Raw genomic sequence first — 144179 nt, forward strand, 5'->3', positions numbered from 1 at the left:
AAACAAAGACACTGAACTCATAGAGCAATCCAGAGGAGGGCCACAAGATCGGAGTACTGGAACACCACTCCTATGAAGAAAGGCTGAGTTGAGGTTGTTTAGCCTGTAGAAGAGAGGGCTTTGGGGAGACCTTATTGTGGTTTTCTTACTAAAAATAAATAAATAAACTGGGGTCAGTGTCCAGAAAATAAATTTCTAGAAGAATAAAGATAAGCTAGGAGTTCACCAGAGAAAATAAATTGCCTAACAAAAAACCAATCAGGCCCAACTAGTCTCAGTCCTTGACTAATTGATTTTTTTAATCAATAGAACCTGAGAATGAAAGAGGAATGGGATAGGGATAGTACGAGTTTTACGTAGGTCACCAAAAGTAATGGGTTTACCTCCAAGTACAATATAGTTAATGATTGTGTATTAAGGCAACATACAACATACCTGTATTCAAATGCAAAAATCAGTGATGAAGTCACAGTGATGAAAAATCATCATGAAGTCTGACAGAGAAGAAAAACCAAAAGTGGCAGTACAGTTTGGTGTGGAATTTAGCTACCCTTAAGTTTTCAATGAGGCCATTCATATAATATCTTTTATAAAACGGTGTATAAGGAAGCCTGAATCCAGGGCACTAATTCTGCTATGCAACAGAACATTAAGCAGGAGACTTTAAGTACAGGAAAGTAAAACCAACCAAACGAAAAATATGAAACGTTATAAATCATCATATGGTGATCCAGGCATTAGTTTTAGGAAATCTGCCGGTAATTAATTAATTAGAATGATCTTCAATGAAGTAAGATGTTTCCAGAAGTATGGAGCCCCTTAAATCTGTGCACTGGACAGTTGTTGCTATGCTATATATTTCAGTGCATTTCTGTAGGACACTGGAAAGCTATTCTGGGACACTTCCAATGAACTGCCCAATCCTACATGGTGGCAGAGTCTCCAGGATCACTTTGAAAAAACAATCTTTTTCAGTGTATACATATATATATGTACTGGGTTCAGGGAGCAAAGACAAATTACCTTGAGACTTGTGACAAAGAACAGCCTGCCTGGCTAGCAGAAATCTGTATTTACCAGAAGAATGTTCTAGACCCTTATGTCTGGCTCTTCTTCAGCTTTGGACAGAACAGATCAAGCAACAAGACTCACTAAAGGTTGCAGGAGTTAAACCTCACACTTGTAAATCTGGTTAATTATGACATGTATGTTTGCTTTTCCAGCACATTCAGTGAAAGCAGAAAAGGAAGGGATACCCATGAGTAAGAGTCAGGTGTAAAGGCTGTAAAGGTAATTTTTGCTTGATTTTCAATTTCTAGTCAGTTAAGATTCTTTGCATCTTTCTTTATTGAATACTAACAGAAACCCTTCCTAAATATATTTAGCTTTTCTTGAGCTAATCCCTTGGTAACTCATTTGTAACTATCCATTAAATTAGCACAGCACCTATTACCCTTAAAATTCTATGGCTTACTATTTAGACAAACTAAAGCTTTAGGAACTGTTAATTAGGAGTTACAGGACTTAGTTAAGCAAGAAGAAGAAAGTTCTCAAACGTCATCTTGTGTTGTAACATGTATTTCTATGAAGAATAGCAGTTAGTTTGTTAGAAATAGCAGAAAATGTTGGCTTGAAAGTCTATATATTGAGCAAGAAAAAAATTGAAGTTGACTTGCATGGGTTTTTTGAAGTATGAAGCAGAAGAAAACTTTACTCATGTCCTGTAATTCAGGTAGTGTTCCATAAAAAAAACAATTTCCAAGACTTTCTGACGGGGCTATTTAGCATACTGCAACTTCAGTCTCTAAATTATTTCAGTGCACAGGTATTAAAAACATTTCTGAATATTAGGGTTTCTTCCATCCACTAGTGAGAATCCACTAAGAAGGAAGAAGACTGGATAAACCTTTCTGACAAGAAGCTTTTTGTCACGTGTTTTGACAAGAAGAAACATTTTTAAAATATTATTTCTTGAATAAAGACCTTGTGAAGAAAGATGTGGTCAGTTTTTAGCCTGTGTCAATGAACAAAGTACTATTGCATTTGGTCTTTTACAGTAGATTGATAGATGATAGATAGATCAACAGATAGATATTCCAGGTAACTTTGGTATGTTCTCTCACTTCAGGAGAAAAATATCTGTCTGATGAATGAATATAGATATATTTAGATGCACCAGGCAAATATTTTCTCACTCAAGTAGCCTGATCAGAACAAAACTTTTTGCGCGCTCAGAAATCTTATCTGTTAAGATAAAGTTATCTACTGATTTTCTGAATATACTGTTCGTAATTTTATCCTCCAAATCAATTTTAGTTTTTAAAGTGAAAAATGTTATCAAAGTCAGAAAAATACCTTCTGATAAGTTAAGTGGAAAAATCTACATAAAAATCACTGAAACATCTGACAAACCACCTAAAACTAAATTCATGGATATTAAAGGTGTGATAGAGTAGCCTTTCATATTATGATCATGACTATGGAACAGATGTGTCTTTTTTTCATCTTTATTGCAGCTTCAAGGTTGCAGTTCACTCATAGGAAATATATAGTGGAAGTGAGATCCAGTCTGTAGATATAGCCATAACATGCAAAGATTAAGTTTTCCTGTAAGGTGATCTAAAAGAAAAATGGGTGCCCCTTCACTCTGTCTTGGTAACTGAAAGAGATAGGCTTAACACCATTATGCTGCTTCAGACCAGTAAGTAGATTCTACCTCTGATTAACTTCCTTAGGCATGGGTCCAGACTCATGGAAGTTAATGACACTTTATTCTTTCTACTTTGCTTGAGTTAATTGGAGAGAATTAGAATTGAGAGTCCCGGTTGCCTGTTTTCCTAAATAAGGTAAATGTGAGAGAAAGGTAGGCAGATAATAGGGTGAGGTTGACAGCCAAGTAGTGCTAAAGGTCAGCTGTAGATTAATAAATACCAAGAAACCAAGGAATTGCAGAAAAGGATAATTTTGAAGAATTATTCCCTCCTTATGTCACTACTGATGTGGGTGCAGCACTCAAATAGTGCAAGTACAGCATAACCACAATCTCTGTGCTACATATTTTTCCCTTAAATTTTAGATCACGAAGTGCAATGGCATCAGTTAAGCATGATTACAAACAGTCCTTTGATGTATTACTGTGCGTTGGTTATATTAAACCATTTCTTGTTTCAATCAGGAGCAGGAGAGACCACTTAGTGCTGGATACAAATATAGTAGAGACAAAGACATGGTAGAAACAGTGTGATCCTTTTAAGTTTTTATTTAATATATTTATGACCTATATTTCTTTGGGCTTCAAAGAATTTCAAAGGGCAAAAAAATGTATAATTATACAAAAAATCTGAAATTACAATAATATCAGTATCTGTATAAAAGAGAACTTATGTAAACAGTGGTTTTCATTTTAGCATTTTTTCTTCAGCTTCCCAAGTTACAAAAGGCATAGACGCCTTCTTACATCTATCCTTTAAGGTGATACAGTGTATTGATTTGACACATCTTGAAACCTAATAATCAAGTACATGTTTTTATGATTGGCTGATGTTGCCTTGTGTCTGGCTGCCTAAAGAATGTTAAGTTGACTGAGGTCATCTATAGCCTATAGATAATCTACACGACTAATAAAAATGCTAAATAGACTGTCAATCTGTTTTCCAATCATATCAAACTCCCTAATCCAATTTGTAATTTACAAGATGAAACTAAACTAAAAAAAAAAAATATATATATATATGTGCTTACTAGAACGGAGTGATATATTACCAGTACGCATCTAGCTGCATTTTAACATTTGAGCTTTCTATTGAAAGGCTATGATAATGGATATCATAGCCTGGTAAATTTTTAACAGATTTTTATGGACAGAACATTGTACTGGTGATCATTATCTGAAAAAAAAAGCTGTATCTGAGCCTCAGATATGTGGAATGCATTAGTTTATAACCTTAAAAATCCATTTTGTGCTTTCTCATAAGGTATTTTCAGCTGCAGATTCAGATCTGCGGATGGTATCTGGTTGAAAACATACATTATAAAAATAATAGTAGTATTTTGTACTGCATACAGTCAACTCCAAATGTTTTCTTGTGCTGATGTGGTAAAATGTGTATTTCAGTTTAGTGGACTTAGAAATATAAAACATAGAAACTGTGACTGTAAAATACTGCATTTCAGTTCCATGACAAAACTCTAAATTTAGTGGTACATCCAAGACCACCCTTCCTCAAAATAGTAGGTGTTAACAAAGGATCTATGGTCTAAAAGTACACTCTACTGAAGAGTATTATATTTTCTTTCCAAGATGTACATCTAAAAAAACCCAAAGTTTAACAAAGACTATGAATTTCATTATTAGTCAGACAATTTCCTAACTTCAGCTAAGCTTGGTTTAAACCCACTTGCATATGGCAGTGTATTGTAGGGCCATTGATAAATTGTCAGTCTTGTTCAGTTATGTGAATACAGATTTTGCAGCATAAGCCATTCTGCAAAAAGTTATCATGACTTTCTGCTTTAGGCCCTTTAAATCAGATAAGCTCCCAGGCAGACATGGCCATTTCCCAATCTAAAATTCATCAATATATGTTACATTTATTTTCATTTTGCTTCTTAGAGATCAAATTCCTGAAATAATGTAAAAGTTTTTAGTTTAGAACATGAAATATTGACCCTGAATGTTTTTAATTATATCATTAATATGATGAAACAAACATTTTCACATGTGAGAATTCTATTATTTAGCCCCTGTTTCCAGTTGTAAGGCTGGATATTACAAAAACAGAATAAGGAGTTAAAAACTGTAAGGCTGAAAATTTGCCTTGGTTCATGGTGACGTGTTGTCACCCTGTTGTTCAGACTGGATAACTCATGGTATTTTCCATACAGCCTAATCTCCCCATTTTCTTTTACATGAAAGCCAAAGAGAAGGGGAAAGTTTGCAGTGTTGGGTTCCCACATCTAATCCTAAAATAAGATGGAATAAAGATCATCCAATCTAGAAGCTAAGAGGCGCTCCCACACCCCAGCCAAGCTGTGCTCCTAAAGCCTAACTAAAAAGAAATAAGTAATATTTTGCTTACTAGAAAAATGACAAGAATGAAGTTATATGCACTAGTCTAGGAGAGGAATTCACAATACTGATCAAGTTACTCAACTCCCATACACAGTGAATGCAAAGAGCTTCATATTTCATGATAAAATGTCAGGTGTGCATGAGGAAGGATGCAAAATGAGACAGAAGAAAAAAGTAAATTAACAGTAAAAATTTTGACATTATTTTTATTTGCTAAGTCTTTCTTCAAACAGAAAACCTCTAAATAGATGAAGTTGTAAACTCTTTTAAAGTTAATTTTCAGACTTTTGGTAAGATAGGGACAATTTATTTGCCTAAATGTCTATATTTCTACTGCCATACAAGCCATTAAGATATCATGCCTGACTTCTACACACCCTTCATACTGGAATAGAACTGCAAAATTTTGCTATATTTTGCAGTCACGTATCAGGATCACAGTTTATTTTCTACAGTTTAATTTCTTAGCTACTCTTTGGTGGATTCTTTAGAATTAATGTATAGATTTCCAGGGCCTTTCAGATAGCTGAATGGGAGCATTCTGCTTTCAGGTAAATTTTGATGTCATCTGCAGGAATCTTGGCACAGTTACTGTTTAAAAAAAAGAAAAAAAAAATTGGACGGGTTTTTTAATAATGAACTTGATTACAGTTTTGGTTACTTGCAAGGTAGGGGAATTTAAAAAGCTCTCCAAATATAAAACAAAAAGAATTTTAAATGTGCATCACTGAAATAGTGTGAAGGAAGAGAATTAACCTCCATTCTCAGTGATGGATTTTAATGCAAGTAGATTCTGCATTATACTTCTTCTTTACCAAATAAAATTACTGAAACTTCCTTATATAACACACAAACAGTATTTTTCTTAACTTTTTCTGGATACTGTAGAATCCATGCTTTTTTCAGGCCTTCAATTTTAGGAATTGTCAATCCTATGACCATTTTAGCTGTAGTTGAGTTATTACACACATAATCCCCTTAACTAAGGATCATTTCAAGAGATCATTTTCTAGGTGAGATAGTTTAATTTGCAATAAAAAAAATATATAAACTTCAGCTCTGTAAAAAATAAAAAATGCTATAAAATTTTACTTGGAAATGTCTTAGTTGTAGCTAAGGTCTGACTACTCCCCACAGTGCAGAATAAAAAATAAATCTACCTTCCTTTCTTCCTATTTGGCCAGCTGGAAACACCTGATTGTGATTTCAGCCACACAGAAAGATAAAGGCAATGCCTTCACCCTTTCAGTCAGAGAATAGTGGCAAAAAAGCCCTGATAAGTCTTAGGAGAACTTATGTTCTTTCTTGTTTAGGGCAGCCAGTCAGGAATGCTGAAACACTTTCTCAAAGAGTGAAATCATTTTACCTAAATGTGAAATATTTTACCTTACTCTAGGTGTTACCTAATGTTGTGATCAACTCCCAGAGGCTGTGTCTGAGGTGACTTTCAGTAATTTCAGTTAATTTTAGTTGGTTCTCAGTTGATACGAATAAAAATATCCTGGCTTTTTCTCTTCCTGTCCCTCTAATTGGCAGCATTTCAATTCAAGTCTTTAGATCTGTGACTTTCATTTTTTCCTGAGTGTGCCAGGAATAGTTCTTGGCATCTGGCATTTTAATAATAATATTGCCAGTGACCAGGCATTGGATACAATCAAAGAATTGGCACTGTATTTTGTAATTTTCACAGAAGCATTTGATTTGATTGACTCTAGAATGCTGATTAGAGGAGATAATGCTATGATGCTCTTGAGGATAAGTCACTTAGTTCAGATTCATGACTGTTTAACAAGAAGAGCACACAAATTTGTTGTCCAGGGCAAGGAATCTGGCTTGGCTGAAATGGACTGTGATGTCCGCCAAGACTCAGTCTTCAGACCATGTTTATTGAATTTATTTGTCAATGATTTATTCTTGATTGTATTAAATCTATTTTACAACTATATAGATGATGCAATGTTACAATATGGTTCTAATTCATTGGCCGTAGTAGAGATGGATTCACATAATTTATGGAGTAAACTTTAAAAGGAAAGCATTTTCTAATGAACAAGAGAACTGCTAGTTATTAATATTTCCAAACAAACCCCAAACACTTCGCAGTCCTTACCCGGTAAAAAAAAAAAAAAAAAAAAAGAGGAAGCCCTACACTGAAATACATACTTAAATGATGACTTAAGGATTGGGTCAACACTGTCTAGTTAGTCTTGAGCAATTTTGTGTTGAAATGCTGTTAATTGGAAGCAGGTATCACTCTGAAAGGTAAGAAGTTGACAGAATATGTTGTACTTAAGCAATCGATGAAGCAAGAAATAAAAAATCTGCAATGTGCTGTCAGAATAATGTTGTTTAAATTTAGAAGACAAACAGACTGTGATATCGATAAAAAGATATGTAGATTTGTTTTATATTAATGCTATGGATAGATAAAATCCAATTTGGCTTTAGGCAAATTTTCAGATTTGTAGCTTGACAGAATATAAGAACACATCACTGCAGCTTTTATGTGAATAAGGCAACTTACTTCCTCCTCAGTGAGTCTGGAACTATGCAAATGTATTTTATGTTTGGAGAGGCCCCTGGTTATATGAAAACAATGTTGTTGTTTCTTTTAGATTTTAATTTAATATTCTGAGCCTTGGAGGGAGAAATCATCATAGACTCATTTACCCTACAGTCAGTATGACAATATGGGAGGATACATTTTAATGCCTTGGCAGTAAGCATTTTGAACAGGCATCCAAAGGTGATAAGAACTGAAATAATCTTTGGAAAAATTCAGCTGCATCTTAATTGAATATTTTAAATCTTTCTCAAGGTATAACTGAGAATAAATTATGTAATGATGAGGTAGAAATGATTTGATTTTATACTTCCTTCTGCTTAATATTACCACATATGCTTGGATAGGAGTAGGGCAAGTTTCTTGCTGTGAAAGTCATTTGAGATGCAATACAAAGCATTGTACATTAATGAGATTTTATTATCTCCTGTTCTGATATTTTTATGAATAAAAATATATACAGATATATAGATAAATTTATAAATATATAAATATATATAGATATATCTTTAAAGCAGGTGCTGGTCATGGTGGCATCTTCTGTTGTATTTAAAATTTTTAATCCTTTATATTTTCATATGGATATTTTAAAAATCAAAGAGTTTTTATATACAGTGAATAGATCATATATGAGAGTATGTGATGCAACACATTCCTTCTTCAAGGCAGGTATATTTAGATGCCTCTCCTGCTCTTGCTTTTATGTTTCAGGTTTTGGTTTGGGGGATTTTTACATTTTTTGACCTATGGAGAGATTCCACTGGATAAATATCTATGCCATGAAAATCTGGTTATGCTTTGCTTCATATTTTAAAAGCAAACCGAATATCCTAAGTCTTGGATGCATGCATTACTGACATCTAAGCCCTCTGTAAGTACTCCAAAAGTTGGATATGCTAATACTGGAAAAGGATGCAAAATGCATTTATTTTGAAAAATAGAGCTCATTCCATTTATCTGTAGACACAATTATCTCATCAAACTTCAGCCTCAGTAGGAATAAACAAAAGACATTTAGCTCCAAATTTCAGTGACACTTTGATACCTGTCATCAAATTGTATAATTATAAATGAAACTATTTTTCCATGTACACATAAAGCTAAGAGATGAATATTTTTTCGTAACTCCAAGTATATTGCAGTCAAGGCTTAGCTCAGAGGGTCTCTCTCATGGATGTTTATCAGGGTTATTCTGTTTGCTCTGCCTTCCGTCCTGTCTTCACTTTACTTTTAAATACATTATCTTCTTCTTCTGCCGTAATTGAGCAAAATTGAGAAAATATGACTTTTTCTCACTAGAATACGTTATTCAAGACAAGGAACTGTCATAACAGAAGAACTCTTTCTGCTGCTGTATGCTAAAACAGATGAATCCTATCCAGGGAGAATGTTGCTGGCATTGCTCTTTGCATGTAACTAGCCTGTATTCATATGTACACAAAAAGGTCCTTCATCTTAAAAATGAAAATAGAAATAAAAATAAAGAGTCTAGTTGGTTTCAAAGTCAGGAGTCTGAGAAAAGTGAGTTCTTGCAGTGCTGATGAGACTAGTGAAGAAGGAAAATCCTGGTGGTCAAGAAATTTCCTGAATTTAAGACTCAGCTGACTATCCATGTTGGCCTCGGGCAGAGACAGAGGTGTCCTTCATTATCTTTTGCCTGACAGTTTAGTTGCCTTAGTCAAGCTACAAATATGCAGACTGAACATGACAAGGTCACTTTGAACTGAATTACTCCTTTTTAATTGCCAGCTGTATTGAAAATTCCTTTGGAGCTCAAAATTAGGGATTCTCTGCTCTCAAACAATTGCATTTTTAGATTTTCAGATTTCATCAAAGACTTAATAACATTATTAAGTTTCTAATTGGAAACCGATAGCATCAAATACAAGTGTTCAAGTTTGTTTTGATAATATTACCTTCTGTGATGCCTTATCCTCCTATAGAATGGTGAAAAAGGAATCAGCCATGTGTTTGCTACTTTTTAAAACTTTCTCTTTATCTATAGATGATATGGTTTCCTTCGAATTCTTTAAATACTGGTTGACACACTTGTTATCTTTGCCAGTTACTTTGAAAATCTTTTGAAAAGATTGGTCTTTGAGTGAAAATGAAAATAAAGGTACAGAGTGTTTAACCATTCCATGATTTGGAAACTATCACTACTGAAGGTAAGCATGAAAAGAAAATCTCCCTTTTAAAAGGCAGATTTTTCTTATGAATTCACATGTCAAAGCCCTCTTGGACATGTTTAATTTCTATTTACTGTCAGCTAGGTTTTTGCATCTGCAGGAGATCAGGTTATTGAAAGTGGGGTTTTGAGAGGTTTTTCACCGGAAGTGAAAATGCTGTGAGCAGGTCAGTTACAGAGCTATTTCAACACATCTCAGAAAAACTAATTTTTCTGTTCAGTTTATACCTTAATTTACATTTTGTGCAATGAATCACTGGGATAACCCTAACATTTGCATGCCATGTCTTTTGAATCTTTAAAATAGAAGACTTCATGTTGAATTGACAAATGGTTTGTATTAATATAAAATTAGATTTAGGAAAATCATCCAATCTATAAATGACATCTGGTATTTACAGCTTTAGAGTCTGATGAAGATAGATGCACTAACTTCCATGTTTATAATATTTTGTAAATTTGCAAATGCATATTTAAATTGATTGTATCCCTCTCCAATCCTTCAAATGTCACTGGCCCTCTAAGGACCTAGTTCAAAGCTCATTTTCATTAATGGAAAGACTTAGAGTCTAAATATATACCCTAAAATTAAGCAGAGACTAGGAACTTTCCCTAGCTCTGGAATAGTACTCTTTCTACTGTACAAGTATTAGTGTGTTCCTCAGATTGACTGGGGCCTGTGCCAGCTAGTCTTTGGGTGCCATATTCCTGGTAGCTCAGGAGTTAGCATGAGCAAGCAAAAATCTTGAACAGACACTTTGAGTGCAGCCACCATGTTCTGGAGGGTGCAAGGGTTAAGTAGTAAAATTGTGGGACTGTGTCAATTGGCCTTCATATCTCTTTCTGAGTACTCACCATGTCTAAACCAGCAAGTTTGGGGGTGCTGGCTTTTCCTCTGCTCTCACAGCCTTGCACTGTATTGCATAAGGCTATGCTTGAATAGAACGGGTCAGAAGCTCATTTTGATTATAAGAAATTCTTCATCAGTATGTCCCTTCCAGTCCAAATAAGTGTAGAATTCCTAGTCAAGAAAGTACACAATTCCACTAACTCATCTAAGAGCAATAACTGGAGTGGGGAGAGTAAGGCCCTGGCTTAAAAGAATCAGCAGCTGGGGAACCCATAGCCTCCAGCCCACTGGAGTCATCTTCTGTGACTTAACATGATGGCATTTGGGATCTCAGTGTGAGGTTGAGGACTGATGCTAACATGCTGTTGTACTCTAAGATACAGGGTCAAATGCGATCAGACCTTTTAAATTTGAAGTGGTACTTTTGAAAACCTAGAAGACTGGGATCTATATCCCTTTGGCTTGGAAAAACAATATATTTGAAGATAAATATTAAAAATCCCCAAAAATTCTGGACTTAACTACACTTCTTTGTATTGTATTTCTTTTTCTGATTCAACTAGCATCTTAAATGTTTTTGATTTTGACTTATTCAGAAACACGTCTTGAATTTTAAAGAGCTTTTTAAGCAATAGGAAATATAAGGGTCACATAGAATCTCTCTGTATGCATGTTTGTGTGATTGTGCATAAAAACTCCAGCAAAGAAAATTGTATATTCTGCAATAAAGTTGCATTTATTAATTCTTTCTATTGTATCAGTATTTGTTTCTTCTCTTGATGTTAAATATGTCTATTTGGAGAAGCAAGGGACTATTCATGAAGTTCTTTACAATGGGTTAATACGATTTACTTTAATGGCAGCATTTAATCTGTGCAAGTTTAGACAGAATTTGGGCCTTTAACATTGTTTTACATGAATGTAGAATGCAATTATTTATCATCTTTTCCTTCCTATGCATATTTTGCTCAGGAACATACAAAGCCTTTATAGTCTTAACAACAGACTGGTCTACAACAGACTGTACTTCTATTACACATATTTTCTAAAAAAAGGTAGTGCCAAATATGTAGGCTGAAAGTTCTGAATAAACTATAGTTATGTCTGAAAGCAGATACTCCTGAGGCATTTGTTTGTGTGCCTCTTGCACTATGTGTAGTCTCACATAGCAGTAAGAATTTTGTTTGGCTATACTATGGGAAAAAAATTCTGCATGTTTAATGGAACTTTGCCAGAATGAGAAATAGTGTCAATGCATAAGAGTCCATAGAGTCCCTGAGACATCCTTTGCTAGAATGGGGAAGCACGAATCATTCCTTCACTTGTGCTCATGATTTCAGTTGCCAGCATGCTTCCACATGTATTCCTCAAGTGCCAGGAATTTTCTTCAATGCTCCAAAATGACAGGGAGAATGAGTTCCTTGCTAATCTGCAAAACTAGAAAGAGTGTGCACTAGGGAGAGGAAACATGTGTTTTATCTTGCCTATAATGCCGTTGCTCTGTGCAGTTCTCCAGTGCTTTTGTAAGGTTTATGGATAATTTTGGCCTATGAAATCATGACGTCTCCAGACACTGCTGTTCCTCAGCTCCTTTGCCAAGACAAAGTAACTCAAAAGAATATTAATGCTAAGACTGGGAATATTCACAGAACTTCTTCAGGTTTGTCAATCTATTTTCCCAGTAGTCTAAACTCTACTTCTTTTATCCCTATTGAGGACACCTAAGGAAAATAAGTTTTCTAACATGAGCAAAATCTAAGTTTTAACACCCACAATAAAAGAAGTACAAGTTTTGCCTGTGAAAGTGAATAATAAGAATAATAAGATATATAGGAAATGCTACAGGCATTAAATTTTCCCTTTTCTTCATTTTAGTTCCAGTATTTGTATCTTCTTTCAATGGTTCTATTCAGTTTCTGATTTTGTTTCACATCTCACTTTTCTCCATATTTCATTTAAAAATTTATTTTCTCTTTGTCTTATCTTGTCTTGTCCTATTGAGAATCTGCAGCCCATCCTGGTTCAGTAGGACTTTCACTCACAGAGCTTTGAAACTGCTTGAAAATGGACTAAAAATATCATCTGTTACTGGCTAAAATGTGACTGTTAATTTCATATGCATTAAATGGATACTGTTTACAGCTGTTTATATCTGGACATTGCATGACATGACCTTTTGGTTTTGCTTTCCTGCTACCTCTAACCTTGCCTATACAAAGCCTGCTTCACAACATCATCTGATGTGAGCAAAAATGAAGTTCCTTGTGTAGCAGAATACCAGTTTCAGGCAGCATGGATGAGAATGATGTTGTCTGATTTAAATAATACCTCTTAACAAGATGTTCTCTGAGAAAGTAAGGGGAAAATAAAGTTGTGTCTGGAAATTATTGGCCAAAGACTGTTTTCTGTACGATATATAGAAATTGTAAGGGAACGCAATCTATTTGGAGTACTTTTGTCATGGTAAACAGACCTTAAGCTCTCTATACAATTTTCAAAAAATTTTTGTAGCAATCTAGAGATACAAAATGTTCTCATACCACTACTGATAAAAGGAGTTTTAAAAAGGAAAAGAAAAGAGTTCTCAACAAACTGAAGAGACCTGAAATCACTACTGTAAATATCACTAACAATCAATTAATGATATCTGAAATAAATGTGCATAAAGGAAAGCAATATAGAAATGAAATAAAATACAGCTAATACACACAAAATTGTAAAATTGTTTTAAGAGCCTTTCTCATTACAGCTGAATGTGATTTTCCAGATAAAGGCATTGTAATATGACCCCGTGTGCTGTTCTGTGTGTACAATAAAGCAAGCAAAATTAATCCCTTCCCCTGATGACCTCTAGAAATGAAAACCCATTATAGTAATAATATTTGTACTTAGGCCTTGATGTTTTTGTGCTGAATCTGAATGCCATGAAATGATTGTATACAGTGGCTGATGAGGACACATGTACAGATAAATACATAAATAATCCTCTTTATATAGGTGCAAGGTGACTTTTTATATCTGGTATGGAAACTAGTTGAAGCCTAATAAAACTGGTAATCATTTTCTTTACTGCTTAGGCCTGAATGTTATTATGTTGAAAGGTCTATTAGGAATGTTTCCCTTTTTAACATGGAATGTATGTAACTGGATATTGTGCACAATTTTCCTGTTTGTAAAACTTGAATTAAGCATTGAAATTTCTGCCTAAGTTACTGGTTTTGGTATTTGCCAAAGTATATATGGTATCAAATACTATAATAAGTCTTTGTTACCAGTCTGCGGTTCGGTTAGCAAACCCCACTTAAAGGGTAAAAGATCTTTTAAAAAACAACATTATTTAGCTTGGAACAGGAATCAATACTCCATATGATATGGTAATGAAACACAGACTTTGCAACATATTGATGGACAGTGAGAAAGTGTGTGTGGTGAGAGGAGTGGGTGTATTTGTGTGCATGTTGGAGGGACCACAATAGTATTAATAGCCTGTAAAGGAGGTTTCTGACATTTGGTAAACACATGAGCACGACACAGAGCACAATAGGAACTACAGTTCAGAAACAATGATACTTACATTACTCTGGAACGCCACTAAGTACATGTAAGCTTTCTTCTGTCAGCATTTGTATTTTCGCAGGATGTAGTAGCAAAGCATTGGCTTTGCGGAAAAGGAGGTCTAAAAAGACATCCACATATTGTTTTATTATTTTGCTTTACTTTTAATGTTTATGTATCTTTCTGATGTGGGCCGTACATTCAAGGCAGTTCAGTTTTGCACAGTCTGGCTTTCTATTTGTCTAAGTGGTAATAAATTCCCATTGATCAGGCCTTAGTGGAAATTAGAACACCCTCCATATGCCTCAGCCAGGGAGGCTGCTCCCAGCAGACTCTCACTCATATTAAAAGCCCACTGGAATGTTTCAGGATGGTTGGTGTTGTTGCATATTACTTCACAATGTCAATACCAGAAGGCCTATTGATTTGGATAGCTTTCTTTAAATAAAAGAAATTATTTAGTATTTGAAAATAGTAAAAATGGCCACCAGGGCAAAAATAACACTACTTTGTCTCTCTTTCTTAGGTTGTCCACCAGCTTGAGAAAGCCTTGAATTATTGTACACTGTAATTATTTTTCAAAACCATACGTGTTGTAATTTCAGTATATTAATTGTAAAAGACTTATAACTGTAGACTTCATTTAAAGAATAAAACTTGAATTTATTAATTGTGGTTTATTTTAGAATAAGATCAGGGATTTCTTTTAAGCAGTGTGTATATGCATTTTAAAGAGGGTGACCTGAGAAAGATACGGATATGTGCAAGACTTATCAGTCTTTCAGACCTGTATTATTCAGTGTCGGTCAAGCAGTAGTGGCAGAGAAGATATGGAGAGGTCTCTTTTTAATTCTGATTTCCAAATGAATGTAAACAGACTGCTAAAAAGTGAGAGAGAGGAGATTTGAAAGCAAAAAGGACAGATATTAATTGGAAGGCAATATATGCTATGCTAGTATCTATGCACATGAAACTCTTCATAATTATTAAATACCTGAGTCAGTTGCTTAAATCCATATTATAAGAAACTAGAAGTCAAGATTCATCTGTATGTCATAAAGATTGTCAGTAAAGAGTGTGTGATTTGGTTTCAGAGGTGGTTTCTTTTTTCTAAAGAGGTTAGGAAGGCTGCAAGTCAGCAGCATTTTTTTCTTCCATTTTCATATCTAAGTGTGTCATGTGTCAGGAAGAATCTGTCTTCTCTACATCAGTAGTTTATAATCTAATAGTATTTCCAGTATTTTCATCCAGATTGCTTCCCACCCCTTTGTTTGGGTTCCATTTTCCTTTGCCTGGTCCTTCAGGATCCTTCCTGACATTTCCTCATCCTTGCATGTATGACTTACTGTCAGTGGTTGATGAAGCCTGTTGAAGGGATAAAGCTCCTTGGGATGGCTGAGAATATGTGACTGCTTTTGCCTGGGCATTCCTCTTCAGCGTCCTTCTGGAGCTCTACCATACTCTTTTGAAATCCTAGTACTATATGAAAATAATATGACTTTCTCATCTAGCTCAAAATGTGAGGATTTTTGTTTTCAAGAACAGCATCAGTCATGCACAGCCAGTTAAATGAACACTTGTATTCAAATAACTTACTGATTATGCAAAACAACTCTGCCTGTTACGATACACATTCAGTGCAGAAAATTGCTCTGTTATTTGGACTGCTTTTCCCATCACAATGAAACATACATCTGCTTACAGCTAAAAGTCCAAGGGCCTGATTTAGTAAAAATTAGTGATCCATCAGATTGATGGGCAATCTGCACTCTTGGTGCCTTGAAATTTCTTGCATCAGTCACCAGATCATGATTTACTAATAGGGTTTCAGGGCTTGCAAAATAGCACAACTCTAACCACATATTAATATTTAATCTGGCATTTTAAGTGCACCTAACAAAAGACCCCAGAGCTGCTGACAGGACCCTAAATTGTGAATTTCTTTAAAAGGAATTGAGCATTTCCATAGTGGTTTCATGTGGAAATCTGAAACAAGAAGAAATACATGAGTTAAGCCCTGCTCATGAACTTACAAGCTTCTGAATATATTTTCTTGAAAAACTGTTTATAGTCTGGGATTGTTTTGTAATCTAGCTTCATTAACATATGACAGAACTTCTTTTGGCCATTTCACTGTCCATAGTCCATGACTGCAGAGAAATTTCAAAACTCATTTCTATACTGTGTGCAATTAAACAGTCTGTTCTTTAAATGCTTAATCCACTTGGCAACTCTAGAAAGGTACTAAATGAGGGTAAAAATGTGTAAGTCACAAAGACTTCTTTATAGCCATGAAATTTAGTAATTGAATCTGCACAAACTTAGTAAATTAGGCCCTCTGTGTTCTGTACAGCATTTTTAAGTAACCAAAATAGGCAAGAAGCTGAATTACATATTGACAATGTTTCTACCATTTCATAGCTTAAATAGAGCAATAGAGTGATTTAATAAACAACCTCTGCTGCTGCTGTCAGATGAATATTCTAATTTTACAAAACATATATAGTGCGTGTCTAGAAAAGAGTTTATTTGTTTCTTCCATTTTCATATGCCATAATTTATGAAAGATGTTCCCAACACCACCTGTAATAACAGAATGTTTATTAGTGTGCAAATGAGGGTTATAAATGATGCTGCTTATCTATGGAACAAAACACAAAAGACAACTTATTAGCAAAAGACAAATTGCTCAGCAAATTTCAATGAGCTGCTATGTTTGTCATGAAAAAAACCTTTTATTTGCACAGATCAATGTTTTTATAATCTATTTAAAATAATATACTTGCCACTAGGTGGCTATTTCTGATCAGATCATTTTACCATTTTAATTACATTTTTAATATCCTGGCTGCATAAACAAAGATAAATTACAAGCCTTGCACAATCTGGCTGCTAGCTCAGGCACAATCTGTAATAATATCAGCTATTGTTTGTGCCTCCTCTAATTAGATTCTGAAATCTAGGCTTTATCAATCAATAATTTTAATTTCAGAATTGCCTTTTGATCTTACATTTCATGTTTGTTTGCAGAAAATGATCAGTAGGACAAAGCTGATAATTTATGCAGAAACAATCTCTCAGCAGAGTTACAAGCGCATTCCTAGCCATCAACACAACCCGGCAGACTAAGCTTGACACAGGTCTAATTAGCATGCAGATATGTGTCGCCTCATTGGCAATTCAAATTGCTTTTTTATAATGTACCTCAAATTGTGCTACTCAAACATTGTATTTGATTTCCAAAGCCCCCTGGGCATCCCATAATGTCTCCCTTCATCCTGGGTACGAGGCATTTATTGAACAATCTGCTTCGACTCTGGCTATCTTTTCGAAAGCACCCAAACATCATAACCATGGGACCAGGTTTTCCTCCTCATCTGACAGCAACTTGTTCTTCTGCAGAGCGGTGGGTGCCACGTCCGTAGGTTCAGCGATGATATGTTACCTTGCGAGCTCCTGCTCCCACGGTGGCTGCTCTATAGAGGGCTTCATTGCTGTGCCACTCATCTAAAAAGGGGGAGGATGTCTACAGAGCACACATTAATATGCGGCACATAACCACGTCTCTGAATGCCAGCCTTCCATTCTTCATTAAACAAAATGGCTGGATTGCAGTGATTGTTTTCCCCTCCACGCGCGCGCGCGCACAGGCACACACACCACGCATGCAGGCACATACCCACACACCCCCACACACACTCTGGCTCTCTCTCTTTTTCTCCCTCATGCACACACACTCACTTTCATACACACACATGCACGCACACACGTAGCATGTCGCTGTCGGTGCGGCGAGTTACGTGTGAAAAGTTATCTGCAGCATGCATGACACGCGAGGAGATTCCTGCCAACGTCAGGGCCCTTTTTTGCCATGCAGCAACAAGTGGCAGAATCAATGGTGTACAGTTATTCAGCAATGTAATTCATTTCACTGGCTTTGGCTCCCAGCCAGATCCGCCATCTGTCTCTTGCTCTCCCTCTCTCTCTCTCGCCTGAATTTGTCCTACATTTCGTAATGTTACGTGCTTGCCATCCTTATTCTATGTCAGAGGTACAGCACGAGCCTCACCCCCATTCCGACGTGGAGTTCTGTGAGTTCGGTGGCACTTTGGATATTCCACTCCAGTGCCATAGGAAGAAAAGGGTAAGCAAAGAACAGAGGGATAGCTGCAAAGAGAATGGTGCTCTTCTATCTGAAAGCCAGTGCCTCCGCTTTTTATTTAAAGCATTGATATGGATCTGTCTCACATGGGAACTTTTCCTGCTTCGTTAGAGTATCTTCGTTTTCTTTATTGGATGCTGGCACTGTACGCCACTGCACAGCTCCGTGGAATGCCTGCTGTTGGATACTTGCAGATCCCTGCCACCAAGCAACCTCCTGCATTGGAAATCGGGTGACTACTCCAGGATCTTATGCGTGCTTGCTGTTTGAAGCTGCAGAAAAGTGAATAATCAATTAAGTATTGATTTCTTGTAAGATTTGGTAAATTTCAAAGGCAAGACAAAGAGGATGGCTTAAGGAAAGCACTGCAGGGACTTGGCGTAAATTAGACAACTAACAGCAGTGCAGAATAAAATAACACCTCAACTGAATATTTCCTTGGAAGAATTAGCACTAGCTATTGGAAGACGATGGTGGATTTAATCAAGACGGCAGGCACGCTTGAGTTTTAACCGTGAACCTGAAAGAGGAGCTAATTATAACCACCTTTTTATATGGAGCTAATTTGACTGAATGGATGCAAATGTGCTTTATTTATGGATGAAGAAGCAAGCCTTACAGCATTGACTTTGGGATCATCGCATATGCTAAGCTTTACAGCTTCTCTAAAAGTCAAGCCTACAGTACATTTTTATTTACTGAGAAGGTATTTATATGTAAGCATAAGCTAGCCATACAAAAGATTCATCAGAACAATGTACTGTGTGGCACCGAGGATCTAATTATAATTTTGCAGCATTTAATGTTTTCTCTAATTTGGTGCTTTTCAACCCTTGCTTGTGATGGGCTATAAATGGGACAATAAATGTATGATTTAAACTATTTTGATTTTCATTGTATAGTTTATTAATCGTACTGTAGTTTTCTTAATGTGTTTCTGAATTATTCAGCAGTAATTTATAATGAAAGAAGCAGAAATGGTGGGGTAGTTTTAAATTCATTTATAATCTTCTTACAGATCTAAATGTACAGGTTCTACCAGCCGATGAGCTCTATAATTATGAAAGAATGTTAAAATTTTCAGATAAATGGGGCACTGACTTTACAATGGGCACAATATTGTATAATCAGTAAAAGGAGGATTGTTATGTTTTGACTCTGTGGAGAATGGTCTTGGTTAGTTAACTCCTTCTATGCTGATAATGGTAAGCAAATGTGCCTTATATGAGAAAACAGGGGGAGAATGTAATGCACTGGTTTGATGTTTTGCTAGTCTGAAACCTTAGCATATTTTTTTCCATTTATTTCCATTTCTGTTACTTTTCATTTCCTTATTTGCTTCTCTGGGTTTTGTCGAGGTTTTTTTTCCTCCTGTCTTGCAATCTACATTCCCTGAGCAACCACAGGAACCAAGTTACATTAAGCTTCAACACAAAGACGATGTAAGAATAATGAATCCTCATTTGCATCGACATTTGTATTCAGATTTGCCAGGCTATAAACTTGGCAGATCAAGCGGAATATTAAGTAGAGGCTTCCATGGTAAATTGCGACTCTTGCAATTGCTGAGTCGTTTTTCCTATTTTTTGCATGCGTGTATGTGTATGTGTGTGTGCATGTGGGTGTATGTGTGTGTACGTGTGTGTGTGTGTACATGTGTGTGCATTTGCATATCTGTAGTGGCAGGTAAAATCTCATGACTACTTGGTTTCTGAGAAGCACATTGGCCCTCTTTCTCTTTCAGTATATGATGTCAGTTTATGCAAAATTAAGCAGGAATACACAAGCAGTAAGCATTTTACCTGAAGATTCAGTGTGACAAATGAATTGAGTCTTAACTCCCTTTTCTAGCAACTGTGGGAAGGAATTCCTTAAACAAATAGATAAACAGTAGTGCAAAAGCACACAGATCTTTTGTACCAGCTGGAGGTTTGATTTCACTGCATGTAGAGTCCAAAGCAAAAACTCTGAGGTAGGGTTGAACCTACCTGCTGGATAATGCTCTCTTATTTGCGTGGTGCTGCATGCATGCATGTATGTTTCCATAAAAAAACTTTGGCCTTGGCGCACTTATCATCAGCTGAGCTCCACTTTGGTTTGGTTGGGCTGTCTCCAGCTTTACAATAGTATGTGCAAGAGCTAAGTTGGCCCTTGTCTTCCAGAGTTGGACATTGAACCTTTTCCTTCACTGACATTTGCTGAAGAAAAGGTGATCCTTCATGATCCATTTCCCCTAGAATTCCTTTCTTCTCTTTCTGAATGAACTTCTTTCAGAATTAATAACTGCAAAAAATGGAGTATTTACCTTATCATTCTCCTGTTTAACTCTGTGTTATTGAAAGTAATTTATGCGTGAACTTTCAAAACTTTAAATTACCTGTAGCATGTGCTACATTATTTCAGAAGCAGTGAGAAAATGCTTAGTCAAGAAGTGCTAAAAATGCTCCAAGACTCACTTTTGCTATTCACAGATTTTCAAGTATTTGTCTCAGGACTTCAACAAAGTCCTCTGGAGAAAACTTAAGAGTGTCATTGAATTAGGCAATGCAGGAAATGATCAGGCATGCAGGAAATACTTCCAGTCTCTTCTTTTTATATGCATCCCCTTCCTACCACATCCATAAAAACACAGACCTAGCAAGAATGCCAGTACAGTCCACAGTGTGTTCTCACAATTTATAGTTGGCTTCTATGTTAAGGAGGTACTATTCTAGAGAAAAATCCTGGAACTTGTTCCAGTCCTTTCTAAACAAGTTAAAGGAGTGAATTTAAAAACTTAATCTATTGATGGTCATTTAGCTAATCCATTGAAAAGCAAGTGCAATGCAATGGCTCAATCTGTTGTAAACAATATTATACAGTACAAGTATTGGCTACAATTTCAGCTGAGAAAGCTGTATCAGCTTTGTTTTCTATAAAAATACACAAAACCCTAATACTGTTTGGATTTACTTTAATTTTGTTTTTACACTATAATGGGATAATTGATCATGCAGGAAATGGTCGGTTGTAACGCAGTGTTCACAAAGGGAGGAAGATGATACTCTGCTCATGGAGAACAGAAACCTGCGGCGAGCAACGGCAACCATGCATCATTATTTGTTTGCTATTTTTGAGAAGCTTTTTAGCTATATCCTTTTATTGTGGGTGAAAACATGGAATATGGTGTTTCCTTCCTTTGAAAGAGTATTCTAAGGTACGTTTCCAAAATGGTGCATAAAGTAGAAGGGAAAGGTAGAACTTTCAAGGTATGTTTCCATACTTTGCTTCCTTATGCACATCATCTTGATGAAATTATATTGAACTTTGTTTTTTGGGTTAATTATGTACCTCCCATGAATTGTTTTGAAAATTTACCCTAAAACAGCTAAAAAAGTGTCCTTTTCTGAGAAAGGAAAAAAACCCCAATATCTCAGTAGCTTTCCTAAAAAAAAAACCAAATTGAAAAGAGATTTAAGTTCCAAATTTATGAGGAATAACAGATTAAAAGACTGCAATGTTTTTGTTGGACAGTCATTCACTAAGCCAATCCTTTGAAAAATTAATTGCTTTAGGGGTTTCATTGTGCCCATAAAAAATTCCCCAATTTCTTGCTCCCTGTGACTGTAGAACCCAAAGAAAGGAGAGATGACTGAAAAGTACTTTAAGTTCCAAAAAGTTTATCATATTCACTGACAAAAAGATAAAAACACTTGGAAATAAAAGGAAGGTGTGAAGCTAATATTTCCTGGGAGAAACTCCAATCTGTTGTCTGGCCTTTTATGTATATGGTGCTGTTGAGTAAAATAGTGGTGTGCTATATATAACAAAAATGTAGTGTGTGATGTGTACTCACCACCACTGGACAGAGTGATGGCAGGCAGTAAGTCCAGGCAGATCATATGGATGCTTTAGAAGGAAAGCTCAAGGCCTGCTACAGTATTTCAGTCTAGCTCATTGTGTTGCTCAAGAATTTAAGATTCCAGCAATACAGAGCTCACTACATATAGTAAGGGTCAGATCTGCTGGCCCATAGCATTTAAAAGGAAGCTATAATTTTTTACTATTATTCTTCTGATCAAAGATCCTTCTGTGTAACCTACTGTTGTGATGAGTATCACTCAAGTGTTGTACTTCTTACTGGCAGCTTGGTTATCTGTTTCTCTCATTGGTGTGGACTTTATCTTGGAACTGAATTGTAAGTTTTCTGCACCTGCAAGAATGTAGTTTCTTAAATAGTTATTTTTCAGCTTACTTAGTGCATGAAACAGTGATTTGAACTTGGAGAATGTAACTGTTTCTCCCATACAGACAGTAAACCATTTCCACTTCAAGGTTTTTTTTTTTTGGTTTCTTAGACAGAAAGAAGATAAAAATGACTTTAAAAAGAAGCAAATAGGTATATATATGCAAACCAGAGAGTAGAAGAGATAACAGATTGAGACTCAGAAGTAGCTTTTGCACTTTCTTTTTATAAATTATAAGACTTAAATCTTTCTTTCCAAGGTGAAACTTACCTGTTCTCCTGCTTTGTGGTTCCTTCAGTGGTATAGTTTTTGAGATACTGAATCTGTAATCTCTGTGCACATTGCAGTAATTTACAACTAACAATTGAATGTTTTGGGCAAGATTTTCTAGTTTTGCTAATGACTTTGGTGGGAAAGTGTAATCCACTGAAATGTGCTATATGCCCTACTTTGTCAGTCCAATAAAAAGTTCATATTTTCCTTAATAAAATAAATATGCTTTCAGTATCAACAGCTTTCACATGGCAAAGCTTTTAATTTAATTACCAGAACTGAGTTAGCTATTTTCAGTTTCAAGCTGTCCTTCAACTACTAGAGATAAAATTGTAAAGACTATAAACATTGCTAGATAATGAATAAACTGGATATACACAAAATTCCCTCAGACCTGAGACCTTTTTCTGTGGTTTTTTACTTATTGAATCTTATATCAAATCACACTACAGTCCTGTAATTTGTGTTTATATAGGATCTAGCATAATAAGACTCCAGTTCTGATCAGTATCATAACATAAATAATCCTAGAAATGCATTGTTTTAGACAATAGACAAGCTTTCCAGGGTGGTTGTTTATTTGCATAAGCAACACTGTCTCATTTATTTTAGTGGTTACTGCTTTTGGCAGAATTCTGTGGTCATTAATTGTGCTTTGAATTTCATTGGGAATTTTGCTTAATGAGAACAGATTTTGATGCAAGATCAGCTCTCTGAAAACCATACCAACCCACGCTTCATTATTGTCACAGTGAGTCATAGAACAAGCAACATGGAAATCACTTTACTCTGCATTGAACTTGGCCAGCTCTAGGGTTGAATTCAACACTTTGGTAACAAAACTCAGCAACTGAGCACAGGGGAAGGCTGAGGAAAGAGAATCTAATTTCTGAATTTTAGGTTATTACAGTGCAGAGGTTAGATTCAGGAGGAAGTTTCTGTGCAATGGAGGAACAACACTGGATGCTGATAAAACAAGTGCAAGGAGATGGGAAATTAAACAATATTTTTACTGTTAACCTGATGTCCATAGTTAAAAGAAAGAACAAGAAGCAAGAACACAAAAAGCAAGAAAGAACACAAATTCCAGTCATCGCAACTTGCAATGTATAACTACCAGTTTCTCCTGGATTCCTAATTTATGTTGGAACATGCAATGAATCATGGCACATAGAAGTGGTCCTAGGCTTCAGAAGATAAATCTAATGACACATCAGCTATTACTAATTTAGGGCTGCCTGCTTCTGCTCTCAGTAATGTAAGTGGGAGGTTTACTGTGAACTACACTGGGAGCTGTATTTGGGCTTATTCACTATACACTGAAGTTACTTGTGCTGTACTATGCCACAGTCATAAGCACTGAAAAGGGCATTTTAAATATCTGAAATATTCTGGAGCCATATTCAATTTAAAGTTTTCCCATCCTAACCCATGCATTTTCTTATTAATAGTTAGCATAGAAGTTGATCCCTGCAGTTTAGAGAAGCATTTGATTTTTCTTTTAAAAAAATTGAAGTTTTTGCATATGAATTCTCTAGATAATAAAAATAATTTCCTCTAAAGCACTTACAAAATATAACTAAAATGCTGCAAAATAGAGGTCAAAAGGATCCAGCTATGAAATGTGTCTTCTTCATCTTACATTTTTCAAATTCAAATTAGATTTTACTTGCATTTGTGTCCCAGCAAGCCAGTAAATTCCCCCCTGCAGTCAGAAAATCCTTGCAGTCAGAATGATCCTGGTGAATGTTCAAGCCACAGTAAAATCATGTGGATGAGCAGGTATCCCACTGATGCCTTTCAGACTCTTCTTGACAATTAACAAGCCCAGTTAACCAAAAGATAGAGGGGCAGGATACGTTGAAGCTGTTCGTCAGAAATCTAAGTTTGGGGGGAAAAGGAGAAAAGTGAAGAAGAGCAGACCCACGAGTGTTGCTGCATCACAGAAGATGTAGTGGGGAGTGCTAGCAAAAGAAACTTTCCCCATAGGTCCACTTAGATACAGCAGGTAGAAGGAGAGAGCAGTCTTTTAGGAAAGTATTAGGAAAATGCGAGAAAATACAGAGCTTTATGGTACAGGAAAACATTATTTACATTGTTAAGCAGTGCAACTATTTTAGAAAAAATAGCACAAAGTACTTCCTGGAATCAACAACTGAGTTTTTTACTCTGTTTTCACAGCTTCACAAATTTTCTCACTACTACTTTGTTTTGCACTTTCAGCAATATTCTGCATGATTTTTAAGCTCCTACCATCAAAATTGTTTTCCATTTCTCATACATACTACTTCGAGAGCGCTTCTCATACATAATTACTAGTACTGTCTGGACGACCTGCTGAAAGTGTTTCAGAGTTTCTCAGCAGGATGAAAGTTAAAAACAGAAAGAAGTTGTAATCTTCTTGATTATTTTCAGGGAGATCCCAATTTGAGGGAGAAGGTTATCTTGTTCTCAATAAAAACGAAGGATTCTGAAAAAAAAAAAATGCTTAGCATCCTGTGGGGGGTTTTAACAAGTCACCCTCTAGTTTTATCTCAGTTATGGATTCCAATCTTTTGTTCGGTCATTTTGTTCCAAATGAGTCTAGGTTCTGGTGTTTCTTATTATTTTCATTTTCTTTCCAATTTATGTTTTAATCTATTTCTACAGCAGGACACTTCCAGATGTTGTCATGTGAAGTGTTAAGAATCTTAAGCATATGCAGATCCTCTGATCTGAGCACCACATAGGCTTTGCTTAGAATACCTTAGTACTTTTTGAAGACTCAGTTAGCATGTTCCATATAATTAAAAACAGAGTACAATGATGGAAATTCCTGAGTTGTGCTTTTATTGGCACTTTGCATTAAAGCAAAAATAAACCCTTAAATGAGCTAAATCCAAGATTTTGAGGCTGGCCAGATATTTGGGATTTTTTTTCAGATTGGTAGTGCCCATTTCAAAGAGTCATGACTGACAGCACTTTCAAAAATCAGGCCTCTGTCCCAGCTGTGGAAAATGGCAGTCTCCAAACTTTAACTTGGCTTTTGAAAATATCAGCTTCAGTCAATGCTGCATTTTAAACTTGATATCTTATTTCTTTAAAAAACAAACTATCACTCAGGCTGCATTTATCTAATACCAAAAAACCCCCCAAACCTTAAACTGGTTGTAGTGTTCATTTTGCAATAACTGTCTATTGATGTGCAATTACAGTGAAGATTTCTATTACTCAGGCTGTTAATATTGTAGGAAATGCAATGCAGAGAAATGCAGCAGACAGAGTTCTTATTTCTACCCCTGAAAGGGCAATCCTAGAGAGAGCTGGCTTCAGCAGTGTTATAGCCAATACAAAAAAGGAGGAGTCTCTTCCATTCAAAAGAATAAAAAACACTATCTTTTTATCATCAAATCATTTAGAAAAGAAACCACAGGTGGGAATCCTGAAAGCTTACATGAGTCAGAAAGGTCAAAAACCAATTTCTGACTTGTTGAAGACACCCTCCTGGTTCTTTGAAGTGTGGGGGTTTTTTTTTCAAGTGGTATTCTTGGCCAGCCAGGCAGCTTATTAGACAGTCAGACTGCTCCATGTGACTATTCTAAAGACTGTGTTGGCTTCTTATTTGCACCACTATTTAGTTTAAGGCTTGATTTGTGAAGGTTATTTGGTTTGTATTTGGTGATATCTCTCAGCCCTAAGATTTGCAACTTACAAGCACGCCTAACTGTAGATCTTCAAAACATGGTGGAAAACCCTATTTTTTTTTTTTAATGAATGTGCTGACTTACAGAAAAAAAATACCCAATAACATTTTAGAGTGAGGATCTGCTTTTGAATGTATAACTGCATAATGTGACACGGCTTTCATAGTGTACTTGGTAGAACTGTTAATAATTGCTAAGTCAAAAACTGTTAATAACTGCTAAGTCAAACAAATATTTCTAAAAAATGCACTTAGTCAAAGCATTAATTTCTATATTGCATCTCCAAGAATTCATCTCCCAAAATATGTAGCATATCTTACATTGTAAGTAAATCAAATGGAAAGAGAAGATCAAGTATAGATAAGGGGGGAAATTATTTGATACCCTGCCACTTGATAGCAGTCACATTTCCCATGTCAAATGGGATAGATTTTTACTTATAAAAATTACTTTTTGGAAAGGATAGGGAGGAGGGGTGGAATTAAAAGGTCTTTATTGACTGTCACAGTCCTGATACTTCACCTGAATGCCTTACCAAAAATGAAGAAAATAAAAAAAAAAAAATTAAAAAATAGTAAAAAATACCGTAGACATAAAATCTCCTGGAAATTTTCTGTACACATTAATGATTTTAGCAACATCTTTCTGTAACTTCTGTAGGAATCTGTAGCATCCAAAAGTAAAAAGGATTGGGGGAACAATCAGTGCTAGACAAGAGTGAGTCCTGAAAGACAGTTTGCATTTTTGATTTAGAAACAGCCTTCCTTTTATCTGGACCTGACTGAATCAAGCTACTTTTCCTACTTGATTATCCTTTTCTGAGATCCACTTTTATCTTGAAGCAGAACTACGCCATTCGTAAAGGGGTGAAATATCTAACTACAACTTCTAGTTTCAGTTTTCTTTATATGAAACATTCAGAGATCTGTCCTTATTTATAATTCTTATTTCACTAAAAGTTTACCTTGAAGATAAAGTTTTAGTACTCTTACTCTAGACATACTAGGAACAAATTTAGTATGAGCTAGTATGTTGTTGTTCTCTTAGAAAAGGATGTATCACATGTTGACCAGAAGTTGCTGTGGTATCAATTGCAAATGACCTAGTGAAGTTTGGAGGAAAAAATATACACAATCCACCTCCCCCAAAGGCAAAAAAAAAAAAAAAAAAAAAAAAAGGAAAGAAAACTGAAACCTACTGGATTTCAGATGAAGGTTTGCAAATCATTGAGTGAAATACTAACCTTTCATTGCACTCAACAGATCCTAGTATGTGACAGTATGAATCTTCTAATCAAGCTGCTTAAAACCCTCAGGCCATGGCTTGACAATACAGTAAATCTTGCTTCAGAGCTCTTGCTCTAGGACTGGAAATGCCACAGCCACATGATGCAAAGCACACATTTGTTATAAGATCATTACTATGTTTGTACCACCAACTTTTTCTTGGATTAGGTGTCATTTTTGCTCCTACAGCTGACTTGAAATCCCTGTAATAGAAGAAAGATGATATAAATGCTATAGTGTATCCTTTGACCAGCTCAGCAGTAATGCATATCGATATCTGAACAAAATCAAGTTGGTACCTGATAGTGCAAAAGTCTAGAATAAGTGGTGATGAAATTACAGCCAGAAGAAAAAAGCATTTCCCCTGTGAGGGTATTCCAAAATATCTGAAATTGCTAGAAACACTGAAAAGTCATATGCTGAAGACTCATCCTAAAATTTTTTCTTTGATCTACGTGTAGTCATAGGCACCTAGTGGAGCTTCCTAAAATTTTGAGTCAACAAGTTCTACCACATAGGGCTCAGTACTACTAATACGGGTAAGACTATGCAGTGTGAGATCCTAAAAATCCTGTCCTTTGCCATATGGTGCGTAAAAGTGTGGGAGTTAATTTTTTGGAGTTATTTTTTTCAGTTGCTACCGGATGTTGACCAGAAAGTTGGAAGGGCTGACATCCTCCCACAGCAAGTTCTCACTGGTTTTCACTGCCAAAGTTTTCATGATAATCATCAAAATTTATACCAACAATTGTCCCTGACTGTGCTTAATAGTAAAACAAGATGGAAAGAACATTTTCAAGAACAAATTGTTCATTTGTATGCAAACTACTTGTCCTGAATTTGTCAAAAACCTCTTGCTATTGCCTTACACCCACGCCAGAGCAGTTCCAAAGTATTAAGTTTCAGCACACTTAATTCTTATTGTTCCTGGCATGGCTTGCAGAAGAAAGGGATTCTGAGGAGATTTCAAAGTTTCTTGTGTGCAGCGTAACAGTTGTTTACAGCCTTACTGAACTGTATCAGTTAGCATCCTCTCTTATAAGAACATGCTTGGTACCGCTATATTTTAAATACAATTTTACTCACTTTTGTAAAATAAGAAAGGATTAACAGAGGACCTAACAGTTATCAGTAGTCCAAATAATAAGGCTACTTCATACTTCATTTCATTTCTTAAGTGCATATACATTAAGATGCCAAATAAGTTTATACTTGAAATTCAGGAGTTTAAAGCAACTGCTGACCTAAATAACTGTTCAAAGACTTTTGAATGCAAAGGTATTAATCAAAACTGGAAGATAGTCAAAGGCAAATTAAATGCATAAAGTTACAATTTTGAAAACAAGTTAGGTAAAAGATGTTAAAAGGAGAAGCTGAAGAAGCAATAAGACATGATTGGCATATATAGATAAAATCAGTATGTTGAAACAGTTTTTTGAGATTCTCAGGAAAAAGTTGAGTTATGCCTGCTTTGGTTCTGCTGCTGATGACGGTAGGAACAAAAGGAGTGCACGTGATTAAGGCATTATTGTAATACTTTAAGTAACTTGGATAATTTCCTGACAACTTTAAGCCTTAGGGAAAAAAAAAAATAGCTGTAAATACCTGTTTTTCAGCCACCATCTGTGACATCATATTTCTTAATAACAGAGTCTTGGAAGAGCCATAATTTTTCAAAACCTCTTCTCTGAGCAATGCTGGATTTATTTACTTGGAAAAGGTCGGGGGTGGGATATTTTTGGCACTGGTTTTATGTTTGGAATTTCAGTACATCTGGGTATCACCCAATGTGATGCTCCAGACTTACCTTACCGGTGTTTGAATGTCTTTGACTTAATGCAAGTGAGCTGGAAGTCCACCTCTCTGACTGTTGCAGAGAATCCCAGCCAGAAGCTACGGTTATATTTTCCTGGATATTATGACTGTGCATCAAGTAGAAGCTTTTCTTCCATCTGATGTGTGTAAGGTGATGAAGAATCCCAGTCTCTCCATTTTGAACAGTGGAAGATGCCTATGAGATTGACTCTTCTCTCCAACACCCACAAAAGTGCTGGAAATAAAGTGGTTGAAGTCACCCCGTAGCTGGAGTTGCCGAGCCTTTGTCTACCTTGTTTCTGATGAAAAGCCAAAACAGAGGCTGGTATTTTTCAACTTTTTTGTGATCACTTGATGTGCAGTTCCTGACTTCAGAGGTAAGTGTCATGTCATGGCAATCAGATAATGCTGCATGAGTATAGTTTTAACTATCAGTTGGAGGTAGTTTAATACACCTAAGAAATAGACATGATCATTGTCCTTATTCTGGTTTTCTTTAATGATGCTATCTGTAAGTCTGTATTTTTATGCACCAGCCTAATAAAATTTTAGTCATATTTTTCTCAGTTTGACTGCTTAAAGAAAGCGGGTGTGTACATCTGCCTGTCTGTCTCTGCGTATACATACATCAAAATAGATTTTCAATGTAGTAATGTGAAAGATACAAGTACAGTTCAGAGATTGGCTGTAGACCTAATCATATGTCTCATATTGAAAGAGAATTACTTGGCTGAATTTGTCTCAAAGACATTTTTGGCAGCTTTTCATTTGTATTTTTTGCCAGTAACAGACATCAAAATAAGTGCAAAGATCTTTTTTGTCCTAAACTGCCAAATTAAAACATTTGCTGTCAGTTTCTTCCAGTTCACAGCTCTTTCATAGAATCATAAAGTAACCAACTATGTGAACTAAAAAAAAAGCCTGATAAATATTTTTGTTGGGCTTTTTTCAATCAGAATTTCATGGAGATGTGTTGGAATGGACCTTAAGAGGTCATGTGATCTACCCCCCACCCACTCTGTATGGGATCATATAGTTACACAGAGTGTTACAGGCAGACATTTGTCTAACATCCTTAAAGTAGCCAATACAGGAGCTTCCTCAACCTCACGGAGCAACCTGTTCAAATACTATTCTTCTAATAAGAAAGCTTTTCCCATAATTTAAATTAAAGATTTTTGTATGCAAATACACTGATTACTTCTTTCCTTACCACCATGAAATATGAAGAATTGTTGATTACTCTTATAACAATGGTTTATTTGACTTTTTTTAACATTACTGTTCCATCTCAGCTGTTTAAGTCTGTCGATTGTCTCAGTAGCTGTATATATGATAATGGTCTCTTTGGTATAGAGTTTGACTCTGTCATATTTAATGAATATAGATCTCTGCCAGTGAATCTGATACCACATTATATGATACCACATTATATACATATATATATAAAGAGAAAGATAGAGACATTAAAGTTCTAAGTGAGCAGTCTGTAATAAGTGTAGCTATTCAGCAAATATAATTTAAAATTTCAGAAATTATGAAGTACATACAATATATATTTACATAGTTTATATTTTTTACTTTCCACTTGCTATGTGTATATATACATATGTATATATAAAGTACTGCAGTATGGGCAAGAATAGTGCAAAATTATGAATAAACTAAGAGTACAAAAATTCATTTCATATCCAGAAAGAGCTTCTGTGGCTTTGGGATCGTCACATTCTGCCTAGTGACCATGGCATAGAAGTGTGAGTCAGCTTCAGGCTAATTATATCATAGTCAAACATCGTCTTTATGTGTAAGGCACAAAAGCATACAAAGACACATACACACACAAAAAGTCACACACACTTGTGCTTCTGAGCTTCTAAAACAGAAACAGAGAAATACCATTAAAAATATGTGCTTCAGTTTGGTTCAGGCTTTTTTAACCAATGATCTTTGAGCAGGTTCACATTTTTTCCCAAACAGTTCACCCAACCATCATCAAAATGAGTTGTAATGAAAAGAACTGCAATATCAAAAAAAAAAAAAAAAAAAAAAAGGCTTTGAAAGACCTTAAAGTTTTGAAACATTTGATCCAACACATGTTGTCCACAGGCCTTCTTAAAGAGATTTCCAAAAGGGGAAATATATCCTTCTAGTTCCAAATACAAATCTGGAAAAAAGGTCAGAAGGGGAGCAAGCACCCTCATAAAAACTGGAACATTTGGGTCATTTTCCCACAATATGATGTATTTTCAAAGTCTACCACTCATTTTCTGGCTTCTAGTTTTTATATTCTTTGGTATTTCATAGTATTTTATCTTTCATGTCACATGTAAAAAAAATAGTATTCCATGTCTTAACAAATGAAAGAGTTGTAAGATTTCATCGTTGGTACTGCTCCATACCCATCATTTGTATAGGATTAACACTCTCAGAAGCACAGAGATACTGAGTTACAGCTTCATCCTCCATAAAAGAGAGCACATTTTTATTCGGGGAAAAAGTAGTATCAAAGTACTTTCTAGTTCTTTGCATGCACTTGTTTAAAGAAACTTTTTCTCTCTTTCCTTTTCCCTATATGCCTCCTCTGCTCACCAACCTAAGAGACAGTGTCGCTTTGATTAACTTGTGTCTGTAATGTAAGTCTTATGTTCTCTAAAAGATCTGTTTGGACTCAAACTTGTAAAATTTTTTTTGAACATTGTCCAATGATCCAATCAGTACAAAATAATAATAATGTCACAAGCAATTCCTTTTTTGTGTGTGTGTGTGTTTAACGCCATGGCCTGAATTGACAAATCCAGTCTTACTTGATATGTATCTGTAGAGAATGAAAAGAACTTTGATAGTTAAAAATGACTGCCTTGTTAAAAACCTTACTGTCTCCTCATTTGATCGTCACCTTTGAAAGCATTTTAAAATGTGACAAAGGTGAAAAAGGATCTCAGAGAAGGGCAAGTTATAGGCAGCATTTGAATACCTGGGGATCTGCCATATTTCTATACTAACACTTGGCTTAATGAAAAAATGAATACATTCCGATTTATTGATTTTTTTCCCTATTTATAAATTGAAGGGAGAGTCTGAGATCATGTCATTATAATAGGATCATAAATGAAACCCATCCACAAGTTTTTATTAAAGATGCACCCACATTTTCATTTTAGTTCACTTTTTTTCTGGACTGTAACTACTAAACGCTCTTTATCGTGAAAATGCCTGAACTATATTTTTTTCCCATTTCAATAGGTACATCCACATTTCCTACTGCTTGTACTTGCCCTAATATAAGGTGGTTAACAAAGGAATAAGAGAAAAGTATAAATTATTAGTGCTCTAGAAGGCAGATTGCAGAGGACATAGCTGAGATGTGACTTTAAGAGTAGTGTGTCAATTGATGATGACAAAGGGCCATTGTTTTAGAACAAAGCCTTTCACCCTGGAGGCAGCTCTGTTGGGTACAATATGGTCTGGATGTGTGAATGGAAGTCGATAACTGAGCCCTGCTGCTGCCCCTTCAAAACGTGGCTAGAGGGTAGAGACACCAGTGTGTATCTTCCTCCTTCTTCTGAGCATGGAGTACTCAGAAGTGAGGGCAGCGGTGAAGGTCCCAGGGCTGAGATGGCACTGAAACCTGTGCACTTTGGATCACACCCTGACAGCCACAAAAACTTATGGGCAAAAATAAACTTACCTGGAAGCAGCCAAGTTACAACTTGTTGGAAGAGAAAAAAAGTAGCTTGATTGAATACATTTCCTAAAGAACCGTAAACCTCATGGCACATTTCAGAGGTTGCTTCATTGGCATGACTGAAACAAGAAAAATTACTTTGGAAGCTGTACTTGCAAACTAGAAGGGAGTATATCCATGTAAATGTACTGGCTGATAGAATTTATAAAAGATCTGAAGCAGATATATGCAAACACATAATATCAGATTCTACCTGCTAGAGAGCTTCCATGCTAATTTTGTCAAGCTTTATACCTGATTACTGTTGTGGTTTGACACTGGCCAAATGCCAGGCACCCACAAAAGCCACTCACTCGCCCTCCTTCACTACAGCTGGGAAGAGGAGATGAAAATTTAAATAAAGGGTTCATGAGTGGAGAAAAGGACCTGGAAAAAACACTCCAAGGGCAAAACAAGCTCAGCTTAAAGGTACAAAGTGAGTTTATTACTAACAAAATCAGAGGAGGATAATGAGAAGTATAATAAGCCCTTGAAACACCTTTTCTTCCCTCAACCCCTCTCTCCTTCCCACCAACAGTGCAGGGAGACAGGGATTGGGGGTTCTGATCAGTTTGTCACCCGAGATTGTCTTCCTCTGCTCAGGGAGAGGAGTCCTTCCCCTGTGAGACCGTGGGGTCCCTCCCACAGGAGACAGCTCTCCGGGAAATTCTCCAGCATGGGTCCACTCTCACGAGCAGCAACCCTCCAAAAACTGCCACAATACGAGTCCTTCCTATGGGCACACAGTCCTCACAAAACTGCTGCAGTGTGGGTCACTCTTCAAGGGAGTGCAATCTTCCAAGGACAGGCTGCTCCAGCCTGGAAGCAAGGGCCCCCTCTCTCTACCAGGTCTCCCACTGGATCACAGCCTCCTCCAGGCATCCACCCACTCCAGCACGGGCACCTCCTTCATGGGCTGCAGGTGGATCTCTGCATCCCACATGGACCCTGGGCTGCAGGGGCACAGCTGCTTCACCATGGTCTGCACCACAGCCTGCAGAGGAACCTTGGCTCCGGCACCTAGAGCACCTTCTCCCCCTCCTTCTCCAGTGACCTTGGTGTCTCCATGTTGTTTCCCTCACTTTTTCTCACCTCCTCCTCTTCTCTAGCTGGAATTCAAGCTGCCCCACCACATTTGTTTTGACTTCTACTTAATTATGTTGTTACAGAGGCGTTACCATCATTTCTAATTGGCCCAGCCTTGGCCAGCAGCATGTCCATCTTCAGAGCCATCAGGGATTGGCTCTGCCAGACATGGTGGAAGTTTCTAGCAGCTTCTCACAAAAGCCACCTCTGTGGCCCCCCCACTACCAAAAACCAGGCCATGCAAAACCAACACAATTACTGAGATTGAACAAATCCTAATGCATAATCTTAAATGCAACTGGGCAAAATGTGGCTATGATTTTCTAGGCTTTACTCATAGCTTAAACAGCAAGAGTTTAAATGACCTTACAATAAAATTAAAGAAAAAAAAAAAAAAAAAAAAGAAATAGCCAAGAATCATCTATCTCATATTGTAAAATTAAAATCCAGAATTTAAGTGACATAAAATGTTTTGTTTGGGTGCTACCTATAGTATTCTAAAATATTTATAGTACCTATAGACAAAAAAAGGGTGCATTCAGAATTACACATCAGTCTTCACTTAGAAGTGCTTTATTTTGTCTAAGTCACACCCTAACATAATTGTAACATAGCATTTGAAGTTAATTATACTGTATCTAGGAAACACCCTGGATTTTATTGCAAGGCTGAATATGCCAAAGGTTTGGGTGCTTCCACTGCCAGCAGCTAGTAACACAGTAAGAAAGTCCAGCTTCCTGTAAAACAGGATAAAACAAGAATTTTTATAGACATAGTGAAAATATACATATATTCATGAGTCAGTGGAATGAGTCACAAAAACCGTGTTTTCACTTGAGAGGAAGCAACCCTAACCCATCTTACTGAGTTTTAGATGGGTCGGTCATATTTTTTTTTTGTTGTAACTAGTTTTATGACACTCTTCCTGCTTCTATTTTACAAACCCCGTGAATAAAGATCACACATTCTAAGGGTTCCTTTAGATCCGGAAAACTCACATCTGAGACAGAGAAGTGCTTAGACGACCTCTTTCAGCTCAAAGAAAAATATTTTTTTTAGGAGGAGAACCAAAATAGTACAAAATAGAAAAATGGCTGTTACAGAACAAACATAAAACTAGAAGTTACAGGTTTCTTAGTTAGAAAAGGTCTGATGCCCACCTTCTCTAACTGCTTCTTAAGATACTCGCCAGTATCCCCACTTTCAATGAATAGGGAATAAGGTGGCTAAAATTCTAATATGCTCTGAAAATTTAGGACTGACGTTTCTGGTTCCCAAAAATTCTGGTGCACTCATGAGCCTTAGTGTGATCCTCTAAAAAAATCTCTGTAAGGATCTGATTCTTGTCTTATATACTTATATGCTCTTACTCATACCTTTGGCAGTGTACTAGAGTGATACAAAAGAAACTGGATCTATGAATACAATCAGCAATTATAAGAATCACAAGAGCAGAAATATATTCCTTACAAAATTTGTATCTTACATGAAATAAATCAATTTAATTAAAAGAAAAACAAAACCAAAAGGAAATGAAAACTCCACGATTAAATTCTTTACACTTAGTGGTCTTGCACTGATTTCCCTCACATTTTTGCATGTACATACAAAGTGTGTACAATAATCCTTGCTGGAATATGCTTAGCATAGATTTGGTGAATATCAACAATGGGAATTTTATTCTTTGGTGCATAAGTAATTGTTGCAGTGAAAATTCCTGATTTTTCAAAAATAAATGGTGCATAAAAACACATAAAATTTCAGTTAATGTGTCTGAACTTGCTCAAGAACATGGCTTGGCTCAACCAATGGAACTAGTTTTTTATTCAGCAGAGACTTCCTCAATTCATTGCCTCACTACACAGTAAATCTGCTCTTTTAGCAGGTTTTTCTTTTAGCAGGTAGTCAGTTAAGGGGGGGGACAGGTATCGTCATGATATATATCTTTGCAGTGAAGTCTATGTTCTCACAATATTTCACTTATCTTTAGATTTCATCATATATTATTTAAAGAGTGGTGTCCTAATTAAGTTTATGATTTCCTAGGATAACATGATTATATTTTTAAGCATATAGATGGTGAGGGAAGAATACAATACTTTTATTAGCAACTCTTTTCACACTCTCAATGCTACATATTTTAACCAAGGAAGAAGTGTAACCTCTCACTGTAATTCTCACCCTTTACTCTTCCATTAACTGGTATATGCACTTGAATGTGGATAAATACAGGAACACCATAAAGTTATTCTTTAGAAATTTAGGGTAAGTAGCAAATAGAACATTTATAATGTACAAGTCTTACATTCCTGATTTTCAGTGTTAGGGGAATTCCATAGCCTAAATAGCAAAAAGGACATAGGTGCATTTTGGGTGACAGAACACAACCAGATCTTTAATATTTATTGGATTAATTTTTAACCTCTGAGCCTTAGAGGGATGACACTCATTGCTGAAATAAAATAGAAATAGAAAAAGGACACCACATTATTTCATCAAGTGTATGCCATAGAAGCCTAATTTTTAATTAGATTCCCTACAATTTAGTGTTCATAGTAACCAAATAATTGAAATATTAGATGATTCTGAAATGTAAACCTTATTTCTAATGTAGGCATTAAAATGCTGTTATAAACAACCATTCTATTCTTAATTGAATTTGTAAAAATCTCCATTATTTAAAAAATAATACATGTGCTAATGGGATTTGATAAGATTACTGTAACTGAACACTACTATAAGCTCCAAATCCTAGGAACACTGTATGTATTGCAGATGAATTAGCTGTTCTTAAATTAAGGAATATTACAGTCAGTAATGGTATGACATTCTTTTTTATGGCTGTGGCTTGGGTTATAATGTGACAGAAAAAAAATGTAATGTTTCCAAAATGACAGTTTTTAGATTTGTGTTGCCTGAGGTAGTTCAGATGAACAATAAACTATAATTTGATTGATGGAAAATTGAAGTGGTTCATCTAACTTGCCAGTCTATCTTACCCTAGGCTTTGGTTTTGCATGTATGATGATGTATCACAGTTTTAGAGATAATGTTGTTTGTATTATACATGAGATTTTTTTTGCACATAAAAATGAAGACTTTGTTACCCAGTAAAGATCAAAATATTCTATGGATTAGGAAGGAATCAGATCTGTTTGAGAATGGATTTGTACATCAAAATGTGCTCTCTTTGTAAAACCACATGATAAATAACATATAGGATCAGAGTGCCTTTATTTTCATGAGCAAATCAGCCGTATCACCGGTTATGAAATTATTAACTTAAAGGAAAGGTGACATATGCACCCAAGAGAAACAATCAGAGAGTGGTAGCTTTCCCTTCATCCAGAATTAATCCTGTGAAATAACAGACCAGTCAGCAGAAATTTTTTCAAAAGAGCAGTAACATTTTTATAGATAAATTAATATATACTTTTGGAAGAAAAAACAGATTAATGAGAAAATAGTAGAGATACTATTAAATACATATTGGTAACCTTTACACAGGGTTTGCTGCTTTTTTTTAATTACTGATGCAGTGTGCGCCCTGCAGCAGCTTCAGAAAAATTACTCTATAATTTCTTTTAACAACTGTGAGGACAATTTTAAGTTGCTTAAACCAGTCAGTCACCAGCCATTTTTTTCCTTAAGTATTTTGCATCAAGAAGCATGTTTGTCCTCTGCTACTCTGTCATCAAGCTAGTAACACCAGCCATCTCTAAAAAGCTAAAAATAAGGCATGGTGTCTAGTTTCAGCTGCTAAAGGAAGCAAGATTTGAGGAAGGGATCATATAGCAGAGTGTATGATTATAATGTCCTGTTTCGATTCCTTTTTTCCCCCTTCATTTTCATTCAAAAGGAAAGGCCAGCTGTTGAGCCATTTTGAACAAGGGTCTTCCTTATTCCTTTTCTTCCTCCCTAAGCACATAAAATAGCTAATATTGGCTTTCCAAGTGAAACTGTAACACTCGAACTTGAAGAAAAAGGCATATTATATCTCTCTCTGCTATTTATTACCCTGCAAAACACTAAACAAGGTTATGATCAAACAAAACTGTGGCAGTCCAGTCTTTTGGGAGGTTTAATTGGCATACTACACTCTTTATTTTTTCTACGCAATGTCCTGAATTACAGATGTTCAAGAGTTGGGCCTTAAGCAGCAGATAGAGCTTCTTATCATTACATAGAAATGCAGGGAAATTGTATTTGAAACTATCCTTGAAGTAACAGAAAATCTGTCTGTAATGAGATTTCCAAAATTACTGTAGGGAATTCTCTATAGTGGAAGTGCTTTCTTCTTGGGTCATTACATTGCCATAAGTCTTAATTTTCCAGGCATTTTATTCCTTCTCCCTCTGTGTCATGCTTTTTATCAGGGTTCAAATCTGGAAATGCCATTGTCTTTTCAAAACTGCTGCTTAAAACTGAACCATAAATTCAAGGAGATGAACAGCGATGATGCATCAACAGTAGGATTGGTCTTTCTCTATTAGAAAAACAAAGCAAACCAACCAAATAACCAAAAAGAAGACAGGTCGATAGACAGCTTTTCTGTATTTTGCAAAATAAATCAAAGACTAAAGGAGAAATAAAACTCCTTTATTTAAGGAATATGGAGAGAAATCTAACCATGGAAAGAAAATAAGGATCAACTAAAAACATACAACTGGAGAAGACATTTCGAGTCTTCTATTCAAATTACAGACAACACGTCATATAATGCCTTTAGCTCTATCTGAAAACTAGGATATTTTTTACTGCAAGTGTGTTTAGAAGGACACCAGAGTCTTACTGCTTGGTAGAGCAGTGAATTAGAAATGTCCATCCAGTTTCCAGAAAAATGTAGTAACTGAAAATTTATTTCCAGTTCCTCAGCTGGGAATAATCAACGTAATGTTTCATCTGGACTAGTTTTTCTTTCATCCAAGTAGTACTAATGGTTTATTGATAGGCATATTTATTTTGGGAAATCATCCGGGGAAAACAGCTCAAGAAAAGTTGGTGGGAGGGGTATTAGTTGGTGATCATGAGATCAGCACTGTTTTGGACTCAAGAAAAGGCAAATTTACAAAGTGAGGGGTCAGAGCTAGCGATAGGGAATGATTCATAATAGTACACTTTGGTAATGGCTACAGTTCCTGTTGCCATCATTCAAGGATTCAATGAAACTAAAAGTATACTAAAGGAAACAAAAGCAGAAGAAAAACAGTTGAGATGATCTGCTTTTCCTGAGAACATCAGAAAGGGGGAATAGAGAGTTAAACCAAAAGTCAATATTGTTCCAAGTAACAGTAGTGTGAAATTGGTCCTGAATGTCTTCGAGTTGGGGAAAAAAATTAAAAGGAAGTTGTGAACTCCTTGGTCACAGTAAATCTTGACTAGTCTTCTAGTTGAAGCAGTGGGATGAAAGCCAGCCCTCTTTTAAGACACTTCAGGCACTTCACATCTCCTAGCAAACTGCATCCCAGCTTGACCTTAAAACATTACCTTCTTTGTTGTCATACTTTTTCCCATTATGTATATGCCTCTGCTTATACATGTTCTGAGAGTGTTATGCACACATTAATCCTCTTTTTGGAAGATCTCTTCTCTTTATGCATGACACATCTTACTGTTAAGTTTAACACTTTTGACTTGGAAAACCTTCAGACCTCAAGTTCTTAAGCTCAGGTTGACCGTATTCAAGATTTTTTTAACAAAACTTTACTATTCAATTCCTATATCAAAATAGATCCTTCTGAAATCCCAAACCTTAGTGACTGTCCTACTTTTGTATATTTTCCCTTTAATTTGAGTCTACTTTTTAATTAACTCCATGTTAATTACTTAAAGTTACTTTCACCAAAAGTACTTCTGGGGAATAGTTGATTAAAAAACATGTCAGCTAAACACATCTAGGAATACAGAGTTCCTTTGGCTATTGGTTGCATTTGTTCTCCAACATGTACCTTGAGAATTAAAATTTCGTAGTGTTATTACTGTTGAGAATAGTGTTTCTCTCCATTAATTTTACAGATAGCTTTATTCATAGATGCAGTCCTATCTATTACTAGGGTGCAGAGGAGAGTTCTGTCATTAATTATCCCAAGTGAATTTCTCCATGCTTCTAAAAAGTACCTTAGCACTTTTAATACATGTCTATTCCTTCCTCTTTTTTCTATATATTTTATCACATGCTGTGTTTTTCTGCCATTTTTTCCTTTTTGTCAGGATTTCTGGATAAGCCCAGATGTGTACTTCGTATCTCTTTTCTTCTCCAGGGAACTGATCAATCCTTTTGTCCCCAAATGTCTGTTTCCTGTTCTGTGTCACTAGTTCAGGATTCTCTAATTTGCTGTACAGGTTTCTGGCAATTAAGGCTTCTTCAAAGACCATAAAAAAAAAAAAAAAAACAAAACTACAATCTGCTAAATTAGCTAAAAAAGATTAAATTGAGCCTATGGTAGTAATTTAATTGTCATGGTACCTCAGTGTCTCACTAACATGCAGAAAATTTTAGATTGGAAGGTTGTAGTATCCAAGCTTTTCAGATGCAGATAACCAAGTCAGACTGACTAAATGTTTATCCAAGGTCAAACTGGAAGTTCTTATAGAAGGATAAAAATATTTGTTGAAGTTTTTGTGTATCTCCAGTCCCTTGCCTTAATCAGAATACCTTCCCACCCTCCATCTGCCCGCAAGACACAGCATAGAAATACTATGGGACTGACTATTCAAAGAGCAATAGGGAAAGACTCTCAATATGCAATGGCCTGTCAAACTTTATGACAGTTCACCCTTCACTTTTTCCTGGTAGTTATTGTCACAGCCATCTGTATGCTGATTTGTTTAAAACATAGTTTGTAGAATATGCAACCAAGCATCTGATCCTTAATGTACACATCTAAATTCCTTGAGCTCTTTGAACATTAGAGAAAAGCAACCATTTGTGACTTTTTAATTGGTGTCAGTTGGCTGTATCATTGTTACTACATGACATATGTTACAAGGACTTTTCCTGCTGAAGGTAGGTGCATAGAATGTCACTTTACATTTTTTGCAAGTAGCCAGTATCTCATCAGTTTTGCATAGCACATCATTAGCAACATCACACAGTGTGACAGTATATTGTGCGCAAATATAAAATGTTGATTCCTTCCAGAAAATGTATTATTTTTAGGTTGGAAAGCAGTTTCTATATCATAATGCAAGTTCCTGAACCAAAATAATCCTGTGGTTTGTCACAAAATTGCAAGCTGACTGATTCTACACGGGAATCTTTTACATTTATTCACATCACCAACACATTGCAAAAAATTCTCTCTCATTTGTTTTGACCTAAGGTCCTCTTAATCCTGTATGAGTGCTAGCAGGCTATTTCCAAGAAGCTAGTATAGAAACAGTTTTTTGATTTAAAGATTTCTTTTTTTCTAGTACCAAATATCCATGCCTTCTTTCTAGCTGGTTGAAGACATAAAAAGTTATGTTGGTTCCTATTTATATTTTAAAATTTTATAAATTTTTAAAAGAGATACAGCTACAATTCATATTATTTGTACTTTGCTATGCCCTCAGACAATGAGAATATATGCTCTCCCACTCCTATTAATTTGAAGAATAGGAATATATTCTTTGATTTTAGGACTAGGTAAGTCTGTTTATCCTCAGGGAAGACATGATGTGAAATCTTGGATTCACTGAAAGCACTAGCAGTAACTTTTGCAGAGCTGGGATCTCTCCCATTGTTCTATACATAGAATTCTATCTTAAATATGCAGGAGATTCCTGACAATATCTCAGGCTTTAAATTCAACAATCATTTTCTACACCACAGCTCATTTTCTGGTACTGAATGATTTTGAACCAAGACACACGCTTGCAACCATTGGTAAAGTCTTTCTGAAGTGCAATAAATATTCAGACTGAAAACTCTACTAACTCAACAGACTGAATAGACTGAAAATCTTATTATAAATAAAGTGACAACTGCTATCATTTGTATATAACATGAGAGCATGCAGACATATAGACTTAAAATTCCTAGCCATAAAAGCCTTGTGTACCAAAATCGATTTATATAAAACTTAATTATAAGATTATCTATAAATTTACAGGATTATAATTAGAGATTCTACATTTTAAAGAAAACAGCATCAAGGCACCATAACTCTCTGCAATTGAAAACACAGGTGAGACTTATATTAAACAAAAACTTGGGAATGGGAAATACTGGAGGATATATGAACTGATCTGTAAGAATGAAAAAATATCTTTTTTTTTTTTTTTTTAATCACCAGAAGTTGATATCCAGATAGGATTTGTAGGAGCAGGATTGATCCTCATGACATCTCACAGCTGTAACTAAAACTCTATAAGGTGGTATTCTCTGGATATAAATGATAAAACTGACCTTATACTGACCATAATATCAAAGATCTGATAACCTTTCTGAATGATCTGTTAGTTAAACCAAATTGCATTAAAGCAAACTCAGAGCATGAATGTAACAATTTGTGACCAAGTACCAGTTTTCTATTTGGAGAGATCAAAAATGCTAAGAGCTTTCCTAAAGAGTAACATCCTTTATTTCTTCTGAGTGTAAAAATGATAGTATGAAATACCAACAAAGATGTCTCAAAGGGACAAGAGACGACTTTTAAAATAACCTCACAAATGACATTGCAAGACCCTCTGTCCCACTGGAAAGTTGAGAAACAAGGGACAGTATTTACATGTATCCCAATTTTTTTTTTTTTTTTGGCCAAATCACATTCTAAAAGTGCAGTCAGAAAATCTGGGAAAGTTCAGTACAATGTATGGAGAAGCCAAAGCTGCAAAACAATAGGCTTGGAATGCTTCAAATTGTACTGAAATTGAATGCACAGGATGTCTCCTTCAAGATACACTCTGGGGAAAGTTTCACGCACACAAAAAATAATATTAAAAAAGTATTTTCTGATGCTTAGAAGTAGCTGTAAAAAAGAATATAAAGGGGTCATCCTGCCCTACAAATGGAAGAACCAAAAAAATAATTTAAAAAACCCCAAACAAACAAAACAAACCAAAACAAACTTCCCCCCACCCCATAAAAAAAGCTCCACACCAAGGAAAAGTCCTGTAATCTTGATCTCCTTTTGATCTTTGTATGTTTCCTTAGATTTGTTTTCTTGTCAAATTTCTCATTCCCCAGTCTGCTACTGCTGAGGTGATTATCCCAGGACAGTTCCCTGTAGATGTTAGAACTGCCTAAGTAGCCACCCCGGACTGGGGAAGTAGAGAGTTTGCAAAGCTACCCTGAGGTCTGGAGGGGTTTGGGCCCCCATCTGCCTGAACAAAGCATGTAATGAGGAGTCTGACACATGCTGAAAATCTCTTTAAAAGTTGAATTCAAGATCACATTTTCAGCAAAAGTATATCTCTCAAGGTGACAGCTTTGCTTCCATGCAATGTCTCTAGTAGGGCCATTCTCCCTCCTCTCACATCTTTATCCACAGCCTCTCATGCTCTGCCCACTTGTTGTAGTTGCAGATGAGCTCTTCCTTAGCCTGTCAGAAACCATTATAAGGCCAGACAACAAAGATAGATCGCAACTTATATACCACTTTGGGTTGTTGGCTTGTGCAGCATCTGTGAAGAACATTTATGATTAAAGGAGCACTTCTAGCCCATGGACACTAACAGAACAGAAAATCAAAATGAGTCACTGGGCATTTATGTTTTGCCTGGGTTACTGGAATCACTTGCAGAGGTTTCAAGTGTGGTGTGTGAATCAAAGACTCATTTATGTCGGAAAAGACCTCTAAGATCATTGTTAACGTAAAACTGCCAAGTCTACCAGTAAACCATGTCCCTAAGTGCCACATCTACAAGTTTATTAATGCCTCCAGAGATGGTGACCTAACTACTTCACTGGGCAGCCTGTTCCAATGTTTGACGACTCTTCCAGTGAAAAATTTTTTCCTAATATCCAATCTAAACATCCCCTGGCAAAACTTAAGGTTGCTTCCTCTCATCCTACCACTTTTTATTTGGTAGATGAGACTGAAAACCATCTCACTACAGCCCAGAAGGGCACATCACTACACTAGGAGTCTGTGAGGAATGAGAATGCTAAAGTGAGACAATGCATAAGATCCAGCCTGAGCAGTGTTTCCTGCCTATGCCTCTTCCATCATTATCACTGCACCCTGAGAACAACTGACCTGTCAGCCTCAGCTCTGTGCCTGGGAAGGTCATGGGAAAGATCTTCCTAGAAGCTAAGGCACAGGGAGGACAGGGATGTCATTTGGGACAGCCAGCAAGGCTTCACCTAGGGCAAGTCCTGCCTGAACAAGTTAGTGACCTTCTATGATGGGTGACTATATCAGCGGGCAAGTGATACAGATTCCATTTATCTGGACTTCTAAAACGTCTTTGACACAGTCCCCCACAACAGTACCCCTGGTATCAATACAGGTAGTTGGATGAACAGATTGAGAGTTTCTCTGCCAAGAAGGACTTGGGGGTGCTGATGGATGAGAGGCTGGACATGACCTTGCAATGTGCACTCGCAGCCTAGAACGCCAAATGAATCCTGGCTGTATCCAAAGCAGCATGGCCAGCAGGGTGAGGGAGGGAATTCTGTCCCTCTACTCCACTCTGGTGAGACCCCACCTGCAGTGCTGCACCCAGCTCTGGGACATGCTGCATAGCAAGGACATGGACCTGTTGGAGCGAGTCCAAAGGAGGGGCACCAAGCTACTTAGAGAGATAGAGCACCTCTCCTATGAGGAAACATTAAGAGAATTGGGATTGTTCAGCCTGGAAACAAGAAGGCTTCGAAGTGACCTAATTGCAGCCTTACAGTATCTGAAGGCAGCCTACAAAGAAAGATGGAGAGGGCTTTTTATAAGGACATGTAGTGACATGGCAAGGGGTAATGGTTTCAAACTGAGACTAGGTTTAGATCAGATGTTAGAAAAAAGTTCTTTACTATGTGGGTGGTGAAGCATGGGAACAGGATACCCATAGGAATTCTAAATGGCTCATCTCTGGAATTGTTTAATGCCAGATTGGATGGGGCTCTGAGCAACTAGGTCAAGTGAAGGGTGTCCCTGCCCATGGCAAGGGGATTAGAACTAGATGATTTTTAAGGCCACTTCCAACCAAAACCATTCCATGATTCTGCGATCTTAGTGGTCTTTTCCAATCTAAATGATTCTACGATTCCATGTTCTCCAACTCCTTCCTTGAAGTGGCAATGTCTGCAGGAAGGGAGAGCCCCGGTGGCTGTGCACTGTTCTGAGAAGGTATGGTAACCTCAGGGGTGTGTAGTCACCAACTGTGGTCCAAGCAATGGGCATATTTTATTTCACCAGAACTGCACACTTCTATCACAAAGGCTTCAGAGGTAGTTTTCTTCTCTGCTTCTGAGTTGTTTAGCTTTACAACACGGTGTGATCTTCAATTTTTTTCCTATTTCCATCTCTTAATTCCAACTGAGGTCACACTGTCATTCCCAAGCACTGTGGTAGCTGCAGACTGACTAAACAGACTGACATATGTGAAGATAAGTCAATAAGAATGAAAAGAATTCACCAGAAAAGTAGAGTTTGTTGTTCTGGTGTGCTGGGACTGATAATCTAAATTATGGTTTTTTTCTTTTGGTGGTCCCATGAGGAAAACTGGAAAAATCTAGAGAGATTATAAATAACAATCTTGTAATGGTTATCCAACATTTAAAAAGTCTGAGAGAGCTGTTTGATTGTCTTCTTTTGTAAAATTATTTTTATCTTTGATGGATCATTTTCACTTTTTCTGACCTTGTTATAAAAACTAAGATTCACCTTTTTGAGTCCTTATTCCAAATAACCTTGCTGCAGCAAAGCAAACAGCCCTAAATGCCATCACAGAACACCTATGAGAATTCAAAAACAGTTAAGACATTAGGTCCAGCCCACAAGATATAGTTACACAGTGCTTCCCTTTCACATGACTATTACACCTCTGTAATTGTACCTCTGAAGAGTCAAGCCTCACCCAAGGCTTTACTGCTGAGCTCTGCCCCAGCTTGTCTGGAGCACATTAGTGACAGAACTTTGCTGTCGTCCGACAGAACCACTGTCCTCTGAGATCCCCTCTTGGATACAGATTGAAGAGGGAAATCCCTCTACCACAGCATTTTTTTTGCCTTCCCTCTTGAATCCATTATGAATTTCACCTCCATTTCACACTGGGCTTACATTTAGTAAAGAAAATTCCTGTCCTTGCTAGAACTTGCTGGTCCTAAAACTGTAGAGTCTGTCCTTCTGCTATCTGCCTGGAAGCTCTATGATATAGATAATATTGTTGACCTCTCTAATGCTGTTAAATAGTCCCTCCTAGTCTGTTTACAGTTTTCTTGCCAATCTGGGATCAGAACTTTGACCTTTTGCCCCACTTCATATGTCTAAGCCTTAACTTGTCAATCATACCAGCTTTTCTGCTTTTGCCATGTTTCAGCAAGGTTATTATGGTGTCCTAAGGCCATAAACCCACTTACACTCCTGTGAAAGTCCAGCACATATGGTACTACTGACTCCGCTTATGATTCCAGCATGATTTTCTGTTTGTCCCTTGCAAGATCAAGGAGCTCTCTCAACCTTCTGCAAACAGGAGCATGTAAGGCATAAACCCCATGGTCTCTTTTAAGACCCCTTGACATGCAAGCGGAGATTTCTATGGTTATTTATCTTCTTATCCTTACTTTTGGCTTTGTAAGTCTCCACATGACTTTGTCTGTCCAAGTAGGCCCTCAAAAACCACTCCCAATTCTTATGTCTTCACACTGCTGGTAATGATATAGGAAGATCTAGAAACTTCAGTCCCAAAATCACTTTCGGAGTACTTTGAGGGTACTTAAAAAACACTTGTATTTTGTTTGTACATTACTTGATGAATTTTATTCTCTAACCCATCTCAAAGGACCATCCCAACAGATGACTCTGTAATTCAGATTGCACTCAAGAATGCACAAAATGTTCCGTTTTGAAATACAGAAGAAATAGTTGAACAAAACACCATCTAATATTATCTATAATCAAAAACAGATTAAATGGGAAGCAGAAGAGCTTACAAGTTGGTAAAGAGACCAAATAAATCTTTACTTGGTCACTTCTTCTGTCTCTAACATCTGTCTCTACTAGATGATGCATTTTGGTACACTGAAACGTGTAATTATTAAACTTTACTCATGTGAAGTTTTTTTGCAGCCCCTTCCCTAGTATTTCTTGAAGCGGGAATCTCTCAAATTTATTTTAATATTAATATTTTTTATTTTTATTTCTTTAATTTGACCTCAAATGAAGAATAAGCCTAATTCAGAGCCTTCAAAGACTATTTTTAGTTTGAAAGTTAATTGAAAGTTAGTAAGGTAATGGACAAATGTTAAGGCAGAGGAATTGTCTCAAAAAGGCCACATAACCTTGGGTATTGGAGTTATTTCTTTTTTGTCAGTTTTGGTCATCTTCCACACAGTATTTGAAAATATATAGTATGCCTTGTTCTAATATCTTGGAGAAAATAAGTATTAGAAAAATTCCATAAAATAAGAATATTTCTGTCATATCATATGTATTTTTCACACTTCTGCACAAACATAACAGCCTAATCATTTTGTCTTGTATGAACTTCTGAGGGTCCCAACTCTAAAAAACTGCTATATTTTACTTTTTTTATGTGTTTTTTCCTTCCTGTAAAATGCATTTTGTTTATATTAAGAGTCTTTTATGTCACTGTTTTGTACAGGTGTGTAGGAAGAGTCATGGCTATGCTTTTAATCATCTAATTATGTAACTTAATTTCACATCTGAAAGTTTTACCATGCAATAATTGAAAGACATTTTTAATCTGAAGAGAAAAGGGAGATCGTATTCAGTGTGAAATCAGATTGACATGGTAACATTTGAATTAATGAATTTTTTGTTAATTTTAGAAGACTTACTTCCAAAGTAATTTACTGTTTCTGTGTTTGTTGATATTGCTTTTTAATGTGACAACTGTGACATGCATTTCCACAACAGATGGATTAATGTCATTTTTTTAAAAATTACTTCACCTAGACAGGTGTTTCCTGTATATGTTTGACATGAAATTAAACATTGCTCCAGATGTTCTGTTTGTAGCAAAGCCAGTTAATTTTATTAGAACATTTAATCACAGATCAACAGTATAATAGAAATGCAGTCCATGTGAAGGAGATATTTAACAGAACTTCCTAATGTGGAAGAATCTGTATAGAGGAGTGAGGTACATGGTTTTGGAGGTGCATCCTGTAAATGCACTGATGTGGCATGCTGTGTTTTCTGAATTCAGACCTGCAGTCATGTTATTTGCTTACCTTAAAGAATTTTGATACAAGATAGGTATTTTTGACTGCAGGATACTGATAGCTTTTACTTTTTCTGATATATCATCTCTCTATCCTAAGGTTCCGTTTCAAAACAATGTAGTATGAATTATGAGAGGCTCCATATCTTTGGTTGTGGGGAGTCCTGCACTGTTTTAATGCTTGGTACCCTTTTGTTTACCTAGAGTTGCATACACACACAGGTAATTGCCCTGCTTGTAATGCATGAACTAAGATCTTTTATGCCAGACTTAAATATCATTACATGCCTAGCTATTCTTCCATTAAGATTAGCTATAGATTTCCCATTAATTATTACATCAGATTTATTCATCATTAATAAATTAGATCTCTGTGTTCTGTCAGGGACTGCTAGGGACCCATGAAATAGGTGAGGAAAAAGCTTTAATGTAACCCTAGTGATTCCAGGGTAAATGTAGAAATATTAAAAATTTTTTACTTTGAAATACTAGTTTATGTATATGGACTAATAACAACTTAAACCCTTGTGATGATTGATGTTTTCTGTTGGCCCATCACCTCATTGTATAGAAGTTTGTTTTAATGAGTTTCTCTAATGAATATTTTATACTGATACTTGGATGAATGGCATATGGTAAATGCAAGGTAAATTACAGCTCTTTAAATAAATATTTTTCATAAATTATTTATTTTGTGATGCCTGTATTGGTTAGATGTCATGTCAGATGAAGACTGGAAATTATTTACTCTAATACTTATTTGAGAGTTGAAAAAGTAAAAGACTTTTAATTATTAACAAGCTTCCAATATACTCATGTAATTTATGGGAAACTAACATAAATTGTGTAAGATTACAATTTTGTGGGGACAGTTTTATTTGTATCATGCAAAATAGAATAATCTCTTGTGTCTTTACAAGAAATTTTATGTATTCATACAAAAAATATTGTGCTATTCCTGCTAAAACCTATTTTGATGAATTCTGGCTTCTGAAAGATTATGAGTTCTTGTCAACTGTCATTATTTGCATTATTAGTCTCTGGTTATTTTTAATGGTGCCAGAAATTAAAGATAAAAATCAGCAAGGACATACACAGTGGATTGAGAATCTTCGTTTTGTATTCGAGTCCACAAATTTTACAAATGATGCTGCAGAGCATAGCTATTTCTATGTATAGCAATGACCCAGTTCTAGATCCCTACTGAATTATTCCCACTTTTGTTATTCTCAGTGAAATTAAAGAAAGCTGAAGGAATTTTAGCATCTTTCAGAACGGAAACACTTTTTCTTTTAGATATACCAATGCCTACCATATAAAAATAAATCACAAAGGTGCAAGACAGCTGCTGGAACACAAACACAAAACTGAAACAGTATCTAGATATGGTAATCTTCAAATGTGCCATGTTAGAGATGAATATAACTTATTTGTGGTCACCTGAAGATAGCTGGAGATAACTTTAGACATAACCTACTATGCATACTCCTACTTACCAGGAGCTAATTTCATGACTAATATATTCCATGTGCTTTTTAGAATAAACAGAGCAAAAACTGTAACTAAATCACATCTGGTTTTGAGATATTTTTATATGTCTGTAATCTAAATTCCTAATTCATGGCATAATTCTGATGTGGAACTTTTTCTCATATGTATACATCAGTGGTCTGCTTTGCACACTCTTCAGAATGGTGGCTGAATGCATGATCTAGTCTTTAAGAAATAAAGTATTTTCAAAGTACTAAAACTCACTGTCTTTTTCAGAAGTCTTTGGTCAACATTCTATGAAAAAGTACATAGTGGATATTGATTATACAACCTGAATGAAAGTGTTAAAGATTCAATGATCTTAAAAGTCTTTTCCAGCCTGTGCAATTCTATGATTCTGTGTCATGTGGTAAGTCTCTCATCAAGAGGAATGGCATGATTTAGGTCTTATTCTAATGACCAGTTCAGAACTGAACTGGTTTATTTTGCCTTGTAATTTTCTTCCAGGAAAGCTAGCATTCATTTGTTAGGTATACTTCTGTTGCAACTGATATTTTGAGCAGACTCAAGTAAATTCCCCAATAACTATATTAAATATAGTGGAACACTTTTGTTACATTTGGACTCCTCACATCAGGGTCACGTTGAATTATAAATCATGTAGGAAATAAGAAAAAAATCATTTTAGGTGCATTTTAAAAGTATTTGTCTTAATTTTCTTCTAGTGTTTTGCCTATGGTCCTGCGTGTTTTAACAGGACTGATAAAGCAGAAGGATGACATTTTTCTTGTCTACTTCTGAGTTAAGCTCCAATCCAGAAAATAACAAATATTCAGAGCACTATAATCAGAATTCCTAGCTAAGCAGAAGTAAGAGGTGTGGGATTAAGTGTCTGTTATTTAATGTTGTCTTGTTTTGTATGTAGACCAACTGTGCAAAATAATGGTTGCAGACAGTAGGTCATTCTTTCAGCCCCACACTAAAATGGTTATCTGAAGCAGCAGTTCTCCTTTTTCAACAAATCAACGCTAATCAGTGACCAAGGCAAACAAAAAACTCTTCTAGCGTTTTATGGAACTTCCTTTCCTCAACCGTTAAAAACCAAAACAATAATGCATACTATATTCCCCCAAAATGAACATTTGCTCATGTTTTAAATAAAATAAAGTTTAAAGACCATCTCTAAAAGACATAGATGGACTCTGCAATGATATTGATGTGAATATTTGCCTTAGAAACGATTCAAAGGAATTGTATGCTCCATACATTAAGACTGTCAACAAATTCAGGCAGCCATTCCTATAAAAGTCACATATAAGCTGTGTTTTCTGTTTTGTTTTGTTTCATTTTGGTTTTTTCACAACTATACCTCCTTTTCTGAAAATGCTGACCTGTGTCTATGCCCAACCCCTTTCAAAAATTACACCTCATATTGGAAAATTCTGCTTTAAATTTTGACTGTAGTTTTCTATTACTGGCTGATTCTTACAACCTGATTTCCTACTCTGTCTTTAGAAACTTCAGTTGTGTTAGTAGCCTTATCTTTTTGTAAATGTTATTCTACTCAAGGTTTTGATTTGTCTTCTCCTGGATTCTACTAAGTAAAGAATCCCCTTCCAACAAGTACAAAAATCTCACGCATGAATGTGCATGTGTAAACTAGTGACGAGTATGTGTTACAGGTTCCCCTCTGTGCTGGATCCACAGGAAATATATGTCTGTTATAGCCACAGCTACAGGGGATTGGTTTGTTTTCTCAAGCTGTAGTAGCTCATGCTGTTAGCTCTGGAGGTGTCTGGTATAAACTACAGTGAGTTATCCAAGATGGTATCTCTTACACAAATGCACAGATGCCCACACAAACATGTTCATTGCTCTTGTATAGTTCTGCAGCACAGACTGGAAGTTGCAGTAGGCTTTGGGTGAAAAAAGGAAAAAATATTCTATCTGTTATTCTCCTGGGTAGAATGGGTCTTCAGAAAGCTATTCCACCCCCACACTCTTTCTGGAGTGTATGTTTCCTCCCTACCTGCATCATCATGATGTCTGACCAGGAATAGTTCAACATCCCAATATTTCTTACCAATGAGCTCTACAGACAGTTTGCCATTGAGAGAAGGCTTTGCAGTTAAGCTGGTAGCTCAGCTGGAAGCTATGTTTTCTCCAGAGCCAAGTGCGCTGCTGCTCAAACATCTTTCCGTGCTGGTAAGCACTTGTAGTTTGCCACCAGGGGCTCCTTAGACTGTCAAACCCAGACTGTCAGTTGTGTGGGGAAACATGTCTCAACAGAGTCAGAAGACATTGCAAAGAGAGTGCAGACATTGTTAAGAGGTATGAAGGAACAACAGAAAGCATGGACAGTTGAAATATGAAAGTGTTCAGAGTGAGGGAAAAGATTTGGATGAAAGGGACAGAGAGCTTAAGTGGGAATTTGAAGCTGGTGTGCATCTACCCCATTGTTATCTATGATTAATTACCCTCTTATGCTCTGGGGCCTGGAAGGGGTCACAGAACATGGCTAAAGGTCTTGCAGCACACCACATCCTACACCGAATTATTACTCATATGCCTACAGGAAATAGTTGTTAATGCTGATGAACTTGGAACAAAGATTTAGCATCATGGTGAAAACTGCGTGTTACTGATGACTTAGTGCATGTGCTTCTACCCACAGGGGCAAAACAGTGCCCATTGTAGAGTTTGCTCTACAGAGACTCTCCACGGAGTTAGTAGGCAGCAGAACAGCTAAGGTACATTGCCAAGGAGATGCCCTTGAGTGACTGATGCATGCACTTGCCACATGGTTCAGATTATTAGATGAGCACGCATACATGCATAGTTTGTTTTGCAATGAATCTGCTAGCTATATCAAATGCTGGTATTTTTGGTTGGAACTGAACAGATTAAGGCTTGAATCAGTCAGAAAACACTCTGATGTATTTTCATCTTTTGTAAGCATAGTGCTCTGTGCCATGAAATGCTGTAACACTTTCACCAGTTTTCTATAATCAGGATCTGCTCTATTTTGTTCACTCATACCATCCGCAAAGATAGAGTTGGCTCATATTTAAAAGGCATGATATGCTTGTAGGATATGCTGTTTGTGTCTAGAAGTTGCAGACAAAATAATACAATATTTTTATATTCACAGTTACTATGGGTGTCTGTGTATGACAACCCGTAAAAAAATTGAACTCTGGATTTCAAAGAGGAGCATAGCAGACTTTGGGGGAAAAAAAATAAAATCTTTTAGCAATAGAAAAAGATTGATCAATTGAATTAGAAAACACGTGTAAACATCACTTACATGAGACTATGCAGTTTCTATACTAGTCAAAAAAATAGCTTTCATATTTATGAAGTTAGCATTGGGACAAAAGACAAGGTTTAAATCAACATGTGAAACATGTAGGGGGAAAGTTTTTATGTTGTTTTTCTTTGGCATTTTCATAAAACCTGCGCAAGCACAGCTACTTTTAAAGCCACAGGACTTGTTTTTTCCTTTTTTTTTTCCTTCTGGTGGAATTTAATAAAAGACCACCCCAAAGAGTTTTTCTGCTGTCTGTAGTACAGAAAAATTTGTATTACATATTGACAAGTGTCTTATTACTCACTGAAAATGCTGCTTCCTCTGGGTGTATTTATAAGATTAATATTTACCCATCTAATACAATATTTTCTCCATTTTTAAGGGAGCTTTGTGCTATCAGAGCAGAAAGATATCTGAACATTAGATAATTGCACTCACTACTCTTAAATTATGCACTTTACTTTTAAAAGAATACAGAGACTAGTTTTAAAAATGCATTTGAGTTCAGCAGCAACCTTTTGACGCCCCCGGACAGTATTTTAAGAACTCATTTGTTTGAGGGGTTTTTAATCTGGAGACACTGAAAAGTTACACCTGCTGTGATGTCGTCAATCACGCCAGGAGGAAAAATAGTGGCATGATTTGTTATCTGTTATTTCCCTTGCTGTGGTGACTGTCTCCCAGTGCCAGCTCTGTCCTTAAGGCCATCACTTATAGGGACCACTGTCTGTCAAAACCACAGCCAACTTTAAGGGCTGCCTTTGTTGGAGCAGACAAATGAGTATGACCTTTAACAATAAAATAGGCACCTACTGAGAGAGATGAAACAGCAACTGAAATTAAGAACACCATACGGCCATTTCAAACACTCAGGAAAAGTTAGAAGTTGAACTATAACTTAATTATAAGAGTAAATGTGGCTAGATGTTGTCAATAATGAAACAGATATGGTCAGAAATATTGATTATCAATGAGGACAAAAACTTATTTCATCCAGGAATCATCCTGCATTTCATTAATTATGAATGGCATTGATGGGGTTCATAAAAGAATGCGGAAGAGTTTAAATTATAACATTTAAAGGTTTATTGTCTTTTCTTTTAAGTAGGTTGCAGAAGTGTACAAATCATTTATGAATATTCTAGGCAAGCGAGGGAAAAAAAAGAACATGCTAAAATTTTGATTTACACTAATAGGTACTTCAAAAGATCTTCAGAAAAGAGCCTCTGCCTGGTTAGTGATTAGATGTAAGGTGGTCATTGATATTTTGTAGGGTTTCAAAGCACAGTCTGAGAATTCCAGGCAATGCATTGTAAAGACCACAGCACAGCTTGTGGTTTGAAAGACTCTTGTAACCCAACCTGGCAAGTGGTCAGTGGAGACTATATTTTACAGAGCAACACAAATCAATCTTATTGAGCACTTTTCAGGTAATATAATATTCTGCCTGTGACAATAATGAAATTAGCCTATGGATTTTGTTTAAATATTGAAATGCCGTTTGAATATTTAATGAAATATAGCACTCTGTAGATATGCAGATTTTTTGTGGTTTTCATAAAAAGAATATAATTTATTTTACTAAAAAATACTTGAATATTGACAGGATAATAATATTTTTTTGTTCCTTTTGCTTGCCTCCTTGTTCATATTCAGATAGACCAGATCAAGCAAAGTGCTGAATGCCTTCAGCTCCTCCTGAGGTCAATAGGAGTCGAGGACACTCAATAGAACAGAGGTGTTTAGTACCTCCAAGCCATGTAAAGCATTAATGTATTCATCACAATCCTTAAATCACCACTAAAGCTTATATTTTTAATTTTGAAAGAGCAATTTTTTTTTCAGCGCATTCATTTTTTCCTTGTTTTTATTCTTCTTACTTATTGTTTGCTTTCAGTTCTTTTAGAAATTGTTTACTAGGATGGGGGGGGGTTGTGTCTATTTGGGTTTGATCTTTTTTCCTAGAAAGTATGTTTTATGTCATTTTCTCATGAAAAATAAAATCACTGTTTTTCAAAAAAAAAGAATAAAATCTCCAGAGATCTGAGTTCCAGTGTGAGAATCAGTTCAAGGTGAAATCTGCTTGGTTTTCTCAGTGTAGCCCCAGTACAGAGATGCACATCACAAAAAGTAACACAGAATTTTCTGTAATCAAAAGCTTTTGCCAATCTTAAAGGCCCAACTTTTTAATACACCTGGAGTCTCAATTGTAATCATACTCTAGAGTGGTTATCCTTTCAGCTTAGGGTTAAAAAGCTTTGACAAAGCACCACAGGGAAGCTTGGATTGCCCTTACCTACATTGTACCCAGCCTTGGGATAGATAAATACAGTCTCATTCTCTAATGCTACTGACTGCCTCCAGGAACACTAAATTTTAAGAGAGGAAAACATGAATCCTGTATTTCAAGAGAGGTGGAACTAAGCCATTGTTCACTCCCCTTAAAAAGGATATTCAGTGGCCAGTTCAGTTTGCCCTAGGGACACCTAAAGCTGCATTAAGTACTTGTGAAAGTGAAAATCCACTGGGAACCCAATTCCAGTGTTTAAACCCCAGCATGAGAAGTGGAGTTCCTAGCAGGGTTCACTTTTATATGTCTCTATAACCAGGTTCAAAACTTACTGTACATGCAGTAGGAATCTGCTATTCCAGCTAACCCACAGAAACACTATGAAGAGACAGCCCGTTAGAAAATCACTAACAGGAAGAGAAAAAAGCAAACATCTATTTAACTACATCCTGACAAAGGCAAGAGAAGCAGCGGCTATTCAAGAACTGACAGATCCCTTTTACAAAGTTATGCACCTTATGCTTGGCTAAGAATATTTTTTAACACTGATTTATGCTTTAATTGAAGAAAGATAAAAAATACAGGCTTATTCCTGAGCTCTGTAATAAATAGAGGTGATGAGAGAAAAAATCTGTTCCATTTCATAAGAACTGGAGGATTTCCAACAATTGCTTTTATTTCACCTTGGATACTCCAGAGAGGCTATGGTTTTGAAATACTGTGCATTCAGAATGACCAGTGGCTGAAAATTATCACCCTAGCTAAAAAAAAAAAAAAACAATACTTCTCATTCATGGGTTACAGGACCACTGAGGTCTGTGTGTTTGGATTTAACACTGTCAGCTTCAAGACCCGTTAACATTTCAATCGGTATTTTGTGAATTACAATAAATGTAGGTGCTGAAGTTCCTGCTTTGTAAAAATATATCTCGTAGATATAGGTCCATTTGCCTCACTGCTGTACTGTGAAACCTATAAGGGGAATTGCTGTTACTGAGATGGGAAAGCAGAGCTGAACATACTCAGACATCATTTTATTATTTGAAACTGTCTCTTACCAGCTCTCTAGTTCAGCCCAATATAGAACCTATATTTAAACATTTTTCCTTCTGGGTTTTGTGGAAGTTTCTTTAAAAAAAAATTGTGTTGAAATAGCAATTTTTTTGCTGGTAATGTAGAGATGTTATTAATTTGCAGACCTGTATTCTTTTGCCCATACTTGGTCTTTTGTTCTACCTCTGGTGTTTCTAGAGCATAAACTGGCTATTAAAAGGTATTTCATAATTCTATTGGAAATGTCTCTTGTTGCTTTCTCTCTTGGTGACTCGGAACAATATCACCATCTTGCCTGCCACTCATGGCCACAATCCAGCCACATTCACCAATTCCATTTTCTTTACATTTTTTAAACCACTATATATATATATTTTCAGATTAACCTCTAAACTGTTAACTCGTATCTCCCCCCACACCCCCCAAAACCACAAAAACACACACAAAACCCCCTAACATTAACAATGAAAAACAACCTAGAAACCTTCTCCAAGCCTTATTTTGCTGTTTTTCTCAAAACCCAATGAACACACTCTAGTCTGGCTTGTAAGCAAAGATACTGGATGACATTTTAACAATGCCTCCCCCGACTTCTATATCTCAATTAAATATTAGCTGTTATTGGTCTCAAAATTCTTTCTCTGAACTACCCCTTTCCTACCTTCTATTCCATAATGAGAGATTGACTTCTATGCCCCATGTGCCCATTGTACTTACTCTCATTGCCCGTTTGTTACATTTTCGACTATCTACTCTTCCACCTATTTTTGCTACCTGATAGATGCTTCTGCTAGCCATGAGTAAATGCCTCTGAAATGCCTTTAAAAGTTGTCTTTCAAAATTTTCAGCAATACAAACAGAAATGTTGACAACAGGCTGCAAGTATTCTAAGGTCATAGTCTGCTGAAAAATTCTGTTCCCCACCCCTCCTTCTGTTATCCTTATCTGCTTTGTTTTGTTGTAAGACCCTTAAGTGAAGGGGAGGGCATTGTTTTTCTATATGTTTATATACTACTCAGCAAAATAGTTCCCTGGTCTATGATCTCAGCTCCCAGGGACTCTGGTAATGCAAATAATATATATAAGTGGAGCACATGCTCCTTGGGCACAGACCACATGTGAGGTAAATAGGATTACATCCTGCAGGTTAAAACTAGCCTACTATGGTAATACAAAAATGTATACCAGCCACATGACCCAAGGGGATCTTCTTGACTGCCTCTTGATAACACAGGCTGCAGAGTGGTTGTCTGACCAAAGGAGAACTAAGCCGTTCTTGAATTTCACACCTTCAAACATCAATGCTACTGAGGCAGGAGAAATTTCCCGTTAAATGATTCACAGACTTAATCCCTTTGATATTCGATTGGCTGACCACAACTTAGCACAGCATGCTGCTGGAGTACATCTTTAGCTCTGACTCACAGAAAGATCTCATTCCCACTGGAATTCTGATGCAGAGACTGGGATTAAAACCAGATCTCACAGGGATGGGAGGAAGGTACAAGACTGCAACTGGCAAGATCTGGTTTATTAACTTCCATCTCTGCCATAGTTTAAAAATTATTCTTTATCTTAGTCTTGGATAAACTGTTTAATTCCTCAAAGTTTTAATTCTTTAATTCATCTGTGAGTTCTCTCAATGAGCCTTTATTATTTGTCAAGCTGTGAGCTGTACAAAAAGTAGGAGCTACAGAGCTGTTAATACTTTTCTGTGCAAATATCAAAATATATATGTTAGGGATATAAGCAGAGCTGAGAAAAAGGAATTTAATTCTTCTAAACACAAAAAACAATTTAAAGGGAACAGAACTGTTTCTCAGAAGAAAGAAAGAAATACAAAAAAAAAAAAAAAAAAAAAAAGAGGCAGAAAGAGAAATACCAAAAAAAAGAAGAAAACCCAAAATCCAGAATATAACTTTTACAGTGTACCTGTAGTCACTTTCAACACTGTCCATAGTGAGAAAGAAAAGTTTTCCCAATATATTTCTAAGAAATATGAAATGAATTCTACAATACCAAATTCTACAAAAAAAACTTCAGAGGAAATCGTCCAAATTTTCTTCCTTTTCTAACACTTTCATTATTCCTGCTTCACCTTTCAACAAAATCAAGGTTTTTGTACTGGCCACCATTAAGTTGCTACAACAACACATATTACAGGCAAATCCAGATACCTAAAATCACCTCTGAAAACATGGCTCAACCCCCCAAACTTTCCTGTAGCCACAAACAAACCAACCTGACAGTCAGCAGAGAAAGCCAAAGAAATCCACCACTAGATAAGAACAAGGAACACTATCATATTTCACACTGTCTACACTGCTAAATCCCTGTCAGAGCCCTTTCCTGCCACTGACATTGTCAAACACAAAGTTCCAGATGTTGTGCCACTCAGCCCAGACCCTGTTGCTCTCAGGCACAAAGTGTACAGTGTAGACAAGGTGGTTAGGGAGCTTCTTCTAACTGCATTGCAGTTGCTGACATCCGTTCCCATCCTCACGAGGTATGAGTTTACAGAGCTTCCGGCAAGCTGAGACTGATGCCTGCTGCAACCAGGATCAGAGGCAGGGAAGAGTCATTGTACAATTGGGCTCTGGTCTCACAAAGCAAGTAGCAATTAACTGCACAGCCTTCCAGACAAGGCAGAAACCCAAATACTAGTGCACGCCTTGGGAAGCAACCAGCAGGCTGTTCACATGAGTGGTATGTGTTACCTGCCTTCTCCCAGAGCACTCAGCTGGGAGGTCACACTGTGGGTTGCTTCTTGACCTATCAACAGATAACTGTGCCAGCTTTTTGAATGGTTCAGGGCATTTTTCCTCTTCCTGTCCACTTCCTCAGCGGGTTTCACTGACCCCAAGTACTCAGCTAAGGGGCATTGGTGCCTCTCAGTAGACTGGTGGTCACTTGGTGTCTGACTAGAGGTAGCAAGGTCCGAATGTGTGAAAGAGTTGATATGAGTCAGTGCTTCCTGCTTCTCAGATATATGATACCTCACAGCTGAAACTGAGGTACATGAGTCAACCAGGCCAGTTCATTTCCCAGGCTTGAAGGCAAAGTCTCTTTTCCAAGTAATACATTCAAAGTTCATATAGCTACTGTTAATATAATGGAACACTTTAAAAGCACTGACCAAGTAAATATCTGTGCCTGTATAATTAATCATTTTGTCTACAATGTGACAAGCAATGAACGGATTCACAATGGACTTTCTTTAATACAATTTCTGTCAAGAGATACCACAAATTTTGCCATCACTGTGGAATATTCCTGCAATCCTGTCACATTGTATCTTATAGCCTGTATTATTTTAAACATTAATATTGGGACAGTAGACCAGTTTTTGTCATTCTTCATCTAAAGGCACACACTCTGTGTGAAGATAAATTCTTATATTGCACAACCCTGTGATGGGCTATATAAACTGGATGAAAAGGCTCTCCACAAATATTACACTCTCCCCCCTTTGTGTATAGATAAAGGTACTTTTCAAACCATATTGTTTTTAGATGGTTAAAGAAGGCAAAGAGGCAATATCACACAGACAATGGCAATGGCAATGGCAATGGCAATGGCAATGGCAATGGCAATGGCAATGGAAATCTGCTGCTGTTTTACTCATTTGAGTTGATCTCAGCAGCTTTGATCACTGCAATCCAAGGATAGCATACACACATTTTACATTTCTTCTGGGGAAAGTGCCTCTGAACCATGCCTTTTGTGTTACTGCTGAGCAAAGAAACAGACAAGGGAGACAAGCACCTGGATCTGTGTCTCCTTTGCAGGTACTACTTGAGCTTCTTTTGCTGTTTTACCTCTCTAAAGGCAAGTGTGCAAAATACCTGCTACATTTCACAATAAGCCAAGCATACTCACAGAATCACAGAATCTGGAGTGGGTAAAGTTAGAAGAGATCACAGTGGGCCATCTGGTCCAACCTCCCTGCTCAAGCAGGATCATCCCAGAGCACATAGCACAGGATTGTGTCCAGATGGTTCTTGAATATCTCCAGTGAGGAAGGCTCCACAACCTCTGTGGACAATCTGTTCCAGTGCACAGTCACCTGCACAGTAAAGTTCTTCCTCATATTCAGGTGGATATTCAGGCTCTTCCTGTGGATCAGTTTCTGCCCATTGCCTCTTGTCCTATTGCTCAGCACCACCAAAAAATGCCTGAAAAAATCCACTTGTCATACTCCATTCAGGTATTTATATGCATCAATGTGGTCCCTCTCTGATTAACTTTCTCAGCCTGTCCTTGTAATAGAGATGCTCCAGCCCCCCAGTCATCTCCCCTGAACTCTCTCCAGGAGCCTCATGTCTTGTACTGAGGAGCCCAGGACTTACCTTCCTTGCTCTTGTGACTGCTCCAGCCTTATTAAGCAAATTCATCCTGCCTCAATTCATGTACGTAAAATCATAATTTTGAATGTCTGAAGACATAGACCCTGACCTCTGTCATGCTACTAATTGTAGCTTGGGCCAGAATGGTGCAAAATCACCAAATCTATCAAACAAGTAATATTGAATGGAGTGAGCTGGTTGAAAGGAATCGAAATCAAAATACAATAATAAAGAATAAGGGCAAGGACAAAAAGAAAGTTTAAAAATGCTGTTATTGTCATTTATCTAGATGTCCAAAAGTGTCTGAAAAGGATGCCACTTATGGTGATATACACTAGGACCAAAAAAACCCAGAGGACAGATGTGAATGCTCTGATAGACGTTGTAATGAAAGAAAGCTCAAAAGCGTGTACAGAGAAATAAAGTAATAAAGCTGGCGAAAAGAAGAAGCTGTGGAAAGGGCATCATTTCAGCTCTATTGCTACTGCCTAGGTGATAGAGGAAAATTAAAAACAAACAAAAACAACCTGAAAAACAAGAATATTCAGGACTGAATAGCAGATGTCCTTCTGTGAATGAGGGACATCGAACAGAGCCACAACTGTAGTCTTTGTGTCATGTACAGACTAGACATGAAACATACATAATTTAGAATGCACCAGCTGACAAAGAGTGTTTTTGCTTTTTTCCCCCTACATTTTCAAGCAGCTCAGTCTGAACTGTGTGATTAAAGTTTGACTAAAAATATATACTGACATATATAAAAATATATACCAGTAGTCTGGTAGTTGTTGGCCACAAATATACAATGGTTGGTTGGTTGTGCTATATCTATAGCTACTAGAAGTATAAGTTGAATTCTTGCAAAGGTGCAGTCACTTCTGGTGTTTCCAAGAAATATGTTCTTTATGAAGTGTCATTAATGTCCTCCATTCTTTTTAGAAACCAAGGTTTCCCCCCAGCCTGTGGAAGAGGCTTCTCACAGCCAAGCTGTGAAAATTCAATGCAGGCCAGCCAGTGACAATTCCTTGTCCAAGGGATACACTAAAGTGGCATTACCAATGGTGAATGATCTGCTCTGTCAATACTAAGGTCTTAAAAGGGGAATATAGAATCTCCTTTCACTGAGCAAGGAAAGAAAAGATGTAGGTATTATGTATTTAAACTATGCATTTTGTGTCCCTGTTCCAAATATGGACTTGCACAGCTATATCAGATAAATCAAAAATCTGCATTTCATTCATATGATAAGACTTGGAAAATGTGTTACTAGTCACCTAAAAAGACAAGTTTATGTACAATATCTTGAAAAACTGTTTGACAACAGAAGGTCAGATGTGACATATATTTGACATCCTAAAACCTCAAACTAGTAAAACTTTGAGGTCAAGCAAAGGTAAAATCAGAATAACCCTCTTCAGATTTTTATCGTGTATGATAGGGCCACAAATAAACTTTAAGTTCCCCCAGCGTCTAACATGTCTGAACTTGACTGAAAGCTAAAGAGAAAGCTTATCTATTGATTTTCACATGTAAGCTAAATGGTAAAATAACCTTGACTCATTAAAGATGTCAGTGTTGTAGATGATTTGGATATCTTTGCCATTTGAAAGTAACATATGGATAATTTACTCAAGTTGAGTTATTCTTAAGTAATTTACAGTGCTGCACAGCTTCAGATTTTTCACCTTTGTGATTACCCAGAATACTTTAGCATTAATCACAATATTCAACAATGGAAAGAAAAGCTAGTCTATTTATTGAATCTGTACAAAGAGTAATATGTCTTTTTACACTTATAAGTTTTACGGTGGGTTGCTTATTGAGATTTTGCCAGTGCATGCACAAAAAAGTGTTATAAATAGGAATACATGATTCAAAATTGCAAATTATTTTGCAAATAATAGGTCCATTGTAAAATTTCCAGAATGCATTATGAAACAGTGTCAGTGCTTGCCCATGTGTTGTATAAATATTACCTATCTAGCCTGTCACCTTTAGTCTGTGAGACAACCAAGATTTTATTTCTAATTGGTTTTTTTATTACTATCGAATAAAAAAGCTCTGTTCATAAAAAATTATTAGGGCTGTTCCACCAGAAATGTTGTGGTCTGGGATTGCACCTTTTCCTAGGTAAAGCTGCCATCTCTTTTCTTACTGAGAAAGAATTACTCTTTCTCCACATTTGGTGGAATTATTTCAGCTATGTCTCTTGATTTTTTGGCTTTTATTTAAATGGATACAAGTCAGCCAATGATGAAAAAAAATTAGACTGCGTGGGATAATGAAAGAGTAGGTGTCATGCTAAAGAAAGTTCCCTTATAGGGAAAAAAATGCGTTCAGATATACTTCAGATGTGACACTGGTATTCATACTCTACATAAGTAAACTTTTGTAGCTATTTACAATTTTCAAAGGATAAAAATAGGTGTTCCTTATCCTAAGGCTTTAGGGCAGCTTACTCACCTAAGGCAGATAACCTATGACACCCTAAGTACGATACTGAAAATGGATGGGTTTGTGCAACAGGATTTTTAAAATCACAGAGTATGATGCTTATGCAATATTATCTTTATAACTAGAATATTTGTAATTTCTGCATGTGAAATTTCAAGTTTTATACAACAACATTGGAGAGAACTGGATGGGTGGAACAGACAAGGTCCTTCTGAGATCCTCAATCTGAATAAGGCTTTCTAGTCTTTAGAGCCAGTCCTCATCACCCCACTCCTGAGATGGTGTTTTTAAATGGTGTGTGACAAGTACAGCCAAGACATTTGAACCTGAGCATGCTTCAACATCAGAGTGCTCTTAACTTGTGTGCAGATGCTTTGCAGTCCCTTCAGATTTTCTCTTGCATTTTTGTATCAGAAACACAATATGTGAACTGATAATGGATTTCAAAACAATCAAATGTAAATTAATTAATCTTGGTTCTAAAATCCCTAGAACTCTGCATGCAGAATTTGTCTAAGAAAGGCAGCAGTGCCTAGAAAAGGAGGAAAAGAGGGATGGAGGCTGGGTGAGTGTTCCTAAGGGTACTAAAGTTGTAAAAGAAATTTGCATTTCCAGGGAGATGTATGATTAGACAGTTTGGATTAGGAAGCCATTGGTGAAACTGAAGTAGCTTAGGAAGTATAATTTGTGACTGTGCTTCTGCTAGTGTTTGAGTTATTGGGAACACTACACATCTAGAAATGGAGATTTGCTGCAACTTGTGGTGCTTCTAATTAAGTCAGACTGTGTTACAGACCTGTGTCCAGAACTGCTTTCCTTTGCTTGAATTATATTGGATCTCCCCTAGGAACAACTCTCTGTTATCATTTTGCTAAGGAACACTCAGTGGGAGTTTTAAGATTCCCCTCCAAATACAAAAGGGAATACTTGGTGAAGAATCCAGCACTGGTCTGAATCTGCTAAGAGCTCTGCAGGGGGGTTTTTGCCCCCCAAAGAATCACATCAAGGACAGTCTACAAAAGGAAAAGTCAACCTGCCTGAAAGGAAAACAATACAAATATCTTTATTTGGTAAAAATAAAAAACTTCAAGGCTTGTTTTCTCATGAATTTCTACTAAAGAAAAAGGTAAGGTAGTGTCTTGTAACGCAAGTTAGGAGAAAAGTTGACTGAGTATTGACAGACACCACAAGACTGGTTTAAAAGCTTTATGTTTTGAGGAGATATACTGTTCTTAGAACAAACATTATTGCAGAATGATACAAACTACACTAGGGAAATCAGCTAGAAGGGCGAGCGCTCTCTGAATATGTGGCAGCTTTGAAGAAGTTGGCAGGAGTGTATCTTTTTGGGACAGTCATAGATCAGGCATTGTGGGACAGGAATGTTTATGACATGTGAAACTGTCATCTGTAAAAGCTTGCAACCTGTGCACAGACACCCATAGAAACACAAGTGCTTTAGCATTTGGAGCTTAGAAAAGAATAGTCATATAAAACTTTGTTGTAACAGTAGGGATTATATTTTAGAAGTGACAAACAAAATGCACAGATATTTTGGAAGAAAGCCTTTTTTTTCCCCCAAAGTATCCATCTGAAGGAACTGGGGGAGTAGCCCCCAAATCAAACTGTAGATGGAAGACATATTTATACTTTAAAACAGTGTTATGAGATACAAGTTTGCTGAAAAAAAATATGCTTTCAGCAGAGATGGTGATGAAGTTGTTGGTCTTCTTTCCTCTGGATACATTCTCCCTGGGAAGATGACCACAGAAAAACAGGTGAGGAACAGAGAGCATAATGTAAGAGGGACACCAGGGTGATATGTGAGCAGAAAGGTACTCCCCTTTGTTTGGTAGGATATAGCTTAAAAGGAAGAATGGATGAATGTTTGAATGTGTTCTATGAATTAAATATAATTGTTTAGCATAATTTAGAACACAAAATAGCTCACAGCCAAGAAGAAATGGTTTAGTCAGAGTCCACAAAATTTTCCTTTTATCTCAAGTAGAAGGCTTCCAAAACTACAGACCATTGCTGATATAAAACATGCATGTCCAGGAACTTGTATCCTACATATGATAAATCCAAAATCAGAGATGCGGCTACCGAGTATTTATTAACAAAATAAGATAACAATGCATAAGAACAAACATGAAGTGGGTTACTTAAACTCGTTAGGAATTTTCATTTGAATGGACAATTAAAGCTAATCATTAAGCCAATTTTGCAAGGATAGAATGTAGCAGAATACACAAGGTAGCATGTTACATCAGAGATTTTTTGGGGCAGATATTGTGCAAAATCACAAAGCCTTTGCTATTTATGGATTTAAGTTGTGCCTGCTACAAAGTTTTGATGGTGTTAGAGGTGGGCATCTGACAAAATACCTGTTCAAGCCAGGGAGTAGCATCAAGGGTTCCATAATTATTCACCCACAGGAAAAATCTTTTCTTTAGAATGTAATTTCATACAGCTAATTTTGAAACTATCTGAGTTTCTAAATATAATAAAGAGAATGTTTCATCAAAAATGGATAAGAAAGTATCAGGCATCAGAAGGCACACCTCCACCTGCAAGGAGATGGGAGTTGGATTCAATGATCCTTATGGGGCCCCTCCAACTCTAGATATTCTCTGATAACGTGTTCTTTTTTGATAAATAAAGTGAATTTCTGACTTGAAAATTTTCAAAAAAGCATATACAGCAGTGTTGATGACTGCTATAACTACTGTTATGTTAAAGCAGCTGATTTTCCCAAATTTGCAAGTATTAACAAGTAAAAATTTCTCAAGGATATCGTGATATATATCAATGAAATTAGAATTTAAGAAAAAAATGTCATATTGGATTTCTTGGCTTTTAAACTGCTATAGACATGACAATAGAACAAATAACAATATATGAAGGAAAAATGGGAAAGCAAATGAAAGTGGATATAAGCTGCAAGTTAAAACCTCTAGGAGAGCTAAAGGAAAGCCAAATGATATTTCAATGAAATATCAATTTCCCATAGAATTAAAAAGTAAGAATGCTTTAAAAATCTTATTAGTAACATCTATAGGTTCACTGCTAGGTTTGTTTGATCACATACTGATGTATGAAGACAGGAATATTCAGCAGATATTTCAGTTATTTATTTGAAAAAAAACAGAGAGATGTACCTGTCCCATGTGACGCTGTTGTAATTGGAACTCTACCCTCTGTGGCAAAGGTTTTTAACATTTTTTAGTTAACTGGCCAAGATACCTCACGCTCAGGAACTACCCAGAATGTCTCTAAACCATAAATGTTTACCGTAAAGAAATGGAAAACAGGGCAAATTCCAAGGGACTCAAAGACTGTAAGTGATTTCCAAATATTTCAAAGGGTTCAGAAGTTTAACCGGAGAGTTACTAATAGGACAGAATGGTGCTAAATTTAATTAAAAAGACATTACCCAAAGTAGCTAGAAATTTAATTACAAGAGGCAAAAGTATAATCAATGCCAAATTATTCTCCAAAAGACAGGAATTTTCATCAAGTTGTATGGATTTTTTTGTTTGAGCCTTTTAATAGGATTAAAGACTTCAGTTATAAAAACATTCTGCAGGTAACAGGAACTTCTTCCAACCAACTGACTTATTACTAAAAGATATTATGGTTAATAACAGGTTGAGCCCTATGTGGTTAATAGGCCACACAAACTTGACTTACAGACAGATGACAGAAACTAGTTGGTTTTGCTACAAAACAATAAAGTGACTTTTTCAGTCAGACACAGAGTTTCAAGTCTGGATCCAGTGTTAGCTAACCACTTACTCAAAAATGCAGATGTCAGTGTCACATCTTTCAGATGACACAGATGTTGGTGGGGTAGCAAGTGATGAGCACATCTCACTTTCACAGAGTAATTTGAATGGTTTGTTAAAATGGGTAGTGTTTGTACTTTTTAATACAGCACTATAAAAAAATATATTGAAGAGAAAAAAAAAAAAAAAAAAGGACTCTGGTTAGAGAATTGAATAATTCTGGACAGCAGTAACTTGGAGTTGAAACACAATACTGAGTCAGTCAGAGACAACTGCTGATCCTGCTCTTTCTGCAGGACCTGCCTCCGTGGTTCACACTTTCCTTTGGTATGAAAATAAAAACAATACCAGGTAGCAGTGTGGAACTCAATTTCACTTTGTACATAGCACAGGAAGAAGGTGAATAGGATATATATCCATCCGTACTTCAGCAAGGATATAGAAAACCAGAAAGAGAGGAAGATTAAGAGAATCTAAATAGGGCTTTGGGGAAAGAAATGACAGGTTTTAGAATCCAAGGGTTTAAGGCTCCTCAGTTACTTATTTTGTAAATTAAATTGAGTTGGGCAATCAAACATCAAAATACATGGTAGATTTGGAGTCTTGAAGGCAAAATCATACATCCTTTCCAGAAATGTGCACCTGGGAGTACACTCAAGCCAGGAGCACAGCTGACTGACTCTGTGACAGGTGCCTCTCTGCAATGGCTCTGGATTATGTAGGTCCTTATTTAAGGACCTTATTACATAGCTTATTAGATGTGCAACTCCACGAGATGGTAATTTTAACCAGACCTGCCCTACCCAGCAAGCCATGGGTAAGGCATTAAGGTTTTCACTCTCCCCAAAGGCACATTTGGGCTGTTGCTTTCTTCCTACTACATCTGATTTTTCAACAGCCCCTTTCAGGAATTTCTGACTAAGCATTAGGTTCCTTTTCACACATCTGGCTAATCAAACTTACAGGAAGAGCTCCCTATGTAAATCCTAACTCATCATTCTGAGTGCAGAATCCTCGGGCTTTCAAGCCCCATATGTCTCACATAGCTGCCAGCTTCCACAGGCCCATGCAATTTTGCTTTATATATAATGTTAGATCTCTAGGCTCAGTGAAGGATTTCTTGTGTAACAGTTTGGATTATGGACTGCATAAAAGATTCCTTTCATCAGAGCGGTGTTTCCTGATAAAATTCTGTCCCTTTTCATCCCTACCCTATTTCTCTGTTACACTACCTCCCAATCTGCCTTCAGCTGCTGCCTTGGATAATGGATATCCTGGAATCACACACCAGTTCTAATTGTGTTTCAAGGAAAGTACAGGTTGATGGACTGCAGTAAAATGTCGTGATATCTTGGCTATACTGAGGGACTGATCTCAAGAGGTTTCAGTTATAATGTACCTGGTAACTGAGAGTAGCTTGGGTTGTGGTGCAGAGATGTCCTGAAGCTAGTCAGAATTTAGGTGTTAACATTTGGGGGGTGGAAGGAGTGTATTAGCTCCCTAGTGGATTTGGTCTCTGTTTTTGTCTTGGAACTTTTTTTGATAGCAACATGTATGTCAGTTATATAATTATTATCCCTTGTCTTTCAATACACACATTCTCATTCTAATGGTGGTTTTGTAAGGCTGTGAAACATATGAATGCATTCATATATGAATTTATTTTGCAGTTAAAATTACAATTTCTTGAATTTGGAGGAAGATACTATTTGGAGATGAAAAGAATTCCAACCTTATCTAGCTTTGTTTTCTCTTCTGAAAAACTTCGTGTCTGTCTGACTCTATTTGCTGAAAGAAAGGTGGGAAACTTGGCAGATCTTCTTTGTGCATCAAAATGTTAATATTTATACCTTTTGAAAAATCACTTTTTCCAAATAAATAAAAATCTACATGGTAGAATATAACTTTTAATTTTATGACAAAACAAGCTCAAATACTGCATTCTTTTGGTTTGGTTTGGGTTTTATTACATCATGTTGCTTTACATTTCATATTTCAATTGGTCAGCACTCAGCTCTACTCAAGAAATTTTGGTACCCTAGCTTTCTTTCTATTTCTGCTTTATTTTCCACTAAAATATCACATGCTTTGAAAATGAATTTGGAGGGGAAAAAAAAGCATTTGTTACAGTCATATGTTTCATCATTGTGTAGGATATCCTCTGTATCACTCCATCTATTCAGGGTGCTACTGCAATTAATGCAATCACGCTGTAACCTGGCATTTCATAGCAATAATGCTGGCCTTTTTGTAGCCTGTCTCCTGTTTTCTATTGTATAAAACTTTTCACTGTGGATCTCAGCATGGTTTCTAAAATGCATGTCTTATTCTTTATTTTATCACACAACCTTGAAATAAGAAGTTAATTTCTATCACAAACTTGACCTTTAATGCTGTTGAGCCTTATCTTTTCTCATACTTTTTCTTTAACCTTCCAAGATACAAAAGACATCTTAAACCCATACAGAGTGTTAAATCCTAAATATTTTCTAAGCAGCTATGATCTACTTGCCACATTAGAGTTGTAAATTAAGGTCTCATGTGTTGCAGGAACCAGCCTTCCATATCACAGTTTTCTCCCCTGAATGAGGCAAGAGTCAGTCAGTAAATATATGTGGTCAACCTCAGATTTGCCTCACTGGGAGTTCACATGTATTTTTAACTGCCTTCAATTGTTAATGTATTCCTCAAATGAGATGCATCACCTTGAAGAATGACTTTTTGCCCTCTGGGAATACGCCAAACAAGTATTTCATTCACTATGATAATCAGTTCTACCTCCAGCAACATATGAAACCCAAATTTAATAGGCACTAGTGATTAGGTTTTAAGACACAGAGTCATCACTGTCCACTGTAACAATAATAATAACATAGGGAAAAAAAAGAGGAGAAAAAAATGCACTGTATTTGGGTTTAGGAATCATTAATAAAAGCAATCTAACTATCAACATTTGGGGAATATGTTTAATAAATATAACATATCTTGTCATTAGAGAAAAAAATGATAGCAACATTTTTTATTAATTTATAAATTTTCTTGAGCATAAATAAAAGCTACTACTTAAGTTGTATAACCCTGGAAGCCAAAACAACAGCAACAAAAAGCAAAAAAAAAAAAAAAAAAAGAAGGGGGACCTGCATATCGTATTCATTAAAAGCTTGTAATTATAAAATTTATAATGAAAAGAAGACTGTGGGAGAGAAAATGAGAAAATGGAGCTCCCTGAACAGTTTTCAGTGTTAAAATTACCCAAGATCTTCCTGAACTTAAACTTTTATAGAAAGCAGAAAGGATAGTTATATGACATTATGGAAAATAAAAAAATCAGCCTTTAAATCAGCGGCTTAGGTTGTGGACAGTAAATGATACAGTGGTTCCACTTTCTTGGAACTGAGAAGCAGAAGAAAATGAAGAAAGATGCCAGTGACAGGGTGAGGATGATGAAAGCAGGCTAGCATTATGAATGATATGTTAAGTGATTGGCTCAGATGGAATCATGGGATTGCTGCCTTTCGCAGATGCTGATTTTCATCTATATTGTTTGCCTCTTTCTCAGAAAGGCCTAACATATGCAGAATGTGTGTGCATGCGCATGAGCAATATAGAACAAATACAGATATATATTTATAAGATAAGCTATATATTCTTATATGCTCAGAAACCACCTTATCCCTTTTAATGTCCTTACACCTGATCCATTTAGCTAATCAGGATAGCTTACTTCGACATAAACCAATAAACTGTGTCTTACATGAATTAATATCCCCCTGCTTTCTTTATTCATGAAAATATAACATTTCTTTTTTCATTTGTCTACCTCACAAGGGAAAATACGTGGTTGGTTTGGTTTGGTTTGGTTTTTTTTACTAATTACTAATTCTGAAAGGTATCTTCTGATCTGCTAAACTGCATAAATACAAGAAATAGTATTTCGACTTAATAACAACGTGTTGTCTAACAGGAAGACATACTGAGGTCCTGTTACATTTTCTTTGATGTGCTTTAAGCTGCATACCGTGCATTCTCTGCTTTCAAACTAACAGGCATTACCAGTATCATTCAGTCTGCTGACTTCTTTGTGTGGACAAACAGAAAAATAAAATGATGCTTAACACTGATGAGATATATCAGAAACACATGCACACAATTAAATGTAACACTAATTTTGAAGGGTTGTTTTACTAAGATTACCTTCAGCAACATTTTTGGCATTATAAACAATCCCTAACTCCAAGCTTCTTCTCTGAACATTAACTCTTTAGTGCCTCATTCATTTATTTTTAGCCCTGTGTTCTTTGAATATTCTTGCTTTGCAACTGAAACAATTTGAATTTTAAAGGGTCTATGGGGGGGGTCACATGCTAGTGTATAAAATAACACCTTAAATTATTTTTCTGTAAGATCCTGATGTGAGAAAAAATTCAAATCTTCCCATTTTATCAAATATATTGCATTTTTTAGCTGTGCAATTTAGGTACCAAATCATTTGTTTCAAAAACCCCTAGCATCTTAAGAGATGTACACAAAGGTGTGTAGATATCTAAATACTAATAAGGATGTACTCATTTTCACCTGAACACCTTGTTAGAGATTACTCATTTTAGGAATACTTGTGATGGCCATGATAACATTTAAGATACTGTTTCTTTCAGAAAAAGAGGCCAGAGAACTATTCAGTTTAAAGTTTCTTAGCTTAAGACTCTATTCTAGATCAGGTCAGTGGCATTTATGTAACTAATTTCTTGCTGCTATCCTATCACTTCACTGAATATTTACCAATTGCTTGTGGGGAAAAATAATGAATTCCTTTTTTCAGAGCAATAAATATTGATAATTAAACTAATGAAGTATTATTATTTTTTCCAGGCTGGACATAGAATTGACCCAGGTGCTCATTATTAAAACTTTTTAATATATTTTTGCAGAATGAGAAAATGAACATCAGTGAACCAATATAATTAGCATGCCTTCTAAATAGATGATATAGTTATATACTTGTTAGTATTAGGAGATCCTACAAATTTCATTTATCAAGATACAGCCCAGCAGGCATTTTCTAGTGAAAGGGCGCCTGTGAATCCCCAGTATACCACTCAGATCACCCCCTGAGGGGAAACGCAACTTGCATTCAAATCAAACGTTTTCCTATCAAATGCTCCACTAATGGCTTTCCTATGAGACCCAAGCCTCTCAGTCACCTACTACCTATTTAGACATGTCAAAACAGAATTCGTTGTTTATTTGTATTTCATTGAAGTGAGTCTGTTTTCTCATATTGAATTTGTATCCAAACCCCAGGTTGTCAATACTACTTAGTTAGATCTGCTGTTTGTTGTGTTTTTCTCTGCATGCGATCCAGGGGAAAAATTAGTGTCACTCATGCCAGTTTCAACCCTCCTATAAATCCTTAAGCAGTGTATTAAATAATTTTATAAAGTAACTAGCATATATATTGAGTGATCTTGGAAACAGTTCTCACATTGAAAGCTGTTTTATCAGATGCAGTGATGACTTTGCCATGCTAAGGTTTGCCCAGAAAAAAACTAGAAAAACAACCAGTGTAAGGAAAAAAGGAAGGGGGGGAATCCATTGTTTCCAGTATTTCTCTAAATTACAGTAAGTTTAATTGCCTCACTTCAATATAGCTCAACTAGTCAGTAGACATACGTGACTGCAGTGATTTTTGTGAAAATTATTTAAATTAATTCTGTTAGCAGCCTCTAAGTTAGTTTACTTGTGCTTAAGCCTAAATCTGTGCATTAAACATTCCATAAAAACAAGAACTAAGTGTTATGTTTGATATGCACTTCAAAAGCCTAAAAGGCCAAAGAAAGCCCTTCCTTAATTATTGAAGAAGTGTCTGTAAAGGAAACATGAGCAAATAGCATTCATGCTTTCATCCCCAGTAACCTTTTATTGTCCTTTTCTTCAGATGGCCAAGTCAGTATATTTAATAAAGGGAGCAGCAACCATCAAAGAAGGCAGGGGTCTAATAAATGGTCCTGATTAAAGGCCCTGACAGGGTATGAACTTTGCATAAATTTTCCTATGGTGTCAGGCTAGGATCCTGATTGAAAACCCATTAACATAATCACACATTTAGAGGAAATGCTGTAATGTATCAAAAACATTTCCCTTAGTGTAATAATTTTAAGGACATTAAAATGCAAATGATAATAAGGAACTGTGTTTTAGTGATGTTCTGAAAGCCTGATTATTCAAATATTTAGTATGAAATATGGAAGCTCCTTTAACTAATGCATCTACATGATTTCAAAGATTTAATCTATATTTGTACTTGAAAGACTTTTATACCACTACTGAATATTTCCTGTTAATTTAGACTTGCAAAATCCAGCAAGAAATTTAGTTTAAATGATAGTGCTAAGTGCTAAGACCTTTTAGCCTGCTTAAAAAAAAAAAAAATAAAAGGTCTGTGTTGAAACCAGGACACACAAGCCATGCTCTTTCATTAAGTACTGAATCGTAAAAGTCCACATTTTGGCATTGTTTGGCTTATAAAAATAGTTTGTAGAATTCAAATCATACTTTTGTCTGTTTCTATTAAAATATATGCTTAAAACAGATGGGCCATTCAATCACAGCAGTAATATTCTTTAATGCTAATTTTTAACAATAAAAGAAACACTATCCTCCCACACACAAATAGCCATAATTATGTAAAGAATGACTGCTTCAGACTGATGACTTTCAATATGCTTGAGTCTAGCATACTGGTATAAGAGGCCAGAAAGGTCAACAGTAATTCATAACTGCTATAAAATTGTGTAGCATCCTAGGGCTTCTGGAGAATGCTGACATTATCATGCTTCTTCTGCTGGTTTGTATATGTAAATTTGTGATAGGAAGTGCACTGCTTTGCCATATCGCATGCAGAGCATCAATCAGGCAGTAGAATACATCGGAGTATTTTCATTATGCCTAGTTATTTACTGCATCAGAAGAAATTACCCTGGCAAGCCAAGCGGCCTTCTCTGGATAGCATGATATGACCAACCAGGTTTCAGCTCAGAAGTCTTGTAAACATTACAGGATTAATCTCACAATCACAATCATCAATCTTTCCTAGTCCTGCCTGGGTGCAACTGCGGAGATTGGTAACCAGGCAATGTAGATTTAAATTTAACCCTGAACATCAAGAGCTATATGTCAGATCTGTGCACCATATTACAAACACCTATATTTTTACTCCAGCTTTAGTACAAAATGATGAAAACATAAAATTTTTGCACTTCAAATTCATGTCTAATTTTTCATTCCCATTTTTGATGCATTATGGGGAAATAAGAAATATTCTGAAAAAGATACATTTCATAATACCAGAATCTAATGCTAAAACGATGCACTGTGATGCCTAGATCTAATGTATGTATTAGAGACAACTGACACTGCAGTAAAATGTGGAGTAGTAATACAGGTTCAGGACCAGACTTGGGCTCCCTGGCACTGAGCCATTAGAGGTTAGGGCACTGTAGGGGTAATGTACTTAGCCTCTAACAAATGGAGCATTAAATACATCACGCTGACTCATAGGTAGCACTGGCACCAGTTTCTGAAATGACTGCTTGCTTGCCCTCTTGCCAAAGGAGGGAGAGATTCTGGCAAATCTAGGTCCTCTGTGTAAAAATAAGAAGCTGGGAAATAAGAGCAGCCCATATGAATGTTTCATCATTGTGTGTTTAACTATGTGCAGTGTATAATCTAGCCTACCAATATAATGCAGAAGATAACATGTATTCTTTTCCTTTTATTTTTAAGTCACATGAAAATAGCAGCGATAGTGATCATTTTTCAGTAGTCAAGAAACAATAAATATATAATGAGCAGGTCATGTATAGAGACTGTGTGGCAGCTTAATTTGAACTCTGATCTTTATTTTTATTCTTGTTCAAAATACTTTTTTGCTGCATGCATCCTAAACATTTTTTCTCCCTTTCTATCTCTGCATCCTAAACATTTTTCTCCCTTTCTATCTGTCTATGTTTTTCTCTCTCTCACTCTGTCTCTGTCTCTTTGTCTTTCTCTCTCTTTCTCACATATATAGTTTTTCTGGTTTATGGAATGCCTATAAAAATTGTTAATAATCTTGGGCTTACTTTTATGATTTACAGAAATATTAATTTCCATGGGTTTCTGCCTTTCTCTTTATTTAATCAGAAATGCAGGCACTTTACTGCTGTATATGAATGCATTCCCTCTGTAATAGGTTTCTGTTTAGCAAGAGAGTAAGCCTCTGCCTACTAAATAATTCCTGTATAATATGCAGCGATCATACTCATTTGGTCTTCAATGATGAAAACTCAGCAACACAGTGCTTAGCTGATGCACAGATGTGAAACCACTGATTTCAGAGATGCTTCCTGATTTATGCCCTCTGAATGTCTCATTTAAAGCATGCTTTCCTTCTACAGATGTGGGGACTGAACAGTTAAATGTGGAGATGGGTGTATTGCAGTGCTTACTCCATTATTTCTGTTCACAATCCTCCTCCCCCAAATTGATTTTTTATCTCTTTGACCATTTTTAAATAACTAATAGCCTGATATACTTTTGTGACTATATCTAGTCACATGCTGTTCCCTTCACAGGCCCAGTTAAACCCACAATACATAAGTCTTCCAGTGCAGATAAGACAAATGTGTACCACCTCACACAGATGAACTTGGTGCACATGGGGGTGTGAGGGGTACAAGACTTACCTGTTTGCAGACAGGAATCACAAAGTTCTTTAGGAGGCAAAAAGCACATTAATACAATGAGCTGGCAATATGATTCCCAGTTCTTTGTGGCTTGTTACCATAGTGAGATTAGGCATTTCTTTGACCACAGGCTTGTAGAAATTTCTTGGGTAAGCAGGAAGAGATGAGAATTGTATTTAAAAAATAGCCTGGCTTAGCCCCTTACTGCAGAATACACTTCTGCCTCTCATGCCTAGAACATCTGCAATCTCTGGGCAGCCAGAGTACAATCCTTTGGGCCCAGCTGTGCCATGGCAAATGTAAACTCCTATCCTTCTGCTGGTTCATGGTCAGGTTGGCAGTATCAGAGATGGTGAGCAGGTGCACAGCTCTGTATGCACACATGGAAGCCCAAGACTCCTGACTCTGAGCAGCAATGGAGATTACAGATTTAAACCACAGCCTGCACATAATGAAACAGTGGTATCTTTACTCTTCTTTGTAAAGAAGTAGACTCTCTAAAGAAAAAGAGCTCCATTCTCTCTTCCCATTGTTCAAAAATACCATTAAAATGAGATATTAATCTTGTTTTCCAGTGCTGGAAGACAATGATTATTATTTTTTCTGCTTTTAATATTAACTGATGACACAGAATGAGAAGCAGACTTATTGTAAACAATCACAGAACAAAAAGCAGGCTGAAAATTCCACCCTTTGCTAAGTCTGAATCCACAGCATGACATAAGGCAGGTCACTAGACTCTAAACTTGAAGGAAGTTTGCCCTAGAGAGTGTTGCAATACACGTCAGCTTATTAATTTAGAGACCTATTAGTGACAGGCCACAAACCCACTCATAAATTTATAAAGAGCAAAGGCCTGAACAGAACTGTTCAATTCCAGAAATTGCTCATGTGTTTGGTGAATGATGAAATATAATTTCTGAACCTCTTGTACTAGATACACCTAGGAATTTCTGAGCTGGCAGTGTTTTATGGGCCAGGCAGATTTTCCTAAGCCACTGAATGACACTGCAGTGCATGCCATCTTATGAGGACCTGCAGCACTAGAAGAGGCAAAGGAAGCATTCCCTCTGGAGCCCCTCTAACATGCCTGAGCATTTCTAGCAGTTGCTGCCCCCATAGAAAAATACCAATAAATGATGTTTAGTGTTAGGAGCTGAGAGCATTAGTGCACTGAGGAGGACATCAGCCAATACCTGGGAAGACTCTTAGGCAGTGAGATGTCATGAGCCAAGTATATTTCCATGACTTCTCCCAGTCTTCCGATTTCCATTCATAATGGCAGAAGCACTGGGACACTCCATGAGTGTTATCAGCTGTGGCTGCAGGAGTTACTGTTCCACCTATAAGCAACAGCTGTGTAAGAGGAGCTTTCCAAAGCTAAATGGTTTGGCTACTGATGATGCTACCTGCATGAAGTCCCATTAAAAAGGGTATATGAGATCACTTCAACCATTCACAGTTTTGCAAGGTTTAAATTCTGCTTGTCTATACAAGAAGTTAGTATGCAGTAAGCAGGGAAGTGAATTAATAGAGCACTAACTACAGCACATCACAGGACTGGGCTTTTTCTTTATATGCTATTTAGATAATATGTTCTTTAAGGAAAGTACTCTATCTTTATTCATGTCTAAATAGGTACCTTTTTGTATGGATATTCCTATTATGTATTGTTTGGTGCTACACACTTCAATTTCTACTAAAGGCTATACCTGTGCAGTATAGCCAGATTATCATAAATTCATATTAATGCTTACTAGTATCTACCTCCTCCATCTAGACAACCCCAACCAAAAGGTGGCAGAGCCTAAAGCAGGACCTGAAACACATACCTTTACACACAAGCCTGAGGCTATCTCCCCAGCTAGTGCCCCAGCTAATCTCAAACTCAGTGAAGTTAGCATGATGTTGTGGGAGCAGTGATTCTTAAACAACAATGAAAAGCAAGAAAAATCCTAAAAACAGGATCATCAGTCTTGATGGTTTACACCTACTTAATGAAATCTAAGACTCACTACTTATCCTTTCAACAACAGCACGCTATATGCTTTTAAAAGCCTGCCCAAAATTATCCTTAGCTTTGGTCCTCCAAACTCTTCTCAACAGTTTGGTTTTTTTCTTATCTCTTGCATCATACAGGATCTAACACCAAACTTTTTTCACCATCTCAGAGTAAACTAGGTTGCTCTAGGAATCCAACCTAGGCTGTTTTATTGTACCTATCATTGTAGTATATATGAGATCAGCATCTCCCAAGACCAGGTTTTTGTTTATATGCTGCTTAGGTTATAAGGTCTTAGAGGAAAATACTCTGGTTTCTTCCCTGCCTTAATAGTCTAGCCTACTGTTTGCCTTACACAAATAAACTGTAATAGTATTTGGATGAATTTCAAACAAATGTTTATCCATTTTACCTATTCTCGGCTTTACAATATTGGAGTCATTTAATGTGACAGTATTAGGTGCACTTTGGGATTGTCCATCTGTGGGGAAAAAAAAAAATTAAGACCTTCAACACTTTGGGCAGAAGCTAGAAGTGTGTATACATTCTTCTTCACATAAATCTGTCAGCAGTCTTGGAGCTAGTGCCAGAAAGTAGATGGAGCACTCCACCCCACTAACAACCAGGTTTGTGGTAATGACAGACTAGCAAATATTTTATGGTTCAACTGGAGCCTTATCCCTGAATCTTTGTTTGTGAAACTCAGATGTAGAGTAGCATGGAGAAAGCCACATCTCTTGATGAGACAAAAAATGCCTGCTAATTTGTGTAGAGATTCCACCACAGAATATATTTAATGGTCCCTTCAGACTAGAGACCACCGCTTAGGCATATGTCCATGCTTAGTAGCTCTAACAGAGCTGGGAGGAGCTAGAATAAAACTAGACAGAGCATCAGGAAACAAGCCAATGGACAAGCCAATGGACAAGCCTACCAAGAATAAATATTTTTTTGTGCCCTCAAAGTTCTTTACTTTGAACACAAGCAATTTAGAGCAGAAAAATCTCAAATTCAGAGAAAACTGATCCTGATGAAAAATTTACAGTTTAGGACCTTGTGGCATCCTCCCTCTTTTCTTAACAGTAGAATTTTACTTCTACATGCTTGGGGAATAAATTAACTTGAAAAATTAAAAATACAATGAAACAATTTTGATTCACAATAATTATTTATGCTGCCTTTAGACCTAGGAATGAGGATTTATTTTGATGTGCATTTTCCTCTAAACACTACTGAAAAGACCAAAATAAGCTCTAACTGCGGCAGCAGATATGCACCATGCACTTTTAGAACTAGCTACAACGTGAATCCTTTGAGCAGGTAGCTCCTAGATTTTCTCAAAATACCTGTGACTTCATGCTGAAACAAAATACATGTAAAAATACTAAATTAAGGTTCTAACTCCTGTTAAGTTGATATTCTACTCTCTTTTCCTCATTCTTCTTCCCCTTCGTTCCTAATTTACTTCAAAGAAAATGTTTGGCAGGTCAGCTTTTGGTAGCCAAAAAAGAGTTGAATATGTTCGTGTATTGATACAAAAATACTTTCCTGCTTTCCTTGCAACTGTATAAGTTTTACCTCCATCCCAACTCATCTCTCTCTTTCCTTTTGTTCCTTTTCAGCATATCTTATGAGTACCCTCAGATCATAAGCTTCCTGGGGAGAAAGCTTTATGTCACTAATTCTATCAACACACGTAATATGTCTGTAACTCTCACACTCAAAAGTAAATTATGGCTGTCTATAGAAAGCTTCTGTCCATATTTGTACTTAAGGTGACAGGTTTTGGAGGCAAGGTTTTCCTCATTTTTCTTCTTCTCACTTTACTCCTTCCTTTTCTTTCACCTCTTGTCATTCCTCCTAAGCCGCACTATTATGGGATGATTTGCTTGTGAGATGATGTGATTCGCACTACATCTTGAATTCTGCTAAATTTTCCTTCCAGGGGCAGGAGCCTATACACGAAACACTTCTGAGCATTTGAACATAGGTTGCATACACTTCAGCATTTTCAATGAGCAAAGTTGCATGGTGGATCTTGGCTAAAAGCCAGTATCTAAAATATCCTTAAATATAAGGACCAGGAAGTTGATTTGTATCTGGATAATGAATGCAGAAATCCATTAGAGTGTGCAGATTTCCATTATGATCTCTTGGCAGGTTTTCCTGCTTAAGAGGTGGGCTGCTGAGTGTTGCACAAGATGAAACTTCTGTGGAGCGCTTAGCCCTAAGTTAGGAACATGGAGATGATAAAAGCATGAATCACATTTTCCAGATCTTCTTTTGACAGCAATAGGCACAGCCTCTTGGGGAAGTGGGAGTGCAACCATTTCTTACCACAATTATCTCTGTAGTGAGGACTATCAATGAATCTAATACAGCCTCAAGATTGTTCTACATTATCAGCTAGTGGGGGCATACGCTCCATTGAAGCTACAGTCAACATTACTGATTGCTGCTTTCAATGTTTTGCATTAACTTACTTTTCCCTTTAGGAGGTTGCCTTAAAATTTTTAAGTGTCTTGTTCAGCTATGAGTGGCCTTTTAGCTCCTCAGATCCTTGCATCAATTTAAACTTTTCTCATATTCTTATGTTTCCTCTTTTAGGAGATAAATTTGGTTGGAGAGGCTAAGGTGGCAGCCGTGGAGCTGGCGAAAGTTCAGCAAAATGGTGGTATTGCAATTATCTATATGGATCTGTGAAAAGAAGGAGTAAGATTAATCCATTCAGGGCTCCCTATAGGTAACCTATACATTGACAACTATCCCACAATCACCTGAGGTCTACTCAGAAATGGTTCTACACCACCTTGGGTATTTCTTCACCCAGTCACTGGAGGCCACCCATCACCAGCACCTAAACAATCTGCATTGTCTGTTCCTGCATGTAGCTTGATGATGATGTCTCCAATATGTTGGCATAAGCCATATCTTTGTACCACAATGTTCTCATTGACCAGTCAAGAAAAGGATTTTAGACGGTATTTGACAGCAGGTGAGATCATTTTGGTCAAGTGTTTAGTGTCCTGAAAGATCTATTGCACATTATGATGGTTGGGAGATTACTTTCTGTGAACCAGCATTTATGTTTCCGGTCATTAAAGTAGCCAGTTGCACTTTGCTAGCTTTTACTAGCTATTAGGGTCAAGAATTTGCTTAATAAATCATAATAACATATGTGAAGACATTTTTTAAAGCTCTGAAAGTGTACAGCACATTATTGGCCATGCCTATGTAGACTCCACCTTTTTTGAGTATTTGAATTGTGTTTATGCATTGTTCAAAATAAAGTCCTGGGTACTCCATACATTAAGAAAGAGGCCTGAGTAGATTTTTTTCATTTTTGTAGATCAAGGGCACGTAAGAGATATTGTTCAGCTCTCTGAGCTTACGCAAAAAAACAGATATTTGTTTCTGTTATTGAGACCCATGCATGTGCATAGTCATATACCAAGAGAAAGAAGAAATTTATGCCTAGCTTTTCCAGCCTCACGAAGGAAGGAAGCCTTGAATTGGTTTTATTCCCCTTGGTCCAGTACATTTAGAAATGAAAGACTGCTGGCCACAAGACAGTAAAGAACCTTCTATGATCATGTGGTGTTATGCTGTGGTTTCTTCACTACAAGAAAAAATTTCATGAAAGACATGCATGACCGATTTGTCCATCTAAAACGGCATTAACATTTGGAACAGAGTTAAAAATCTCATCCTATGGAATATATGTATTGCTGTATATGATCATTATGTGTGTAAACACTGTGTGTGTGTTTGCATGTTATGTTTAAGCACAGACCTTATTCCTCCTTTCTAGCAAAGCGACCATAATCAGCACAAAAAGGTTAAGGCACATGCTTCCTTTTGTCACTCCCTGTACATTATTTGTATATGCACTTATTTAAGTATTTACACACTGCAAAAGTGAGGAATTTTCATTAGTTGTCAGTAAAATGCTGTTTATCCTTCTCCTTGAAAAGGAGGACTCTGAAGATCCACAGGAGCAGATGAACATCATATTCACTGTAATTCTTTGTGCTGCTGTCTGCCTTAAAAAACTTCATTAATTTTTAGGTTAAAAACCAATAGAAAGATCTCAAAAGGTGGCATTTTTATGAAACACATATTGAAGAAGGGGACCTAAATTAATGGCTCTGGCTCTTCTCTACCTCTGCTCTTAAATAATTAACATTTATTTGATTAAAGCAATATCTGATGTTATTTGATTGTTTCCCTTTAACAGAGTCTGCAGGAAATACGTGTATACAATATGTATATACGTATGTATATGTTTCAGTCTTTGGCATGGTCCTACTTTTAATATTTTTCTTAACTGCTACTTTTAAAATATCAAAGGTTTATAATTTCTGAGATGATGTGCTGTAAATGTAGTGATGGTTTTAGTCTGTCAGTTGGGATTTTTCCTTTTATATGCATATATAATAATTTGATTGCTAGAGTTCTGACTTTGTTCTTCTGTTATATTTGTTGCCACCCCAAAATTTCTCACCTACCAAGACCACTGTGGAGAGCCTGGAGCTTCAGTGTGCTGTTGGTGCTTCAAGCAGATGTGAAAAGAAGTAAAAAATAGTCAGAGGATCTATTTCAGCCTGGAGATTTGAATATTAGAGAAGTCTGGTTTAGCATGGTGGGTGGGTTGTGGGTTTTTTTCTTTTCTCATCTTTTTTTTTTTATATTTTAATCAATATTTTACTGTATTTTTTTTTTTTCCCTCAGGGCTGGAACCTTGCATTCATGCAGCACTTCACACAGTGGGACCTTGATCCTGGCCAGGACCTCTGAGTGCTACCATTTTACAAATAATAATAAAATGAAGCAGAACAAAACAGGAGCCCTATGGGCTAGGTTTTAATGCTCCTATCTCTTCTTCATTAAAATGAAACCAATTGAAAGATAACACTGAGCAAGGGATTTTTTCTATTTTATTTTCACTGATTGTACATTTTCATAACATGCACATCATGAAATGAGTGGATGACTCATTTTCAAAAAGAAATGATAACACTGGATTCACTTGGTTTTACTAGGCAGGCTGCTAAGCATACATTGTTTGGTGGCATCCTATTCTCCTGGACTAATAGTAATTTTTAGAAGGATTTAATGCTCTGATACAACACTTTCTTTTTAGTGTTATTATTGTATTATTTTAACAATTTTAGTCTGTTAAACAAATCCACAAAAAAATGCTTAATACCACAGAAACAGATTGAGCTAAGTTTATGAAATTTACAGATTACCTAAAATGCTAGTAGTTAATTACAGTCTGCTTTCCCTGGCATGTCAGCTTGATTAAATTTGGAGTTCCAAGATGAATTGGCCCAAATTCATTAGTGTTCCCCGGGTGCATATGTTGGTCAAGGTCAAGCGAAGCACATTGACTGTAGTGTTAGTCAGGAGGGGGAAGGGTTTCTGAAGAAGGTGGACTCTTAAAAGGTCTGGGGTTGCAGCAAGAAACTTTGATACTTTTTAACTTAATAAATCTTGACAGCCTAATCATGGCTAAGCCTTTGCAGTGTTATTGGTACAGATGGCAAAGCTAGACATATTTAAAGAGATCTCAGCAGCTAGTGGCAGGAGAGCATTGAATCCAAATGCACTGTTGGGCTCTCAGAGAAAGTGCAAGAAGGGAGGATAAAAAGCTACACAGCATTTCCATCTCTTGACATCTCCAACAGCCTCAGATACAAAATATGATAAGGCTCCTGCTGAGCTAATAAGCCCAACAAATGTCTGTGTCCATGAAGTAGATGAAGTGGGATCAAGTAGTTGGGGGCTGCTGTATGAAAATAAGCCAGCACCCAGGGTATAATGGCACTGTAGAAAGCTGCAAGGTCAGGCTGATGACAGAAACACTGGATAAGTAGAGACCCCATCAGTAAAACAGGTTTCCCTGCTGGATCTGAGCCACCTAACTATTAAAAAAAAAAAAAAAAAAAAAAAACTATGTTTCAGAAAACTTGTCTTGTTTAGTAAATAGAAGGACAGTGTTTAGTTTGTTGTATGAGGAACTGCAATTGTTTCCTACTTATTGCCATACAGATTGTGGATTAATAGTTTCTTTGCAAAATACTGTGTCAAAACAGATCCGAAAAGAACATTTGGCTGCAAACTAAAGGAGATTTTTAAAGAAAAAGGTAATACCAAATGAACAGATTTGTTCAGTATTACACTGTTTTTTTCTTAATTACATGTACCTCGAATATATCTCTATTCATCTACTCATAAATAAAGCTCTGTGAGTTCCAACAAAATAATTTAAGATGAAATCCTGCTGGATACACAAGAGTGATAAAAGCAACTCCTTTCATTCACAAAAAGGAAAAAAAAAATACCTATCTTGCTGAAATAGCATTAAAATAATAATTAGGCAGTGCTCTGGAACAGGTCAAGATGTTGCATTAATTCTTAAAGCATCATATTCCCTTAGTGCTACTTGTAAAGGTGTGTTTGAAAAGTACAGAACCTTCTAAATACCACGTGCATTTGTTTGTTATATTTTGGAGATAACATAAAAAAACCTGACAGCATGTCACAAAGGTCATACCTATAATTCCCTTTAACTATGTGGTGTTTTAAATTTATACAAACATAATTATTTCTAAATTCTAGTGTGCTGTACATGTGGTACTGGAGCCAAAACAAGGCAGGTCTGGTCCTATGAGTAACAACAGCATTAGGAAAATAAATCAGTAGTGATAGATGATGAATATTTATGATTGTTTCTCTCCTACCATTTTAATCATTTACAGATATTTTCAGTTTTCATCCAGTAGAAGTACAACTGAACCCCGTGCCTCCTCCCCTGGAGTCTTAAAGAGGATGCATAATAATGTGGCAAGCAGGCTCCTTCTCTCACTCCGGCTGGGTCGTATATCACAGCGGCGGGCGTGCATTGGGATGCAGAGCCGCGCCGCTCGCAGCAGCTCCGGGAGGCACGGTGCCTCAGGCAGCCGCGGGCTCTCCTGGAGCTCTGCGCCGGCCTTGGAGGAGTGCATTGGCTGCTCCAGCCTTTGAGGCTGCAGCGTGCTGCTCCTGCCTGCCCCCAGCCAGAGCCCAGCGCTGGGCCGAGGGGACGGCGAGGTGACCCGGGCCGCTCCCGTGCCCGCTCCCGCTGAGGAGGGGCTCTGTGGCAGAGGCTCATACAGCGTGAGCAAGGGCTGCTATTCTCTTTGATCCTTCTGTGATGGTGCAAACTGGAGGGGTATGTCCCTCTGCTCTGAGGGGTTTTATTTGGATTAGGCTTGTAGGTGACTGCCACTCGCTTTAACAGCTCATGTCTCACTCCCCTCCCTTCCCTTCCATCTTCAATGCACATGACAGTATTTTTTCAGCCCTGCCAAGCATCCCAGTCTATATATTCCCATTTATCACACAAACATCTCTGCACCTTTTTACTGTACAACTCCTTCCAATCAGCAAAAAGCCCAGGAGCAATAATATATTTAAAGTACCCTGCCAGAGCATTTTCATTGCCTGATGGCTGAGGAGAAGAGGAAGTCTGAGAGCTGGGGAACAGAGTAGGAAGAGGCAGAGTACTGCACCCAGATCGTGATGTGGTCCGGAGCACAAACAGGGCACTAGAAATGAAATAACATATATAACATAATGCCTGGCATCAGAAGACAGACTTAAAACTCCACCCTAAAAGAGCATTGTAAGCATCTAGTTCTGCCTTATATGGGTCAGAAAACACACTGACTTTGTGTCCTTCTCGCTGCGCTCTCAGTGCACTGAAAGCTGTAAGAATCAGCCATAAGTGAATGGAATGTAAAACTGTATGCAAGCAAGTGGCACTACTAAGCACTGCATTTGGAGTGGGACTTCATACAATGCAAATGGTGAAGTGACCCCAAACAGAAGGCTGGACTTTCAGGTTGCATGCAGTATAGAAATTAATAAAATAGCAGTTATCAAATACCAATTACCAAATTACTGAGCACTGCCAGTTTATGTTTACAGAAAAGCAGACTCATTTCACCTTTTGAGCCAAAGCAGAAAATGGAATGCAGTGGATAACACCGTTAAAACTAATGCGTGAGATGCAGGATCACTGTTTAGCTGCATTGTGGGTGTTGTCTGGTCCATCGCAAAACTGTTCAAGTCACAGGTGAGTTGTAAAGAAGAAAAGGCCAGGTTCTAGCTTAGCAGCAAATTCTGAAAAGGGCAGAGAACAAAACCAGAAAGACAAGGGCTTGTTTGTGAGACAATTCCTTTCCTTGGTTGAAAACGTTGCTGCTAGTGCAGCCCAGTTACTTAAACCTGCCTGGATTTTTGCTACTACCAGTGGCTGTTCCTGTAAGTTGTAATGGATCTATATATCACACTGAGAAGCCATGGCTCCTTTTTCAGTCATGCTCACCATACTTCCTTTTCCTGAAGCAAGTATTCATGAAAATTTTCACCTACTCTTTGCAGCCATTGAATCTCAAGATAGGTAATTTCAGGTAGATGATCTCATTCCAGTCTCAGTATATCTCTTAAAGATTCACAGGGCTGAACTATATCAATTCAGACAGCAGCACACAGGTTTATCGCAACTCAGAACTGATCCACTTCATCTCAGTGATACGTTAGCCTTTTTTCAATAAAGGAGAGATGATCATGAGAGACTGAAAAGAAGGGGGAACGTGTTAGAATAAGTTCTTAATTCATGACTTTTACAGAAATTATGTTTAAATGAGGGAGGGAAAGCCCCCTTCAATCCTGTATCTTATTAATATTTGGGAAAAAAAAAAGCGCGAGGCAGTTGGCTTCAATATATATCCAGTAGCTGTGGTTTCTCACCTGTGCCACAGTAGAGATTTTAACTGGAAAAAAAGCCTGAGAAAGGAATAATTTTAGGAATGATTTGTGGTCTGCTGTGACAGGGAATGTCAGTGGTTATTCTGCCTATGCAGCATGTACTTTTGGGACAAGAAGAACCGTATTTTTAAGAATGACCTGGAGATACTTAGTATTTAAAAAAGGAAAAGGCATATTTAATAGTTGACACTGACACCTAAGGAACAGTAAGATTTTAGGGAAAAAATCAGGACAAATGTGCCCCCATTTTATAGAATTCTTCATAAAACCTGTTAAAGCATAGATATGAGTGTTCCATTAATAAGATCGTATCTTTACATAATTAGTATTATTTGATATACTTTCATGTAAATAATTTGGCATTTACCTTCCTTTGTCTTTCAAGCAGCAGTTATACAAGTTGTAAAATAAAGTTACTCCTCTACTTTTTGAGAATATTTCTGAATTATTTTAATACGATTCTGAAGAGACTCCTAGAGTAATACTCACTGTAGTGCTTCAGTCTGTCTAATCCTTTCATGCTGCAGAGATTTAGGAAGATGAAAACAATCTCCATCTCTTGTGCTAAAAAATTAAGGGTCGGAAGATCTGAAATTCCAGGGTGGGCAGCATCCTCAGTGTCAACCAGTGGCCAAAGGTAAGTCTGTTTATGAGTGTGCATCACCCAGCCAAATAAGTAAACCATATGTGGGAAGAAGGAGCATATACAGGCATCAGAAAGTGAAAAAGTCAGGTGAGGATTCCCAGGGTGCTATCCAATCCCACTGAAAATGCTCCATGAAGATAAAACCCCATTTTGTCTCAAATTCATACACTAATATACCTTATCTGCTTCAACTTAAGGCTGAGAAAGATCATGTCTGCATGTGAGCAACTCCCTTCCCTGCAGTGTGACACCTGAGAATGGCATCACTGTGCAACAAGTGCAACAAAGAAGTGCAAACAACTGTCCCAAATGCTGGCAAATGCATTAGAAGAATAAAAATACAGTGAGATTTTTTCCCCAATGTGAGTTCATTACAAAATTTTCAGTTAGGACAAAAATCTTTAAGTCAAATTTTCTAACCTGAATGTCTCTTTTGAAGAACATAGATGCCTCTTGCATACATCCAGTGTGATAAGGCATTTGAAAAATTTGGCTGGTGCCAGAGAAAATCTGATTTTAAAAAATCAGTAATACATTAAGAGCATAACTAAAAGGGTCTGAAAAACAACTAATACACATTCAATTTAAGATTATTAATTTGAATAACTGTAGAAAGGGATGAATGTAAATGAAAACACAGGATTTTGCTATCATCTCACTTCATTAAGTTATTTTAAAAGTACATAGATTTTTTTAATGATAGATTAAAAAATAACATATAATAGTTTATATTACACAATTATTTTAACATAGTGAAGAGCTAAAAAACATATAAAATATTAATTTCATCAGTATAATTCATATAGATGTATGTATATCTATCTAAATACCAATTTATATTTAACTCTCTAAAATATAAATTGCAGGGAGTATTTTGACTGGATCTTTAATTTTTTTTCCATTAAATCACAGTAAATATTTCCAGTCTTTTCCTTTTTTTTTCTTATGGCAAGAAGTCTGTCTCTCACTGAACAAAGGAAATGATAGATGTGAGCCTCTATGATTGCTGAGAAGGCAGACACAGTAATGACACTCAGAAAATTCTCTTCAGTTCAGAAATCATATCTAGTACATTAGAAGCATTCAGGTTTTCAGAGCACTATGTGCAAAATTCTGTTTTTTCCTAGGATCTTGGTTTGTTGTTAAATTAGATTAAGTAAAACACATCAAATGAGCGCATCTAAAATGTATGCCATACAGGATAATTGAAATTCCATCTTTTTTCTTTAATTATTTTAAATTGTTTGTTTTGAGGTAGAAGAGACATATAGAGTATCAGATAAGAATTCTGTGTCTTTGTTACTAATGCACTATGTAGGAGGCAATACATACTAGCACCTGAATGCCTAAGAAATACAGGATTTGAAGGTTAATTGACTTACTGACACCAGAGATTGGATTTGTCCCAAACTTTTCATAAATACAGAGACTTTTGTACAGATACATGTGTGAGCCTGTATGTCTGTGACCTAATTCTGACTTTCCTCCAGCTGCAGCTCACAAGAAAGCCACTCTGAATGAGTTGTGACAAAAATATGGCAGGGGAGAGCTGGCAGTGAAAAACAGAAATTCTTGAAAAGTGAGGTCCATTCTTTATTTTTTTTGCTTAAGTTGTGCATAGATATTTCTGGTGCCAGACAAAATTTGAAATAGAGGTGAAAAATGTGATTTAAGTCATCTCTCCGTACATTGCCAAGAAATAAAGGGACTGTGTTTTCATACACCAAAATCCACCAAAAATCCACTTATTTGTCCACTGAAATTCAAAACTTGCCAAAGACATGGAAAACATTTTAATCAATTCTAGCTAGAAGGGGTAAATTTAAGTTTACAACACTGGGACTGTGATCATCATGGTCATCGAATACTAATCAGCCTACAGCAGGAAGCAGGAACCACAAGTCCCATGATTTTACTTCCCGAAATTCACTGTTCCAGCCAGTACATATTTTTCTGTTCCGTCACAACATTTTATTAAATACCTTTACTGGTGGTATTCATCTGTAGTGGGTAGAAACAATACTTTTAAAAGAATCTTACTAAACAGTATAACCACGTATACTCTATAATTTCTTAAACAATGTCCAGAACTTAACTTATTTTATTAATTTATTTTTCTGTTAGTTTAGGGTTAGGGTTATGGTCTTTTTGTAATATTTACTAATGTGCTGTCAAGTATTTTCTGCTTCTATCTAAATCAATGCAAAGGCCATGCTGACTTCAGTAAAAAAAATTTGCATTTTGGAAAAAATCTTTATCCTTTAGTTGATATTCATTACTTCATAGAATCACAGAATGGTTTGGGTTGGAATGGACCTTAGAGATCAACTTGTTCCAACTCCCCTGCCGTGGGCAGGGACTCCCTCTACTAACACTGGTTGCTCCAAGCCCAGTCCAGCCTGGCTTTGAACATTTCCAAGGAAGAGCATCCACAAAATCTCTGGGCAACCTGTGAGGTTGCCTCATCACCCTCACAGTATAGAATTTCTATCTAGAATGAATATCTAATCGAAATTAAATTTTTGTTTCTTGTCCTGTCACTACATTCCATTGCCAAAAATCCCTCTCTGGCTCAATTGTAGCCCCCTTCAGTTACTGGAAGGTGCTGTAAAGTCTCCCTGGAGCCTTCTTTTCAGAGTGAGCAGTCCCAACTCTCTTAGTGCATCATCATCTGAGAAGTGCTCCAGCCCTCTGGGCATTTTCATGGCCCACCTCTGGGTTCACTCCAAAAGGTCCATGTGCTCTTGTGCTAAGGACCCCAGAGCTGGATGCAGCACTCCGGGTAGAGTCTCATGATAGCAGAGCATGAGCAGAGGGGCAGAATCACGTCCCTCGACCTACTGGTTATGCTTCTTTTGATAAAGACCAAGGTATGGTTGCCTATCTGGGCTGCAAGCACACACTACTGAACATTATTTGCTCCAATTCATCATGTAATTTGGTCCTTTCCTGAAAATAAAAATGCTACAAGCATTTGTTTCTGCTCTCGGACTTTTAGTTAGGCAGTATAACACATTTTCTACCTATCATGGTTAGTCTATTCCCAGTAGTTTGAAAGTGCTTTTATTTCTGGTTTTCTGTCCATATTGGAGGTTTTCTGTAAAGAAAAATATATTAGAATAAAAGACATAAAAGTAATAAATATTAGAATTTTTAGATGCTATTCTCTAGCAGGGCTGATTTAACCTGTGAAAATTTTATTTACATATTTTTTCAAGAGAAAAAAAAAATCAGCCATACTAGGTGTTACATGTGAACTGTTTGGATTGGTTCTGGCCTTCTGTATACCAGGTTATAATTGGTGAGCAACAGTTTCCTCAACTATAATCGTGAAAGACAGCTAAAATCTCGACAATAGTCATTGGTCTAACTGAAGTCTAGCACATCACCACTAGTTACAAATGGTTGCAATGAGATACTCTCTACTATGACTCACCCTTTAATTAATGCTGCAGAGAAACCTTATTCTTTTCTGCATGTCAACATACTTGCCAGAACTTTCATTTCAATTTTTATTGTTAGTTTAATTTTCGTGTTCATTTGAATTAAAGGGAAAACATTTGGTTTTCATAGCAGTTTATGCAAATGTTTTGAATCACTGGGATTTGACCTTCTGTAGTTTACAAGCTGTGTTGGCAAAGCCTGGCTTTTTTTCAGCTGCAACAACTGATGTATTGCGTTGTCTGTGGTTACTTGTTCCTGACTCTGAAGCCAATGAAGCTTTTTTTCAGAGCCTTTGTCCAAGCAGTTGTAAAGCTATTTTGAGGGTATAGCAGCTCTCTCATCTGACAAGCTCAACTATTCCTTGCATTGAAGTTGTTAATGTTTTTAACAAAATATCTTCCCTTGCTATTTGATGTATTTCTACACTCCTGGTGCAGCTTAATACATGTGCTAACAGCTACTCTAAATTAATTTCCAAATATACAACACTTGCTACATATTTAGATTGCCTATTATTAGTTAGCTTTGGATATGTACCTATAGTGGCCTACTCTTTACAGGGACAAGGAAAATTATCTACTAGCAACCTCGTGGCTAGGCATTTCACAGCTAGAGCTAAGAGGTCTAGCTAGTATAAAAGCACTCTTCAGGGTAAAGTTGATGAATTGTAGTAATCCTGACTGGTGTCAGGACAAAGGATTCCCTCTAATTGAGCATGGCTGAAGAATCAGTAAGGGGCAGTATTAGTTAACTGGCCTAAAATGAAACTTTCAATAGGCCATCCTTCCCTCTCACACAGAAAATGAATTGGAGCATTAAAGCCACCCCCCTGCATCATCTCTTATCAAAGACCTCCATCTCTTGCTCATATACAATATAGCCTGCTCCATAGGCTCTGGTGCCAACACTGCTGTTTTCTCCACCACATTGTGCTATGCAAAATTAACCACTCTTGTAAACAGAAACAACTTTGATAGCAATGCATCTTTACCTCTTTGAGCCACTGGAGAATCATATCATTAATACTCATTGGTTGCTGAAGAGCATGAGACATCTGCATTATTTTCATGAATACCAACTCTGGCCCTGGAGTTAACTTCATTAAGCTTATCCTGCCTGGCTGGGTAGTTCCAAGAAAAGTTTTGGGGAATGTTCGAAGAAAGCAAACAATGCTGAAGAAAATAAATTATTAGACAGATTATGAAGAAGCTTTGTTGAAACATAGAGAACCTGGAAACTCTGCCTGTATTCCCTATACCTGGCTATTAAGAGAAGTCAAACAAGCTTAACAATGGTTTATCTTCCCAGCCCAAATCTGAGATCAAAGGGGACAGTAATCTTTTAAAGTTGCTAAAGAAAATGGTGGAATTATCAGCAGCTGAAGAAAACACATGCATTTGTTTCCACAAAGGCTGGCAATAACCCTCACCTGTGAATTAAGCATGTCAGCTGAGTGAAACTTGTCAACAGTAAAATAAATATAGTTAAACAGTGAGAGCATATGGCTGTTCCTACTTCATTCACTTGTTATGCTTGTTATGTTGCCTTGAGCAAATAAATAAGGCTTTGTTTTAAAGAAGCTATGATGGATCACTTAAGGCTAACTACAAAAGTAACTTGAACACCAAAAAAATGTATTTTAGTTTGTCCTGCATACAGAAGAATAAAATCTGTGGTTTCCTTCAGGAATATTACACCAACATTTTGAACTAGAAGTCCTGGCACTGTTCGCTGTAGTTTGGATGTAAAATAATAGGCATGGCTTAAGTCCTGAGCAGGTGTATCTCCTAATTACATGGTGTTTGCTTGAAAACCAGCTTTAGACTGATTGTTTCAGAGGTGTGACAAATCATTTCACTCTGTTTAAGTCTATCTCCTGACAGTCTTTTTCTTTAATATAAATATCAAAAGATGAAACTAAAATTTAAAAAGTTCTTGTTGAAAATCTGTTCTTAATGGACATGCATATAACACCTGATATCCTGAAGAAGAGGTCTTTCTATATCAGCAAGTAAATTCACAGTAAAACAAGAATTTTGGGTCCCTTTGGCTTCCTGATATGCTTTCTGCAGCCACAGCATGCTTGCTAACATCTGGTCAGCAGAGATCTCTGGGAATATAACATAAAAATTAACTTACATCTTATGAGAAGCAATAGGAAGGAAATATTTCTTTTAAAGATTGGCTAAGGGTCTCCAGAACCAGTTGCTTGAATTGTTATAAAAGACTGATAGGGTTAAATAGTCATAGCCCTTTTTAATAAATTCTCTGCTTACAAGTACAGACTTAACTGATTGGGCAGAATATAGCACTGCATGCATGTAACACCTAACTGCAAAGTTGTCAAAAAGCACTGGCAAGCTGGCAGCCATGTAGATGGGCTTAGTACACCATACCAGTATGATACAGATAAATTTCTTTGTTCTCAGAAGAAGGAAAAAATCATGGAACTGCAAAGTTTGTCCATAACAACACATTCTAAGTCAGCATCTGAACATATATGTAGAAGGCAAGACTGTTTTCTGGTGCAGAAAGCAATTTGGGCTACTGTGGTGACATAGGACTCACAGGGACTGGCATCCAGAAAGACAGACTCTGAGATGCTAAAATTAGGATTTCTAATGGAAATGGTGTAAAAAATTTAAGACTTATATATTTATGTTCACAGGAATACTCGCACCCCTTCTAAGTGGCCTAGGTCCAAAGCCATGGAGCGTTTTGCTCCAATTCTCCTTCTTGACTATCTCCAAATTTAAAATGGATTATACAGTGGGATGGCTATAGCAAAAAAAAAAAAAAAAACAAAACAAAACAAAAACCAGTTACCATTATACTATTCAATCTTGAGAAGTGAAGCCTGTGTTCAAGTTCTTGGCTCAGATCAAACAGAAGAAAGATATAAGCCTGAAGCCCAGATAAGTGACCATGCAGTATGTGGCTTACATGAATTATTCTTGATAAGCAGTAAACTGATGCAGCATTTAGCTTTGACTATAGCTGAAGGATTACTCTGCTTGCCTTGTTATTTTCCTACTAGTATAGCTAGCCCAGTTTGGTGTGGATTTTCTTTTGGGTTTTGGTTTTGAGGCTTTGTGTGTGTATTGTTTAATTTTAAGCAAAAGGTCTACCCCTATTCCACCTTATGCCACAGCTATGCCGCCAGAACTTGATGGGAAAATGAAGGAAGCATGTTTCACCTTGAAGAGGAAGATTTTGAATTCTAAACTTCTTCTCCTACAAGATCATCAAAGATGATATCAGTCTGGTTTTGTTCTCCATTTGTTTCTTCTTCATTTGTTGATTTTTGTCTTTGCTTTTATTTCCAGTAAATTCAAGCAACTTACAGGTATATCCAATCAAAAGTTTGAAAATTTCTACTTTTATTTTGTATTCAAAATTCAAATTAAACTTCTGGAACTCATTCTTTATTTAGCTGGATCCTTTATTTGGCCCTTACCACTGCTACTCATTATTACTGCCCTGATTATATGACACAAAGTCATCCCAGAAAAGAGGAAATCAAGGCTTTGCCTGTCTTACCCTTGGTGTTTCTCTGGGGTATTTTTTGGTAACAAATCTTTCCTAAAATCAGCCTGTGTGGGACAAGCTAACTTAGGTGAAGGTGAAGTCATCAGGATCTGCTTGTTAAAGTTGTAACATCACAAAGTGGTTGAGGCTGAAAGGGACCTCTGGAGGTCATTTGTCCAATCCCTCTTTTCAGGGGCCACCTGGACCTGGTTGCCAAGAACCATGTCCATACCAGTTTTCAATATGTCCAATAATGAAGACTCTACCACCTCCCTGAGAACCTGTGCCAGTGCTCAGTAACCCTCACTGTGAAAAAGGGTTCCCTGATGCCCAGAGGAAACCTCCTGTCTGTTCCCATTGCCTCTGGTCCTGTCACTGGGCACCACTGAGAAGAGGATACTGCCTGTTCTCTTTGACACTCCTTTCAGGTATTTATTTACATTAATGGGATCCTCCTGAGCTTTCTCTTCTCCAGACTGAACAGTAACAGCTCTCTCAGCCTTTCCTCATCACAGAGATGCTTCACTCCCTTCATCATCGTTGTGGCCCTTTGCAGGACCATAGGGTAGCAGAGTGACTTCATTGCAAGGCCCCTCAATAATCTTTGAATAATCAGGACAATCAGAAGTGTCCAAGGACTGGAGGAAAGGATGTGGTACTCCTGCATAAAAAGCAGGACCCAGGGAGCTACAAGACTGTGAACTTCACCTCAGTCCCTGGAAAGGTGATGGAGTAGCTAGTTTGGAACAACATTTCCAAGCACATGAAAAATGAGACAAAGCCTAGATCTCTGAATTGGGTATCATTTGCACTTTGACAGGGCTAAATGAAGTTTTCTGTTTGCAAGGGAAAGCCTAATTTTTGTAAGAGAAGGAAGATTAGAAATCTGATGTGAAACAGGATCCAAAGTTTGGAGGCCTACAACAACAACTAGGCAACCACAGAGAGGCATTGCTTCCCTACCAGGTATACTTTTTTGAGACCATTTTCCTTAGGTTCTCCAAGCAGTATCTAGCCAAGGGGAGTGTGAAAGCCTTCTGCTTTGTTCCTGGTTCTTGAAACCCTTCATGTGGCAATCTTGGGAATTGGTCATGTGAATTCAGCTCCTGCTCTTCAGTGCCCAGTTCAAAGGGAGATTTTTAGTGTTTATCCCTGTGTAAAAATGATGACAGCTGTACTATTCCATAACTGACCAAAGAATCTGCTTCATACCGCACCCGAGTTGAAGGGATTAGTGCCATGTCAGATGACTTTTGATTTCAAAAGATGGAGCCAAGAGTCCCTGAATGGTACAGTTCTCCTCAGCAACATCTGGGTATAGAGATTTGGATGAAACACATACTCAAGAAGCTGAGTTGCTGACCAGACTGGAGCTCTGGATAATGAAGTGAAGCACTGGCTGTGAAGAATTTTGTGACAAGGTTTTGTTCTAGAAATGTGCAGGCAAATGGTGTGTGCCAGATGCTCAGTTAGAGTGCCTTATGTCATTTAATTACAGCATGAGAATTTAGGCTCCAAAAAGACTAAGCTACTTATTACTTGGTAAACATTCAAATTATGTGGCTATTAGCCTCTTATAGGGATTGAACCTACCACACTGAGTTTCAGTGTCAGAGAAATCAAAATTACTACGACATTGCATTCTTGTACACATTCCTGTAGGCAGCATCATATGGCATATAATTAAATTTAATTACTATATGAAATTTTAAACAGCAAAGTAGGCATTTTTGGTTCTTCTATCTAAAAAGAATAATTAGCTGCAAAAAAAAAGCACAGAGATGAACAATAAAAGTGATCAGAGGTATGAAAATTCTTCCATACATTGAAAATTATTCAATAGGTCAGGGCATTGCATTATGGGAAAGAGAAAAGAAAAAAAAAAGAAAAGAAGAAAAGAAGAAAAGAAGAAAAGAAAAAAGAAAAAAGAGAAGAGAAGAGAAGAGAAGAGAAGAGAAGAGAAGAGAAGAGAAGAGAAGAGAAGAGAAGAGAAGAGAAGAGAAGAGAAGAGAAGAGAAGAGAAGAGAAGAGAAGAGAAGAGGAAAAGAAAAGAAAAGAAAAGAAAAGAAAAGAAAAGAAAAGAAAAGAAAAGAAAAGAAAAGAAAAGAAAAGAACCAAAAAGAGTTAAGGGAGAAGCTGATGAGTGTCCAAAAAATCTCTAGCCATCCTGGAGAATGCACATAGGGAAATATTGATTCTCTGTACTTTCCTATACAAGTATGTGAGCTACCAGATGAAAAAAGCAGCTGGGAAGTTCAAAATAAACAAGAGGTTTATGCAACATATAGCCAAGCTGTGGAACTCATTGCTATATACTGTGGATGTTTAAAAATGTCATGTGTTCCAGTTTATTGAGAAAAAACATAAATACAAAAGAATCTCATTCAAGAAGTCTGAATTACAGCTAAAGGCCAGATGAATATGGGAAACAGTATTACACGCTTGCCTGGTTCTTATCCTCTCCCCCTGACATCTGGTACAGGACATTGTCAGAGACACAATATGAGACTAGCTAGACCTTTGGTTTGAACCATTATGGCTCTTCTTATTTTCCTATGATTTTAAACTACATGTTATTCCAGAAATTCCCAGGCTGCAATAGTAACTCCAGTTCTGGTCTAAGTGATTACACAGGTGGTACTTCAGTAGACAGTAGTATGGGAACAATGGTATAGCAGTGTCAAATTTGGGCTGGGAACAACTGCACTGGGATCATCAAGCCCAGAAGTTTGTAATATACCGCTAGGATTCAGTTGCCTACTATGCATTTAATCTCTGTTTTGGATTATAAATTAAACTGGAATTTAAATAAAAGTCATGGCCAAAGGCCTTAAACCATGCTGATAGATGTCACAAGGCTTTTTTTTTTTTAAGCTATAAGGCACAGAGTAGAAGGGTTGTGTTATTTCTGATTGAACACAGAATTATTTTCAAACTCCCTCTCTAAAACTATTCAAGTTTCATTTGTGGCTTGGCTCTTCCATAAACTCTTTGTTCATTACATTTCTAGTTGCTTCTGTTGAAAACAGAGATGCTTTCAAGTGAAGTGTTTTAAGGAGAGTTAGAAAATATTCTGGAAATAATTTTAAAAGTAGTGCATATTCCCTTGATTTATGTCCTGTATCTTACATGTAAAAGTGAAAAAATAATACTTTTAATTGTATTTTTTTTCTGTGTTCCTACATTTACACTTAGGGGAGTGCTGCCCTAAACTGATCTGGAAATTAGTGTCATTGTTCAAACTAGATTAATTATTTAGAGAAAACACAAACTGACATTTAAAAAAAGATAGATGAAATAGAATTTTTTTTAAGTATAGCAATAAGAAATGGAGCATAGGATGGTATAGTAATTGCCATTAGATACAGAATAAAGAGACTGTGACCAAATAAACCAAACCATGATTTAGATTTTCAAAATTTATTAGCTTTTTTAAACTGTGCTATCAATTAATAGAGTGTACTATTATGAGTTTAAATCAATGAGCATTTTTTTGAAAAATATATAGCAAATGGTTATGTTAATCAAAGGAAATCACGCTATATTAATGCAGGTTCTTTTAATGGTGAAAGATTTATAAACACTTTTTTCTTGGTACGTTTAATTTTCTCAGTACATGTTTAAATAGATTTTCTATTCTTTGACTAGTAAAATGTTTAAGACTGACAAAATAGTCATAGTCTACAACCTACATAGGAAAAGGCTTTGATTACAGTAAAATTACACAAAAATGTGTCATTAAAAGGCATTGGACAGACATAAAACCTAACCTTTTGAGCTGAAGAATACTTAATATTCTCTTCATGATCATGCAAGGGGAAATTCTTTGCTATGGAATAGCTATTTTCCTGTTAAGCAGGCTATTTCATCAATGATTTATTCCTGAGATGTAATAGGTCATTTAAAATGGTGGTTTAAAAGTTAGGCCTTTTTTGTTTAATTTTCTCACAGGCAGTTGGTAATTATCATGGTCCTGCAGTTTCTCTGGAATGCTGTGGAGGGTCAAATGCCAATGGAACCCTGCTTTATAGGGTAATTAAGACAGTAGACATGGTTATTAAATACATCGTGCTAAACTAAACTGGAATGCTGTGAAATAAAATCCAAAATCATAAATAAAATGAGGGTATTCTAGCAAAAAGAAAAAAAAAAAGGAGGCGTTCTACAATCATATTTGCAGTAAACAGCTCTGACTGAATTGTGTCTGAAATTCTGCCATGTAAGTATCCTGAGACTTGTTAGATGTTTCAGGAATATTTTAAAACTAAAAAGAGAAGCAAATGTGCTTTAAGTCTGTTTTGTGTGCAGAAATCTACTACAGTAATTAAAATTCAACCTCATAGTGCTCAGTGTATCTAAAGAATGTTAAAAAAACTCCACAATGAATAGAACCTTCTGTATTCATAATTACCATGCAGCATGTGCTGGAAAATATGTACTAAAACAGGATGATGGATGTAAGTTTAATGTGAATAACAAAAGAAGTTTTGAGAGTCCTGCAGAAAATACCACAGGGTGATAGCTTCTTTTTAAGATATCACCAGGTGTAGTAGTGTAGCTGTTTTCTTCCTGTCTATCAGAACATTTTGTGTTTGCAGTATCCTTTAGGCCACATACAGAGACAGGACTGTATGCCTTATGTGCAGGAAAGCGGGGCAAAAATTAAAGGCTTGATCAACACAGGTAATGCTAACAGAATGAAAGGTGAAATACAGTAACATGTAAGATACTGTGCTTCCCTCAGAATATAAACTTGTCTTTATATTTTTCCATACTGAAAAGATAGGGTAATACAATTTTTTCTAGGAAAAAATGATGAGTATACAAAAGTGCTGTAAATTCACTTTGGAAAATGAGTCTAATATAAAGCAAAGTCTTTAAAATACAGAATGAGATTTGTACAAGTGATTCAAATTTATATTGTCTTTGTTTAAAGTCTGGATGATTATATATGCAAGTTTATTGGTAAATTCATTGCATCACTAGAAAAGGAAAAAGAATTATGTCCTCCCCCTTCCTGAGAGGGGGGAAAAAAAAAAAAAGAAAAAAGAAACTAAATATTTCCAATTCTAGCTGTAAAACTGGAAGCCAGAATGTGCAGTTGACAGGCACAGAGCCAGCTGACTTTAAATCACTAGCCTTTCCATCAGATCAGTCTTCCTACTTCCACATGGAACACATTTTAAGTTAACAATGTGTAGTTTGGCAAAGGAATTGTTTTTCTTTGGCATAGAGTAGTTGTCTCATTTCTTTTAAAAAAAGTATTTTCTGCCTGCTTATATATACAGTGTGTGTGTCGACATTCTTTTGAACTTTAAATACAGTTGTTACATCAAAAAAACTTTACTTTGACAATTACATTCGGACTATTTTGCTTTTTATATATATGCAGATATAAGCAACGTAAATTGATATTTAATTCATCTGTTCGCAGGCTGGTGAAAGTTACCCACTTTTCAGCTTTTACTTAAATATGTATGTAAATGCCTATAAAAATGTTGATTAATCTGCTTTACCACAGACACTCAGAAAACAGGCCTCCTTCCTTAAGACAGTAATTTAAGTAGGTCTCAGTTGATCTCAGAGTATTTACGGTGTGGCTATAGACTCTAAGACAAACTGAGATTAAATCTGATCATTTTGCTCTTACTCCAAAACCTGGCCATTTCAACCAGATGTATTTATAGCATGAAAAAGCAGTAGAATGGAATGCTACTCATTCAGACATTTGCAGTTGATTTATTCATTCCTGGTCGCTTCCACTGAAAACTCAGAAAAGCAGAAATGCAAATTTTCAGACATTGGTTCCACATGAAATGGGACAGACCACTGCACCAGCTACTGTTGTGAGACCAGATAGAGCTACTGCTGCCTACACATAAAGAGAGCCATTAAGGAGAAGTTGTTTATTTCTGCTTCTGCAGAAATCATAAACACCAGCCATGAGCCTGACAGCACAAGCTGTGCTGCAGTAAATTCTAGTACTTTGCTGGCCATTCTAAGCTGCCCAGTAAAAGTTACTGTAGCTAAATCCCATATACATTTCATGAAATAATCCTGCCCAGAAGATGGTATCATATTCATGCACAGCAGGGTGTGCAAATGCCTATAAATCATAACGTAGAATCCGAAATATCTATAAAAAAAAAAGTCTGTGCAAATTTAACCATGACCCTTTGCCAGACAATAGGCCTTCATATGCTTTGCAGCTTAGCAGACACCAAGGAATTTTGTTTGGAAGTGATAGCTACTGTCTATGTAATATTTAGGACCTATTCATGGAGCATCTGGCAGAAAATAAAAGGGTTTCCTCCTCTAACATATGCTAAAGAAGGATGTGGTCCTGTGCCTGCTCCTCCTCTTCTGACTTTTTGCAAATAGCACAACATAAGAGACAGTTGTTTCTGGCTGCCCTGCTGCCTGTCATGGCTGTCAAGTGAAATCCCATGAATTATTGCTCTTCCAGATGTAAGAGATTTCCAGGCTGCCTTAAACTGCCTGTGGTTTGTGGTACTGGAGAGGAGAGAAACGAGATTAAACTTCATCTCATCAGTGCAATCTGAAAAGATCACACAGAGGACTAATAATCACAGCTTTTTCATTCCAGAGCCGGACCCGAGAGCTCTGTGTTTTTGTTTCAGGGCTATGTCATATTAAGCTTGTTGGAAGACATTGATTAAGGTCAAACAATGTTTGAAGATCAAAAATAAAATTTTTAACTCTGTGTTGCTGCATACATTTTGCATTCTTCAGAAAGTGTCATGCATTTCTTTAGTCAGCTGAAACAGAAGAGACTGTGAATGGAATTCTGAGATGTCAGCACTTCTTAGCATAAACTTATGAAAGATAAAAAAGAAAATGTTGACCTAAAATTATTAATCTAATGTCATAGAGCATCCCCTATAAATTCAGAGGAAACCATAACAAAAAACCCCCCCCACTTGTCATTTTGGTTTCTCCATAAATGTCTGACTTTGTGATTTTTCAAAATTTGGCATTTTGCCCTTTCCTTTTTTTTTAACATTTTTATTATTTGTTTGTGCCAGCCACATTGGCTTCTGAACATTTGAGGTTAGTCTGAATGTTTTCTATTAGTAAAGAATATTTATTCATACACTGACTAATTATACAGTTTTCAGAATGCCCAACCGTAATCTTGTGTAAGTTAAGAAACAACAACAGACTCAAAATGGTAGGTAGAAATTTAAATACGGGTTTTCATTATTGTTTTGTTATTATATTCCAAAACAGTTCTTTTATTGTGCTGTCCACTCCAACCATTTATCTTTAATTTCCAAGTGAGTTTCTTCAGTTCTCTGAGATGTATGTATGAATGCAGAGAGACACACATAGCAATGTAATGCACATAGTTATCTGCAAACTATACCTTAAATAATAGCTGTAAAACAAAATAGCATAATGCTTTAAAACCTAAGTATTGTCAAATGATTACTGTCATGACTACATTTTTTATGAAATCAAGACAAGCAGAGAGGCCCCTGACATTTCACTGCAGCCCTATTAATAATCAAAATGTTAATTACAGATAAGGAAAATATGTTGCCCCAAGAACACCTGGAAATAATTGACAAATGCATGCGACTTACATCAGAACGTAATTGCCCTGATTCAACCTATGTAGCTTTTTTAAAAACTGACGTAGCTTGTTTAATAATGGTGTTGGCTACCAGATGTAAAACCTCCCAGGCCAGCTTCCTTTTTCATTCAAACTCAGGTGTATCACAAAGGCTCCCTAATATGACGGAATACCAGTAAAACAGTGATGAAAACCATAGGTATGAATATCTGCAAGTGGCTCACATGAAAGTATTTACTGCTTTTCATGCACATGTATTAAACCATAGTGGAAAGGAGCCCTTCACTGAAAATGCATTAATTATTTGACCCTGGTTTTCCTCAGATATTTTTTTGCTATGGGATGCAAGTGAAAGATTACAGCTGAAAAAATGATCATCATACTTGAGGTAGGCTCATGGAATCTTTTCTTATGTTCTGTGTGAAGTTGTCTTGAACCGAAACCTCTGCTCCTTAAGGATTAAGGGATTGAAAAGCAAAGACTGAAGCTGCTGTAATTTAAACCCAGCCATTCTCCAGCACAAAGGTGCAAAATGGACTGAGTCAATCTGCTTCTTTGCTAGTTCACCTAAGAAATAATTTTACCTTTTGAAAGTTTTGTATTATTAACATTCCAAAGATGTCACTATCTTTAAAGGAAATTTATTCTCTTGATTTTTAAACATGAGATCAGAGCCATGAGACATGGAATAGGAGAACATGGTTTCAAATTGCAATTTATAGCATTTCTGAAAAATTCCATCTATGTGATGCATAGATAAATCATAAAGATAAAATTAATCAATGAATGCCACTAAGGTGGGTTTTCTTTTGTATAAAAATATCTTGTCTCCAGAAATTCTTGCAGAGCAGTTTTCTACTGCTATTTTAAAAAATGGTTTTACATTACTAAAGAGTCATAAAAAGTATCAGATGAAACAAACTTAGTTGCAAGGACTGCAAGAGAAGAGGGAGCATTATGTTATGTGGCAGATAATTAATACATTCACTAGACAGAAAAAATCCAGTTAATTACTGGGTGCATGTTAACTGATTGCAGGTTCTGAGTTTCAGTAACGAAATTAACTGAATTCACATTTCAGGTTGTTCGTTTCTTTTTAAAGTTTGTCACAAGGACTCAGTACATAATTCTAATCAAAACAAATCAAAACTTCTTTTTAAAAATTGTTCCCAGTGGAAAAGCATCATATCCAGCAGAAAACAGAGACCCAGCATTGTGGTTTGGGCACCACTGTGCTGTGCAAGGGACCTGTCTTTGATTACTGGGTCTAATGCTCTGCTTGTCGATGAGCGCTCCCCACTGTGATGCTCAGCTTGTAAGAGAGCAGTTCTGTAGCTTTGAGGAGCCCAGCCCCTCTGAGCCTCTTGCTTGGAAGCTGCTCTAGTTCAGGCAGAAGTGGGGTCCCCCAACACTCCCACTGGTGTATCGGCTGCTGTGGATGCTTACGTAGAGGGAAGCAGGGGAGTTGTACTTCTTTGGAAGTTTGGAGAAGTTGTTTTTTTCCCCTGGGGAAAAACACATAAACATATTCTCTTGTGATATGTGTCAAAATTTACTGCCTATAGGAGCAAGCACAGTCCATAGAATTACTTGTATCGACTTTGGAGTACATTGCATAGTTTCCATTTGGGTGAGGAAAAGTCACATAAGTGGTTATATATTTGTTTGTAAATCATCTCCTATCATTGATTTAAAATTGTGACCCACTGTTTATCTATATATTTGTTGTGTAGCTAGCAACCAACAATAATATGAGCTTGCCGGCACTTCCCATTTATAACTTCAAAGCCTAACATGGAGGACCACCCTCTCAAGAGACAGAAGCAATTCATTTTCCATATTCAGTGTGTTTCTCTTGAGAGAAAAAAACTGCCAGTCATGCCAAATTGTGTTGAATGATACAAGGGAAAGCTAGTTTTATCACATGGGCAGCTGACACAAAACTCTTCCACTTAAGTTAGGTTGGATGGGGACTGAGTTCAGAGATGAAAGGTCAGTTCTTTATCCACTAAGCCCTCTAGATATTCCAAAATCCCCAGTACATTACAAATTTGAACAGTTTAAGCTCTCTTAAATAAAAGAATCTCTTCTCGAGGTAAAGTATACAGTGTATATAGATACAGCGCAGGAGAAACATGTGAAAGGTCAGAGATGTGACCTTTTAACGTCAATAGTTTTATTTATTGACAAGAAGTCCAGTTTAAAGGGCTTAATGAAAAAGCAAGACAAGAATCGAGGAATGTGTTAAACTGCGTAAATTTGACTGCCTAAATAAATTGTACTGTGTGCCTCAGAAATTGCAATTGCCATGAATGTTTTCTGGGGCTTATTCTCAGCAGAGGAAGCAGCTTCAGAAATGAACAGCACACTGGTTACATTGACAACCCACAAGCTAGTTACTCGATTTTCCTAATATGGTGTAAGGCAATTGAAGTGGTATTTTTATTTTCCTTGATATTTTCTTTCATGTCATTTAATTATTCTGTTATCCCAGGTTAGAAAAAAAAGTTGAATCAATACATACTTTGTACTTAGAGCTTGCTCTCATTGAAATCAGTAGAGAAAAACAAGACAGGATGGTACCAATAAAGCTCTTCTAATCAGGTTGTATTTATTATTTTATTTTATTTGGTTTTGTTTTATTTTATTTTATTTTATTTTATTGCTCATATTTGTTCAAAAACACACCAGAGAATTCTAGTTAGTATATGCACTGTCAGAATAGTTGTACTTTTATACTGCCTCTGTAATAAATGATTTTCTGATACTACAATAATGCAGTCAGAAATACTCATGACTATCTATATAGATAACTAATACACTCATATGGCTATGGATACTATTGATAATGTTCATATAAATTGATTTTTCAGTGGTTCTGAGCACCACCGGATTCTTTTGAAACTATTGGGTGTTTTAGCTCTGTTACTTGGAATATAAAGCCATTTAGATATTAAAAATGTTTTTCCTCCTCATCAAGTGCAATCTAGGAGTTCTGAAATTAGAAATGTAATTCAAAAATTTGTTTCCTGCAGTACTTTGGCCTTTTAAAATGCTATTTATAGCCTATAGCATTTTGTTTAGGTGAATCAATTATCTGCATCCTCAAGTGCAGGTTTTATGTTCATGAACTTTTGGATTTTGTCATTTCAAGTAATAATGTCTGATATTCTAGTTCAATTTTACAGCTTCTCCTCTGAAAAGACAACTGCCTTTTGTGATGTAATTTAGAGACTTCATTGCAAATGGGCATCAAGACACACAAATTGAGAACACAGGGAGGAGAAACAAAGCTGGATTAAAGATTGCCTTGAACTTATACAGCTCTGTCCCAAGGACTCTGCACTCTTGTTTAAAATGCCTTAACGATAATACTGATCATTTCATCTCTAGTGCCTTTTATGATTTTTTTTTCTGTAAAATGAGAACAAGATAAATTGGGAGCATCAATAATGACAGAAACTGGATAGGGTAACACAACAAAGTGTGCTAGTACTACTTCTTCTGGTAATCTTTTCATCTTATTCCTGTTTATCTTCTTACTAGTGTGCTAAAATGCCTTTGCAAATTGATATTGATAAATTTTCATATGAATACTAAATAATACAACACGTTTAAAACTGCTTTGCTTATGAAATTTTATGGCCTAATTAATTCAGCAAGATCTCTTGTCAATATTTCAGACTACTTTCAGCATGACACCATCACTCCGTTTGATCTCTCATGCCACAAAATATGCTATTTGTATTAGTACCTTACAGATATTTTTAATGATGTCTGAGGTTAGACAAACTATTGATAAAAGATTTCTTGATCAAAACAGATACTTGGTTTTATCTTTAGATAACTGTGCAAGCTTTACACTACCAGCTTACTCACCAGCTTCAGTCAGAAGGGTGCAGCTTGTTCATGACACAACCCGTAACAACTTCACATTTGCAGGGTTTTTTCCTGTGTTTTAAACATCAGTGCTCAGCCTCATTACAAGTGAAGCAGATGAACACTGAATCATCAGTTCTTTCACACCTGTGACAAAACATTAACTAGACTCTCCTTTGAAGGAAATACAGAATTGCTTGATGAATAGGTCTTATTTCTTCATTGTTTAAATTATCTCATTGGAAAGAAATTTCATGCACAAAGAATATGTGCACATGCAGCAAGCTAAATTATGAGCAAATTCTCTGGTGTCATTCTGGTTTATTTTTAAGAAGAGCTGGAATGTCCCTCAGTTAATCTGCATTATATTGTGCAGACTAGCTTTTATGTAGCCTCATCACTGTGGTGAAATGACTGTTTATCAAAGGTCAGTTACAGTACTCAAAGCCTGACAATGGACTGAAAGGTAGAAGAAGATGAGTAATTTGGAACCTTAATAAAGAAATTTTGCTTTATTTGTGCCTAACCTTGAAAAACACTCACAGATTTCAACTATTATGCAGCATGCAGCAGTAAACTTCTCAAGGGCCTTTTGTCTGCACACCTCACTGCTGCCAGAGGCTCATTGTCTGCTCTTAGTAAGTGCAGTAATACAGGATGGGTGTTTATCGTATTTATTGACAAGTGCCTTTTGTTTTCCTTCCCTTTTTTTTTTTTTCTCTCCCAGATCTTGATGAACATTCTAGCTTTCCTGGTTTCCTTGCTTTCATTTCATTTTAATAAGTATTTGGAGGCTGTTTCCAGAAATGCCAAAGAAAGGTACTTTTTTTCTTCCTGAGCTTCTGGACAGATAATTTTTACCTACTGTGTGCAACGTGAGTGTCTGAAGCACACATTAAAAGAGTAAATGGCTCTACTCCAGTTCCACATATGGTAAATGTGTTCTTCTGATACTGCTTTACCCTGTTATATATTAATGAATATATATTTTTTGAAGTTTACAGATAGAACCTGGTAAAAGTTTGATAAAATGAGGACAGGTTTAAAGGTTTTGTTTTGGGGTCTTCTTTTTTTAAAATGTTGGAGAAGGTGTTTTGATGTTATGGCATCAGGAGGAGTTATATAAGATTGTTATTAAGAGTGTTTTAACTTCGAGAACTGTTTTTACATTGTTGAGCACCCAGCTGATTTCTGAAAAAAAATGTTTCATAATTTCAGGGTGTTCTTTTCTTTTCTTTTCCAATCTCTACATTGAGAGAAATCCAGCGCTGACAAGTTTTCAGATAAATTTTGGAGCAGGCTGGATATTTTGGCCAAATAATAAAAAAACCCAAACAAATAAACAAAAACACAGATGAAAAAATGTTATCTATTTAAATCCCATTGCACCTGATGGCAGTTCAACACCTAAACTTTTCCTTACGTTGAAAGGCTTCCCTATTTGACATGAACTCACAAATAGAATTTAGGTAAGTGTTGTAAGATGAATTCTGCTTTTAACTAAAGCCTGTGGTTTGCTCATGTTTTTTCCTTGAACTGTATATATTAAAATATCAGAAATTCAAATATATTTTACTTAACGAATCTGTGTGCTGGTATTCTGCATCATAATATAGAGGTGAACTGGAAAGGAGATGTGTATACTGCCATGGAAGTTGTGAGAACATGTTGTACTAGTACCTTAGCTGTCACTCCAGACAGTCAAATGAAGTAAGTCAATGGATCTATGGTACAGAGGTCAGAGTGGCAGTATTTCTGAAGAATTCAGAGAAGCTGTCTGGAGACTGCTAGTGTGTGAGATGGAGGAAGAAAGAGAAAGATGAGCAATGAATTCCCTAAAGCTATTCCCCTGAATGTGTTCCATAATAAATTTTAAATGTGTGTCATAGCTGGGTAGAGTGGTCAGATTTACTAATAATTTGCATTAATATTTGTAATATCTATTTTTTATGAGCATGATTGCTTTTAAAGTTTTGCAAGTTTATATTCTTCCCCAATAATTTCAGATTTTTTTACTGGCTATGTCATTCTCTGTTATTATATACTTTATCTGCATCTTTTGTATATGAAATGAAGAGGCTGCTATATCCTTCTTATTCTTTTCTTTGCCTGACTGCTTAACAGACAGAAACCGCTGTAATCTGTCACAGCATCAACCACTGAATGGGGGAGCGGATGTTTTCCCCACAGAACCTAGACAATAACTCTGGACAGGAGGAAAATGGACTAACACAAGGATCTGATGAGAGAGTGCCTTTCCTCCAATGACCCAGCTGGCTTGCTCATGACAAAGCTTTTACAGGACATAACATAAATGAAATAAGAAGAATGAAAGCATTAAACAATGTAGCCAAGGAGAGAGGAGAAAGAGGAACTTAAAGGAAGGCAGAGTCTATCTCAGAAGCGGCAAAAGGCAATATTGCCTGTGTGATTGTTCCAGCCTTCACAAAGGGGATTGTTTGCCTAGCTGGGAGCCGCCGGAAAGGATTAGCAGTTTTTCAGGGCAGACAACACCCCCGCAATCCCACCTCGGGGTATCTCAGGTGTGAAGTGGGGGCTTGGGGAGAGGGCAATGGTGCAGGCTCAATTGGCCAGTAGTGCCCTTGGCTGACATCGTAGTTTATTTGTGAGCTTATTAAGCCTGGCCAGTCCTTTGGGGGCACTCTTGGCAAAGGTCACAAAAGACAAGATTTTGCATAATGAATGCATTAAAATCTTTTTGTTAGTGCATGGGGAGCAAGAGGATAATGGCAATGAAGCTTTGGAATACAGGAAAGGAGGTAAAAGAAAATTAGTCCCTGAGGTAGCAAATATGATCACCATGTGGACTTGGGTTTCTATTTTAGCAAGTAAGCCCTGAGAGAAAAAAAGGGCTTGGAAACATGCTGCCTTTTATTTAGATCCGTAGCTACTGCACTGAAGGAGCACGCCACAAAGGGCAAAAATGCCACTCCTCTCTATGATAAGTCATTTATATGGAAAGATCCCAGACAGTGAATAGGAAAGAATGGAGAATGCTGTGCACATTTTGAAGATCTCAAAAAATGGCATAGGGAGGGAAGAAAAAGGTAAAAAAAAAGATGCTATATCAGCATGTAGGCTATAAATTGTACTTAGTTATCATAAATTCATGCCGAAAATAAAGTTAACATTATCAGATTTTGACCATGAGTCTCCTATGGGATTGATGTCATAGCACAGCTGATGGGACTAGATGCACCTTTCTTGGCACTTTGTTAAAGACCCAAATTGGGTGGCAAGGATAAGCAAGTTTAGGTACACATGTGAAGATGGCAGGGTCTCACAACTCAATAACCTGGCGATTCAAAAGACTCAGGGCTGATAAAAGATAGAAACACCAGTTATCGGGGTCAGTTCAAGGGTGCTATAAAGAGAACCAAATCCCACTGAAAATAGATAAAGTATTACTCTAGCTGCTAAGGTACCTTAATCTGATGAAAGCTAAGTTGTGTGAATTTTTTTAAGGGATTATCATTCTTTGCACTGATCCTACAGTACAAATATGCAATCTTAAAAAACAAGAAGAAAGTTAGAAGAGGATTCAGGAATATAGTTGCAGGTCCATTTGAGCACATTAGTGCTGTCTTCAGGAAAGTTTGGGCAGGAGGAAAAATCAGTGAATAACTACATCAATTTGCTAGGATGCCTTTCAAACAGTATATCAAGTTCTCTAACATTCCTGATAAGGGCATACTTTTGGCAAAGCCAAATATCGAAACTGCTGGGTTTTAGTCATCAGTAGATATTTAGAAAAGCAAGTCCACATCTATTTGCAATTCTTCAGGTATATCTTTACAACGCACTGCAAAGGTCCGCTAATGATAATTTGTTTCCTCAGAGCTTATTTGCTCTAGCCTGTTTTGGAAATTTTATTTCTATAGAAAATATGAGCATAAAATGATATATTGTATCTCACCTTGCCTCTGTTTGTGCCTCTGTTACTCACTGCTTTTATCACAGCAGATGATGCCCCCAGTAACCAGCTTCTACCTTCTGACAGAAAGTTCATCAGATAAACTGGAATTCTGTGTTTCTTATTCCTGGTGACTTTGCACTGGTTTCAGGATCCAAGATGGTTCTGGTAAGGTGACAAAGTCAACTCTAAATGCCCAGTCTTTCAGCAGTCTTTGTGGCATTTTGAAATTTTCTTTTATTAAGATGCCTCAAAGATTATTATGCTATTCCAAGCAAATTCTTTAGTGGTAGAGACTAGAAATTAAAACTCTTAAGATTTTAAGCTTTTGTATTTGCAGATAATAGCTGAAAGTCACATCTAATTTTAACTCTTAAAGTATGCCTAAATTAATCATATTACTCTAGTCCCATTTGTATTTGAAAACCCTTCTCTGGACCTAGTATTCTAAAATGAATTAGTGTTCTTGTATCGTATCCACACATGCACCATTTGGAACAGAAGGAAAAGATGGCATGCTGTGCAATGTGTTGTGCATGAGTTTCCAAAGCATTGACTGAGACAACCAACACAGTTATTCTCCCTCTTCCGCTGCTGCTGCAAAAAAAGTGGATTAGAAGCATAGAAAAGTGGATTGAGAAGCGATTTGCTTTGTTTGGGGGTTTTTCTGGGTTTGGTTTTTCTTTTTTTTTTTCCTTAATTTCTTGTCCAACATTTCAATTTTTCTAAATTTATTTCATAAAAGGAGAAATATATGGACTACTTTCACAGGTATGACAAGATATCATCTAAATTTCTGTTTGAATAAATTGTAGAAATACTTAGCACACTATAGAAAGATTTTCAGCTGACAGATGAGGGGAATATATTGCTTTACAACCTAGACAACTACCTTTGTTTTATTCTCTCCCAATGAGTGCTTAGAATTCCTGTCACTGTGACTAGAACACTTTTCACATCTGGTTTCAGATCACTGATAACACATTACAAGTTCATCAGAGCACAATGCAGATGAATGCAAAACTTATTAAATGAATGATCTCAAAAAAGATTTAGTCAGTGGTAAATCATCATCAAATGGAAGTGATCCTAGAAGGCTCCTCAGGGATCAACATTAGACTCAGCATTATTCAACATTTTCACCCATGAGTTAAAACATAAACATAAATCATTCTTAGAAAATTTGTGGGTGGCAGAAAGATTGGAGAATCAGTAAATAATAATGAGGACAACACAGCCATAAACTGCATTCTGAATTACTGGTAAAATGAGATCATTCAAAAAATAATAAAAAGACCAGCCCATGTTGCAAAAAGGTCCAGGCCAGCTCAGCAGGATGGGCATCTTTGTTCGGAAATACATTGACTGAGGAAGCTCTAAGTGTCATAGTCAAAAAGTAACCACAGGCTGAAAAACAGCAACTGTAATGCTATAAATAACCAAGTGAGAAATAGGATCTAAAGTGTGTATATCATTATTTGGCAATAATGAGACAGAAAAGAAAATACTTTTTCCCTTTCTGTTGTCCACAGTTTAAAGAGTTTTGGTTTGCTGCATTTTCTTTAAATATGGAGATGTTGTAGAAAAGAGACAGAAAATTATTCAAGGTTGGATGAAATGCCCACAGGGAGAGTGTAAGAGCTTGAGTTATTTAGTCTATCAAAAAGAAGATTGAGCAGTAACTTGACTGGGAGGTAACTGTGAAAGTGTAAATACTCTCACAATGTGAAAACACAGAGTACTAAATTTAAACAGGCAAAGAAAGGGATAACAAGAACTAAAGGCTGCAAGCTGAGCTAAGCCACATGTTAGCCAGGAGTGGTTAACCATTGGAACAAGTTATAAAACGGTATGATCACTTCCCTATCTTTTAATGTTTACAGATCAAGATGGATTCTCTTGCTGGAAGCTGTGCTTTACCCAAACACGAGTTATTGGCCTCAAGACAGACCAATGGAATAAAATGTGAAGACTCATGCTGGAAAGACCATAGCACAATACAATGACCTCTCCTGGTGTTAACCTCTATGGAAAAAAATACACAAAGAGTAACCTCATTGTACTTATCTCAAATGCTATTTATTTATTGTGTTTAAGACTGATTCTTATACTGCTTCTGTCTGAGGTGGTTTAAATTTTCAAGTTTTAAATAACCACTGTAGTAAAATGGCTTTAAAAACCTGTTCTAGAGAAGATGTATCAGTGTGGAAGTAGGAATATTATGAAAATTATTATTAAAATTTAAATGGTGCTCATAGTTGTAGCAGTCCTGTCATAACACGTGAACAGTTAAGGTATCATTACTTAGTCTGTTGTCTGAGCAAGTAGGTTCATGTCAGGGCTACTTTTGTTTAAACAAAATCTTAGCCTAGCTTTATATTTTCTAGTCATTTCTATCAGTAAGTGGGTCACCTCCCTCTAACACAGCTGTGACAGGCTCAATAGTGTGGTTTCAAGGTATCATCTCTTCAGATGACAGAGTAAACACACTCATTTGCTATTCCAGGATGAATGAAAAGGGTTGTGGATCATCCTCCACAGATAATCAGAACTCTCTTTCTGTCTGGGATTGGAAAAAACATTAACTCCAAATCACGGAAATATAAAATGTCTTGATGCATGTGAAGAGAGCATCATCTAAATTTCAATTTGAACAAATATTGCAGGTATACTTGACATATTGTAGAAAGGCTTTCAGCTGATGGGTTAGGTGCATGTATTGCTTTATAACCTGGGCAACTGCTGATGCACAGTGGAGTTGCTGGATTGAAGGATTTGGCAAAAGAGTAGGGCTATTCTGCCAGATACAAAGAAGTTTTAAGCCACTGGTATATTAGCAGAAAGGGGGAAGGCAATAGCATCAGTGTATGATATGTGTTTTTCTCTAAGAAGAGAAAACAGAAGAGAATAGAAGTAATCAGCTACAGACTTGTGATTATTCATAAATATTGTGAAGAGCAAGAAAGGCAATTTTTTTCCTTACAATGAATCAAACACAGGGCATGGCCTTCTTGCAGAAGTTGATCAAATTTGACAATATTTGCTCAGAAGTTATCAGTGTTAGAGCCAACTTTCAATTAGTCAAGTAGTTCAAAACTCTCCTAGCTCCACCCAGGATTTGGCTTAATTTTGTGGCTTATTGTAGTTTAAATTTAAAAGGTTTTTGACCTATAGTATATAATTTTAAAAACAATTCTTTCTAATGTGGTATAAAATTATATCCATCAAGGCTCCAGAAGCAAGAACTTTTTAAATACTAAACAAAAAGAGGAGGAGATATGGAAGAAATTGTGTTGCATGAACCAAAATGTAAATACAACTCTGTAGGACTGCACAACCTCTGTAATAAAATATACTATTCAATGTGTTTAACTTGGCCACAGGTCCTGATTCCGTTCAGCTTCCATAATAACTGCACTTGGGTAGAAACTAACCATTGTCACTGGACCTCCAGGCTGAAACATGGGCCTAGAAGTCTCTTCTCCTTGTTTTCTTTGGTCGGGAGATACCACTGTTGAGAGATCCTTGCACACTAAGAGAAAATTCCTAACCTTTAAGCTATGGGTTAATTACATCTCCTGAGCTTCTCTAAGCTAAGATGTCCCTGTCTCTTTCTAACCAATGTGATGGAAAAATAAGAAACAATAAATAACCTTGCCTCTACCTCATGGATTTTCTTTTAAAAAATGTGAAGAACGCTCTTTGAAAACTTACAGATTTTGCAGCACTCTCTTCATCATTTAATACTCCTCTCAGTGACTTGGATATCACAAACACAACAACTGAGTGAGCTCATTCAGTGTTGCCCTCTCCTCTGAGTTTTTCATGCCTGCATCACTCCATTTTCCAGCAGAGATGGGTTTTATGAATGGTCCAATTACCCACATTTAAGAGAGTGGTTCTACACAATTATTTTTGGGGTGGTAGAAGGGGAAAGGACAGCAAATCAGAGTCAACCGCTCCCTGATCCTGGCCTAGGAGTCTACCTTCCTCTTATACAAAACTCACCACAACATCACATGGGTGAAGACACCACTGCTTTTTGGGGCCATGGTATTAGCCCAATCAGTGAAATTATCTTAGTTATCGAAATTTACCTAAAAAATTGCTCATACATAAGTAACAATGAGTGAAGGGGCTCAATCTTTGTGAATGGTAGCCAACAATAATCAAATTTCTTTGGGGCAACAAACATAACTTGTGATAATCTATTTTGCTTCTATAAAGCAAGGGAGCTGTTATTCTGTGCAGTAGAGGAGTCTCAGTTGTTAAACAGAGGTAGGGCATGAAGTTTACTTGTTAGATGACAGCTGATATCACTTTCTTTGTGATAGAAACTTACTCCCAGACAGAGTTGTCAATTTAGTAGATGCTGAAATGGTGCCATGATCAAGACGAATGCTTGTTTCTTAATAAAACCTTGTGTTGGGTAAGCAAAGCAGTGGCCTTTACCTCAGGCGCTTCATTAATTGAACAACCAACTGATAATGAACCGTTACATCATTATTGCTTAAATAATGATGTTATACTGAGGGAATGTAAAGCAGCATTGTTTGGATGTAGGAATATACTTGGGCCCAGAAATATCTTAGTGGTTATTTGCTATGTGAAAAGGTCTTTTTATTTGAAAGCCAATATTTTAGAGATATTTCTCTTTTCAGATTTTACACTTCTCATCTGAGGTTTTTCAGTAGACTTAGCAGTTATATAATCAGATTTTGTCTTCTCCATTCCAACAATCCAAACAATTTGGGTGATAGGCAGGTCTGGCTTGATTGAATTTCCTTCCCTAAGTCACACTTTCACATCTTGTTTAGAATTCTTCCTTGACCACTCTAGTGTAAAACCAGTCTAATCTGTGTTAAATTCAGTTAAATAGGGTAACTAGCACAAGAATTGCAACATTGAAAAAATGGCTTAAACAAGAGGCCAATATGACTTCTGTAGAAAGGAAGTCTATCAATTTTGAGAACTGCTGGTTCAGTTCCTCAGGGAACTTGTCTTAGGACAAGTATTTGATCTCTTCATTAATGGCTTCGATACAAATACTGGGAGAGTGCTAATGAAATTTTTCAGATGACAAAAACTTTGGCAGAGTTGCCCATACTGAGAAGAACTGGAATTTCATACAGGAAGAATTAGATGACCTTGACGACTGTAGTAATAGAAGCAAGATGAAATTTAATAGTACAAAGTGTAAGGTCATGCACTCAGGGACTAATAACGAGAATTTCTGCTATAAGCTGGGAGCTCATCAGTTGGAAATGGTACAGGAGGAGAAAGACTCACATTTAATCAGTCAATCACATGATGATTATCGTTACCAGGGTGAAGCTGCCATGAAAAAGAAAAGTGTAATCCTAGAATGTGCTGGGATGTTTTCTAGTACTGGTAGAGAGCACCACTTCCCCAAGGTCTTGGAAAAACTGCCTCTGGAATAGGGCATACGATTCTGTTGCAAGACAGTTCATTCAACCCAGAAGTACTATAGAGAAAGAGAAAAGAGATGTTGAGAACCTCAGGCGACACCTGAAAAACACTTAACTTATTCTGCTGATGAGTCCCATCATACTCCATTGAAGGTTTTCAGTGAAACTTTTTTAAACAGTACTTTAAACACTAGTTCAGTGGGAGTTGTTCATGCTAACAGCCATGTTCAGCTAGTGTCCTGCAGTATACAACTGTTTTCAGCCAGTGGAAAAGCACATCAGTAAGCACATAAATAACAGTTTAGGATAACTTATTTTTATAGATATTATGAAGAAAACATCAGTGATGGTAAAATATGAACTTTTTGGTAAAACCCTGCACCCTCAAGTAAATGCTTTCAATTAAAATTCCTTAGAAGTACTGAAGAAATCAAGTACAAGATAATATGAAAAGATCTCTATATTCCTCTTTGTAGCTGTGTAAGGACAACAACTGATGAACCTATGCAAAGTACAACAATTTCTAAGTGCACAGCAACCACAAAATAAAATTTTACACCAAGACTGTAATGAGAATATCCTACAACAACTCCCTGTCTTTCTAACTGTGCATGAATGAATGAAGCAGAGATTTCTTTGAAAATCCTTTGCCCAATGGATTCAGATTCACATTAAGAGGCAGGAAAACAGTGACATGCTTGTACTATGGCTTTAGGCATGTTCAAACAATCTAATTTATTTAAATCAGATGTACTTCTTCAATTCTGTCTTTAAAAAACAACAGCCTGACAGTTTCATTTCTTGGATGCACAAAATATTTCATTGCCACAGAAAAGATCAGGGTTTGGAAGTCGTCACACAGAATTCTTGCTTCTGGAATGGTTATGTCAGAAATTAACTATTCAAACAGGTGGAATTCAGGATTTTTCAATAAAATTATTAGTTTTTATGACTATAATAATAGGAAGGTTTGAAAAAGCAGGTAAGCCAACAAAAGGGAAAATAAATGTAAAACATGAAAACTTAAAGGCCCTGCTTTGAGGGGTAAAGAGCCAAGTTGAACATCCTTTGTTTGTAGATGGTAGATGAGAAGATCTGAAATACTATGTATGTAAAGAAACATTTTCAGATCTGAGACACTATATGTTTAAAGACACATTTTCAAACACACATGTTTTTTAAAAAATCTTTGAGTGTTGGACTACAGATATAACTCCAGTGTATAAAGATACCTTTGTGCTAGATTTATGAGAAAATATGAAGTATGGAAAACATGCAGAAAAGGATATGGTATAATGATTTTAAAGAACCCATGGTAAATGTGCAGTAGTCCACTTAACACCATTTTGTTTCTTGAAGTACAAACACAGCATGGACTTCCTAGTATTATTTTTAAGCAGTTGCTGTGTTGTTCTTATTAAGATCACACACTTAGTCCTGAATTAATTAAGACATTTCTTTTTTTTCGTGATGCATGTCAACCTTTTATTTTTAGGGAAATATCCTTGTAAGATAATAGAACAATTTCATTCTCTGTCACCTCTGTTGTCCTGTATTTTCTGCTACTACTGCACTGTATATTTTTAGAGCGGGAGAAAGGAAATTTTATATAGCAAACAATTAAGACCTAGAATATTCAAGCTGTCATGGTAGGTTATGGAAGAAATTTTATCTTACCAGTATATAATGTCATTTCTCTGTAGTCCCACTGCCTATAATCCACTGCAAAAAGTAAATAAAGTCCTGGAGCAATTCTTTCTCTCCTTTAGTTTGCCACTTTGCAGTTACAGAATCCAGAGGCAGGATTATAGCAGCTGGTATATAAATACTAGCATCCATTCCTACATTTTACTTTTAACTTTTAGCAAGGGACAAATTATTGTTGTCTCTGCTTGAGGTGGGTTCCTGAGAGCTTGTAGGGTTTATGACAACCATCTCAGGCACTGCACATTTAAGAGCAACAATGTCATTTCTGGAAGAAGCAGACAGTATTGTCTTTTGCAAAGATTTGGCTGCCAAGAGATAAAAAGAGCTTGGAAAATGACAAAATTGATATGATGGAGTTGTTATACATTTCAGAACATAAACTTGCAGACAACATGATGGATTACAGCTGCTACTGAATGCATGGGACAAAATAAAAGTGCCAGCATCCATGTGGCAACAAGAACAGTGGGTACGGTGTTTCCAGAAGATGTTAGGGCTCCTGGTCTTAACCATAGCAGAAAGAAAGCAATATCATTCCGGGTAGTGGTTTGTATAGACCAAACTGGGTTAGTAAGCACAGCAAAGATAGACCAGCATAAGGCAAAATAAACTGAGGATGAAAATTGGGTTCTCAAAATAAGGTAGGCACCTAAACAGAGAGACTACATAGATCAGATAGACTGTCAAGGGTTAAGGCAACTCGACAGATCAGTGTCTCTCATGTCAGGGCTGGGCATGATAGTCATACACAGCAGAACAAGTGAAAATGGCACTGAAAGAAGAAAGTGCATATGGGAAAATGGATCGTTTCTTTTGAAGTGGACAAACAAAAAAACAAACAATGACAAAAAACCCACTTGAGCTTTCTTATTCAAACAACCTCCCAGCCCCACACCAAGAGTGAAAGCAGTCAAACTGCCAGAAACTACAAAAACTTGCAAAAACTACAAGAAAGAGGAACTTTTCACAGGGACATGTATTGATAGGACAAGGTGTAGTGGCTTTAAAATGAAAGAAAGCAGGTTTAGACTAGTAATAGAGAAGAAATTCCTTACTGTGAGGGTGGTGAGATACTGGAACAGATTGCCCAGAGCAGCTGTGAACACCCCATCCCTGGAAGTGTTCATGGGGAGGTTGAATGGGGCTTGGACCAACCAGAGTTAGTGAAATGAGTCCCTGACCATGGCAGGGGCTGGAAATAGATGATCTTTAAGGTCCCTTCCAACTCATTCTATGATTCTATGGTGAAATCAGCCAGGTGGGAGCCCTGTATGTCACCACTGACAAAAGTGACAACAGAAGTAGGCTTAAAAATTGCTCGGTTTATTTATACCAAAGCAAATGAAGTTCACAGCAGTGTTGGGAGAAGGGGAAGAGACTGTCCACCAGTATTTACAAAGAAGAGGGAGACTTTGTCCCAAAAAAAATGGACAGCATACACAGATTAACTGCTGGCAAAAAGAGGCATAGAAAAAATCAGGAATGAAAAAAATGAAGGAAGCTTCTGAAGTGTAGAGTGGGACATTCCGAGATTTTTTTCAGTGGTGTGAGTTGACAAAGAGAGCATAAATGAAAGAGAGGACTCAGAACACAGACTGGAGTGCAAAACAATAAAAAAAATGATTTCAAGAAATTCTAAAATTCACAGAATGGGGGAGGCTAATATGAAAATAGGTACACAAACACATGCACATATATAAGTATATATATTTATATCAGTACCACCTAATTCTATGGACAGAGATGCCTATGTTCTACATTGACAGACATTCAGTATGTCCACATCCCGGCTGTTAACAGAAATAACAACATCATCTTTAAAAGCAGTATTAGTATTAGTGACTGTGACCAGAAGCTCTAATCTCACTCTGACTTTTCTAAGTTAAAGTCATGCAGTTTAGAATTTTAATTTAGTTGTAGTAATTGCTTTGTGAAGTTTGTAATATTTGTTGAGATTTGATATCTCCCTGTAAAATCAATGGACATGTTGCCAATAGTTTAAAAAAAATCAAAATTAATAAATTTTTTATAAACTGTGTTGCAAAAGTGAAGTACCCAATTAAAAAAAACCCCATTATTCCTGTTACTTTTCAGTGGTTTAAAGTGATTGTTCTAAGCTACTACGTTTATTTGTTGACACTGTATAATAAACTCTGTTCTACAGTTTTTTATCATAGTCTAAGAACCTGCAACACTCAAGACTAGATGATACTACATAAGCTTTACAAATGTCTTCTAGCAAAAGTGAAAATGTTTTTATATGAACCCTATGGATTTGGTTTATGTGAAGATAGCCGTGATGCACTTGTTAGAACAGAATTCTAAATTTAAAAAGCTTACTTTTTCTCATTCTGTGTTATATAACTTTAAATAAGACATGTAAATACTCTTATTTTAAGTGATGTGGGATGCAATTCAGAATGCCTACTGGCAAATTTTCAGCAAGAAAAAAAAGAGGCATCTGAAATGTATCTTAAATATTTCTTAAAAAAATGCATTCGTGTCCCAGAATTGTTTTCATTTCTAAATAGGAATTATCATGCTTACTTTGTCTTTATAACTGTAGCTCTGGAGGGCTATAAATACAGAGAACAATATGTAAATTCTCAAAATCATTTATTTTCACCAATCTCCTTTTTAAATAATAGAGCTTACATGTTTTTATTTGTTCAAGAACAAGTCCTAGACATTAATTTGATTTATATTGTATAAATGCTTGTTAGAAGTTCCAATTCAGAAAATATTGTCTCTGTACTCAGAGAATTCAGCGAAGTGTTACAAAGACTAACTTATTGGCAGCATTGGTTCACATTTAATCGAACAATACACTTGTCATCTGCAGAAGAAGAAATTTCAGTACAGTATTTAAAAACATGTCTCAGTAGTTGAAATTACAGATCTTTTAAACCTATTAACATTTTACTAAGTTTGACCTTATAAAGGTAACATTTAGGGTACATTTAAAGTATCCAGCTTTTACTTTTTTATATATGTTAACAAGCATTACTGATGTTGCTGTGATAACTTGTCAGTTTTTCTTTAATGGTCATATAAAGCTTTCATTAATGGACAGCATGAATTAGACCTTCCCGTGGGCAACTTGAACTCAAGTAGAGATTTTTATTAAGGGTTTTTTAATTGAATGAACAATTTTAATTTTTTTAAGAAGAATAGTTGTTTTTCTTCACGTTTTTTACCCCATTTAGCTTGTCTGATCCTGAGGTGTTACTTAAGGGCATAATTAGTAAACATTTGGGGCTAATGCCCAAATATTAGAGATTCAAAGCCATGATTATACCTTCCTTTTTAACTAAGCTTTAATTTTGCTTTCATAACCATGAAGACCGTAAGAGACATTTCAATCTTGACATTTTTCAGAAATATGATGATTAAAAGGAAATAATATATTTTTGCATTAAAAATTCAAGGCATTATAGTACAAAACTCAAATTTGTTCTCTATGGTACACAAATTAGATTGTGTTTGACTTTGTTGTTATGATGGTAGTGAATTTCTTTGAAAAGTGTCTCAAGCTGATGAGTAAATTCTCTGTTTCTGCTTTCAACAATAATACCTTATGCAAGTGTCCTTTCGGATCATTGCAAACCCCAATGGTTTGCACAGGATCTGGGAGTCAGTAGGAAGAAAAACGTCAGGAGAAATTGTATCTAAAAAATCTATCCCAAACTATCTCCTTCATATTTCCAGATAATTTCAAGAATAGCAGTGTCAAGTCCATTCATCTATGCATTTGCATCTCAAAGCAGAGAACCCACTCAATGAAGATATCATTGAAATTAATAATAGCAATAGCAGAAAATATTTCTGGTATGCTTTGTAGTCAAAGTAATATGAAAACATCTTCTCAGCACCACCAATAAACCAACATGTACATGCTGTTTACAGTAATGATGAAACAAACGTGAAGTTGAAATAGCCAAGGTTGTATTTCACAGGAGTGATGGAGACAGTGGAAGTTCATACCAGCTGATCCCATATTCAGCTCATTAAACTATGAATGACTCCAAAACTATTGCCAAATGTGGTAAGAAGTGATAGCTTTTCCTGAGTCAAAAATAAACAAACCAGTTTAGTTCAGCAAGGTCTGTATTTTTTGATCTGTTAATTAGGGAAAAAAAAAATGGCTACTAAGAAAAAGCTGCTGTTTTATGAAAGAGGCCAGGGCACATCTCTGGTCTGATTTAATGTAGATTGCATCTAATTGTGCAGAAGTTTCTACTGAAGTTTCTGTTGAATACCATAGCTTTCACTTCCTGCAGTTAAACAGAGAATATTGTTTGCATGCACTACTGACAGAGAGCTGGGACACTGCTGTTCTTTCTGCTATTCCAATTGCATCATATCCAGAGAAAATTGTAACAATGCAAGTCAAACAGCCTCTCTTTATCTAGGATGTAGACTCTTCTGTACTCTAAGGCAACTGCTCAGTATGCAGAGGTTTGAGTCACAGGATTCCCATTAATTTTAATGGGAGTTACATGGATAAATCTGTGCTGAAATTCATGGGAAGTTAATGTCAAAAGAATTTACTCTTCCCAGCTTTGCTCTCTGAACATATGTCTGGCTACCTGCACCTCTGTAAAGATCCTGGAGGAAGGAGAGGATGGAGCAGTATAAAGTGATTAAACTGAAAACATTCAGAGTTTAAGTGGTCTAAGGTGTGTGTTCTAAGGTAGGAAATAAGTAATGAAATGGGAGCAAATCTAGTTTTGATCTGATAGTCTCCTAAAAATCTCCTTTGAAAGCATTATCATATTTATCATAGTGTTGTGCACTTTATACATAATTTATTTTTTAGTCGTGTAAGAATATATATTCATGTTTAAGTCTGACATTTCAGTGAAGTGTATCAAATGGTTTATTATTATTATTATAATAAACAACAAAAAAGACTCAGAGGATGTGCTTAGAGTTTAGCTCAAATTGTAGTTAAAATATAGTTGCTGGCTTTCTGAGAATTTCAAACTGAAATGAATTGAATCTGAATCTATTTGATATGCCTAAAAAAGGGAGGGAAGTAAAAAAAAAAAAAAAGACAAATGCTGAGGAATATAATTAGGACATGTGAAAAAGTTAGGATATATGAAAAGAAATAGTTAAGTGCTTAGCTCTGGATTCAGTTCCTGCCACCATTACATTTACAGAAATCAGTGGAACTAAATATGGTTCTGAATAAAAGTAGCATGTAGTATAAATAAAGGATCAAAGTAATTTTTCAATCTTACTCAAGTCTCAGCCTATTGATTCAAACAGTGAACATCGAATGTGCTTTGAGACTAGTTCAGCACTGCCAAATATGCCATCCAAGTGCAGTTTTCTGGCAGGATTGTATGCAGCTTGTGTTTATTAGATAGGCAGCTATTTGAGTTGATTAGCTACAAACATTTCATGAAAAAGAAATAATTGCTCATTCACTATAAAAACATGTAGTTTTCTTCACCACTTGCTGACTCAGCTTCATTTGTGGTCTGAGGAATGAAGTCATATGGGTTTTTCATATTCTTGCTTTAATTTACAGCATTGGGAGGAATAAGAGCAACAATCTGTTATAGCCTGCCCTTTCTCTGTTGCCCTGCTCCTGAGGACAGAGGCCAGAGAATCTCTCTGCTGCCTAGTCACCAGCAGACTCTCTTTTGGAGAGCTAGGAAAGGAGGAGACAGCAATGATATCCAATAAACTAAATATACACCGCTGGCAAACAGCTTAGTGGTTGGTGCCAAATCGTGTGAGTAAACCTGCACCCAGATCAGGACTTAGCAGAGATTGGGGAGTGGGCTGGCTTCTTGACTCTCTCCCGGCAAGCAACCCATGAAAACTGAGCTCATCAGTGCCTTTTCCTGGTATCCTGATTTTTTAGTTCAGCAGAACTGAGTGTGAACTTGTGGAGAGCTCTTTGAATGCTGGGCATCTCCAAGAAGCAAAAATTACAACTGACATAACTTTTTACTGGTGCAGTTAAAAGATCATGGTCCTGAATTTCATACTAACATTGGGACCATAACTGTTTTACTGGTTTCTTTTTCAGCTTACTAATATTCCCAGGTAGTGTTCTGATCTGGAATATAGTTAGAACATGGTCATGGCCTGGAAGTAATGAGAAGGAAATAGAAAATGACTTGGCCCTCAGCACGTAGCTAATGAGTCCATCCCTCCAAAAATGTTTCTCTTTACAGAGGGAAATTTGGTTTTATTATTGCTCCTTTTGCTTCTTCAGGATGCATTGGAAAGACTCCTATTTCAACTCTGGCTGGCTTCTTAAAAGTAATAATTACAGACCTTTTTCTCCTCTGAATACCACCTGAGTGTGAATAACTGGAAACACATGTTGTTTTCTTGCGATCCTATCTGATTTTTGAAACAAAAGTTTAGAGTAACACTACTTCATATGAAAGGTTATTGAAAACAAGTGACAGAGACCTGGGGAGACAAGAACTATGAACCTGGAGAAAATACCGGTTACATAGATTTAGAGGGATGGGCACTGTCACAGCACCAACCACAGTGAAAGAATTAATGCAATTCACATTTGAAGAAAGAACATACTCAGAAATACAATTACACATGTAATAGATTGCATCAGACATATAGGAGAAAACCAAACTTATCAAAATCTAGAGCCATTTAATGCCATGTGAAAAATGTGGTTTGGTATAAAGTTTGTCCTTATTGTGTGCCGAAAACTGAGAGCTACTTAGAAATCTATCTTCATTTCTGTATTTTCAGAGAATTCCTTTCAGATAAATATTTCATAGAACAGACTTTGCTATAATTAACAGATTAAAATGTGCAAAATTTGTTGAAGAAGATTTCACAGAATAAGATCAAATAATAGCAAATGTCAGTGTATATCATCCATGTACATACTTAATTCAGGATCTGTTGAAGGAAAGGAATACGTAGGGAACAAAACAAGGTACCCTTCATATTTAACAATACATTTGCTCTCAGAAGAATGCTTGGAAGATAGTAGAAGCAACCCTTAACAAAAGTAAGGTTTTTCAAGTAGTAGGAGAGCTGAAAATGTGTATATATACATTTCGTAGTAAAGTTTTGGAAGATGGTGCATAACTTGTAGAAAACATAGAGAAGCAACCCAAATAGAAAAAGAATTAAAAGATACAAGCATCTGAGTGCCAGAAAAAAATACAGATTACAAAAATTAAAAAAAGGAGACAATGGGATTTGTTCTTTGTTGATGCACCACAGAATAATCTGATCTGAACAAACATGGTCGGATTTTTGACAATATTTTATAAGTTACTTCAAACAGCTCTTCTAAACTGAGGACATCTTAGCAGAAAGTGAATCTGCCAGTTACTCCTTTCACTTTCACTGCCTAGTGGAAACTCCCGCATCCCTCCTCTCCAGTGACACACAGCAACAACTGGTGAATGTTTATGCACAGGCAGTCAAATACCATAGCTGGGATTGTTAAAATGGAAAAACTTAGCTTATAAGGCAGTTGATATGGTATCCAGCTACTGCACAAGCAAGTCATTAGCACTGTGTTTTAACAAAATGAGATTGTAATTAGGTGCCTTTGATTCTAAAGCAGAATGACTTGCACATTTCTGGCTGCTTTTCCCAAAACATGACATCAGAGTAATCAGCCATAGACTGTCATTCTTTGCTCACCCTACATTTTTGCTCCATTAGTAACTCACAACTAGTCCCTGAGCAAGACGAGATTCTCAGTCATCTGGGAGCAATAAATATCTCTGCCAGGCTTGATAAGATTTCTCAGACACATATAGTACTTTTTGTTTTGTTCCTGTTTTTCAATTTCACAAGCTGTCTCTGTGTTGGTCAGGTCTGGATCATTGTTGAATTGTGGCTGCTTTGCCTCAGTAGGAATTAACAGTGCTCCTTTGTACTAGCTGTCTTGAATGCAATAGGACCATCAGAATAGCTTTCTTTCTTTCCACTATGTGGGCAGACAGTCCAGAGTATCCCATCAACACCAATTCCCACCTGTTGCAGGGACCCTATGGGTCACTAATTGCAGACCAATAGGGGAATCTTCTTTCCTACACTGGGCTGTGGTGACTGCAGCTTGGATGAAGGACTGGCAAATCCTACAGTCCTGAACTTTAGTTACCTGTACTCTTTCTCTTGGGATCTGAGCATAGTCTTGAGCTCTGTGCATTGAACGATTATAGAGCTGGGTCCAGAATCTGGAACTAGACATCTCAAAATGGAGATTAATGACTACATTCACCAGCTATTCCCCAAAATATGTGGTATTACCAGAGGACGTCACAAATGATGTGTGAAATGAGACACCTTTGCAGATTGGCAGTGCACAAAGAGGATAAAGAGAATGACATGTAATTATTACTGTGCTATTAGCTGTGATATTCAACTTACACAAAAGACAGAAAAGTCTAATAAATCCGAAAGCTTTAGATTTGCTTAAAAAATAATAAACTGCTTGGAAATTTCTTGCTAATAAATTTCACCAGGACTTTCTTCCGGAAGGGAGAAGGGTCCAAAGGAAGAAAGGGAGACATTTTAAATTAGTTGACTCAAAGTTCACTCCCTCCTTTTTCTTCACTTGGAAAACTGCAAGCATCTTTCAGGCACATTAACCTTAAATACTGGAGGGTGAGAAGGAGGGAAGCTATGAAAATACTGAAGTTTTGGGAGGATTCTGGATGTACCTCTATCTGTCAACATAATAGATGCAGTGCTGTTGCTTTTACAGACAGAAATGAAAACAAGATATGTCTGCCAAAAGGTGAATTAAGAATTAGTTAAGAATATTTCTTCCATTTTATTAAGTTGGGTTTTGTGGCAAATTATAAAGCATACATTGTCCAATCTGAGAGATAAACTGTTAGCAAAACATCTTAAATACAACTGAAGAAAGTGCATACACCAGTGTCTGGCATCAGCTCTGTAAGCTTCTCAGAGGTAGTTTCAATAAATTCAGAAAGCCCCTGCACATTTTGAGATAGATATGTCAGGCCGCCAGTTCTGAAAGATGAACAGTACTATTTATATATGAAATGTTTTGAAAGGAAGTTACATGAGCAGAGAAAACTGAAGAATATTAATCCTGAGTGTTTTGTCTGTTATGCGGTCAACAGATTTTTTTCACCTGTCCATGGGATTCTTTACTTCTCTTTGTTTAATTGAGAAATGCATAATAAAATTTTGTAAATGCTGCATGATAATTTTATTAAGAAAATAAAAGATCTGCAACACAGTATCAATGTACAAAATTTCAATCAAGATCTGGCCAGCAGATCATCAAAAGACACTTTAAAAAGAAAATTAATATTGAATTGTTTCAAATTGTTTCCAGCAGGCATCTGTACTAGGCCCAGTGCTATTCAGTATTCCCAGCAGTGATCCAGAGGTGCAAATACAAATTACCATGCTAAGGATCTAAGGATGACAGAAAGATTTCTCAGTGAGTACAGAATCATGAAACCAAGGAAGAGGAGATCTCTTTATCAGCTAGGCCCATTGCAAGAAATGAGCATTTTAGGAGAGATAAAGGCATAGTTAAATATAATACAAATAGATTTCACCCCCCAAAAATACCCCAAAAATGGGATACAGTGACATGGAATGCCTCAACTCTACAAGGATTTATGGGACCAGCAACTCAGCATGAGCTCCCATCATGAAGCTGCATGAACACAGAATGTAATCCTCGAATCCTGACGCAGCTGTTGGAATAAATCCCACAGATCTGTTGTCCATATTTTGATGAGAATGGTGGAAAAAGAAATGGAGACTTCACAAAATTGCATTTAAAATTCATTTGAGAGCAGAAGAAAATTATTTGCTGTAAAAGCATAAACTCAATGTCTTTGATAATCAAAAAGGAGGATTGAGTATTATTTGATTAAAGATTATAGATTATGGGAGAAAACCCTCATATGCAGATTCTTTATCCTGAAGGGGAATGTAACAACACACCCAACCACTCCCACCATCACCCCAAATAAATAAATAAATAAATAAGCTGAACACTGAAAAATCAGAAACAAATTAGTTTTTACTAATGAAAATGAAGGTGAAATATATTACCCAAAAATGATGAATCATGCCTACTGGCATATCTGCAAATCATGATACAAGTTAAAATTTCATCATAAATTACCTTTTCCTTAGTTAAACAATAATTTTATTGGACTTGATACCAAATAAATGAAATTGATAAAATTTAAAGATCCATGCCCACAAACTAGCAGCGGTTGGATTTCAGAAATACAAAACAGAATAGAAGAAGTAAGAAATAAAATAGAGACAAATTAGAATGATCTATTCAAAATTACATTGCCTGAAGATCTGTGGCATGACTTGAGACTTTTGTTATATTTCTAAGTGAGGATCTCTGACTCTAAACCATATGCTCTACTGTGGTATGTATTGCATAACTATGGAAAATGTCTTAATGTAGGTATTTTTCATTCACATAAAATTGTCTGTAAGAATTTATATCCCAGCTGGTATGATGTTATACAGAAACAATATCATGTGTTGTTCTGCAAGTTGTGCATATGTTTAGTTTCTGAGGCCAAAAATCAGGATGTGGTTTGAAGAAAAGTGGGAGGAGTCAACTAGTAAAAGTGTTATACCATATGACAACCTCAAAAAAAAAAAAAAAAAGAGCATATCAGTTGGGAAAATATATAGCAGAAGCAGAGAGTTCCTTTACTGCAATAACCAGTGATCTGCTGTGCACATGTGCACATTCTCGTACCACTGGAGTTTTAAAAGTACAGCAACCTGTTGTTTGCATAGTCTGAACATCTGTAACGATACAGCAAAATCACTTTTTTGTGACACAATCTGATATTTTGGGCCAGCATTAATAATTCTGAATTTCAGTATATTAGATACATACCAAATTATTAAAACCTTTTATTTATTAAATTAGATATTGGTAATTCAATATTATTATTATTATTGTGTTTTCATGTCTAAGACAGGAGACAGGATGGTCATGTCACACTGTAAAGAAGTACACTTATAGGCTTGCTGTTGATCTAATGAGGCTTCTGAGTAATTCTCTGCTAGAGGGTAGTGGACTGCAAGTCAATTTAGTGGGTTTTAAGGATATCAGAATGATAGAACTCATGATTTGGAAAGTGTCCACCTTGTAAATTATTTAACATACCTCATCCTCAGGTGAGTCATGCATCTCCTTAAGTCTGAAAATGTTTTACTGCCAGACCTGATATGACCAACTGGAAACATGTTTTTATCCCTGAATTAACATACTAGGTCTCCTTGTGTATTTAACCTGGTTTAGAGATTCACAGTGAATTGAAAGTAAATAGCTTCAATCTCAGTAGCACATATATTAATTTCAAAAAATTGAAAATATCTTCAAAAGCAGTTTATATACATCTACTCTTGATATATAAACCAGTTGGAATAGTAGGAAATCACATTTGTAGCTCCATGACTGTTTTCTCTATTCATTTTTTATTTTATTTTTATTCATGTTGAAATTTTCAGGTTCCATATAGACACATTATTCACCTAAATTTCTCTATTATGTTCAATCAAGTTTTCAGTAATTTTTTTTTTAATTCTGTGTTTTCTGTTAATGAAAGTAAATAATCACCAGATGTAATGAAATTATGCTTCTTGAACTTATGCAAGTATTGCAGTTAAAGTTACTTGAAATAAAAACATACACAAGTTAGTCATTTTCACAATTAAAACATAAGCCCCAAAGATGCTTCTATTTATTTAAATCACTCTGGGTTTAATTAAAGACAGATAACAAATTGTTATCAAGTGTTTATCTCTATTTGAGTCTTTAATTTAGCAACAATTATAACATATTCATTTTTATCACATAGTAATTATGGTTTCTTCTTTTATAATAGAGCCTGATACATTTGATGGCATCTCGTGAGCATGTCAGCGGTATATGACAAGCATTTCATAGACCTGTGCTTCAGCTGTGAGCTGGCACCTACCACTGGCAAAAATGCAGGTAAGAGACACTATTGCCCCTTCACTGATAACCTAAAGAGAAAAGTGTTGCATTCCTACTTTTGATATTATGTTAAAACATCTTAATTCTGTATCTGGTTTGTTAATTTTCTTTCCTACCCTAGATGCTGAAAGCTTCAGACAGGAATCAAATTATGGGGTTTTTTATGTCTCTAGCCTTATAAACTTAGGCCCTTGTTCCAGGCCAGAACACATTTCAAGACTGTTTGCAAGAGCACAGAGCTACACTCAGGGTCAAGGTACAGGATATGCCAGAGGACAAATCTTCTTCACAGTCCCATTGCATAGCTCTGTGGTGACAACCAGCCACACTTGAGCAGAGCTAAAGGCTGGCAACACGGGGCAGGGGTCAGGAGACACACCACCCTCAGCACGCTCCTTGCCCGTTGTCAGAATAAATGTGATTAGTACTGCCAGAATAAACCATGGAGAGGCTATTGGCTTGTTGTATTTTATATTTATATAGGTTTTCTACAGGTTCCACTAATTTCCTGTTAATTTCCTTTCCTGTATCATAAAATATGCACAGCCATATAGCAATAGTTCTTTTCTGTCGCCAAAATTCTCTACAGGAGATTCACAACACGAGTCTTTTTTTTCTTTTTTTTATTTTGTTCTGTCAAGAAATAATAATGAGACCAGCCTTCTTATCTAATGGGAAAGACATGGCATTTAAGATGTTAGCCAGACAAAATGTTGCTGAAAGTTCAGTAGCTGAAATAAAGACATGGGCCATACTAATTTCAAGTTTTTGTGAGGATGACAGAATTCTGATAATGATGGGATCTCCTAAAAGAGGCTTTTTTATTCACAGCAACCCTCCTTTCTCTCAGGCTCCAGAGACCTGCATGTTCCAGGGATGATACCAAAAATCTGTCCATTAAACAGTTAAAAAAAAAAACAACAAAAAACAAAGCAAATCCAATAAACACCACATTTAAGCTTTGCCTTCACTGCCTTAGAGAACCACCTCTTTCAGGATGTGTAGTCCAAACTTTTATTTTAAAATCATGAGGTCCAATAGGCAATTTTAAATACACTATGAAACACCTTTCTCTTTCATTGTGAAACTTCTAGAGACTGCACTGCACTACACTAGAAAAAAGTGGGCATTATCATCTTCTATTTGCAGATAGGGCAACTACGATTAAATGCCCAACACACTTCTGAAGTAGCAGCAAAGAACAGGCCCTGGATGATTCTTTCAAGGTACCCTAAGCAATCTGTCAAACAAATATTTTTTTTCCCCTGCCTGAAGACTTTATTCACTGTGAAAAGTCTTTTTTTGTTTCCCAAAATTTTTCTTAAGAAAATTAGACAATTTCTCTAGTTTTTTTGGTTTATATTATCTTTATTATTTCAGAGATCCTCTTGTAGTTTGGAAAAATAATAACTTTCCAGGCTGCATTTATTCGTTTCTGTTGAATAACCTTGATGTCTTAGTGCTTCCTTTGTGAATGGAAAAAAAAGTCATTACTTTTGCTTCCCCTTAACATCTACATTCTCTCACTTGGTACAGAAACTCTTACTGATGTGTCTGGAAATTGTACTAATTGTCACTAAATTCAAGGGCTTGATTCAGGAAAACATGTCTAAACCAGGAAAGGAGAAAAAAGACAATGCAACATTAAAACACATAGTTAAACATTTACCTACATTTGTATCCAAAAAGATAAATAAATACTGATTTGGAAGGGTGATAAAACAGTAAAATTCATTGCATGAATCAATAATTTTCCTTAATAAATAGTCTGTGGTCCTAATGAATTAAAAGATAATCTCCTTCAGTTTAAAACAAGAAGGGTCAAAGATGTGTCCTGCAAGCTCTGACAGACACTTTATGTAGTCATTCATTGTAAGCAACGACAGAAACATCCCATCTTCCATGTTCCTCTGGTAGGAAAAAAGTCATATAATACAATGAAATAGAATTTAAACGAATTTAAAACAATAAGACTTTTCTGCCCCAGACTATGTCCCATTTCTTTCAGAGCTTTCGGAAGCCTTAATGGTTTATCGCAGTGGGCAACAAAGAGTGACCTCTGAACAGCCGGTTCCAGGATTTAGACATGTAAATAATTTTTTCTTTTCAAACTTGAAAATGAAGGCTACAGTTTGCTCTGCCACCACTCATGGGGCTTTTTCTGATGACACAGATGTAGAAGCTTTGAGTAAAATGGAAATGTTAGTTGCCAGAAGCATAACCGTGAGCAAATCCTGGTAGGTGAGGTCTCTCATCCTGTTGCAGGTCACCATCTCCTTTCTGTCCCTTGCCTAGTGGCAGGGGCTGTTTCAATGCTGCTGTGATGTGCTGTGCTGGATCTCGAGCTGGTAATGTGACTTGCAAGGTTTTTTCACATGATTACAGGCAAGAGAAGCTTTAAAGTACACAGCCTGTTAAATTCCAGTAAATATGCTACTGCATGTTTTAGAAGGAGCTCCTTACCACATGGTTCACAATTAGTGTGTCCATTTCAGCACTAAAAAGATACCTAGGAAAAGAAAATGTGGTGTAAGTACTAAAAAAGTATCAGAATAGAGCACTTAGACTGAATAATTAATACCATTTTATGTTTTGCAAACATATATTTTAATCATCAAAGATGACTAAGGCTACAAATTCATGTTTATTGACAAGGATATATTTCTTAAGTCACCATTTAAAATGGATTTTTATGGCTGGTCTTAATAACCAAGAGGAATAACTACTGCACTGCGTGAACATACTGAAGAGACAAGTTAAATGGCCAAAAAGATTCTCTAACTCACTAAGCAAAAAGGCAATCGAGCAGTTATTGAGGCAAAACAAAGAAAGAATTGTCCTATTCTCTCTGTATCTATCATTTTAAATATGAGTAAAATCACCAGTTAGTCTAAAAAAACAAAGTTAACAAATTTTCCAGGCTTGCAACACACTATGAGTTTGGATTATGAGTTTACATAACTAATGATCATCATAGGTCTGCGTCATAATGCTGACTTCAGCAAAAGTACTACCAGGAAACATGTTTTATTACCAAAATATAACATTTTCTCACCTCATTTTTACCAGTGAGGACACTTCCTTCTGCTTCACATGGTTCTACTTCCCCTCACATTTCTTCATGTTCTTACATAATTATCATAATTTAATCCAAATAATCCAGTTTCCTTTTAAGAATTTTTCCAGTAGTGTGCTTAATAGTTTAAGCAGAAATACAGTCTAAAACATTTTGCTCTCCTGAGGCATACAATAGTTGCACACAAAAGATAGCTTCCTATAGCTTCCTATGGTACCAGGGTTGCGCCATGAAGTTTACGTAACATTTGAAAAAGTCGTATCCTGATTCTGCAGAATCTTATATTTCTGCATTGGCACGAGTTAGTACTTCATATAAGTATAGCCTGACTATGCTTTCTGACCATAACACTGCCAGCTACCAAAGGAAGTAGTTTCAGTCTGTTCTAGCTAAATGTCACACCCCAGACGGAGATTACTGCTCCTTCAGAGCTGCAGGTGAAGCTGCTTGTGGAGCCACTTCTTTACTCAACTCAGCCAGGGTGTACCCAACTAATTTAAATAGGTAACTCAGCAGAGGGAGTGGGGATTGCTCTGGGAATGTAAATTCTGGTACTGAGAAAAGTGATCAGAAGCTTAGGGCAAGATGAAAGTTGTAGTTATAGCTACATATAGCTATAGTTAGAAGAAAACATATTATCAAGAATCAAGTTAAACCTAGTTATATTTTACTATCATAGGACTGTTTCACTTCAGATGATTTTATATTTGAAAAGTGACTAGTATCACTAAGGTAATTCCCAGCTACTAGTAGGAACCTTTCAGGGTGACTTAATACAGTATAAAGTGACTTAAGATCCAAATATGCCTCAGGATGATTTCCACAGGGACGATTTGAAAAGAATACCCCAAAGAAATCCATTGAAGAGTCTATTCTTTAAACATTCCCCAAAGAATTTCTGTCAGCAAAACATGGAAAATGTTAAGCAACAATAACTAAACTTCTGTAACAAAAAAAGGAACTCCTATTCTATGGTTTCCTCACCTGAGCTGGATAGACAGCAATTCATAATTGAAAGATTTATTCAGAATTGAATACGTAAAACTCTTAAGAACAGTGTTAAAATACCTTACAGGCATCAACTCTCTCCTTCTTTTGTTTTCGTCACTCATTGGAAAAATACTCCATGTTGTTCAGTTTGTTCCCTAATGTACCGACCAGGAAGAAGTAAGTTTACAGTGAATCCACCTTTTTCTTTCTGTTTTGTTTTTTTGTTCATTTGGTTTGGTTTGGTTTGGTTTCGTTTTTTGGGGGGATTTTTTGTGTTGTGTTTTTTGTTGCTGTTGTTGTTGTTTTTTGTTGGTTGGTTGGTTTGGTTTGGTTTTTGGGGGGAGAGTTTTTGTGATTGGTTGGGGTTTTGGGTTTGGTTCAGGTTTTTTTTTTTGTTTTCCCTTAAGTTGTGCTGCATATTGCTGCCTATTTGGACCAGGCACACTTTTATTTAGTACTCTCTATACCTTATTCACATCTGTCAACAAAAAATGCACATCGCAGTCACACACCAAGGCACAAGTCACAAAACTCACAGAAAAAGTAAAAGAAATGATATTTATATGTCATTTTGATAGTCAAGGGAGAAGAAATGTCCCAGTCCCTCTTTCTAAAAATAATGCTTCATACAGGTGTCATCTCTGTATTTCACTGGAGTTATCAAAAGAAAAAAAGTTGTCATTTATGGAAGTTGCTTCCTGCTATTGAAATAAAATGATGTGCTTTAAATCACAGTTCAGTTCTTCCATACTTTTCTTCAAAGAAAATCACTCTTACATGTAGGGAAATGGGAAAAAACAGTTTTATTAACCCACCATCAACCTCCCTCTTCTACACAAATAACACACATAAACTCTCTTCTGGTCATCTACTACTATCAAAAATTGATTTAAAGTATTTGCTATGTCTTAAAAAAAACCAACCAAACAAAAAGAGTAAAAAATAACAAAATCAGTTACTCCTGCCACCCATAGCAATGATGAGCTGATAAATAACCTCACCATATTGTCTTGTCAGGCATACCTAATAGAGATGAAGAAGTCTAATTAGGGCATTAATTCCACACTACAGTGCAGTTGCAATGCAACCTCCCATTCACTGACAGGTGCAATACATGGGTGCAAATTTCTTGGCATCAGCAATCTACTCTTTTGCATTTACATTGCTAAGCAACATCATTGCATTGATTGACTTATGTACACTTCTACACTTTCACCTCTTAGGTACAGAAAAAAAAGATTGATTCCAATTTCAGTGCCACACTTTTAAGCAGATGCAGCTCCAATGAATTAGGTGCACTTACTCCTAATTTACAGCCATGGAAGAAAAATAATTTTCTTGATTACCCTACTGTTTAGAAAGCTCTAACTCTTTTGGATAGAATAAAGTTACACTGGTCTAAAACTCACATGACAGTCAGGGGCATAGTTGCATGTATTTTTCCACAAGAAGATGGCAGCTGTCCTCAAAGTGTAATGCGAGTTAACTAGGAAAAGGTGATTGACTGATGCTGAGGTTAATTGCTTGTTGGCATGCTAGAAAGCCTATGCTAACAAGTGCTGCTTATAACTAACAAGTGCCAATTATTTCCTTATATTCCACTACATATTATATTATGCTAGGAACTATCCAAATATCCAGAAAGATCCAGACATCCCTGCCCAGATCTGATAAGTTAATGATTTAAGAAAACTATGCAAGTTTCTGATGAAAATGGGTCAGTTCATGTTCCTTATCACAAATGTACAGCTCTTCATATAATGCTATGACTCAGAAAATTTTTGTTAAAGCTATCAATGCACTGAACATATTTGCATAATGAAAGCATAAATAGTTGTCTGATCATAAACTTTGTTTTCTCTGTTGCTGATCAAAAGCTTACACTAACAGATAGTGCTTATTATGTCATTATTAGAAGCCTGTGAAATCTTTAAAATATTTTAATCCTGTTTCCACATCTTTGTGGAAAAAACCTTTTTATATATAATCGGTGACCAACTGCACACACAAGCCTGAAAAAGCTTCCCATTTAATAGGTAGATTATTATGTAAAATATTGCCGAATATTTGTATAATGCATTCATCTGGCTTGAAAAAATGCTGACAGAACTAGAATGCATAGCATCATCCATTGTTAAATTGATATTAAATTCATAATTTTGTTGCTAAAGCATCGGTAAATACCAATTTTAATTGCATTAATAAAATATGAATTATGAAAGTAGGATTGTACTGACTAATACACATTTTTCCTATGATAATAAAGATTCAAAATAAGATTAAAAAGTAACATCTCCTCAAGAAAAAGGAAGTTAATGTACCAGAAATTATAGTGCAAAGCAAACCTGCCCCCCACCACCTCCTAGACAAGTCATCTACTGTGTATCAGTCAGAATAAAACAAGGAAATTTGATCTGAGTAGAAAACTTACCAGTCTTTCAGGGTTTCTTTGCAGTGCTTGGTAAAACTGCACACTTTGTTATTCCTTGTCAAATTTCAAATGAAACATATGTAATGGCATCACAATGTAGTCGCAAACTTGAAAGCCTTTGGAAATGCATTAATTGTGAATGTTGGGGATTTTAACACCTTTTTCTAACTATTAAGATGCAGAAAGTGTCAAATATGTTGGTAAGCTGTTGAAAAAGGTAAAAAGCACCTAAGCTGTGGTTTGATCTCTCCTAGTCCTGCAGTGCAGAGAACATTTCAGCACAATGCTATCCCAAGAATTCAAAATAATGCAACAAAACTCTAAGCATATGGCTTGTTAGGCAGGCACAGGAGCTCAGCACAGGGTTGGGTGAGGTGACCATAAAAATGAAAATATTTAAGAAAATCCAAGAACATTAAAAATTTTTTTGCAAATATTGTATCAGTATTCCTAGACTGTTATAGAATAGATATGTACATTTCTGTACCCATCAAACACTTAATAAAAGATAACTCCTCTAGGCAATTTGCAAACTATAGTTTCATCTAGATATATGTCAGTGTAAATCAGGAACCTTCAGTTCTCAGTTTTTCTAAACAAGTATGCCATAATCTTTCCTAGCCCTGTTTCCGTCAGACCCTCATAAATCTACCACATTGCTCTGTCTCCTCAGAATGCAGTCAAATTCACAAATATTTTAAAGGTATAGTGAAATACACATATAGCAAGTCCATCATCCTAAGAGGAGTTAGTAATTTCCTTCACCTGCAGTATATATTTCATTTTAACACATCTTTAATAGACACCAACTAATCATGTTTAAAGGCTACCTCTTTATTATTGCCCTTTATCCATAAACTGCTCTTTTCACTGACCTTAATATATAAGGTGAAGATAGGCAATCGTTTGATACAAATGCTTACATATATGATTTTGATTTCAGTATATGTAAGGTAGAACTAGTTGGGCTGGACACAATTTTCTTAATTTACAAGTTCCATTGTAGAATATATATTTTTTGTTCTAAGTCACCTAATACCCTCAGAAATACTGATGACCCTAAAATTCAATGTCTTCCCTTTTTTTTCTATATCCTGTATTTTATAAAAGAATAAAAAACATAATTACATTTTTAATTTCGGATCTTTTAAGAACAAAGTACTATGCGAAATTTATAATATAAAATTCCCTTTTCCTGGAATTACAGTTTTGTATTTATTGAATGCGTTCACAGGCTCCCTTAGGATGTGAAATGTATGGAAATATATGTGCATTACTAAGGAAAGAACTAAATTTATTCTTTCCCCACATCATGCTCTTCTTTGCAGTAGAGGTTTTTAATTCAACACAGAGCTAGAATGAGATGGAGCCAATTTCCTGGTCTATATGTGTGACAAATGTTAAAAGTGGCACAAGATTAACAAATTAGTTGATGTATATATCTTTAAAGATTTTTGATGATGTCCCAAATCAAAATGCATGCTTATTTGAAATGAAGATTTCTTTAGAGTTAAGTATTAGAGAGCAACCTTATGAATTCTTGTAATTTTAGGATGGAATGATGCCACATCTGACAACTAAAGAATAGCAACCTGAAAAAAAAGTCTAAGAAGCTTTTTATGGCACATCACTCTAATAATAACAACTTCTATTGCAATAATTGTATATTTAGTGATAAAATACGATCTTTTAATAAAAAGTTTGCTTTGAAAAAATTAATTATTTCAGTACACAGGTATTTCTCTTAAGTATGAATATAGATGCTTTACTAACTATCAAACTATGAAATTCTCTCATGTTAAGCAATGTGTCTGATAAAAGTTTTTTTTTAAATCGAGCAGAGGGAGCTCTACAGTATAGACAAGTGTGTCATTATGGAAAGGTTTCTTTATGATGGTTTGAAATAAAAAGTATTCAACTTGACCTTTTTAGCTGACATAGTAATCACCTACTTGATGTAATCCAGATATCTAACACCAAACAATAAAAACATCTGTGACAACAAACCATGTAAAGCTTGGGGAATTATTTAATTTTTTTTAAGAAAAGATAGCAATATTTAATAATCAGATAAGCCTGGACTGGTTCTTCTTACACAAAAACTTTTGTGTTTTGCAAATGCTAGTTTTAAAGGGCTGTAACTTAGAAGTGAAAGTTTTTTAAGCTCACATGCATATGTTTTGGAGTTACCTCATTCATTCTGCTTTTAGGACCTTGTCATACTCCACCTGTTTTGCTTTTGCTTAAATTACCTCAAAATAATAGCTTTCTTTAGAGGAAAAAAAATCATACGTTTCTACTGACTGTATCCAAACATGATAGTACACTTAAAATTGAAGAGGAGCCATATTCAGGTTGCATGTCTCAGTCACCCAATCTCCCTTTCACATATCTGTTCATGTTGACAGACTATGTCATAATACATCAACAGAGAGATCAGCATAGAAGAACAAAAATTCATCGCCTGACAGCAAGAGGAAAACTGATTTCTACTATTAAATTAGCAAAAATATACCAATACTTCACTACCAATAAAGACACCATAGCTAAAAACATTCACCATATTATAAATTTGAATGAGCATTGGGAATTTTTTGTTTCAATAATCCTTAAACACAAAAAAAAAAGGGAGGGGGAAGAGGGTGGACTCAAGGATGTCAACATCTTTACAAGCAAAGAATTGATTTCTGGTAAACTATGCCATTACATTTTGGTCTTGTTATTCTTTTAAATCTTGGTTCTAAATATTCATTTCATTAGAGAGCACTGAGCACTGTTTTTGCAGGACTCTTCTGATAGAGGCTCTTCTTTATGAGGTAAAGGAGACGTGTGGAAAATGCTCTGTAACAACAGAGTGCATCAGCTTCTTTATATCTGAGAATTTCAACTCATGTAAAAGGTATTCTAGCTCTCTCATTGCTAGATATAATTTTAATATACTATATTGAGCAGTGGTGTATTGCTAGGAATTTAACAATACCTGGAATAAATAATGTCTTTTTGCAGCCTGGGGCAACATCTGCCACTTATGCATTAATTCTGCCCCTGTTTGAACACTCTACAACATATGCACTTCTCTTTTGTCTGTTATCCTAGAGTTGTGTTATTCCCAAATATTGACATCATCTACTTTTATCAGCACTAACTGCTCTGAACCTTCCTAGTCTCATGCTCAGCTCTATTTCTTTCTATTGATTATCTTCCTCACTCCAGCAGGTAGCTAGCCAGCGAGGCTGTCCTGAGAAATAGCTTCCAATGACTTTATACGCACAATTTACACGGAATTGTTTAAAGAAGATATTAGCCTCAATACAAATCAGTGAACCTCATTTAGTCAATACTGCACAATTCAGCTGTTGGCACCCTGTCACATGTTAGTCTTTAAAGTCAACTACCATACCCAATCTGCACATTAGCCATAGTATTTAGTTTCATATTAAAATGAGGCTAGTTTTTCACTTTTCTTTTTGAAATCTATTCAATATATTTTCTACATCACCTCATTGAACCATATGATAGTAATATAATTTTAAGTATAAAAACCTGAGATTAAATGCTTGATTTTTGACAGTGTTCTTAAATATAATAAATTCAAAGGGAAATACTGTTAAGTTAAAATGGAGTGTTTTTCATTAAGTCCAATCAAATGGTAGACAACAAAGGATCTTTTATTTGAGAATATGAAGTGAAAATGAAAACCAGAAAACCTTTACTAAGAAAAGGTCTAGCTAAATTATGTTGGAAGGAGGTCTCCAGATTGAACCTGGGTGTTTCTTTTGCTAAGAATGAATTAAACTAAGATGCACTATGGGAGAACAGCTTACAAAAAAGGAAAACCAAGTGCCTTACAAAAATGAAAACAGGGCCTAAATACAGCTACAAAGAAAGATCAAATATTTAAAAAAAAAAAATCGCTACTGTAGCGAAAGAAATTTGGGGGATTTTTTACCCCTTTTACATTCCACAGCAGGGTTCCAAAATCCTAGTTGGACATTTATACAAAAATAATCTTTTCCTTTTAGCCTACCAGACTATGATCTATGATCTAAACTGTGATTTAGACTACATATAAAAGAGAGAAGAAAAATAAAGTATATGTGCTTATCCCTAAATCTGTTACTTGAGAAATAAGATAGCTCTTCTCTTGTTTTCAATCTGTATTAGACACACTTGTTTTAGTGTATCTAATATATAACTGGCATATCCATGATGTTTATATTAAAGTTTCTATGTGCATCCTTCAGCAGCAGGATAAAAAATAGGTATTATTTCTAATTGTTGGAAGAAAAATACTTGGTTTTGGCTTATTTGGCAAAGAAATATTTACATCTTTCCTATAAAGCGTTGCTCTTATAAAGCATAAATTCAAAGACAACCTGCAAAGATTTGTGGCTATTATATTTTGCAAGAGGCAGAAAATAAAAAGAAGTCCAGGAGCATAAGACAAAAAAAAAAAAAAAAAGACCAATAAAAAGACAACAAAACGGAAATCCCCACTTCATAATATGTGGTTGATATTTTAGAAAACACAGAGGAAAAATGCAGAAGTCCTGAGGAGCAGTCATCTGGACTTACTGATACACAGAGGTACCGATACCGATACCTTTTGAGAGAAGGTAAAAATTATCTGCCTAGGCAGCAACTGGGAATATTGATATCGGACAAGATCTTTATTCTAAATACTGGTAATTTGAATATACAAATAGAAATGTTTTGCATGACCTCTGCTCCCTGCTCTTTTCCCTTTAAAGGTCAGTGAGTGGTAGGTGAGTTTCTGAACCCCAGGTAGGAAACAGATGCTGAGAGATGACCAGAGTGGTCTTCCTGATACATCTTTGTATGCACACACACTCTCTCACATACACATATTTATTGCAACCTGATGCTCATAGAAAAGCTTTTTCCCCCTTCTAAGTTTCTACAAGGAACATTTCAGAAACCAAAGAGAAAAACAATTTAAAAGCAGCAAGGACTGAAATAGCTGCATATTCAGGCAGCAAAAACGCAGGTGTGGTATAAGAGTTCCTAGTGTTCTTGTCTGCAGTGCTCTTCTTTGCTGTTAGAGGATTTGAGGGGAACTTTTCATGGGTCTATATATGTTTATGATAAGTGCACTTGGAAAGAGAAACCTTCCAGATACTGTTTGGCCTATTTACTTTGGTAGATCTGCTTATTTAAGATAAAAGTTATGCTGTACTTCAGCTGCTGTCTTCCATGCATGTACCTACCAATTAAGTATTTTTTCCCACCAATTACATTAGTAATCACTAAAGTAGATGCAAATTCTTTTACTTATTTATTATATGAATTGCATCTTGGTGAATCTTAAAAAATATTTATATGCATTCAGTACTTAAACATGTTATAATAGTTTTACTGTAACATTTCCTCATTAGTATTTTAGTACTTACTTCAGTCATGTCTTATAAGGATTGATAGATAGAATTGTAGTTGGAAAAATAGTTAATGCAAAGATGATTTCTAAAAATCTGCCCCTATTAAATTTAACTCTGTGCTACATACTAATATGAAGTAAATATTCTGGATAAGTAAGTGTAGTGGCAGGAAACAAGCACAAAATTAACAATACATTCTGGGGAAGATGCAGCATACAGACTAAAACAACATATGCAGTCTGAAAGTTTAGCGAGTCAGGTTGATGTAGCTATTTTCTTAAGGTAATAAAAATATTTTCATGATTATTACCTGTGCCTCCTTTCATCGTGACAGGAAAAAACCCCACAAAATTTCTTACCATTCCTTATTCTTTTATGCTCATTTTTAGAGATGCATGGATTTACTATGTGCTTAAGTTAAGCTATAGTGATCACCTTTGCCATAGTGTCTTAAAATGGTAACTGGGTAAAAAACAAACTTAGGAAGTAGATTAGTATTATTTAATATTTAGGAGAAAGAACAACTTTTCTACCTGAAACTAGAAAGCATTTGTAGCCCAAACAAATGTGCTATTTTATTTTTAATGCAGATAGTTATACTTGCAGATCTCAGGATTTCTTTAAAATATGTTCTTACTACACAGGAAAGTGCACAGGAATAATTTACAGTCAACTTTGTTTAGCCATTTATGTCTAGAATATACTATTTAAAATACCTAATGGAGAAAAAAAATTGTCTTCCCCCCAAAAGCATAATTATTAAAATATGATTCTATTATTTATCAGTGACATTGCTAGTTAATTTGCTTGATTAGGTTTGATTAATGCTCAGAAACTTAAATTCAGTCATATTTAGCCTCTGATTTTTAGACAGATGTCAGTCAGCATTAGTGTATCAATTTTTCATCAGAAAATAGAGATGCATGTTAAAACCACTTCAACAAACATGGAGTCTCTACATGGGACCATATTATCAATGCTAATTATATCCTTAAGATAAGCATTAACTGGGAGAAAGAGGGGAATCAAACTGTTTACAGAGCATGTGAATCTCAACTGGACATAAAGCTGACTACTTTGCCTCCTGCTTTCCTTCTTCAGTCTCATGGTTATTTAGTACATGGAAATATTACAAAACTATTAAAGATACCTTAAATAAAGATATTCTCCTGACACGATTAGCTTGGTATATATGTTTCAGCATAACTATCCAGGAAGCAGTGACTGTGTGCCAGTGTTAACATACATGTAGCATGTCCTTTGTGTGTGTTTGCATGCTTGTGTAAGCAAACATGTCATCACCACTGAGTGTGTGACTGTGTGTGTGTGTTTATGGCCTAGTGCTAAAAGCAAGCGTGAGGTCTGAGGGTGGAAATGAAGAGCATTTCCTTTTGGAAGAGCCCTACTTGACCAAAGTCCTGCCCTCCAGTTTGACAGAGAAGGATGGGAAGGGGCGCTGCAAGAGAGGTCCAATACTGCAGCCCACTGAAGTCACTTGTAGTTTCCAAATGTGTTTTAAAGGAAAGTTTTAGATATACAGAGCTTAGAGTCCTATGAGCTGTATTAAAGGAATCACAGCTACACAATTCAGGCTTACTATTCAGACTACCTTTTGGGGGTTAAAGTTAAGTGGCAAACCAGATGCACCATTTCACTGCACTTCTAAAGATAATTCTAAAACGATGCTCAGCTGGTGCAATATGTTATTTTGTGTTCATAAGATGAAGTGGAATTTAAATTTTGAAAACCGGTAAAGATTTTGAAGAGTTTTGAGGGAGGCCTATTTAGCTTCCACCTAATTTAAAAATTAGTCTTGGCTGTCTTCTCACTCCATCAGTCCTTGAATCAAAATTCCAAATCAGAATCTATTATTTTCTTACTCATGTTAAGCAGCATTAAGTAGAGGGAAAGGATTTTATTTACATTAAGGAACCAATCCTACAGTTTTCACACAGGAAAAGCACTCTTTAGAGGCAATAGCAATTTATGCAATTTATATTTCTAAAAAAAACCAAAAACCAACCAAACAAAAAACCTCCAAACAAACCAGCTTTCATTTTTCAGCATTACTTAATACCTTTACTTACATTAGATTTCACTGCATTCTGGAAACACACGAGAACAGAGCACAACTTGTAGTATCAGTGTTCCTTCTCTCCCTTTCTCTCCTTCTCTCTCTTGCCTACACCATTTTGATTTTAAATTTGCTGGAGCCCATTCAATTTATAAATAACCTTAAACCATTGAACTGTTCACTGGTTTATTTGAACAAGAGACAATGTTATTGAAACAAATCTAGTTAACAAGGTAATTAGCTTTTGCAATATTCCTCAGAAGGCTGGAAACCAACAGTTCATCACGGCACTGTACAAATAGCAGTATGCAATGTTAAGCCTCTGCTTAAGAGTGTTTCTATTGAAATTCATTGGTCACTTTACCAACAAAGGTATTGTTTCCAAAAAGCATCCAAGGCCCACCAAAAACTGATTTATTCACTTGAAGTGGATGAAAATATTTTCCAGTTGTGACCCACTGTAAAATCGTAGGCTACTGCTGGTGTTGAAAAGATGGGGCTAGAACCACAAAAATCCTTTTTCTTGCTTCCACAAAAGGCTTTGGGCCTAATTATTTTTAAGTATAATCCAGCCAACATCTTCTCATGCTTAGCTGCACTGAGTGACACTATTTGTGATGCCCAGTCTGCTGAAACTGAGCAGGTTGCTGTCAGTTTAAAAATGACTATAATAAAAGTGACCATGAAGATGGATCTTGTGATTTTGCGTTTCTAATCAGTCATCTGTGAAGAACACTTTTGCTTTGATTCAGCAGACTGGTGACAGCCATGATTGATAGTGCATGAGGATGAAAAAAGGTTATTAACTGTCTTCCTATTAAACTCAATGTATTACCCCTCTAGGTGCATCTCATACTTTAACTTAAAGTACTTACTCAGGTAAGGTCAAAAATGAACTCTATAAACACAGTATCCATCCTGTTGTAGATGAACCAGGAGCTCTAATGCTAAATTTTGAATGTTCAGCATTAAAGC

Source organism: Coloeus monedula, assembly GCF_965178545.1.
Source record: "Coloeus monedula genome assembly, chromosome: 1".
NCBI lineage: Eukaryota > Metazoa > Chordata > Aves > Passeriformes > Corvidae > Coloeus > Coloeus monedula.